The sequence below is a fragment of the Carcharodon carcharias genome, chromosome 10 (genome assembly GCF_017639515.1).
Source record: "Carcharodon carcharias isolate sCarCar2 chromosome 10, sCarCar2.pri, whole genome shotgun sequence".
Classification (NCBI taxonomy): Eukaryota; Metazoa; Chordata; class Chondrichthyes; order Lamniformes; family Lamnidae; genus Carcharodon; species Carcharodon carcharias.
In genome coordinates this window covers 62,181,322-62,300,742 of record NC_054476.1, presented here as the reverse complement: position 1 = coordinate 62,300,742, position 119,421 = coordinate 62,181,322, and the positions used below count along the sequence as shown (strand labels likewise).

The 119,421-nt window shown below is 41.4% G+C and overlaps 4 protein-coding genes and 1 non-coding gene across 6 annotated transcripts; 4 read left to right on the top strand and 1 right to left on the bottom strand.

The window, feature by feature from the left end:
- Positions 1–4,497: 4,497 nt before the first annotated feature.
- Positions 4,498–18,282, top strand: LOC121283371 (transmembrane protein 80-like). Its single transcript, XM_041197867.1, has 6 exons — positions 4,498–4,538; positions 6,557–6,573; positions 9,763–9,856; positions 9,951–10,043; positions 16,371–16,572; positions 17,722–18,282. The coding sequence occupies exons 1-6, from the start codon at positions 4,523–4,525 to the stop codon at positions 17,732–17,734; spliced, it is 435 nt and encodes a 144-aa protein (XP_041053801.1). The 5' UTR covers positions 4,498–4,522; the 3' UTR covers positions 17,735–18,282.
- A 480-nt stretch (positions 18,283–18,762) lies between these two features.
- trnat-ugu lies at positions 18,763–18,836 on the top strand. Its single transcript has one exon. It is a non-coding gene; the product is annotated as a tRNA-Thr (tRNA).
- Positions 18,837–24,199: 5,363 nt separating this feature from the next.
- On the bottom strand, positions 24,200–30,011 carry sdhaf2 (succinate dehydrogenase complex assembly factor 2). The gene is made up of 4 exons (XM_041196545.1): positions 29,805–30,011; positions 26,366–26,586; positions 25,636–25,745; positions 24,200–24,688 (listed from the first exon to the last, which is right to left on the bottom strand). The coding sequence occupies exons 1-4, from the start codon at positions 29,820–29,822 to the stop codon at positions 24,558–24,560; spliced, it is 480 nt and encodes a 159-aa protein (XP_041052479.1). The 5' UTR covers positions 29,823–30,011; the 3' UTR covers positions 24,200–24,557.
- An 80-nt stretch (positions 30,012–30,091) lies between these two features.
- LOC121283240 (cleavage and polyadenylation specificity factor subunit 6-like) lies at positions 30,092–88,656 on the top strand. 2 transcript variants are annotated; one of them, XM_041197583.1, is made up of 9 exons: positions 30,127–30,216; positions 41,649–41,995; positions 43,048–43,257; positions 52,085–52,188; positions 61,855–62,000; positions 79,500–80,034; positions 83,066–83,181; positions 86,739–86,892; positions 88,466–88,656. In XM_041197583.1, the coding sequence occupies exons 2-9, from the start codon at positions 41,909–41,911 to the stop codon at positions 88,653–88,655; spliced, it is 1,542 nt and encodes a 513-aa protein (XP_041053517.1). In that variant the 5' UTR covers positions 30,127–30,216; positions 41,649–41,908; the 3' UTR covers position 88,656. The 2 variants fall into 2 exon arrangements, with proteins under 2 accessions (XP_041053518.1, XP_041053517.1); XM_041197584.1 differs by lacking the exon at positions 41,649–41,995 and having other exon boundaries at positions 30,092–30,216.
- Positions 88,657–98,435: 9,779 nt separating this feature from the next.
- On the top strand, positions 98,436–116,371 carry LOC121282983 (fascin-like). The gene is made up of 6 exons (XM_041196849.1): positions 98,436–98,961; positions 101,144–101,425; positions 104,305–104,423; positions 109,844–110,000; positions 113,100–113,273; positions 116,166–116,371. Exons 1-6 carry the CDS (start codon positions 98,436–98,438, stop codon positions 116,369–116,371), a joined length of 1,464 nt encoding a protein of 487 aa, XP_041052783.1.
- Positions 116,372–119,421: the final 3,050 nt, after the last annotated feature.

Below are 119,421 nucleotides of genomic sequence, written 5' to 3'. Positions count from 1 at the left end.
ACAGCCATTTCAGAACCCATCGAACCAAGAATGGAAGCAAGCCATCCTTTATTTGAAGGAACCGCCTAAGAGACTACTGCCAGAAATTATATGCATGGTCTATTGGAATTCTCTTGTGCAAGAAGGGTATGGGTGAGCCACACTCATGGCTGTCTGAGTAACCTGTCAAATTCTATCATCCAGAAATCTTACACATGCTTCTAAGAAGAACACAAGCATAAGGAATAGGGAGCTACAACTTTGGTGGAACTGGCTAAAGATTCAAAGAGTTGGCCCTTAATTTCAACCTTTGCATTTCAACTGCCCCAGCTTCTTTTCAAGTAACTTTCCACATTTCACATTAAACTAGACATTGCATTTTCTTTCCTTAATGTTTGCAGCTGAATCCTGCCCACCATTTTTAATCCTCACACCATTTCATGTTTATTAACTTGTTCCCAGTGATGCCGACTGATCTTTGTTGCTTTCACTGACAATTTACTTTTCCAATTGGTTTGAAAAATGCTGGTGGAGCCAATAAAGGTCAGGTAATAGGGGCTGGAGACCACAGAGGAATGAAGCAAATGTCATGAAAATATAATAATTTTTATATTATTGTGATTTATTGTAAAGATAGGTTAATAGTGGGGTTTGGATTGGTTTCTGTGTGGGTGTGTGTGTGGGGGCATTTAATTGAATTGCAGACAGTTAGTCTGGCACTTTTGAGTTATCAAAAGGGAAGCTAGGTTTGAAATGCTAAATACGTAAACATGGCTGAGGTTTTAGAATGTGAGGTGTGAGGAACATTTGCATTTTTAGATAAATTAGGTTAGTTTGAATTTCAAAGAGATGGTAAGATGTTACACCTAGCCATAAGAAGCTAAGCCAAACAGTGTTTGTTTTTCCCAAAGGTTACTGATAATATAAATCTTTCATAGTACTCATATTATGAGAAAAGGAAAGTTGCAAATACATATTGGAACAATGGAATTGAAAAGGGGGAAACATGTATAAAGGAGATGAGGTTGTGTAAGGGGGAGGGCACTTTTTTAAAAAAAAACACGTGAAAAGCCTCCAGCCCTTCTGCAACAAGTTGTTGCCTACAGGAACTGAAGCTAATAAAACTCACTTTGAATATCACTGTCCAGTGTATTGTGTGCTTTGCCTTGGTCTATTTAACTCCATTTTGTTTTACTGTTCCCTTAACAGAGGTGTAATTGGGAGCCAGATTAATTAGGTGATTTAGGAGTTAGTATAGTAGTAATTTGTAGACTTATGTATGTGCTTAAGACATTTTCTTTATTAATGATTAATTTAGTTTTGTTAAAAAAACCTCTAAGTCTCGTTGGACTTATTGCTACTGAATTCAAGGCATGCATCTCAAAATAAAATACAAATTGCAAACAATTGTGGCAGCTGTTTTCTGATTCCCTCTGGGACTTGAGCAGCTCGGCATTTACCATCCGCTGTTCCATAACACAAATATGAGGGCAGAAAGCCACAAGCCTAAGGAGAGGTAGTGGCCTGGTAGAGTTAAAAGTAGGGGCATGGGCTGCTGGCCCAGGAAAAGGAACAGAGGTCAGATGGGGCTGGGAAGGAGTTGGTGTAGGCGAGAGGGATGCAGGCCCAAAGATAAAAATATTAACATTTTTAAAATTTAGCAGAGACAATAGAGAGGAGTTGAGAAGTGGTTAGTTTAGTGGGGAAGGCTGCAAAAGGCAATTGTGCTTTCAAAGTTTAAAAAATAAAATTTTGCTAATTGCAGTGTAACCTCAAATAGATATAAGGGAAACAATGCAAGAGCAATGGTGTCACCTATGATGGGAAGACTGAAAGGTAAGTATACATTGTTTAGCTTGTTAGGAATAGGTATGAAGAAAAGTGATGCAGCCAACACTAAAATCATTACACAGGAAGTAAGTATGAAACACACAAGTCAAAACCAATACTGAAAAGTTTCATAATTTTATCAAAGAATGTGTTGATGGTACACCCTAGAACAGTAGGCTGTGGAAGCTGTGGTTATAATAACATTGACAATTAATTGATGTGGTAAAATGCGGATTAATGGATTAAAAGACGTAGTAATGAAACACTTGGAAAGCATTAACAGGATTAGACAAAGTCAGCATGGGTTATTGAAAGGGAAAGCATGCTTAACTTGGAGTTTTTTGAGGATGTAACTAGTAGAATAGATAAGGGAGAACCAGTGGATGTGGCGTATTTAGATATCAAGAAGGCTTTTGATAAGGTCCCACATAAGAGGCTATTGGCAAAATTTAAAGCACATGGAATCAGGGGTAATATACTGGCATGAATTGTGAATTGGTTGACAGACCAGAAACAGAGGGTGGGAATAAATGGTTCTTTTTCTGGGTGGCAGGCAATGACTTGTGGTGTACCACAGGGATCAGTGCTTGGGCCCCAGCTAGTTATGATATATATAAAATGACTTGGTTGAGGAAACCAAACGCAATATTTCCAAGTTTACTGATAACACAAAGCTGTGCGGGGTTGTGAAGAGGATGCAAGGAGGCTTTGGGGCGATTTAGACAAATTGTGTGTGGGCAATCACATGGCAGATGCATTATAAAGTTGATAAATGTGAAGTTATACTCAGTGTGAAAAACACAAAGGCAGAGTATTAATTAAATGGTGATATATTGGGAAATGTGGATATATAAAGGGATCTCTGTGTCCTTGTACACCAGTCAATGGAAGTAAACAGGCAGGTGCAGCAAGCAATTAGAAAAGCAAATGATATGTTGGCCTTCATTGCAAGAGGGTTTGGGCTCAGAAGTAGGGATGTCTTACTGCAGTTATACAAGGCCTTGGTGAGATCACACCTGGAGTATTGTGTGCAGTTTTGGTCTCCCTACCTAAGAAAGGATATACTTGTAATAGGGGGAGTGTGGCGAAGGTTCGCTAGGCTGATACTGAGGATGGCAGGACTGTAGTATGAGGAGAGATTGGTTCGACTGGGCCTGCATTCACTAGAGTTTAGAAGAATGAGAGGGGATCTGATTGAAACGTATAAAATTCTAATGGGGCTAGACAGACTAGGTAAAGGGAGGATGTTTCCGCTGGTTGGGGAGTCTAGAACCAGGGGCCACAGTCTCATGATATGGGGCAGACCATTTAGGTCTGAGATGAGGTAAAAATTCTTCACTCAGGGTGGTCAGCCTGTGGAATTCTCTACCAGAGAAGGCTGTGGAGGCTGGGTCACTGAGTGTATTCAAGAAAGAAATTGATAATTTTTTGGATATTAGGGGCATCAAGGGGTATGGAGAGAAAGAGGGAATATGGTGTTGAGATAGAGGATCAGCCATGATCATATGGAATGGCAGAGCAGGCTTGAATGACCTACTCCTGCTCCTAGTTTTTATGTTTCCATAAATTGGAGACATTTAAATTATGGCAAAGTGTTTTTTTACATGAAAAGCAATTATAACAGGAAAATTAAATTTGCGTTATACAAAGCACATGCATCACTATTTACTGTCAACACTGAAAGGCTATTGATAAATATTGCAATAGAGCTAAGCAGGTACCAATGAATTAATAAATAAATTTGACAGCTACCCTGCATCAGCAAATTCCATCATTAGCATTTGAACACAAAAATCAACACTGATGCTCCACTGCGCTACTGAGGGAGTGCTGCACTGTCTAAGGTGCTGCCTTTTGGATGAGACATTAAATTGAGGCCCTATTTAGGATCTCCAGTGAACATAAATGATGCCTTGGCACTCTTGAAGATCAGAGGAGCTATTCCCAACGTCTTGACTAATCTTTATCCCTCAACCAAAATCACAATTACAGATCATGTGGTCAATATCACATTGTTGATTGAGGGAGTTGTGTGCAAACTGGCTGCCCTGTTTACGATTACAGTGAGTAACTACACTTTGTATAGTACTTCATTGGATGGAAAGTGTTTTGGAACGCCCTGTGGTCATGAAAGGTGCTATATAAATGCAAGCCTTTTTATTTTCTTCATTGCTGTTATTTGGCTTATGTTAATTTTGATGAGTCCTAAATCAAATGTTAAGATGTCTGGAAGCTCCTGAGAAACAGATACACTATTAGGCTTAAATGAAGGTGAGTGGGAGAAGACTTGTGTAGAGCATAAACACCGGCATAAACCAGTTGAGCTGTCCCGCTGTCATCAATCAAAACAAAATGATTTTATAAAAGGAATGGCCTGTTTTTGTGCTATAAATTATAGAGCAAAGTTTTCGGTGGCGGTACTTAATCACGTGAAGATTCTGAGCATCACGAGAAGATCCCGATGTATATCCGCACTATGTTGTGTACTTATTACAAATTTCCAGCCTTCCTTTTATTATTAATAGACATCCAATTGTTTCAATCAACAAATGGTGTTGAGTTTAAAGTTCTGAAGTATTTTCCTCGTCTTTACTGGGGAAAGGAATTTGTCTTCCCCATGGTTAGGGGGCGCTCTCCTGTCGGGGTACAGCAGTGCCTTGAAGTGATATTGCGCGGAATGACGGGATACTGGAGGACTCCTCATGTCGCAGAGATGGTGCTGCGGAAAGGTGAGCGAGCAGTGGACGTGTTGCTATCGCAACCAAAGTGTTCTTCATCTCCCAAATAACTTCACAATAATAAGATTGAGTTTAAAATGTTGGGTTTGTAAGAGATTTTAGTCGGAGCCGCATCCACTGAGAAAGTTGGTTTAATTTTACAGAGCCGAAGTTCACCTCTCCTGCACGTTGTAAAATGACTTGTTTAAACACTTTGAGGCTCTGTCCAAATGATTTGGAGATTTCGCTTTTTTTTAAATGGCGAATCAGACATGCACAAATATGCCCCAGTTAAAAGCCGATGGTCGGATATTTCCAGTCTCCCTCTTCGCGGTGGGGCCAGCCAGCCATTGACATCTCCGTTCACCTCAGTGAGACTAGAAAATTTCAGCTGATGTCGTTGAGATTGTAAAGGGAATGAAATAGAGGAGAAGTTAAAAATACTTCCAATCCAGAGTTATTTTTTATTTATGAAATAAAGTGGATTTCAGTTTTCTTGTGGAGTGTGTGCTGCCTCTCGAAGTTACTGTTTCAGAAGGCAAGGTATTGAAGGGCAGGATACAGATTCATGTATGAGAATCCCAAAACCTCTTCTGTACGTTCCTAATATAAACATTGCAATTGGAGGGAAGTTACAAGCAGAGATGAACTCCTCTCCCACTTTTAAAAAAGGTAAAGTCAGCGTAAATTGTCGAAGATGTTTGTAGTGTGTCACTGAAGGGAGTCTGGGAATAATTTGCCTGAGCACTGCCATGGATGGGGAAAATGTTTGAAAAATCTCAAGAAAAATGCAAAAGAGTTCAGCAAATTTTTATACTATATTGACTTGAATTGCTGAGAAAAACTAGGCTGTGCAATTAAAGGAATCTGCACAACGAAACTTTTTTAAAAATTCATTCATGGGATGTGGGTGTTGCTGGCTAGGCCAGCATCTATTGCCCATTCCTAATTGCCCTTGAGAAGGTGGTGTCTTCTTAAACCGCCACAGTCTATGTGGTGCAGGTACACCCACTGTGCTGTTAGGGAGGGAGTTCCAAGATTTTGACCCACTTAGGCTGTGTCTGGAGAGAACATTTTGAGCTGAACAATATTAGGGTTAAGTCTCCTTCGGTCTATCTGCAGGCATTACCCAGACCTCCCTGTCGCTTGCCATTTCAACACTCCACCCTGCTCTCATGCCCACATGTCCGTCCTTGGCTTGCTGCATTGTTCCAGTGAAGCTCAACGCAAACTTGAGGAACAGCACCTCATCTTCCGACTAGGCACTTTACAGCCTTCCGTAATGAATATTGAGTTCAACAATTTTAGATCATGAACTCTATCTTCCATTCCCACCCCCTTTCCGATTTTCCCCCTCTTTGTTTTTTCCAATAATTTATGTACATTTTTATTTTCCCACCTATTTCCATTATTTTTAAATGTATTTCCATCCATTGTTTTATCTCTACCTTTTAGCCTTTTTCGATTCCTTCACCCCATCCCACCCCCACTAGGGCTATCTGTACCTTGCTCGTCCTGCTTTCTACCCTTAATTAGCACATGCTTTTAGATAATATCAACACCTCTTTGTCCTTTTGTCTGTGACATCTTTTGGTTATCTCCACCTATCACTGGCCCTCTATCCAGCTCTTCTTGTCCCACCCCCCCTCCTTAAACCAGTTTATATTTCACCCCTTTTCTATGTTTCCTTAGTTCTGTTGAAGAGTCATGCGGACTTGAAACGTTAACTGTGCTCCTCTCCACAGATGCTGCCAGACCTGCTGAGTTTTTCCAGGTATTTTTGTTTTTGTTTTTGTTTTGGATTTCCAGCATCCGCAGTTTTTTGCTTTTATCTTAGGGTTAAGTCTAATGGTTACAGGTTCTGCTACTTGTACTGGTAGAGGGTGAACAATTTAAGATGTTAAATTTAAAATCATAAGTGCACTGGATAAAATTAAAGTGCTTTCGCTAAATTATTTCTTTTCCCTTTAGTGTATTGGAACAAATTGATATTAAGTGTAATCTTATACACTGTCTATTTCTCTTTACAGTGAACTCTGCTGCTGTTGTATCCTTTGGTGGCACAGTACATTTTATTCCAATTACAGGAGCTGACATCTTGTAGTCCAGCCCATTTCAGCTCTCTCAAAGCCAGGAATTTTAATACAAAATTTATTCCACAATGTACAAAGGGCCGTTAACATTTGGGGTTGGTGGGGCTGATTGAGGAGTCTACTTGTGAGTGAGTGAAGGAGGAGTTCTTTTTCAGAGGGAAGACATTCTGTCTTCCAGTCTTACACTTAGTGTTTTTTTTATTATTTCACCCATTTTTAAGTAGTACACAAACATTTTCTGTCAGTTATTGCTCTTTTCTTTCTAACTCTTGCATTTTTTTATTTGTTCCTGGGATGTGAGTATCTCTGGCATGGTTAACATCCCTAATTGCCCTTGAGTAGGAGATGATGAGCCACCATCTTTAATCACCACAGTTCATCTGGTGTAGATACATTCACAGTGCCAGGACAGAGGGAGTTCTAGGATTTTGACCCAGTGGTAGTGAAGAAACAGTGACATAGTTGGAGTCAGAGTGATGTGTAGCTTGGAGGGAACTTGCAGGTGTGGCTATTCCCATATGCCTGCTGCCCTTGTTCTTCTAGGTGGTAGAGGTTTTAGGTATGGAATGTATTGTTGAAGAAGCTTTGGCAAAATGCTGCAGTGCATCTTGTAGATGGTATGTACTGCTGCCACTGTGAGCAGGTAGTGGAGGGGGTAAATGTTTAAGGTGGTAGATGGGGTATTGATCAAGTGGGATGCTTTGTCCTGGATGATGTGAGCTCCTTAACCAGGCAAGTGGACAATGTTCTATCACACTCCTGACTTGTGCCTTGTAGATGGTGGACAGGCTTTGGGGAACCAGGAGATGAGTCACTCACTGCACAATTCCCAGCATCTGACCTGTTCTTGGAGCCACAGTATTTATATGCCTGGTCCAGTTAAATTTCTGGTTAATGGATGTTGATGGTGGGGTTTCAGCAATCCAGGGGTGTCGGCAGTCCTCCAATATTTTGCTCAAATGGTGTTATGACCGATACAGTTGGTAAAGTGGAGTTATTTAAAATTCCCAGAGGGAAACTTTAAACAACTGACATAACCTATAATTTTAAGTGTTATGTTTGAGATGCGACTCTAAATTCAGGAATCAGACCACCAGTTCTCGAGGCTTTATATTAAACTAATTGAAACATTTTATTAATTTACACAGGTTAAAATATATACACGTGGCTACAAATTACTATCATAATTTTTAACAAATTCCCAAACTAATCTCCATTAAGGCAACAGCAACCCATAGACTTAACCAAACACCAGGCAAAGCATTTTCACCTTATGAATTCGAAATGAGATTCTTTTAACTGTGGAGCCAGTTGGAGGCGTACAGCTGCCTTTTGATCTTACATTGCCTCTGCTCTGCACACCCGAAAACTGCTGAAGTTATACCTACCACCACTGATTGAATTCAAATTCTTATTGTCTCACCAGCCTCTTTGAACGTTACCTTTTAACAATGAAACCCCTTTCATTGTACCAATTTTATTAGTAATATAAACATATTGCTTGGTAGCTGCTAGAAAGGCGTCAGTTTACACCCCACTTCTTGAATGCTCTATATAAGAAATGCAAATGCACACTATTTCCCTTTCATGTCAAAACTAATACCCATCAAAGCACCCAGACTAGCTGGCTTTAATCCAATTAAGACACACCCACAGATTAAACCTCTATTTTAAAAGAGAAACATTTTCCAAAATATTATATACATTAATAGCTTCATGACAAATGGATTATTTTTATTTATGAACAACCTCGGTTTGAGTTTGATCCTCCTCAAAATCTACCTTTTTACACATTCCTTTTGTTATCTAACTATTCTGCTGCCTGTCATTTGTTTTAAGTTTGGGAATGGCCTTGGGACATTTACTTAAAAGAGTTATATCGTTGCAAGTTATTGATCCATTATGGTAAGTGGCAGCAGACAGTTTCACCATTGAGAGTCAAATTCAATCCTGTCCTTAACTGATACACTTTCCAGCAGGAGCCATTGGAACTGGGAATTATGGCTGATTTTTGCCTCCCAAAACAAGAAAGCTAAGATCAATTGTATCAGCACTGCTGCCAACTGAATTGATAACATTTAACTAAGCACAGACCTGAGATTGAAACTGGGCCTACCTTCTGCACATAATACCCACACTAGAAGATGTATTAAACCATCAAGTCACCTCTCAAAATTATTTTTAAAAATCTAGTAGGAAGTATTAAGCAGAAATTCTTTTTAATACTCCTGAGTAGGTTGATTGAATAATCTCCTCTCTGGGAATAGCATTTTCTATTTTAAATCCCATTTTCAGGAATGAGGAATAGAATTCTCAGTGATCTTTTGGACTAAACTTGAAAGGCTTTAGTATGGGATTTTATCTCTGTAACTGAATTACAAAGACAGAAAAAGTAAAATATTTTTAAGTCACTGGTGGTTTTCGTCTGTTTCTTGCACAGAACAAAGGCTGCTGTTGTGGTACTTGCAGCAGTTTACAATTTTTAGCAAGTTAGGTTGCCATATTTTACCAATCTTCTTAATTCATTTTTGCTTTATGCACAACATTAGCAAGGCCAGCATTTATTGCCCATCTCTAGTTGCCACTGAGATGGTGGTGGTGGTGGTCGGCCACCTTCTTGAACCACGGCCATCCATGTGGTGAAGGTACTTCTACGATGCTATTAGGCTGGAGAGCTCCAGAATTTTGACCCAGAAATCTTGAAAATCTGGCAAATTCAGAACATGGACTGACAGTGGAACAAAGGCAGATTTAGGTTGGAATCATGGCTTTATCTGACTTCTGATTTTTGCCTTTTGATGATGAAAAGTCAGCAGAAGTCCAAAGACATAAATAACAACTTTGCATTGGGTGATTTCTTTTGTTATGTGCTATGAAAACATAAATCATTTCCTGCACTCACATTTATGATTTCAATGCATTTAATGTGCAGCAGAATTTTTTTCCCCTTGTTGTAAGACACAGAAATTAGTTGGAAAAAATGGACTTCAGATTTTAAAAAGACTTTTGTTATCCAGTTTATCGCTTCATTGTTTCCAGATGCCAGGTCAGAAATCCTGGGTGAGAACTCAGGACACTTGATCCCCTAAAATTGATATTTATAGTTATCGTTGCAGCAATATTCCTTAACCAGATTGCAACAGCTTTCCTCCATCCCTCTACAGATAGTTTACTATTTCAACATGTTTTATTATTCTTTTTATTTTCTTGCTACTTTGCTAATGATTATCTACAAAAGTGAGTTTTAACTTGTAACTATTTTGCTATAACTATTTTTACACATGATATTTAGAACATTGAGTCCGGGAATTATTTTCTTTTCATGTTTTAGGTCAAGCATTCAGTTTCCCAGATGGTAATCTGGCCTTTGATCTGATTCTTCTGATTCTCATGGTAATTCTGGAAATGATGAGGCTATATCTGGGTAAGATGTTGCTTTTCATTATGTTGTATCACCCTATCTAATGCTCTGTGGTGTTACTACTGGTAGCTTGAAATTTGGGCACGGTTTTGATGTTTAGTTGGAACTGTGTTTAATCCCACCTGTTTTTTAAGGCTCGTGCTCAGAAATCTGGGGTCATTTTGGATCTAATTGTTATTGTTGAAGTTTCCCCAGATTGGTTCCTTCCCTTGGGGAGAGTATAGGTTATGTTTGAAGGACATTAGGATTAAATTTCTTTTTTTACACTTTTTCTTTTTAATAAATTGTTGCTAATTTATAAAGATTCCATTTGAGCCAATTGGGTGCAAGTTTGAAACATGTTTGTGTGTGTGTCACAGTGTGATGATTGCAAATCTGATGCTTTAAGGTGTGATAGATATGCACTAAATGCAATACTTAATAAAAAATATTAGCAGACTTACATTGTTTATTGCTCATATAAATAGTGATGTCATGCCATGTAACACAGTGGATTATCAGGGCTTCAGTACAGTATAAGTCAATTTGTGTTTTTGTTACATGTTTTTTCTGTGATTTTTTACTCATGTTTTAGGGATCAAATTCCATATCTAATTTTCTGTTGAAACTGTAAATCAGTGGTTTTGATCATCATTATACATTCCTTAACTAAGTACACAGTTTTCTTTTCCAAAAAGTAAACTTTATTTCAGGATTTCTGTTTTATAAATTATTCAAGTTTTTAGCATCTGACAGTCAAAAGAGGAATGTTTTTTTCAAAAAAACCTTAATTAAATTCTCAAAAGAATACTTTTAATGTTTTGTGAAGCTATTGTACATTTGATTGCTTCATTGCACAATATCAGCAGGTAGAGTGCATTGATATATCCAAGTTTCTTGACATGAGCATACCTACATTTTCTAATTTCTGCTAACATATTGATTCACCTACAGCAGTTTTTGAGGCACAATTCACTTCAGTACAGGTGAGCTAGGAAAGGGAAAAATTCCTGCTCCTGATCACTATCTAATGACTCCCGTTGCAATGGGTGGATTTGACAGATCAATAGCTCTTTTCCTATTCTTGGTTTTCATATATGAAATAGTGCCCTCTTATATGACCACTCATGAATATATGTATATAAGCAAAACTGGATTAAACTGGTTTCACTTTTGTACCAGACTCTGTGTTGTACACTTGAGTGCTTTTGTTCTGGGAAGATATCACAGGCAATGAGGTGGGATACAGATTCCCTAGTCAAACAAATTTGGGTTGGAAAAGCTTCCAGCTAACCAACTGAGGAACTTGAGTGTTCTTTCTGTGAGAACAGGCTTCAAAATCTGGTCTTAGAGAAAAAGTTGTTGTGCACATGGGTGGACTGACCTTCAAAGACGTCTGCCTCAACAGGAATTATTGGGCAACTGGGGGAGTTCACCGTGACTGAATGTCTTTATGTGGAGTATTTAGAGATTCTTTTCATTCTAACAATATCCCTGAAGACCCTGATAATCCCCCTGTCAACCAAGCAGTGGAAAGAGGAAATGAAAAGGGTGATATTTTAGACTGAAGCAGGCCCAGAGGTATATGAAATGCTCAAGAATTCGTTTGTGCCCACAAAACCAAAGGACAAGTGACTGGCAAAAATTTTGAGTACTTGAGCAGCACTACAATTCCAAGCCATTGGAGATTGCAGAAAGCTGTTGTTTCAGAGCAAGGAATGAGTTGCCCAATAAAGACATTGGAAAGTTTATCATGACCTTGATAAAGCTGCCATTCGTTGTAATTTTGGGGAATTTTAAGAGCGCACTGCAGGACAGATTTGAAGTGGTTTAAAAAGTGAATGCATTTGCAGTAAGTTGATGACATTGCCAAACTTAACTTTCAACATAGCTTGCCAAACAGCATTGACATGGCAGAATGTGACTTGAGAAAAGTTAAAAGTTAACAACTACCAGTCGTCTGCTGACGTAAATAAGCTGCAGATGAGTAAACAAGAGGTCCCAACAACAGCAGTTGGTAGTAGCAGTGGTACAACAAAGTCCTGTTACTGGTGCTTAGGCCAACATTGGGCACAGAATTGTCCATTTCTGAAGGCAGAGTGCTACAGCTGCAAAAAGAAGGGCCTTCTCACCAAGGCATGCTGTAAGAAGGTTAACGGAGAGAATTCTGGCTAGAAGAAATGTTAATTGCTACATGCAATTATCAAACAGTAGCAAGTCAATGAGGGGTTGGTTGAGATCCATTCGATCAGAAACACAAGGACGTCCAGTGGAAACTCGCGTGGCGTCATGGTCAAAGTAGAATTGGATGGAGCTTTACTAAACATGAAACTCAATACTTGCGCATCAGTTAGTGTGATTCCTGAATTGATGTATTGTGAAAAAATCACGAATACAATTATGTAGTATGGAGGAGAGAAAATTCCCGTAATTGGCAGCGTCAGTTCCGGTCATGTACAATGAGCAATATGGATGATCGAAAATGATTGTGTATCGTGGGTCTATTGATGTAACTGTGAATGGTGTATTGATCATATGGTATTAAGAATGGTGTAAGTCAGCTGCTTTTACCAAATATGATAGGAGAAATCCTGGATACCACATAATCAATAGCTACATCCTGAACAACAATTAATAAAGTCTATGGTATGCAGATGTTTGAGTCTAAATTGTTCTGAGGTAACAAAATTACAAGCAGAGTTTAGCAATACAATTAAAAATATGCAAACAGCCCAGTAATTTCAATCATCCTTTTCCTGTCTCTTATTGTTAAACTGTACAATTCACAGTGCCACAGGTAATTTTAAGGTGTTACCTTTTATTGCTGTGATCAAGTGTATTTGTATGTGGATCTGTGTATTTCCTTACCCTCGAGTGATTGAGTCAGTTTAAATAACTGCAGCAGGAAGCTTTTGTATTTGAAAATAAAGAAGGTTAGTTTATATCTCAAACAGTTGTCCCAGGGATAAATGAAAATGTGACGTCGCGCTCACGTGACTCTCCCACACTATCAGCCCCACACACACAAACTAGATCTTGAAGATAAAACAGTAATTATAAAAATGGAAATTAACATTTTCTCTTTCGTTTTGAGCCTGACATTTTGTAGTTAATTTGTTGCTTTAGCTGAAGTGAAAGTCTCAAAAATGTGTTTGTGATGTGTCAGTAGTTGTGATGGTTCCTAGGGTTGATCTGCTTGGAGGTTTTTTTTACAGGTAGTCTTGAAGATGGAATAGGTTAGAGGAGAAAGAGGCTTAGTTTCTCTTTCAAGATAGTTACATTGCTGCTTAACTGGCTGCAGCGGCCGATAGTTTTGCCTCTCGGGTCCTCTCCTCTCTAACGGAATTCTGTCTACGTCTTTGCAGATGTCTCTGAAAAGTAGTTTGAATTTTCTGCTATATCTTTAGCAGGGAGCCAAAATGGCCACTGTATCATGTGACATCAAGTCAATGTTGAGTCATGGTCCCAAATAAGGGATTGTGGTCATTTAATTAAGTGCCTGAAGTCTTCTCCCACTTGTTTTTTTTTTAGATGGCCAAAGCCTTTCGATTTGACAAGGCAAATTTGGATTTCTACAATGAAGGTCTCACTGGAGTTTTGTTCATATCCTAACTGAAACCACAGTGAGTCAGTATCAGAAAAGGTATCTTTGCCCTCTTGAGAGATATGATGGTTTAATCCACAAAACTATCTGGTAGCTCTGAGGAGCCATCTTAAGTTTCAGTTTTACTTGTTTTAAAATGTAGTCTTTAAAAAGATATCTTTAAAGATTTATAATACCATCATGTAGGTACTGTGTCATGACAACAGACAGACAGACTCAATCATTTTAAACTGTTCTAATTTCCATTTAATCATTCTGAATTGTCCTAACTTTTGACCCTTTGTCTATATAAATGTATAGTTTCATACATGTTATCTCTAATCATTGTGTGACATCCTTTATTTACGCCTAACCTAATCAATACAAACAGTAAACTCCCATTAGAACGCAACCCAGCAGTTACTCATTACTTACCTAAAGTCCATACAAATATTTACAAAGTAGTTTTTAAAAATCATAGTACAAGAAAAAATATAATAATCATATTTCTTACATATGCAATAGAGAAAAAGCTGCCATCAGTACCTTTGCAACCATGGAAATGACCAGCTAGAGTGTAGCAGAGGCTGCACGTATATTTCGCAAAATTTGAAGGGCAACAGATATTCATTGTGATAAATACTATTCCAAAATAGGTTGAAGGGTTTCCGATGAATCGAACAACCAGCAAAACTCTAGATATTTTGCATAGTTTGTTTGTTGTTTATGGGTTCTGGAGAGGAAATTGTGTCCGGTAAAGTACCTCAGTTTTGATCAGAAGAGTTTTACAATTCATTAGAAGGGGTTAAAACACACTAGAGTTCTGCCATATAATCCTGCTTTTAATGGAGCAGTACAGCGCACAGTACAGATTGTTAAACATGCTCTTGTTAAGCAAATGAAAGTTACAAATTGTAAGAAACATCAGTTGTCGTTGGATCATAGACTCAAATTTTCTGCTTACTTATCCTAGCACACCTCACATTTCTACCAACAGAAGGTCAGTTGAATTGTTTCTTGGAAGGCAGTCCAAAATGAGATTTTCATTGCTGAAGCCACGTTTAGCATAGTCAGTAGAAGAGAAACAAGACAGAAAGAGAGTCATGATAGGGGTAGAGTGAGAGAAAGAAGTCCGAAGTTGAACCAGAAGGTTAAAGTGAAGTTTTGACATCTAGGGATTGGTTAGTTCTCGGGTCTGGTTAGTTCATCGGGTCAGTGGAAAAAGTCCCCATATCCAAGTGGTTATGTTGGTTCAGGTCATTGTCCTTGATTGTCAGTGACCCCCATCAATACTTGATTTACAGCCATGTTTGTTTTGGGAGTTTTCCTTTCCCCAAGGGGAATCGCAATGATATACCTTCTTATACTGGTAGTGAGAATTGTGCTAGCCTGCTCATTGAGGGGAAGGGAGGGGGAGCCCAAGCTCTCTATTAAGTAGACCCAGCAAGCACTTTGCTCAGTCAAAGTTTAAGACCAGCTACTGTCCTTCTAGTCTATGCCAAATGGCTGAATGCATGAGCAGAATTTGTGTAGAAGCCCTTCTGGATGCAGGTTATCTAGTACAGAAATATTAAGCTCGGAGCTTGAATCTACGATGTATAGCCTTGCCTTTTTCCATTTTACTACAGCTGGTGGTATTCAGGGCCTCTCTCCATTCCTATTGCCACTCTTTTTTCTTTAATGAATAGCTTAAATCTTGTTTTCTGCTTTTCTCATGTTTTCTGTCTTGTCTTTGGACGTGGAGATCAGCTCAGTGCACAGGGTAGACATCAGTCTACAGCAGACTGTTGGTGAATGTAGGAGAAGTTCCAGAGGGGTTGATTCAAGTTGTAGTTTGTGAAGTATTTCAGGATCTCAGGAGGTAGTACCTCATCATGTTACAGAAGTATTAGTTATGCTGGGAGAGCTGAGACTTCTGGCTAATAGGACCTTTTATAGCCGTTGTTGAGGAGCTGAGCTTGGCTGCTGCATCAACTGGATGTCAGTCGTTCTGGGAGTTTTTCATTTCTTGTACGGTCATAGAAGTGGACAACCCTTCCCATCATGTCATGATACAGTACATAGCGAGGATTACAACTGTACCATAAAGTAGTCCTCACCTGAGGAATCATATCATTCCTCCACTCTTGCTAAGATATGAAAAGTAAAGATCAAGAAGATAGTAGGCTTAGAATTCCAACACTGGAGGCATCAAATAGACTTAAACGACATATATGCTGATCAGTGTGTAACTAAGAGGTATATTATTCATAGATGCTGAAATGCTTCATTAATATACTAGAACTATGTGTTACATTTGAAAAAAATAATAGAACTATTGCATCTGGTAAACAGGCTGATAACTGTGCCACTTTTGAAAATTCATTTAGAGAAAGAATCACGAAAGGATTTTGAATTTTTTTACTTATTCCAAAGCATGTGAAAACCAAGAACAGGTATTGATTGATCTGTCAAGCCAATATTTACAAAGCCACCTATTCTAGGAGGAGTCATTAGATAGTGATCAGGAGCAGGAATTTTTCCCTTTCTTAGCTCACCTCCCTTTCCTGTGCTGAGGTAAATTGTGCCCTAAATATGAAACCAGCTAAGTTAGCACAGACATAACTTGAACCTGAGACCCTCTGGTCTATATGGCTTAGTACTACATTAGACTATATGGTTGCTTCAGGTATTCCATACAACAAAGTTGTTTTTGTGTGACCTTGAACGTAATGGGTCTCCAGAGTTGAGGTGTTAAAGCTGGTTTGATTCTCTGTCCATTTTCCTAGGTTTTAAAGGCAACCTGACTGAAGAGACGGTTCCAATTGTTACTAGCATGGTCCTAACAATTGGAAGTCTGATGCTTTGCCTGTACTTCTTGATGTGGCAGACCTATGTGCTGAAAGTAGATGTAATAATCAATGTAATCCTCCTGGTAACCTATGGACTGGAGGGGATGTTGGATATAATTGCTGCTTCAGCTTTTGCCAGGTAATTTAATGAATTTGCCTTTGATCTAATTTTAAGTCTTGAACTCAATTACGTTGATGCAGCATTGAAAGCGATAAATTCTCACCTTTTTCCACAAGGACATACCATTTAGGAGTTTAATGTACCTGTTGGAATCCTCTAACTGGCTCAGTTAGTAAAGGCAGTGTGTAATTGAGCCAGGTTCAGTCCCGCTAATATGTTCATTTCAATAAGGGACCTATGAGTGTTAGAGTTGACATCAGCCAGGGTTCCCACTCCTGATCACAATCCTGTGATTCCTGGTGGAACTGTACATGTGGCTTAATGTCCTGCAAACATTTTAAAATGCAGTTTTTTATGTGCTTTAGGTAAGGGTGGTGAGTAGAAGGCTTCCATTTTGAGCATTCAGTTTCAGGTACAGCATTGTTAGATGAAGAATATTGTCAAAATTGTTTCACACACAATCCAAGGTTGCATATAGAATGCAATACTCCTAGGTTATGTATAGAGTGGTTAGATGCAGAGTAAATCCCTCAGTGATCCAATAATCACTTCTAACTCAGCCCAGAAATGTGCTTCAGCCTCTGAAGCAAGCATCTCCACCTGTAATATATTCCCATTTCTCACACCAACCATCTGTTGGCCTCTTCGAGCAAAAGTACCAATTTGTACTGAATTAGGTGTAGTTTTGTATTCTGGACATATGTTTACTAGGAATTGGATTGCGACCATCCAAACTCATTTTGCATGGAACCCTAATAGGCACCAGACACTGAAGAAACTTATTCCTCATGGACTGGATTAAACTCATCCCAGAGAGTAACTGCTCAATCTAACCCACTGATTCACATTGTACTCAATGAACCAACAATCTCTGTCTTGGATGAGTTGCTAAATAATTATCCAACAGGAGTCAGATGAAATTAGCAAAAAAAAACTATTGAATTGTTTTTGAAATTAAACTATTGAGGTGGTGCAGTGTTAGACAATATTCTTTCAGTGCTAGGATGTGGAGTTGAATCCAGCTCAGATTTATAGAATGGCTTTCACATAATAAACTCTAATTTGTCCATATTGACTTCACTTTAAGCTAACAGAAAGTATTTGACTAGACTCTTGTTGTGCAAAGGCAGATATATTATAGTATTTATTATCTTGTATTTTGGCCAGGTTCTACACATGATGTGAATGGAATGATGCATCATTTGTTCGGGTCACCAAGACATTCCTGCCATCTGGAGTTATTTGCAGTTTGTGTCAAAAGGATCAAAACTACAATTTTTTTATTATTTACTTTTTAATTTTGTGGGTAAATGTTTGGTAAGTTTCTCCTTTGTATTTCTGACCTCTGTTTTATCTGACCCCTGCAGCCAAGAGGATCCACTGGTTGCCTTCATGCTGCTGGTGTTGCTCCCTGTAGTCCATCATTAAGAGATGCCAGACACTATCCTGTATTCAGTATTGCACAAATTGGGAGCTGGGTTGCGCCGGTGGAGTGGGAGTTGAGTTGCATCTGCCCAAGTTTTGTGCTCTGCAATGAATGATGTCATTGTGCTGTCAATTCACTGAAAGGATTTGAACATGTGATTATTCTTTAATTCAGCCCTGTTTGGGTGGGGGGAGGGGTGAAATGGAATTTCCTGAACGGAATGTAAGTCCTAAGGATGCTTCAGATCATGAGTTGTAGCAGTTTGATATTATTTGTATCAAAATAAAAACATTTATATTGAACACATCTGGATTTAATTCTGGCTGTTGTAGAGTACGATGCACTTTTCCCAGGTATTAACCAATGAGAGGGATGCAGTAGTAGTTACATGGAAATTTTGTGCTAAGTGCCACTTGAACTGTGGACAAACACCCAGCAATCCAATTTTAGATTCCATATATTCAAACCTGGATTTTAAACAGGTGAAACACTGTTAACTATGCTAGTTGTGGGGGAGTAATTTGAGATGATAAGCTAAACAGATTTCCCTAATTGGTACTGCCACACTAAATAAGCTTACTAAAATATTGCTGCTTGGCCTAAATAGCCAAGTGGTTATGGTACTGGGTTTGTAACCCTAAGATCAACAGTTCAAATCTCACAATGGCAAACTATGAAACTATGTAACTTCATCTGAAACAGATGGAAACGGGTTTGTACTCGAAAGAGTTACAAATCAATGTATATCATAGACACACAGCAGTTTTAAAAAACTGATAGTTGGCTCAATAGCTCAGTGGTTAGAGCACTGGTCTTGTAAACTAGGGGCTCGTGAGTTCAATTCTCACTGGGGACTACAGTTTAAATTTACCTGGAGGCACGTCTCCGTCAGCCCGACGCGGACCCGGCCCTGCGGTCGGTGTACGATGAGAAGAAGGGCGCGCTGCGGGACCTGCAACTGGTCGGGTCTCGGGGCGCGTTCGTGAGGTCGCGGATCTGTTTCCTTAAGGAGATGGACCGTGGCTCTCCCTTCTTCTACTCACTGGAAAAAAGGCACGGGGTCCGTAAGCAGCTCTTTACGCTGCTGGCCGACGACGGATCACTTGTCTCGGATCCGGAGGGCATCAGGGCCATTGCCCGAGATTACTACACTGCCCTTTTCTCTCCGGATCCGTCCAGTGAGGAAGCTTGCAGAGTTTTGTGGGAGGACCTGCCGCAGGTCGGCCCGGAGTGCGCCGGAAAGCTCGACTCCCCTATAAGTCTGGGGGAGCTGACCGGCGCACTCGACGGTCTTTCTAGGGGCAAAACCCCGGGACTAGACGGGCTGACCGTGGAGTTCTTCAGGGCGTTCTGGGACGTCTTGGGGAGCGACTTCGCGGGGGTCCTGGGGGAGAGCATTGCTACCGGGGAGATGCCCCTTTCGTGGCGCAGGGCCGTGATTGCCCTGCTACCGAAGAAGGGGGATCTCCGCCTTCTTAAAAACTGGCGCCCGGTCTCCCTCCTCAGCACGGACTACAAAATCTTCGCCCGAGCCATGTCTTCTCGGCTCGGCACCGTGCTGGACCACATGATCCACCCTGACCAGTCCTACACCGTCCCGGACCGAACCATTTATGATAACATCCATCTGGTCCGGGACATCATCCACCATTCCCAGAGGGCTGGTCTGTCGAGCGCCTTCCTGTCTCTCGATCAGGAGAAGGCGTTCGACAGGGTGGATCACGAATACTTACTCGGAACTCTGCGAGCTTTCGGGTTCGGGACGCATTTTGTCGCCCGGATCCGACTTCTGTACACTGCCGCGGAGTGTCTAGTGAAGGTTAACGGGTCCCTGACGGCGCCCCTTCACTTTGGGAGAGGGGTACGTCAGGGCTGCCCCCTGTCTGGCCAGTTGTATTCTATTTGCGTGGAGCCTTTCCTGCGCCTCTTGCGGAGGAGGTTGTCGGGATTGGTTCTGCGCGGGCCGGGCATCGGGGTGGTCCTTTCGGCTTACGCCGATGACGTGCTCCTTATGTTTAGTGACCCGGCTGACCTGCGGAGGATGCGCGAGTGCCAGGAGGTCTACTCTGCCGCTTCTTCTGCCAGGATCAACTGGGGTAAGTGTTCTGGACTCCTGGTCGGTCAGTGGCAGATGGATCCCCTACCCGAGGAGCTCAGGCCTTTCACCTGGAGCAGGACCAGCCTCCTCTACCTGGGGGTCCATCTCTGCCCCGCTGAGGAATCCTGGCCGGCAAACTGGCAGGAACTGGAGACGAAAGTCACCGCTCGCCTGCGGCGCTGGACAGGAGTGCTCCGAGTGCTATCTTACCGGGGTCGAGTTCTGGTCATAAACCAGCTGATCGCCGCCATGTTGTGGTATCGGCTGGTCACTTTGACCCCTCCCCCGGACTTTGTCACAAGAATCCAGAGATTGTTAATCGACTTCTTCTGGGACAAAAGATTGCACTGGGTCGCTGCCGAGGTTCTGAGTCTCCCGCTTAGGGAGGGTGGTCAGGCGCTAGTGTGCCTACGCACACAGGTGGCGACTTTCCGCCTTCAGACCCTGCAGCGATACCTCTACGTTGAGCCTCCTCCTAGATGGTGTGCCCTGATGACGTATTTCTTCCGTCAGGTGCACGGCCTGAATTATGACGTGCAGCTCCTGTTTATAGAACAGCTGGGCCTTGGTGGCTCCTTGCAGGCGTTGCCCGTCTTTTACCAGGACCTGATCAAAGTCTGGAAAGTGGTCGCCTCGCGACGCAGCTCTCCCCCGTCAGGAGTAGCGGCTATCGTCAGAGAGCCGCTGCTCAGGAATCCGCCCCTCCGTCCTTTTCAGTGGTTGGCGGAGAGGAGGGCTGTGGCCGCAGGGGTGACCAGGATCGGGGACGTGCTGGGTGGCGGAGGACTGGGCTGGATGCTCCCGCAGGAGTTGGCACGACGCGCGTCTGTGAGTGTCCAGGTCGCAGCCGATGCCATCCAAGACCTGAGAACGGTCGTGCTCGGACCCGACGTTATTTTGGGTCTTGAGGTGGCCCAGGTGCGCGGTGGTCTTCCGTCTGAGCGTTCCCCTGTTCGGACGGAATTCCACATTGGCCCCAAGCCCCGAACCCTCCCTCGGGTGCTGGTGCCCCGCAATATGAGCCACCTCGGGGACATGCCCTCTGTGCCTTTTGGCACAGCAAAGAGGGGCTTTTTGTATGGACTGCTGCTGCACACCTTCCATTTTCTCGCCCTTGTCCGTCGACCGGACACGCCCTGGCGTGCCTTGTTGCCGTCCGGCGGCGGAGGCCCTCGATGGGAGGCCCTCTACGGAGGTGTCCTCCCCCTTTCTATCGGGGACCTGGGTTGGAGGGTGTTGCATGCAGCAGTCCCTTATAATAAGAGGATGCATAGGTTCACGGACTCTCAGGACACATGCCCTTTTTGCGGTCTTGTGGAGTCCGTGGACCATGTATACATAGGGTGTTGTAGGCTGCACTCCCTTTTTAGTTATTTGAAAAACCTTTTATTGATGTTTTGTTTGCACTTCAGCCCCACGCTCCTGATCTATGGGCACCCGGTGCGGAAGGGGGTCGGGAAGGAGGAGGACCTCCTCGTGAACCTGCTCCTGGGCCTGGCCAAGTTGGCCATTAACAGGTCCAGGCAGCGGGCGATCGACGGGGGCAGTCCCGCCCGATTGTTTGTCCCTCTTCCGCGGCTACGTTCGCTGCCGGATGTCCCTGGAGAAGGAGCACGCGGTGTCTGCTGGCACTCTCGAGGCCTTCCGTGCTCGGTGGGCACCACGGGGACTGGGGTGTTTTGTTGACCCCTTTAATCACATTTTGATTTAAAGTTTGTAAGTTTCCTTTAAACTTTGTTCTTGGTTTTACAGCTGACCTGAATTAGGGGCTGTGCCTGATTTATCCCAATTTTGTTGATTTGGTTTTCATTTAAAAGATTATCAAGAGTTCAAATCTCATGATGGCAAACAATGAAACTTCATCTGAAACAGATGGAAACGGGTTTGTACTTGAAAGAGTTACATCTTCTTTATAAGCTTGGCCTAAATAGCCAAGTGGTTATGGTACTGGGTTTATAACCCCAAGATCAAGAGTTCAAATCTCACAATGGCAAACTATGAAAAACTATCAAGAGTTCAAATCTCACAATGGCAAACTGTGAAACATATAACTTCATCTGAAACAGATGGAAACAGGTTTGTACTCGAAAGAGTATCAAGAGTTCAAATCTCACAATGGCAAACAATGTAACTTCATCTGAAACAGATGGAAACGTGTTTGTACTCAAAAGATTTTTAAGGCTTGGCCTAAATAGCCAAGTGGTTATGGTACTGGGTTTGTAACCCCAAGATCAAGAGTTCAAATCTCACAATGGCAAACTGTGAAACATATAACTTCATCTGAAACAGATGGAAATAGGTTTACTCAAAAGAGTATCAAGAGTTCAAATCTCACAATGGCAAACTATGAAACAATGTAACTTCATCTGAAACAGATGGAAACAGGTTTACTCAAAAGAGTATCAAGAGTTCAAATCTCACAATGGCAAACTATGAAACAATGTAACTTCATCTGAAACAGATGGAAACAGGTTTACTCAAAAGAGTATCAAGAGTTCAAATCTCACAATGGCAAACTATGAAACAATGTAACTTCATCTGAAACAGATGGAAATGGGTTTGTACTCGAAGGAGTTACATTAGCTTGGCCTAAATAGCCAAGTGGTTATGGTACTGGGTTTGTAACCCCAAGATCAAGAGTTCAAATCTCACAATGGCAAAACTATGAAAACAATGTAACTTCATCTGAAACAGGTTTACTCAAAAGGAGTATCAAGAGTTCAAATCTCACAATGGCAATGCTTGTCCTGGTGAAGTCTTTGGCTTGGCCTAAATAGCCAAGTGGTTATGGTACTGGGTTTGTAACCCCAAGATCAAGAGTTCAAATCTCACAATGGCAAAACTATCAAGAGTTCAAATCTCACAATGACAAACGATGAAACAATGTAACTTCATCTGAAACAGATGGAAACAGGTTTACTCAAAAGAGTATCAAGAGTTCAAATCTCACAATGGCAAACTATGAAACAATATAACTTCATCTGAAACAGATGGAAACAGGTTTGTACTCGAAAGAGTATCAAGAGTTCAAATCTCACAATGGCAAACAATGTAACTTCATCTGAAACAGATGAAAATGTGTTTGTACTCGAAAGAGTTACTACAAGTGGTCAAGCGTGCAGTGCCAACAGTCAAAATGTTTAGGCTTGGCCTAAATAGCCAAGTGGTTATGGTACTGGGTTTGTAACCCCAAGATCAAGAGTTCAAATCTCACAATGGGAAACTATGAAACAATGTAACTTCATCAAGAGTTCAAATCTCACAGGCAAAACTATCAAGAGTTCAAATCTCACAATGGTAGACTATGAAACCATGTAACTTCATCTGAAACAGATGGAAATGGGTTTGTACTCAAAAGAGTTACTAAAATATTGCTGTGACATTCCAGCAGATTTCAGGTAGGCACAATTAAAGAGTCAGTGATCACTGTCGACTTTTATATGCAAGCACTTTTTCCCCTCAATTTTTCAGTTATGCATTTCTGTTGGCAGCAAAGGTCTTTTAGTACCTTGAACAGGTCTTCGTAAGCACTTTTACACAAACACGTGACAGGCTATTCAAATACAGCTATAACTTTAAGTGAGGAGTTACTGTGTGATCGACATGATCCTCTTTGCGCTCTGATTTTCAGAAGTGATCAAATGCAAGGGATCAAACACTAGCTTTCCTTGTTCGCCCTCATTGCATTTAAAAAGTACTTAGATATACACCTGAAGTATCGCAACCTACAAGCTTGCACACAAGCTGGAAAGTAGGATTAGGCTGGATAGCTCTTTATTGGCCAGCACAGACAATGATGGGCTGAATGGCCTCCTTTCATGCCATAAACTTTTGATTCTATAAGTAATTTTTGACAAGATGACGGGAAGGGGGTGGCGTTGCTGAAACCCATCATAATCTTCTGCTGAGATCAGCTAACACTGCTCAGATGACAGGGTGATCCTGAGTAACTCAGTCCAATGCCATCCACATGCTGCACCGAATCACCAAATTATTTTTGATAGAGGGAGTGGGATTAGGTGGATTGTTCTTGCAGAGAGCTGGCATAGACATGACAGGCTGAATGATCTCCCTCTGTGCTGAAACCATTCAGTGATTCTATAAAACGGATCAGACCATCGTTCAGAAAACAAGCTTATTTATTTTCAAAGCATCAACTTAAATCCTTTACTTTTTCTATACAAGACCATATATAGTTCAATTTCAGTGACAGATATTGACAGAAGCAAATCAATTCTGACACAGAACTATTCATATTTCAGAGCTGGCACTTTGCTGGATAAGATCCCATCGGCTCAGCTTCTATACACAAACAGATAATGATTCATTCACTTCAAAAATAGCCAGTGCTACCTCAGCTACTTTTAATGGTAATAAACTAGTTAAGATTTGAATTTCCGAGTTTCTGTTTAGTTTTACTCAAGTGATCTAGAGTAAAAGTCTTGTCAGCAGACCTTTTATGAGCAAAATAATCCAATTTTAATTTTTGTTCTCAAAGAGATAATCGAGAGCAGGCTGCCCTATCCTCTGCTCCATGTTGCGATTTTTGGTGAATTCCTTCAGCAAGGTCATTACTTCATTATCAAATTCTGGAGGAGTTGGCTTGGTTTCTGTTTGGATGAAGATGATAAAAACAAAGGTCACAATCTACGGTGTGTCTAAGCTCCAGATTGACTACGAGACTATAGACTGATCCCAATACCCTCTTCAACCCTGAAACATTCCCACCTAAAGATTAAATTCTGAAAAGAAATTTAATTTGGGTTATGTGTGCAGTGTGGATTTCCTCCCTTTCCTGATGGCTTGTCTTTTGGGATACAACTTCATGATCGTCAACAGCCCTTCAGCATCTGAGGAAAACAGTTTTACTTCATACTTGAGTTTAGACAATGGGTATCTACCTGACTGTTAAGGATATTACAGGTGAGCTGATTGAGGACTCCCATCAACATCTTAAGGAATTACTGGATAATAAACATAAATTGCTAATACAAGGTCCTGGAAAAAAGTTATAAAACAAGCTGCAGGTTCAAGCACAAAACACTGCAACAGTAATGGATGTTTTCCTCCCTCAACTTCCTTTCTGACTGATTTTTATGTCGCACCCAGAAAGAACACAATTTGATCCGCAGCATGCGCTGAGTTAGCTGATCTCAACTGGTATAGTGGGAAAACTGTTACAATTTGCTTCAGTGCCAGTAAGGAGTTCCTGCTCTTTGGCACTATGTCTTGTTCTTAAGTGTGCATTATCAACAGTGGTATCCTTAGCCAGTTTTTCCCTCCTGAGGGCTGAGACAGTGAGACTAATTAAAATGCTCTGATTTATGCCCCAGTTATCAGCTAACAGTGCAGTACAGACATGTTGCTGTTCTGTAAATGTTGGTACAACAACATGCCACATTTATCCACTGAACCATTAGAGATTGGGAATTACTTTTTTGGGGTAAGTTAAAATGAAAAAGAAATTCAGAAACTAACATGTAACAATTGGTTACCTTCTAATCAGAAGTTGGGGAATAGGGCAGGGAAGAGGGAGCATTGTTGGATCTGTACATACCTGTAATCCAGTAGTAAATGTCCCAGTCATTGCTTGGTTGATTTATCAGTTTATCGTACAAGCTCAGCTGCTTCTCTGTCATTTTATTTAGATATTTTTTGGCAAAGAAACTGAAATAAGAAAGTTATCAGGCATAATACATTATAATCAAATATATTGCTTTTATTTCCAGTTGAATGCCAGTGTACCATGCAGCCAGAGTCATCAGAACAGGGGTCATCAACCTATAATGTTAACTCTGTTTCTCTCCACAGTTGTTGCCTGATCTGCTGATATTTCCAGCATTTCCTGTTTTTATTTCACACTTAGGCAATTTGTTCTCATTCAGTGTCATACATCTGTGGTTAATTTTGGCAAGCGTGGGGACTATTTTCTAACTAGCATAGTTTGCATTAGTACCAGTATAAAATATTTTGATGAAAGGTTGCAACCTGAAACATTAACTGTTTCTCCACAGATGCTGCCAGGCTTGCTGAGTATTTCCATCATTTTATGTTTTTATATTAAGTATTCTCAAATTAGGTGAAATGCAGAGCAAAGCTCCCTCTACACTGTCCCAAATAGCATTCTCAGTTCAGAACTAGATGGGGAATAATACCTAATTAGGCAAAGTGCCACCAGAAACATGAGGGGAAAAAAGCAGTACAACCATGTAACAATGTCTTTGCCAGAGAGTTAAATGCTAAAGCAGATGACAATGCCGATCTTCAAATTCAAAATCCACTTTTACCTCAGTATGATGCAGTTCTCTAGCATTCCCCGCTTACGGCTCTCGTACAGCAGGCGTGCTCGCTTTGTATCTGCTGGCTCATTGGTTCGCTCTACCCATGGAGGAAGCAGAATCTGAAAAATGTCTTTCATTTCATCATCAGGAGTATCTCCACGATATGCGCGGACAGAGCAAGCACCAAGAATGGTACGTATAAGGCTTTGTCTTGACTGGCTCAGAAGCTGCAGAGGGACAAGATGGATTTTCTGTCAAGCCTCAGCATTTTAATCCCTTCCTGACCAGTTACATATCTCTTGGTTATCAACTTCTGAGTGTCAAATAAACTGAAATCAGAGCCTAATATCAGTCACAAATTTTCATTATAATAATTTTTGTCCAAGTTACCATGAGGCAGAGTAGTTTGACTGATGGAGCACAAATAATACAATGAGTCACCTACAAATGGTGGTACAGTGGCTGAAGTTTCAGCCACCAATGGTAGAGTGGAGGGTGAACACATAGTAGGTCATAACTGTGAGTATGTAGCTTTAGATCATATAATTTTATGGAAATCAACCTGGAAAAGTGTGAGGGAATGCATTTGGGGAGGGCAAACAAAGCAAGGGAATACTCAATAAATGGGAACTTATTGAGAGGGGTTGAGGAAATGAGAGACCTTGGAGTGCATGTCCACAGGACAGGTGGACAAGGTGGTCAAGAAAGCATATGGAATGCTTTCCTTCATTGGGCAAGGTATTGAATACAAAAGCAGGGATGTAATGATGGAACTGTATAAAACGCTGGTTAGGCCACAACTGGAATTTTGTGTACAGTTCTGGTCACTACATTACAGGAAGGACATAATTGCTCTGGAAAGAGTGCTGAGAAGATTTACAAGAACGTTGCTAGGGCTTAAAAATTGCATCTATGAGGAGAGATTGGATATGATAAGGTTGTTTTCCTTAGAACAGAGGAGGCTAAGGGATGACCTAATTGAGGTGTACAGAATTATGAGGGGCATAGATAAGGGAGACTGGAAAGACTTGTTTCCCCTAGCTGAGGGGTCAATTACCAGGGGACATAAATTTAGGGTGATTGGTCGTAGGATTAGAGGGAACATGAGGAAAAATGTTTCACCCAGAGGGCGATGGGCACCTGTATTTCACTATCTCAGTTGGTGGTTGAGGCTGAAATACTCAATGTATTTAAAATGAACCTGGATCTGCATCTGAAGTGCTGTAACCTGCAAAGCTACAGACTAGATGCTGGAAAGTGGGATTAAAATGAGCGGCTAGTTTCTTTTTCATTATTGGCTGGTGCAGACACGATGGGCTGAATGGCTTCTTTCTGCACCATAACCATTCTATGGAAGGAGGCCATTCAGCCCATTGTGCCTGTGCAAGTGCTTTGAAAGTGTTACCCAATTAGTCCCACTCTCCTCTTTCCCCAAAGCCCTGTGATTTTCTTTCCTAGAACTATTTATCAAATTCTCCTTTAAAAGTTTCTAATATATCTGCTTTTACTGTCATTTCAGGCAATGGATTCCAGATCACTACTACTTTAATCATCCAGGGCTCTGACTAAAAATGAAATTCTTTCCATTACTGAACTGTTGTAAATTTTCTCTCATTTCAGATTTCTCATGTTTGCATTATTTTCTTTTATTGTGATGTTAAATTTTTCCATGTTCAAGGCAACCAGCTTGCAGCTTTCATAGAAAAACAAACCAAATTGTGGAATGTGATCCCGATGCTGGTGAAAAATCTCAAGAGTTGCACATATTGAAGGCGCAATTGAATTGGGATTGCACAGAATGATTTTTTTCCCCTTTCATATCAGAAAAAGGGACAGGAGTAGGCCATTCAACCCCTTGAGCCTGTTCTGCCATTCAGCTCAATCATGGCTAATCCTGTAAGTTATCTAGAATCATTTTGGTTCTTTAATTCGTTACTAACAGAAAACCATCAATCTCAGTTTTAATGTTTTCAATTGACCGAGCATCCACAACTTTTTGAAGGAGAGTGTTTCCGAATTCTATTACCCTTTTCTGAATATACTGGTTCTTATTTTGCAGATTGTGTCCTCCTTGCTTTGGATTCCCCCACAAGAAGAAAAACCTTCTCCATATCTCCCCTATTGAATTTCTTAATTATTCTAAAGATCTTGATTAAATTAAGGCTGAATCTTTTCGATGCAAGGGAAGCTAATTCAACTTTAGCAATCTGTCCTCCAGAACTTAAACCCTTTGAGCCCCAGTACATACAACCACACGAATTAGGAGCAGGAATAGGCCGCTCGGCCCTTGGAGCCTGCTCTGCCATTCAATAGGATCTGATTGTAACCTCCCGCCTATACCCGGCAACCTTTCACCCCCTTGCTTATGGGAAGGCAGTGTCATAGCAGTTTTGTCACTGGACTGGTAATTCAGAGAGCCAGGGGTAATGCTCTGGGGATCCAGGTTCGAATCCCAACGCGGCAGATGGTAGAATTTGAATTCAATAAAAGTCTGGAATTAAAAGTCTAATGAGGACCATGACACCATTACTGAATGTCATAAAAACCCATTTAGATTACTAATGTCCTTTAGAGAAGGAAATGAGCTGTTCTTACATGAAACTCCAGGCCCACAACAATGACTCTTACATGAACGAGGGCAATTAGGGATGGGCAATAAATGCTGGCCTCGCCAGCGATGCCCACATCCCGTAAATAAATAGAAAAAAAATCAGGAATCTACCTCTGCCTTAAAGACTCTGCTTCCATTGCCTTTTGAGGAAGAGTTCCAAAGACTCACTACCCTTGAAGAAAAAAAGTTCTCCTCATCTCTGTCTTAAATAGGTGATCCCTTATTTTTAAACAGTGACCCTGGGTTTTCCCACAAGAGGAAATATCCTCTCCACATCCAACCTGTCAAGACCCCTCAGGATCTTAAAGGTTTCAATCAAGTCGCCTTTTACTCTTCTAAACTCCAGTGGATACAAGCCTACCCTGTCCGACCTTTCCACTCAATCCTGATATTAGTCTAGTAAACCTCTGAACTGCTTCTAATTCATTTATACCCTTCTTTAAATATAGAGACCAATACTATTCACAGTAAACCCAGATATGTTCTCACCAGCGTCCTCCTACTTTTGTATTCAATTACCCTCACAATAAACAATAACATTGTTATTGTCATCTCCGCCGATGCTGCCAGACCTGCTGAGTTTTTCCAGGTAATTCTGTTTTTGTTTTGGATTTCCAGCATCCGCAGTTTTTTTGTTTAATAACATTGTTATCCTAATTACCTGCTATACCTGCATACAAGCCTTTTGTGATTCATGCACTAGGACACCCCGATCTCTCTGAATCTCAGCATCATTCTGGTGACTCTGCGCAGCACCCTTTCCAAGGCCCATATCTCCTTTCTGAAAGGTAATTTTAAACCCAGTTCCTCCGTTTTTCTGCCGCTTTTACTCACACTCCGCACCACCGACATCTTCCACCTTCTTCAAGGTAACAGCAGTTACTCTAGGTTTTTTGGAAAGTATCACTGGCGAAAGGGGCAGGAAAACAATGCAATTTGCTTCTGTAATGCGACAGCCCGTTGCTGGAGAACTGCTGTCTTGAAGGGCTTCTGTGATCCGCAGGCACGGTGAGCGGGGCGGAAGTGGGTTCCGTATGTCACTAGGAGGGCAAAAGTCGATTCCGTGTGACAATAGGGGGGCGGAAGTATGCCGGTGTCCGCGGACCAGAGGGTCCGTCCCTCCGATGCGGCCTGGTCCCTCTCTGAAAGTTGTCCGGGTGTTTGTCCGTATGCGCGCGGCGAGGCTGGGGGAATGGCCGAGGGAGCCGATCTGATCGACATTTACGCGGATGAAGAGTTTAATCAGGTGAGTGAGTGGAAGTTTGTGGGTATAAGAGTTGTGCTGAGTTGGGGGAAGTGGAGTGTTTGAGTTAAGGCCTGGGAAGCAGAGTGTGGCTGGGATTTGCTGGCAGGCCTCGGGTCTTGGCTCGAGTTGGAGGAACCAGGTGAACCTCTTTTCCCCGACCCATGAACTGAGAGAACCGCTGCCTAAGAATCGGCAGCTTAAAGTCAGCTCGGACTTGAGTCCTGTCTGGGACCTTTTAGGGGGTGGGGGGATCCTCAAGTGTTGAAGTAAATGGTCGGAATCCACTTTTACAGAACTTAAATCCGAAGAGTGTGGGTTGGCCCTGGATCTTCTTATGTTGAAGTTTTCAAATGTTTATAGAAGAAAGATTAGATCTGTCTAAACTAAAAACTATTGATGTGTTGAGGTTAGAAACGATATCTTGATGGGTGCACTTTACTGAAATCCTACTTAAAAATAAAGTGACAGTTTAGTAAAGTGAAATTAAACGTAAAATGCTGGCATATGCAGTTGGTTCGCCGACATCTTCGGAAGGGACAAGGCAGGTTCATGGTTTGGATTTTCACCTTTGCGATCTGAATGATTTGCTGATGTGTTTGTTGAACGTTTATATAGTTTCTTGGCTTCTCCATGTCTCTGGCAGCATGTTTGAATTTTAGTAAACAGTTGCCCCTGAGTGATTAATACAAACATTTATCGTTCTTTGAGAGGAAAAAAAATATAGGGATAAAAAGGGGAAAATGTGAAAATTGCAAATCTGAAATAAAATCAGAAAATCCTGCAAAATTTGCAATTTACATATTCAAGCAGTATCTGATAAGAGAAAAGCAAGTTATTGATTTGGAAGGAGACCTTTAGTTAGAAATGGAAAATAAAAGTCCCCTGACATTGTTCACTCAAAGTCAATGTAAACTCCTAAGAAGATAATTCCTTTCCTATGCACCTGCAACTCTAAATGACCTCATAGCAACTTTAGCTATGATCTGTTTTCATGCCAGATTCTCCTGTTCGCATTTTATTTTGCTTCTTTGCAGGTTTGAGGTGTTTTAGTTAACCTTTATACCTGCTAATGCATTTTGTTATCTCTAACTTTTCTGTTATTTACTCAAAGACTCATTGTACGCCTATCAAAAGTGGTTACCTTTTAGCAATGGAGAGGCTAAGGGTACTTTATTACTAATGTAGATCTCAATACTGGTTCCTTGAAAGTAAAATTGTTGGTGACACAAAGGGATGAATGAAAAATGTGATGTTAAGTAATGATGGATGAAAAACTGATCCCATTCATAAATAATCTGAATTTTGTTTTTAATGGATCATTTTTGTTTTTAGACATTGGAAACAAATAGTTTATCCCAATTCAGACAGTTATATGGTTCTGCAATGAAAAAACAATTGAAGGTTATGAAAGTGAATACATAGCCGTGTTTCATGAACTTTGGTATCAGCCAAATGGATCAGAATGTTTTTTCCAGTTCTCTGTATTGCTATGCTCTAAATATTTGCAATAATTGAAACTGCTGAGAAAAGAGACGTCGAAGTTCTTTGTCCTGCACTCATCAGGACACTTTGCAAGGTTACTGATATAAGGAGAAAACAACAATTTATACTATATGTGAAGAGAGTGCTGATTGGTTGGCAAGCATACTTTGATTGGTAGGCATTGCCATGGAGAATGCACCAGTGGTGGTGACTGACAGTTAACTGCCAAGCATTGTTTGAAATTTAAACCAGGTAGCTTGACTCTGATTGGTTAAAACATTATTCTGAGGAATGAGTCAGCGAATGGCTGTCACTTGCTTTGTTTAGCTGAAACAGGTGCAATGTGTGTACATGTTCTCTTTGTCTGCAAAGAACAGGGCCTTGCGTATATGTAGCTTCCAGTACATGGAAATGTGCCACACTGCAAGCCCAACCGACAGTCTTAAATTGGTTGTCAATGTAATTCTTAGCACACAGGACTTTTTAGCAAATTTTGTCCATTCGCGGAATCGCATCTATTGCTGGACACTATGTTTTGAGTTTTCCGAGCACGGGCTGGCTGAGTATGGTCTGTACCTTGCCCATTGCGAACAGCAGCTGGGACATGCTGTTTGATACAATCCACCAATATTTGGGATGTATGGCCTACATATGTAGCATCACACTGGCACTGAAATTCATATACCACATTACTCATTTGTGTGATAGGCAGAATGTCTTTTTGGCTTGACGGCAGCATCCTGTTATTGGCAAATACCACTCGTATTGCTACTGCATAGTAGCAGCGTGAAACAGCTAGCTTCACCTGTTGCTCATGTTTTTGAGATACCTTGCCCTTCCAGGGTAATCTGAAGTAGCCAAAAAGTGACAGCCTTAGGCCTATTCATGAGTGTGTGATATACAGAGTGAAATGATCTGATCAGGGTAGCCATTACCCTGCAGGATGCCTTTGAAGTGCCCAATTTCAGAATCAAGCTTGCATGGTGAGCAAATGGCTCGGGCACTATTTACAAGGTTGCCAATTAAGGCCAATCTTATAGAATGTGGGACTGTAAGAATCCAAAGGGTATATTGATCAGTGAGCATAGGCTTGTGGTAGACTGTGGAAGTGACCCCTCTGGCAGATTTCTCAACTAGTACGTCAAGGAAAGGGGAGTTTATTTGACTGCTCCATTTCAAAGGTGAATTTTCATGCAGGATTGAACCCATTAAGACATGTAAGGAACTATTACATGCAGCTGCAGATTTATCATCCACATATCAGAAATATGCATGGGGTAGGAGGTTAGGTGTCATTCCATCTAAGACACACTTTGGCAAACACTGGCAGATCTTGTCAAACAGTATGTCCCTGCCGCTGATCGCAACAGGCAGGGCATAGACTGTACCTAACCAGGCTGTGCTTACAAAACTCAAAAGACACCGTCCAACATAAGATGTGATTCTGTGATTGGACAACATTTGTTAAATAACCCTCAGTGTGCTAAGGATTATGCTGACAACCAATTTAAGATTGTCAGTTGGGCTCGCAGTGTAGACCATTTGTGTGTATTGGAAGCTACATATAGTAATACTGAGGGCCCCGTTCTTTGCAGACAGAAAGAACATGTACACACGTTGCACCTGTTTCAGCCAAACAAAATAAGTGACAGCCATTTGCTGACTCATTCCTCAGGGTCAAGCTGCCTGGTTTAAATTTCAAACAATGCTTGGCAGTTAACTGTCAGTCATCATCACTGGTGCATTATCTATGGTAACGCCTCTACCAATCAGAATCCACTTGCCAACCAATCAGTACTCTTCACATATGGTATAGATAGTTGTTTTCCCCTTACATTGGTATTATGAAGTGTCCTGATGAGTGCAAGTCAAAAAGCTTTGACATATCTTTTTTTTCAGCAGTGCTCAAGTTTATACTACCAAAAGGCTATTAATAATTGAATACAAGCGTTCCTAAATGCAGTCGATAGACTGGGACCTCCAGTTTCCCATTTCCTTTAAATATCTCTGTAGTCCTCTAGCTCTTTTCTCAGCAAGAAATCTAAATCTGGACATGCAATAGGTGCTTCAGTAGTGAACTAATTAGAAAATGCTAACAGAACTTAGGACTTATTTTAAGATCAAGCTCATGAATTACATACTCTTTCAGTTCCCACACCAGAACTATCCTAGATTACATTTTTCTGCAGCCATAAAGATACATCATGGTGTCTCAGGGTTCGCATACAAATTTAAATTCATGTTGACATTAATTTGTATATATTTAAAGTTGCTCATACAAACACATCTTGGTGTTCATATTTAGGATTTGTCCACCAATTAGCAACAGCCTGTTCTAATCTTCCAGCTTGTCAAAATTCAAACAGGACAAACCAAATAATAAATATAATGGCAAATAATACTCAGCTCACTGAGCTTCAAAGGCCAGATTGTCAGGCTTGGTGGAGGAGGGGGAGTGTTGGGTACTTAGTTCTAGGCTGCAGGTTGTACATTCTTAGTCTCCAGTTTGATAGGGTGGGATTTTCCACACCTGCCTGCTGCCGGGATTGTCTGGTGCCGCTGCAAGTCAAAGGACTTCTGGCTGGGGCACCGCCTCGCCTCGCCCGCGGTAGGTCCCACCCACAACAGGGCCGGAAAATCCCGGCCATTGACTTTGTGAAGTGTATTTACTGTCTGTGCTATAGACCTTGAAAAAGGCTGAAATAAAGACATTTTTAGATTTGATAACTCATCAATTAGTTTAACCTGCTAAAGTTTTGTGTGTGCCATATTTCAATGTTCTAGGTCTCAAATCTTCCAGAGATAAAAAGGGGAAAGTGTGAAAATTGCAAAAAGAGAGGTTTTTCAGTCCAGGGTCTATTATAGGTTGATTTCAGTTGGTGAAGTGAGTTTGCAGATTGAGCTGGAAATTTACAAACTTCTGGAGATCCACAAATGTTCCTCACTAACAGAAATTAAATTCTAATTTATGTCAGGTGTACCTATTTACAACAAAATTAGTGCTTGTCCTCAAAGGTGCAGGCTAGAATCAACACACTCAACTGTGTGTTCCATGGTAAATTACATGCAGTTTACAGCATAGAAACAGGCCATTTGGCCCAACTGGCCTGTACTGGCATGCATGCTCCTTTCACCCTATTTCATCTAGTTCGATCAATGTATCCTTCTATTCCTTTCTCCCCCACATACTTTTCTAGCATCCCCTTAAATGTATTTATGCTAGTTACTTTCTCGTATTACACATAAATTAGATATTCAAACCGACTACAGCTTCATCTAATTATTATAAACTGAGTTAGAAGGTAATTTTAAAATTAAAGAATTAGTAAATAAGTTAGCTCATTAGTTTTAAATGGAATTTTCAAAATTACTTCCGATGTATTTTGGACATTTAAATTCTTAGAGTTTAACAAAGCTACATTCTGTTTTGCTGTTATAATAAAACAGTATTATCTGGGCAATGCCACAGGAGATGTACTATATTTTATGAAAATCTTTCTAATTTCATCTATTTTGAATGATACAGCTGGAGGAAAGACGATATTTGCTGTTTGTTGCAGGTTTGAATTCCACATAATTTGGTCCAATCTTCCTGGAAGGCTTAAATTTTAATGCCATAATTTAATCCTGGAACTTTATGAACTATGTAACCAATATTTTTAGTTATTCTTGAATAGCTCAAATTATTTTTGAGTATTTAGTTTTATATAAATGCAAAATAATACAGATTGGGCAGTGGCTTTGCACAAATTGTGGCCTTGGATTAGATATCTGGTACTTAGACATGAATACTGATTTCCCCAGGTGAATTACTGGTTAAAAATGGCTTCTGTCATTGACTCAGCAATATCTTCTTGAGAACCCTGGGTTGTTTGGGCATGACCGTGGATCCATCATGATGTGGTCCCACTTTCTAGCAGGAGTAACTAGATAACAGCCCTGACTGGGAACTCTGGCTCATTCTCTGTCCTTCCCTAGCCCATGAACACTTTTAGGCCAATTATGACTGGCCCAGTTGTTTACCTGGCACAGATCAGCTAAATCAGCGTAGGACAGGGGTTGAATGCAAGATCATCTTGGTGTGTAAGGCTTCATACTACAAGCATACAGTCATGCTTTAGGGAGAGCCCTGAAATGGATGTGATAAAGTTACTGGATTCATTTTTACATTTTCAGTAGTGTTTTTGTACAATCTGTGGCTGAAATAAGTATTTGTTTGTGGTTTGTGCAGGAAGCAGTGTTAGCTAACATTGAAGATTCTTGATTGTATTTTTGTATCTGATGATGTTTGGGATTTCCCTGTAGTGTGGCAAGGTGTCTGCTATTATATAACTTTAGATGTGTAGTTTGGACATTTGACCATGCATTTATAGAGTCACCATTTTTTTTGTCATGTTGACCTTGCTAACGACTTAATACATCACTGAAATTTGGATGCAAGAAAACTTTCAACAAAGCATACTGTTTGAAGAAAGAAGAGATTTCCCCTCATTATGTGGAAAGCGTACAGATTATACTCAGACAGCATCAGATTCTGAGGAGCATTGTTCCTTACTTAAGACTTTGGAATTTCCATGCAGGTCTGCTTCTCCTTTTGCACCACCCCACACCCACACTTTATGCTCTATCTTTTGGTGCTGAGAATCTGGCCTCAGTAATCAAGCTTGCCTCATCTACAGCAAAACAGCCACTTGTTTGCTTGGACTTCAGAAAATGTAATGCGATCTGTGTCAGAAATTTTTGCGCTGTGTCAATTTGAAATGTTACAATACCCATCGGTACCATTGAACATTCTCTCCAGAGAGACTGTTATGAGCTGTGCAATATTGGTTGTTTGCTTATCACTGTTGGTGGGAGCAGTTTGAAGTATTGTCAAAAATATTACACATAGCACCATATAGAGTGCTGGCTTAAGAGTTCTTTTCCCCTTTTAGAATAGAAGTTTCACTGTATTAAACGAACCTGATGACAGCATTGAGCATTTTGAATGTGTCTTTACCAATTTGAGTTGAGTGAGATGGGGGAAATGCCAGCTTCTGTTTGGCACTATAAGCAGAATAATATGGGCTTTGATATTTTGAGACTGGGTTGTGTTGTTTTGAATTGATTTTCCTTTCCTTCAGTGAGTTCATAGTTGTGCTTACCTAAACTAATCCGAATCCTTCCTGCCCTGTTTTACTTGGAAGTTGGAAACATTTCACCCCTGGAAACTCATAAAACAACCTTGTTAATGAGGTTCAGGGAAGTTGCAGTTATCTGACAGGTGTATTTTGCACAGGTTTTGTTCTCATAAGTGATGTTAGTGTACCTACTATCATTGGAGCATTTCCAGGTTGCATGCAGAGTAGAGCTTTTTCTACTCTGCTGGAACCCTAAACTCTACTGCTCCAATGTGACATTTATGCATTTCTCTCACATACTGTCTGCGGCTTTTTTAAGTAAAATTCCAAATTAATACTGAATCGAGGCAATTTCATGCTGTTGTTCTGTATCTCCAAGAAGGCTGAATTTCCTGAACTCATATCACATGGTGGAACACTTAGTCTTGTGAGGAGACAGTCTGACCTTGGACTTAATTCCAGATCTCAAAGGTGAAAAACCAGAATGTCATCCATTGTACCATTTATTGCCCATCCCTAACTGCCCTTGTCCTGATTATAGTCCATTGTTAATGTATTTTGGTGGTCACAACCTGTGTGTCTCAGCAGTCTCAAATGCAACACGTTAAATGTGAACATCATGCCTCTTTCTGGCCACTGCCTCTTGCACTGATCCATCTCCCTCTCCTCTGGAAGTCTGCAAATATCTAACAAGTTTAATACATTACTGACAGTTAAACAGATTAAATAGTTTGTGAACATCACTGGAAATCTTACAGTAAAGTCTGAAAATGTTGCAAATGCACAGTACGTCAGTCAGACTCTACAAAGCCTCCTCAGGATCTTCAAGGCTCAAGTCAGGAGTGTGATGGAATACTTTCCGTTTGCCTGGTGAGGGCCACTTTAACAACAACTCAAGAAGCTGGACACCTTCCAGGACAAAACACCCCACTTGATTGGCACCCCATCCACCACCTTAAACATTCACTCCTTCCATCACCAAGAGGTAGCAATGTGTACCATCTTCAAGATGCACTGCACCAACATACCAAGGATCCTTTGACAGCATCTTCCAAATCTACAATGTCTACCACCTTGAAGGATAAGGGCAGGAGACGCGTGAGAAAACAAGCTGCAAGTTCCCTCCATGCCACACACCACCCTGACTTAGAACTAAATTGCTGTTCCTTTACTGCCATTAGGTTAAAATCCTGGAATTCCCTCCCTAGTAGCACTGTGGGTGAACCTACAACACATGCCCTGCAGCAGTTAGAAGACAACTCACCGCTATCTTCTCAAGGGCAGTTAGGGATGGGCAATAAATGCTGGCCTAGCCAGTGCTGCCCACATCCCATGAAAGATTAAAAAACAAGTTAGCACCTGTAAAGAGAAAATACAGGTCACTGCTTGAGGATGCACCCTTCATCAGAACTGAAGACTAAAAGATGATAAGGCATTTTAGTAAGGCTTGAAAACAGATGAGAAGAGAGATTCAATAGTTACACCAATCATACAGTCAGTTAAGGAATTTGCAAGTTGCCAAATAGTAAATTGTTAGATGGTGTAAAAAATACCCAGATGAGATAGTTGCTAAAACTTATACTGACTCTCATTGGAACATTGTTGGAGACTGAAGACTGAGAGGTCAGAGTGGAAATTGAAATGGCAAGCCAAAGGAGGCCAGGGTAACACCTGCAGATAGAATGAAAATTTGAGCCATATTGAAATTTAACTGAGTGACTTCAAAATATATTTTTCTGGCTGTCCAAAAGGCTCACGAGGATAAAAATGCCACCTGATATACTACCAAAGAACCAAAACGATCTGTGTCTGTGCTTACTTATAGTGTTTGCCTCTGAGTCTTGGTTGGGGACAGCAGGATGAAAATTTTAATAAGATAGGGGAGTCATGACTTTATTTGCAAGAAAATTCTGTGAAGCTGAAAGAGCAGCAGTAACCACTGGATTAACAAACTGACCTCCTGTAGAGGGACCTTGAGTTTTAAAGTTCTTAATTTTTTTTATTAGTTCTTGGGATGTGGGTGTTGCTGCTTTTATTGCCATCCCTAATTGTCCTGTTCAGAGGCAATGTGGGTCTGGAGTCACACGTACGCCAGCAGATCTCCTTCCCTAGAGGACATTAGTGAACCAGGTGGGTCTTTACGACAATCGTTTTGTGGTTTTCAGATTTCTAAATCCAGATTTATTGAATTCAAATTTCACCATCTGCCATGGTGGGATTTGAACCCGGATCCCCATAGAATTACCCTGGGTCTTCTAGAATATTAGTTCAGTGACAATACCACTTTGCCACTACTGGTAAGCTTCTTTGTAAAATGCCATAAGAAAGGGAAAACCTCAGGTTTCCTGGTATATGTGCAATAAACACAATCTACAATCTGAGCACTTTTTCTACTCCTTTAGTTGGTGGGGGGTGAGGGCGGAGTGTGTGTGTATGTGTGTGTTGGGGGTTGAGGGGGTGGAGTGAGGTTCGCCAGTTAGGCTCAAATGTGTGGCCAGGTTGAGCCACCTAGTGACAAGTCAGTCTGTAATATTCAGATTTTTTTTTTTTTGGTTCTGGTTCCATTAGTGTCATTAGCTATATTTTCTATGTTACTTCTAATTCATCACCATAAATTGCTTCTATAGCCACAAGCTGTCTGTTTTTTTCGACTTCTTCACCGCCCACCCAAAAAGCCAGCTGTTATTGGTGATGGTGAATTTTTACTCTGACACATTTAACTGAGAATCAGACCCATGTTTCTTTGTTCAGTAAACCTTCTGAAACAAACGCAACTGTCGACTGTAGCTTCCTGGTGGCACACTTACCTCTGAGTCAGAAGGTTGTGGATTCAAGCTTCATTCCAGACTTGAGCATTTAAATCTAGGTTGTCTGTGATGCCCAAACCAATATTTATCTCTCAACCAATATCACTAAAATGGATGAACATTGCAGTTAATTGGAACTTGTATGTGTAGTTTAGTATCCAACCTGTAGCCCTAAAAGCCTCATAATTAGCCCCTTGAAGCCCAGGAAACTCAACTGCTTTTACTCCAGTTTTTTATGTGCAGATTTGTCCTGTTTGAATTTTTTGAGTCTGAAGATTTGGAATGGGCTATTCTTTGTTGTGATCTTTCTGGTCAATAAATCCTAAATAAGGACACCAAGATCTATTAGTTTTAGTAACTTTAGCTGTATGTAAATTAATGAGAACATGAATTTAAACCTTATATGCGAACCCTGAGGATTGAGGGTTCATGGCTTGTACCCATGCTGCCTGTTTAGACAAATGCCTCAATTTGTAGAACTATCATCTCAGAGTATCTATCAAAACCATTGTCAGCCAGTGAGTTGCACTGTCAGCCAATGAATTGGAGGCAGGATGGGAGTTATGCTAGAACCACAGCAAACAGTGCATTTTACAACAAGCAAACTTTATTTCTTCAGTGAGGAAATTATTTGAACAGTGCATTAGAGCAGTATTAACTCAGCAGAGTCTATTCTATAAAAGTCTCTATGAAATACAACAAACAAAACTCCTCACTGGAATTATCACACCACCACCCAATAAAAGCAAGATTATTTCTCCAGCAAAGCACAGTGACTGGAGATTGTTACAAAATACAAAATTATGTAAAATCAATCCAATCACCACAACAAGCTCCAGCATGAATAACAAGGGAATTACCTAATCATCTTCACCCAGAATGGAAACAATGACATGAATAAAAGGCAGTTGTTCCACTCCCTTTCTCTCTTATATGTTCTCCCTCTCTCCTCCTGTGTCTCTTTGCCTTGCCCATGTTGCACTCTGTCATCAGTCCCCTGTCGTGCTCTGCCCTTGGCCTCCTCTGCCAATGGTTCCAAGTCCCTGCCCCTCTCCTGGACCAACCACCTAGAAATGATGTAGGCACCCGATATTATAATTACACAGCCAGCTCAGTCGACCCTGCAAACTCCTTATTAACATTTACGGACATGCTAAATTTGGGGAAGCTGCCCCATAGACTCACCGAGCAATAGCCTGGCATAGTCGCACTCATCAAATCGTACCTTATAGCCAATGTCCCAACTCCGCTATCACCATTCCTAGGTTTGTCCCACCTGAGGTGGCGGCACTGTGGCATACAGTTGGGAGTGAGTGGCCCTAGGAGCCCTCAGCATTAATCCAGATCTCATGAAGTCTCATGGCGTGAGGTCAAATATAGACAAGGAAACCTCCTGCTGATTTCCACCTACAGACCTCCCTCAGCTGAAGAGTCAATGCTTCTCCATGTTGAACATCACTTGGAAGAAGCACTGAGGGCAGCAAGGGCACAGAATATACCCTTGGTGGGATACTTCAGTATCCATCACCAAGAGAGACTCGGTAGCACCACTCCTGATTGAGTCCTGAAGGACATACCTGCCAGACTGGGCTTGTGGCAGGTGTTTAGAGAACAACACGGGGGAAAATCATACTTGACCTTACTCTCACCAGTCTACTTGTTAAAGATCCATCTGCCCATCACAGTGTTAGTAGGGTGACCATTGCACAGTCCTTTGAAGAACAAGTCTTGCCTTCACACCAAGGATACCCTCCATTGTGTTCTTTCTACCACTGTGCTAAATGGAATAAATTCAGAACAGATCTAGCAGCTCCAAACTGGGCATTCTTGAGGTATTGTGGACCATCAGCATCAGCAGCAACAGAACAGAGTAATTTTCTTTCTTTTTATGGTTATTCATTTAATATGCTATTATTTAAGTGAATGAGCTCTGTACCTAAAATGAATTTTATGGACAAAATGTGAAATTGAATTGTTGTACTCCACATTTGTAATCTCATGCTCTGGCATATCCCTCACTCAGTTAAACACCATTAAACCAGGGAATCAACCCCTAGTTCAAAGAGGAGTGTAGGACAGCATGCCAGGAGCAGCACCAAGCATACCTTAAAATGGGGCGCCAACCTAATGAAGCTACAGAAGAACTACATGCATGCTAAACAGCAGAAGCAGCATGCTCTCAGACAGAGCTCAGTGATCCCATAACCAATGGACCAGATCAAAGCTCTGCAGCCCTGTCACTTCCAGTCAAGAATGGTGGTGGTGAAAGAAGAGGCTTCATGAATGTCCCTATCCTCAAAGATGGTGGAGCCTAGCAGTGAGTGCAAAAGACAAGACTGGGGCATTTGCAACCATATTCAACCAGAAATGGTGAGTGGATGATCTATCTTGGCCTCCTCCTGAGGTCCAATGCTTTCCTGCCCAATCTCTCGATCCTTGTAAAGCGCATCCAAAATTTCCTTGCCTATATCTTTCACTATTCGCCCATCACCCCTGTATTTGCCAATTGACATTAGCTTCAGCTCCCCCAGCTCCAGAATTTAAAATTCTCACCCTTGTTTTTAAGTATCTTCCTGGCCCTACTCCCTCACTTTTCTGGTGGCAGTGCTTTCATTGACCCATCTAAGTCCATATAAAATATGTTTTAGGGGATCCACGAGCATGACCTGCAGAATGACAATTCCCTGTGCTTTAAATCCTATAATTCTAGGAACAATTTTACTTATATGTAATCACATTTACAAAGAAGTTGACAATATTTGTCAAGCAGGGCCTTTGCTCCTAAATCCATGATAAACACCATTGTTTTAGTGGATAAATATGCCATATGTTCAGAGAATTATTGAATAGTACTAGACAGAAAGCAGCTATTCATCCCATCGAGTCTGCACCAGCTCTTTCAAAGAGTATTCCAGTTAGCTCTGTTTCTCTGCTAATTCTTACAGTTGTAGGTTTAATCCCTGATAAATTAGCTGATTTCACATTGGGCAACATTAGAATAATACAAATAGACCTAGTAGTCTGAGAGAGCAGGGTAATCAGTTGTTTTTCACTATCCAGTGACTCCTTGACTCCTTTTGGAAAATGTATGTGTGGCTGTCAGATGAGGAGAGAGTTTTGGTTAGCTGTGATGCGCTCACAAGAATGATTACTTGGGTTTGGTTTCAGAGGGCCTCCTGTGCTATTAGAAACATACCTCAGTATGATTTGGCACCTTCAAGAGGGAAGACAAGGGCATGGTGGGGTTATGGCAAACTCCAACAAAAGTACACTGTAGGTGCTGAGGATTAGAAGCTACTGTAGCATATAGTTTTAAAATGCATCATGATTATAGTTAACCTCACCCCCACCCCCCACCCCAACATCAAATTTTTCATTGAGGAAGACACTGTCCTAAATGAAATGTGTGGGTTCTCTTTCAGGAGACTGATTATACTACAAACGATCAAGTTGACCTTTATGATGATGTAATAGCAGCTGCTGATGGTAATAACCAAGAAGATCAAAGTTTTGATGAGATATTACCACGGACCCCTGGTGAGCCACAGAAAACTGACAATAGCGCCAGGCCGACCATAGTCTACACATACGGAGGCAAGCGGCAAGCTGTGTATGTGGGAAACTTGACATGGGTGAGTGAATCTATACCTGGTTAGCTTGACTCCGATGTACAAAACCTTATGTCCAATGATGGCAACTGTATTTGGACACACCAAAATGTTTTCAAGAGGCCTGGTGGGGACAACTTGTCACGTTATTTTTCTGCCTTTTTCCCTCTATTCCTGAGCTTATTGGCTAAACAATTCAACTTCAATGTGTTTGGCCTGCTTTGGGAAACGGACTAAATGTAGCTTTTGTCAGTTCTCCTTATTGTTGGAGAGGAATGAATCTTGCCAGTATTGCCTCTAAGTTGTGTCTGTTTTACATTAATTACAAGTGAAGTTGTTTGCTCATCCTCACATTACAGAAAGGCTTCGCTTACTGAGAATTATGGGTAGATTTTGCTTTTCGTGGAATTAATTCTGCCAAGTGCTTATAAACAAACAAAAATAATGGATGGGAAAAGACCAAATGTTCCACTGAGGCTGCCATGTATCATCATTGTGCAACTTAACACCATGGCCCCTGTTGCTACCACCCATCAACAGCATTGTAATCTGCTCAGACAGGAAAACAGAGGAAAAAATCCTGGAGCTAAAAACTCATGAGAAATTCCTGTCCAACCCCGAAGGTAATCAAACAAGTTCCAAGGAATCACAGCATGAACTAGCAGGTCATTTCAAAGATCAATGACTCTGCAAAAAGAAAGCCTCCTGATATCCAACTTATATCAATATCCACATGTCCTCCTTAACCTATCTAATTCAAATAGCAGATCCACATGGACCAGATCTAATCCTTTCACCATTTTAAAAGATCTTAAACAATCTCCTCAAATATATTAAAAGAAAAACACTGCGGATGCTGGAAATATGAAATAGAAACAGAAAATGCTGGAAAAACTCAGCAGGTCTGACAGCATCTATGGAGAGAGAAACAGTTAACATTTCGAATCTGTATGACTTCCTCAGAGCTGTGAGGAAGGGTTGTACAAACTCGAAATGTTAACTCTGTTTCTCTCTCCACAGATGGCTGTCAGACCTCCTCAAAGTATGTGATTTAGAGTAATAATAGCCTGCTCTCTAACCCTGTCTTGGTAATTAAGAGAACTTAAATTGGACCAATCTAGTCGTCATCCTCTGTCCTTTTCTAGGACCTCTACTTCACTTAGCATGTATAGGGACCAAACTGGACATGGTATTCTAAATGAGGCCTTACGAAGGACATATAAAAAGACAGGTTTTTTTTTGTTTGGTGTTGGATTGGCTTCATACTGCAACCTGGTAATTCAATCATTTTTGCTATAACCTGCATCTTTTTAAAATTTATTCTTTCATGGAATGCGGGCATTGCTAGCTAGGCCAGCATTTATTGCCCATTCCTAGTTACACTTGAGAAGATGGTGGTGAGCCACCTTCTTGAACCGCTACTGTCCATGCGGTGTAGATACACCCACTGTGCTGTTAGGAAGGGAGTTCCAGGATTTTAACCCAGTGACAGTGAAGAAACAGTGATATATTTCTAATCCAGGATGGTGTGTGGCATGGAGGGGATATTGTGGGCGGTGGTGTTCCTAAACATCTGTTGCTCTTGTCCTTTGACGTTGTAGAAGTTGTGGGTTTGGAAGGAGCTGTCGAAGGAGCCTTGGTGAGTTTCTGCAGTGCACCTTGTAGATGGTACACACTGCTACCACTATGCGTCGGTGGTGGAGGGAGTGAATGTTTAAGGTGGTGGATGGCGTGCTACTCAATCGGGCTGTTTTTCCTGGATGGTGTTGAGCTTCTTGAGTGTTGTTGGAGCTGCAGTCGTCCAGGCTAGTACTCTCATCCAGGCCTGTTGTCAATCTTATGAGATACTGTAACACCTGGATCTTTATCCCACTGAATGGTCTTAAGTTCACAACCTTGCATTGTATGTACATGTTTGGCATTACCCTACCTATGTGTATGAGACTACATTTATCGATTTATATATGTTCCAGGTTTCTATATTAAATGACATCTGGCAACTGAAGGTCTGTTTCCCCATCACACCTAGATATGCTTGTAATCCTTTTTTTCATCTAAGGTCCTCAGGCAAAACTATCAATTGAACCACTAGTGGATCTTCTGTTACCTGGTGCTTTCTTCCAGACTATTGGTAAATATGAAAATTAGTGGGCCTAACACAATTCCTGAGGGACTTCTTTAGTCACCAGTCCACATGCAGAACCATTACCATTAATAATAACTTCCTGCCTACAAATATAAAACAAATTCTTCAGCTATTCCATGATCTGCCCACTACTCCCAGAGGATTAACCTTTTTAGTGGGTTATTGTGTGGCATCTTAACAAAAGCTTTTTTAAAATCCACGTATGAAGTGTCAACCAGGCTATCTACCTCCACCAACCGAGTAACCTGTTCCCAAAATTCAACTAAATTGAAATGACATTTCCTTCTTTTTCAGGTGCCACATTGAAAGTCTCTTATAGTTCCTTCTCTGTCTAGGTGGGCATACGGAATTTCTGTAATGTCTTGTCGCAAAGAAACTCTTTGACCAAGAATTGAAAGGCCTGATTTCAGATTGTGTTGTGATTTTGTTTGGCGATGTGATAGGAAAGTCCTATTTTTGATTGCTATCCTACAGGAGAGGGACTTGCCAATAATGTACCTTTTGAAATGTTGTCCCAGTGGTCCTTGAATGTTGTTGGTCAAGGGACCCTTTTTCAAATGGATTAGCCATAATGGACCCCATCTAAATTATTGTACTGTATAATACTTATAATATGAACGTGATGCATGTAAAGACTGTTTTAATAATGCTTTTAAGGAAACAGTGAGATGAGTGGACCTGCTACCCATTGAGTTTGCAATCATCTTCAACCAGAAGTGTTGAGTGGATGATCCACCTCGGCCTCCTGCTGAGGTTTCCAACATTAGAGCTACCAGTCTTCAGCCAATTTGATTCACTTCCCGTGATAACAAGAAATGGTTGTGCGCACTGGATACAGCAATGGCTATGGGCTCTGACAGCACTCCAGATGTAGTGTTGAAGACTTGTGCTTCAGAACTAGCTGTGCCCGTAACCAAGCTTTGCCAATACAGCTACAACACTGGCAGTACCTGACAAAGTGGAAAATTGCCCAGGTCTGTTTTGTCCATAAAATGTAGACAAAATGAGACCAATTAACACTGTCAGTATACTCTCAATCATCAGTAAAGTGATGGAAGGTGTCGTCGATAGTGCTATCAAGCGGAACTTAATTATCAATAACCTATGCTTAATTTGGGTTCCACCAGGATCACTTGGTTTCAGACCTTGGATCCAAACATGGACAAAAGATCCTAATTCCAGAGCTGAGGTGAAATTTACTGTCCTTGACATCTAGGCAGAGTTTGACTGCATGTAGCATCAGGGAGCCCTAGCAAAATTAAAATCATTGGGAATCAGGGGAAAACACCACTGGTTGAAAGTAATAAGAAATAAGTTTGCTGATGATACAAAATTGGATGGGAAAGTAAGTGGCGAAAAGGGCACAAAAAGGCTACAAAGAGTTGGGTGAGTGGGCAAGAACAAGGCAGATGGAATTCAATGTGGTGAAGTATGAAGTTATCCACATTGGGTGGACAAATAAAAAAGCAGAGTTTTTTTGAACGGTGAGAGACTGGGAAATGTTTGCATTCAGAGGGACCCGCGTGTCATTGTACATGAGCCTCTCAGTTAACATGCAGGTACAGCAAGCAATTATGAAAGCAAATGATATGTTAGCTTTTGCTACAAAGGCTTTGGAGTATAAGAATAAAAACCTGGAGTACTCTCTTTGCAGTTTTGATCTCCTTACCTAAGGAAGGACATACTTGCTCAAGAAGGGGTGAAACAAAGGTTCACTAGACTGCTTCCTGAGATGAGGAGAAGTTGAGTAAATAGGCCTATGTTTCTGGGAGTTTAGAAGATTGAGAGGCGATCTAATTGAAACAAATAAAACTCTTAAGGAGCTTGACAAGGTAGATGCTGAGAAAATATTTCCTCGGGCTGAGGAATCTCGAACAAAGGTGTCACAGTCTCAGAATAAGAGGTCAGCCATTTAGGACTGGGATGAGGAGAAATTTCTTCACTCAATGGGTTGTGAATCTTTGGAATTATCTAGCTCCAGAGAGCTGTGAGTGCTCAGTCATTGAGTATATTCAAGACAGGTGGATAGATTTTTGGGTATTAAGTGAGTTTGGTGATATGGGGATAGCACAGGAAGATGTAGTTGAAGTAGAAGATCAGCCTGCTCCTATTTCTTATATTCTTATATCTAGTACAAAAGAAGATGGCTGTAGTTGATGTAGGCCAATCATTCAGTCCCAGTACATCATTACAAGAGTTCCTCAGGGCAGTGTCCTAGACCCAGTAATTTTCAGCTGCTTCATCAATGATGTTCCCTCTATTATAAGTTCAGAAGTAGAGATGTTCGGTGATGATTGCACAAAGTTCAGTTCCATTTGCAGCTCCTCAGCTAATGAAGCAGTCATTACCTGCATGCAACAAGACCTGGAAAACTCTCAGGCTTGGGCTGACAAGTGGCAAGTAACATTTGTGCCACACTAGTGCCAGGCAATGATCATCTCCAACAAAAGAGAATGTAATAACCTCCTCTTGATATTCAACAACGTCCACCACCTTGAACATTCACTCTTTTCAGCACCAGCAAACCTTGGCAGCCATATGTACCATCTACAAAGTGCACTGCAGTACCTTGCCAAGGTACCTTTGACAGTATTTTCCAAACCTTTGACCTCTACCATTTAGAAGAACATGGGCAGCAGGTGCACGGGAACACTGCCACCTGCAAGTTCCCCTCCAGGTCACACCCCATCCTGACATGGAACTTTATCACTGTTCCTTCACTATTACTAGTCAAAATCCTGGAACTCCCTCCCAAACAGCACTGTGGATGTATCTGCACCACATGGACTGCAATGGTTCAAGGAGGCAGCTGACCATCACCTTCTCAAGGACAATTAGGGATGAGTAATAATTATGCTCATTGCTAGTGACATTCGTGAATGTATATGAGAAAAAGTCTTTCTATCATTGGGCGCTCCCCCCGCAAGATGAGATAGCCAGCCGACTCTGTGCTGCACTTTTGGCAGCCATGTTTTATTCCCACCTCCCGGATTACATTTTTTGTTATTTTGTGGACTTCCTGGAAAGTCTTTTTAGACTCCAGTTTGTGAACGGTAATGTCAGGAAATAATGTAGCCATTTCACACACAGCAAGGTTTTAGAACAGCCGTGAAGTGCGTGACTGGAGAATCTCTTTTTGTTTAAGGAATAAATATTAGCCAAGCCAGGATACTAAAAGAAGTTAAAAGCAAAATACTCTGGATGCTGGAAATCTGAAACAAAAACAAAAGTAGCTGGAAAAACTTAGCAGGTCTGACAGCATTGTGGAGAGGAAGACAGAGTTAACATTTTGAGTCCTTATCACTCTTCATCAGAAAAGAAGTTCCCTGGTCATCTCTAAACAGTGGCACAGAAACATCTGGGTCCATCTGAGGGGACAGGCGAGACCTCAGTTTAATTCTCATCCGAAGCCAAAACCTGCATTTGTGCAAGGGGACATGCCCAAACTGTGATTTCAACTGGGATAAAGGTGGAATCCCTAACTGGTAATGTTATTGTGTGGGTGGCACCTGGACTCAGGCTTGGTGTGCAAGGAAAATTTACATGAATATCAGGAAAATGGTGTTGGAAACTGAGGGAGAAAATAGGAAAAAGAAGAGAAAATGTGTTACATAAACATTAAAAAAAGAGGGGGGGGGGGCAAACTGTAAGAATTTGTGTTCAAGGCAAAATTAAAACCAAAAGGCAAGAAAATATGGCTGGGATTTTCCCCTTGTGCACTTGGCCTCATTTGTTTCAATGGACAGAAAAATCATAGGCTGGTGAGCATGTAAATGGAAAACCAGCTTGTGTGTCTGTTGTGTACCAAGGTTTTAAAAAAAGCAGGCGAGAGCTGGTATAGGCCATGGAGCCCCTGAGTCTGCTTTGACATTCAGTGAGGTCATGGCTAAAATTTTACATCTACTCTACTTTCCCACCCTATCCCCATATTCCTTGATTCCTTTTGTGCCCACAAATTTGTTGATCTCTATCCTGAATTTACCCATTGACTTAGCATCCACAGTCCTCTGAGGTAGAGAATTCCAAAGATTCACAACGTTTGAGTGAAGAAATGTTCTCTTCATCTTAGATCTAAATGGCCAACCCCTCATCCTGAGACCATGACCCCTAATCTATACTCTCCAGGGAAATAGCCTCTCAGCATCTACCCTGTCAAGGCCTGTATATACTTCAATGAGATCAACTCTATTCTCTGGAGTTTAGAAGATTATAGGCCCTATATCAATGTCTCTTCATAGGACAGCCTCTTATATCAGGAATCAATCTAGTGAACTTTGTTGTATACCCTTTAAGACAAACATATCCTTCCTTGGGTAGGGAGACCAAAACTGTAGAAACACAGTACTGCAGGTGTGACCTCAATCAAGATTTCCTTGCTCTTATACCCAAACCACTAAAGGTTACATTACATTTCCCTTCCTAATTCTTGCTGTACCTGCATGTTAATTTCCTGTGATTCATGTACAAGTACCCTCAAATGCCCTGAATACCAACATTTGCTAGCCTCTCAGCTTTAAAAAATATCCTGCTTTTTCATCTCTCTACCAAGTGCCTAATTTCACACATTCCCATATTGTACTCCATCTGCAACTAAATTGATCAGTGGGATTATGACGATCTTGGAAACATTTACACCGGAGGAAAGAAGGATTAGAGCTGACTTTATAAATGTAACCAAGATCTTAATGTGTATGGACAAGGTAAATATCAATATACAGGTATCCCCTGTTTAGTGCACATTCGAATAACATGTTTTCATCTTACATTGGTTTTAAAAATAGGGAACTTTCCCAAAAACGCTGCTCGCCATGACCTCCATTTTCACTTGAGCTCAGTTGCGGTGCGTGTGTCAAGAAGCACGTTGGTCAGTTATTGCTGCACGTGTGTTAGAAACAGTCATTCATTACTGTGCATGTGTCAAGAAGAGCGCCAATACTGTATTCAGTAAAATCACTAGTTGGAAACATTGTTCTCTGGAAGATTATGCATTACCGGTGCATTACTTCACTTATTTAATATTTATTTAAACATTCTTTGAAAATTGTGCATCTAGCTGTACTAGAGTGTAAGTGTTCTGTATACAATACATGAAATTAATACATAAAAATAGGCTGTTAATCTAAAAATTACCAGTCAGAAATGTAACCTACCATTATTACATGCTTTCTTATGGGAACGTGATTTTTGTTTAGCGTGTTTTCATGTAGCACACCGTTTTTCGGAGAGCTAAACAAGGGAAAAACAAAAAAACAAAAAACTGCAGATGTTGGAAATCCAAAACAAAAACAGAATTACCTGGAAAAACTCAGCAGGTCTGGCAGCATTGGCGGAGAAGATAAAAGTTGAAGTTTCGAGTCCTCATGACCCTTCAACAGAACTGAGTAAAATTAGGAGACGGGTGAAATATAAGTTGGTTTTTTGGTGGGGGGGGTGGTTGTAGGGACAAGCAAGCAGTGATAGGAGCAGATAATCAAAAGATGTCACAGACAAAAGAACAAAGAGGTGTTGAAGGTGGTGATATTATCTAAACGAATGTGCTAATTAAGAATGGATGGCAGGACACACAAGGTACAGCTCTAGTGGGGGTGGGGTGGGGTGGAATAAGACTAACAGGGCATAAAAGGTGTAGATTTTAAAAATAATGGAAATAGGTGGGAAAAGAAAAATCTATATAAATTATTGGAAAAAACAAAAGGAAGGGGGAAGAAATGGAAAGGGGGTGGGATGGAGGAAGAGTTCAAGATCTAAAGTTGTTGGAATTCAATATTCAGTCCAGAAGGCTGTAAAGTGCCTAGTCGGAAGATGAGGTGCTGTTCCTTCAGTTTGCGTTGAGCTTCACTGGAACAATGCAGCAAGCCAAGGACAGACATGTGGGCAAGAGAGCAGGGTGGAGTGTTAAAATGGCGAGTGACAGGGAGGTTTGGGTCATTCTTGCGGACAGACCACAGGTGTTCTGCAAAGCGGTCGCCCAGTTTGCGTTTGGTCTCTCCAATGTAGAGGAGACCGCATTGGGAACAACGAATGAAGTAGACTAAGTTGGGGGAAATGCAAGTGAAATGCTGCCTCACTTGAAAGGAGTGTTTGGGCCCTTGGACGGTGAGGAGGGAGGAAGTGAAGGGGCAGGTGTTGCATTTTTTGCGTATGCATGTGGAGGTGCCGTAGGTGGGGGTTGAGGAGTAGGGGGTGATGGAGGAGTGGACCAGGGTGTCCCGGAGGGAACAATCCCTACGGAATGCCGATAAGGGGGGGTGAAGGGAAGATGTGTTTGGTGGTGGCATCATGCTGGAGTTGGCGGAAATAGCGGAGGATGATCCTTTGAATGCGGAGATAGCTCTATTTCATCTTGCTACTGATTATACAACAGGAGAATGAAAGGAAAGTTTATTACTAACAATGCAAGAACTTGATGAATGTATGCAGTATACTGCTAAGGCAGGTACTGGGAGCATTAATACTGGGAGCACAACAACTATAATAATGCACTAGTAAGTTAACAAATACTGAAATATGCTGCTGATCCTGGTGACCCCAAGGATTGCCTTCAAGAACCGAGTTTGCACTTCAAATGCTGTGATGTATACAGTCAGTAAAAATGGCACCACTTATGGATTTGAAAGCAAGTTGTTGGGGAATTAAAAGTCTGATGCTTTTGCTTGTCTAAATTTGCTAGTGACTTTCTTACCCCTTCGGTTTTGTTTCATTCAGTGGACGACAGACCAGGACGTGGCTGATGCTGTCCATTCAGTTGGTGTGCAGGACCTGTTGGAAATCAAGTTCTATGAAAACAGGGCCAATGGACAATCTAAAGGGTGAGTGCATATGAAAATTCAACTGAGCTAATGGGATACAATTAGCTCATATCAATTTCCCCTTCATGTGCTAAAAATAAAAGAAAACCGTTCATTTATGTAGTATCTGATTATTTCTGCCAGAATGTCTCAGTGCCTATAATGCAATGAACCAAATTTGAAACACATGACTTTAAAATGCAAACAAATGTACCAACCATTTTCCACACAAGATCGACTGATAATATCAGCAAGCGGTTAATCTGGTTTTGGTGAGAGGGAGATGTTGCTCAGGACACAAAAATTGCAGCTGTTAACTTAAATAGGGCATTGCAATCACAAGCAGACAGCACCTTGGATAATGCAGCAGTATTGAGGTGGAATGTCAGCTGCAGTGAACATCAGTGTTATTTACAAACTGAAATCCTGAACTTCTGACTGCTAAGTCAAGATGACACTAGAATAAATGTTTATAAATGACGGCCGGAAATCAAACCCAGGTCAACTACTTGGAAGGCTGGCACACAGACAATATCAGCATCTGAGTCCTCCAGGTATGGCACTAGATGTGCCACTTTTGAGTTATTCCAAGAAATACTTGGATTTACTTTTGATGTAAGAATGGTTTTGAACAAGGAGTTATGATTTAACTTCAACATTCTTTTGTTAATAGTAATCTTCCTGTTCAGTTTAAATCAGGTGCTAGTGATATGGGAAGCTGGCTGAAAGAACCCCAGACTTGGGCAGAAGGCAGCTAGGTTGTAGCCCATAAACTAAACTCCACTAATGCACTGTATCTCAGGGGTTCTGGACTTCTGACTAAATTATTTTATCCCCTGCCACCAGTAGATTGAAAATCCATCCCTTTCAACTGTATGATGATTGTTTCCTCCTATTGTTGAGCTTGCTATCTTCTCCCGCCTAAATTTTCTTATTGACACCATGTTTCAGATAAATATATGCAAACCAAGGATAACACTCTGGTGCTGCTACTAAAGTTCAGACGACTGTAATGATATGTGTGGGAAATTTTCATCCTATCTTCTGTAGAACTACAAAAATATCCAGTGGTACAATTATAGATTCGACCTTCGAAACATAGGTTGAGCACCAGAGGTATATATAACATTTATAAATCACTTTAAACACAATATTGTCTAATGTTTTAAGTTGCATATTACACCAAACTGGGTTTAGTGGTCAGTGATACTAACAAATGTGTTAACCAATCCAAAAGGAAATGGATAAGCCAAGATAGAGGGCAGAGAAATGGCAGATTGAATCCAACACATATCAAAGACATTGGTTTAAAATTTGCATTTATAGAGCACTCCTCACAGCCTCAGGATATCCCAAAGCAGATCATGGCCCTTACATTTCTTTTTTTGATATATAGTCACTCTCATGCAGGCAAAGTTGGACAGAAGGAACAAGAATGTGAATTACACATTAAATGTCATTGTGCTTGAGATAACTGCAGAAAAAGAGACTGGGCTTTGGTGGATAGATCATTAAAATTATTGTTTTGTGTTCATATATCATTGAGAAAACCGTTAAAATATTTGATATATTTCTGAATGTGATTTATAAGTCAAGGAGGGGGAGGTGGTGGCATTGTAGTTTTGTCACTGGACTAGTAATCCAGAGACCAAGGATAATGTTCTGGGGGCCTGGGTTCGAATCCTACCACGGCAGATGGTGGAATTTGAATTCAGTTAAAATCTGGAATTAAAAGTCTGATGATGACCATGAAACCATTGTTGATTGTCGTAAAAACCTGGCCTACATGTGACCCCAGATCCAAAGCAGTGTGGTTGACTCTTAAATGCCTTCTGAAGTAGCCTAGCAAGCCACTCATTTGTAATAAACTGCTAAAAAGTCATCGACCTAGGTGCCGGAAACAACAACAGCAAACTCAGCCCTATCGACCTTGCAAAGTCCTCATTAATAACATCTGGCTTTTTTGGGAGAGCTGTCTCACAGACTAGTAAAACAACAACCTGACATAGGCATATTAATGGAGTCATACCTTACAGATTATGCCCCATCACCTTCCCTGGGTAAGTCCTGTCCCACTTGGAGGACAGACCCAGCAGGTGGTATACAGTTGGGAGGGAGTTTCCCTCAACATTGTCTGCAGATCCTATGAAGTCTCATAGCATCAGGTCAAAAATTGACAAGGAAACCTTCTGCTGATTACCACATACTGCTCCCCTCAGCTGATGAATCAGTACTCCTCTATGTTGAACACCACTTGGAGGCATCACTGAGGTTGGCGCGGAACCTACTCTAGGTGGGGGAGTTCAATGTCCATCACTTGGAGTGGCTCAGTAGCACCACTACATACCAAGCTGGCTGAGTCCTAAAGGACATTACTGCTTGACTGGGTCTACAGCAGGTGGTGAGGGAACCAATAGGGAAAAACTTACTTGACCTCACCCTCACCAACTTGCCTGCTGCAGATGCATCTATCCATGACAGTAGTGGTAGGAGTGACCACAGTACAGTGCTTGTGGAGACGAAGTCCCATCTTCAGATTGAGAATACCCTCCATCGTGATGTGTGGCACTACCACCGTGCTAAATGAGATAGATTTCAAACAGATCTAGCAACTCAAGACTGGGCAACCATGAGGTGCTGTGGGCCATCAGCAGCAACAGAATTGTACTCAGCCACAATCGTAACCTCATGGCCCAGCATATCCCACATTCTACCATTACCACCAAGCCAGGAGATCAACCCTGGTTCAATGAAGAGTGCAAGAGGGCATGCCGAGAGCAGCATCAGGCATAGCTAAAAATGAGGTGTCAACCCGGTGCAACTACAACACAGGACTACTTGCATTCCAAAGAGCATAAGCAGCAAGCTATAGACTGAGCTAAGTGATCCCACAATCAACAGATCAGATCTAAGCTTTGCAGTCCTGCCACATCCAGTTGTAAATGGTGGTGGATTATTAAACAACTCACTGAAGGAGAAGGCTTCACAAATATTCCCTTCCTCAATGATGGGGGAGCCCAGCACATCAGTGCAAAAGTTAAGGTTGAAGTATTTGCAACAATCTTCAGCCAGAAGTGGCGAGTGGATGATCCATCTCTGCCTCCTCCTGATGTTGTCAGCATCGCAGATGCCAGTCTTCAGCCAATTTGAATCACTCCACGTGATATCAAGAAACAGCTGAAGGCACTAGATAACTGCAAAGGCTATGGGCTCTGACAATATTCCTGCAATAGAACTGAAGACTTGTGCTCCAGAACTTGCCATGCTCCTAGCCCAAGCTTTTCCAATGCAGCTACAACACTGGCATCTACCCAGCTATATGGAAAATTGCCCAGGTATGTCCTGTACACAAAAAACAGGAAAAATCCAACCTGGCCAATTACCACCCCATCAGTCTACTCTCAGTCATCAGTAAAGTGATGGAAGGGTTCATCAGCAGTGCTATCAAGTGGCACTCGCTTAGCAATAACCTGCTCACTGACACTCAGTTTGTGTTCCACTAGAGCCACTCAGCTCCTGATCTCATCACAGCCTTGGTTAAACATGGACAAAAGAGCTGATTTCCAAAGGTGAGGTAAGAGTGACTGCCCTTGACATCAAGGCAGCATTTGACCATGAATGGCATCCAGTAGCCTAGCAAAACTGGAGTCAATGGGAATCAGGGGAAAACTCTCCACTGGTTGGAGTCATACCTAGCAGAAAAGAAGATGGTTGTGGTTTTTGGAAGTCAATCATCTCAGTTCCAGGGCAATCCTGCAGGAGTTCCTTAGGGTAGTGTCCTATCATAAAGTCAGAAATGGGGATGTTCACTGATGATTGCACAATGTTCAGCACCATTCATGACTCTTCAGATACTGAAGCAGTCCATGTCCAAGTGCAGCAAGACCTGGACAATATGCAGGCTTGGGCTGACAAGTGGCAAGTAAAATTTGTACCACACAAGTGCCAGGCAATGACTATCTCCAACAAGAGAGAATCTTACCATTGCCCCTTGACATTCAATGGCATTGGCATTACCATCACTGAATCCCCCACTATCAACTTCCTGGGGTTTACCATTGACCAGAACCTGAACTGGACCAGCCATATAAATACTGTGGCTACAAAAGCAGGTCAGAGGCCAGGAATCCTGCGGCGAATAACTCACCTCTTGACTCCCCATAGCCTGTCCACCATCTACAAGGCACAAGTCAGGAGTGTGATGGAATACTCTCTACTTCCCTGGATGAGTGCAGCTTCCACAACAATCAAGAAGCTTGACACCATCCAGGTCAAAGCAGCCCGCTTGATTAGCACCTCATCCACAAACATTCACTCCCTCCACCACTAATGCACAGTAGTGTCTACCATCTACATGTATTTTAAGAACTCAACAAGTTTCCTTAGAAACTACCTTCGAAATCCACGAACGCTACCATGTAGAAGGCCGAGGGTGGCAGAAACATGGGAACACCACCACCTGGAAGTTCCCCTCCAAGCCACTTACTACCCTGACTTGGAAATATATTGCCGTTCCTTCACTGTGGCTAGGTCAAAATCCTGGAACTCCCTCCCTAACAGCACTGTGGGTGTACCTATACCACATGGACTGCAATGGCTCAAGAAGGCAGTACACCACCACCTTCTCAAGGACAATTAAGGATGGGCAATAAATGCTGGTCTAGCCAGTGATGGCCACATCCCATGAATGAATAAAAAAGAAACAGGAAAGAAAGACTTGAATTTATATTGTGTTCTTCATGACCACCAGATGTCTTGAAGTGATTTGCAGCAAACTCAACATACTTGAAGTGTTGCTACTGTTGTAATATAGGAAACACAGCAGCCATTTGCACAGAGCAAACTCCCACAAACAGCAGTGATGGTTGAGGGATAAATATTGGCCAGGACCAGCAGGGATAACCCCCTGCTCCTCTTGGAAATAGTGCCATGTGAGCTTTTACATCCACCCAAAGAGGCAGATGAGGATCTCAGTTTAACATCTCATCTCAAAGACGGCACCTCCTGCAGTGCAGTATTTCCTCAGTACTTCACTGGAGTGTCAACCTTGACTATGAGCGTGACTTGAACCCAGAACCTGTGATTCAGTGGCGAGGGTACTACCAACTGAGCCATGGTTGACACACATTGGATACTATGTTCCGTTGTGGTTTCCATGTTACAGGAAAAATCTAAAATTATTGGAGAGAGTCCAGAGGAGGACTGCAAGACTGATTGCAAAACAAAGAGGGCTGAGTTATGAGGAAATAATGTCCACTACAGATATGTCTTGTAGGAAACGGAGGATGAAGGAGGACTGAATGGAGGTCTTTAAGATTTTTACTGACGTGGAGAAATTAGATCGAGCAATGTTTTTGTCAGAACAAAATTTAAGGACAAGGGGACACATACTGGAGTTAAAGGAAAATAGGATATTTAGGCAAAAGATTGTGGTTGGGGATAATAGGAAAAATATGTTTTCTATCATGAAAATTTTATTGCAAGAAGTTCTAGAATATATATTTAGGAACAGATGTGAAATTAAGGGAAGTATAGAGAAGTAATGGAGAAAAATTAATGATTCTTCTGTCCAAAACATTACCATGTTGCTGTGTAATATTTCTGGTCTTTAGATGGAAGAATTAACAGAATTAAGAATTAATCATGGAGTGTATCATATTGTATTTCTGTGTACTTTTTTCTAGTAGCAGCATTGCTCTCCCATCTCAACTGATAACAAGTTTAATCCTTGTTCACAATAAAAAAATTTCCTGTGGAGTTAGTTATGAAAATTGCCCAATGTGTTCTCATCAACGAAAACAGTAACCATTAATTCAAGTACAATTAGGCAATAATATAGAAGCACTGACCTGATTTTGTTTTTAAAACTCTTTCTGATGTGATTTTGATGCTATTTTCATGGGTGGAATGGCTTTTATAAGTAGGTCATTGTAGCTCAGTTGGATTATTAAATAATACAATGTCTCTAGTTTAAGTTTCTAATTACCCTGGATATCTATTTGATTCTATAGATATACTGATTTGCTTTGAAAATTCAGGTGATTCCTGTTTGGTTTGTGTAGGGGCTGATGGCCATTTTGGGATGATCGTTGTATGGAGCAGTTATATCTGCTGGCCATTTCAGGATAATCTGTGTGGGGCAGGTAAATCTGGTGTCTTTTTTGAGATAATCTCTGGGGCAGAAAAATCTGCTGGCTGTTTTGAGATAATCTCTCTATGGGCTAGGTAAATCTGCAGGCCATTTTGGGATGATTTTTGTGTGGGGCAGGTAGGGATAGTGGCCATTTTATGTGTGGCTTGAGGTTTGTGAAAATAAACATTGTGGCTTGGAATCATAAGCCCAGTTTTGTGAAGCTAGCAAACAGAGTGATTATGTGGGAGAAGAAAAATTATTTCATTGTTACTTCTCATTTCTCAAATTTCCCAAAACACTTTTAAGCTGGTAAAAGGGAAAATCTGGCAGAGTTCCCACTTCTGATCGCTACAGCGTGTCCTCCTGAAAATAGATGTGTGGTCATCGAGTCAGGATAGGATCAGACTTACTTGTGATGACCATTGTGATCGAATAGTCTGCCACACCACAACAAGAGATCTGCCCATTCTGAGGTGCCCACTCTGAGGTCACATATGAAAGATGGTCACTTTGATGTGGTACAACAGACTGCAGAAACTTGTGGAATTATACCACAGCAAGAAAATTGGGAAGGTTTTACCATTAATATTCCATTCAATGTCAGTTATGCTCAGGAAGAGGCTGCAGGTTTCAACCTGGTCTTATAATGAATGTGTCATAACAGTTACACTGTTTGGTTGAGAAGGTTTGTACAATCATTTCAATGAGCACACTGCCCTGGCCAGTACAAAGCCATTCAGTTGAATCATCCTTGCATTGCATCGGATTACTATAACGAAGCAATAATTAATCTAATGTGATATTTTTTCTATGTGATGACTGGGGATCTGAACACTGAATTTCCATTGTACTTTTCAGCTTAAACTGGCTGGTGTTGTAGTTATAATGAAAACACTCCAGATGACATACAGGAATAGAGGATGGAGAGTTAGAATGTGTATTTGTTGTTTGCATTTGTAATTGCATTGGTGAATTTGTTCTTGCAATATAAGTGTTTAGCATGATATTAATTTCTCGTCAGGAGGATTATCATGGTTTAATCTCTTATTTGCATAGAATACAAATAAGGCCAAAAGTATTAATGTGTAATAGTGGGGGAAGCACCACTAGTGCTTCTAAGGGAAGATGTAGTTCAGCTTTGCATTAACTCAACATGTGTTAATGTGGTCAGAAACATGTCATGTGTCAGAAACTAACAGCTCGTGCATTCAGTTCTTCACACGTCAGGTTGTAGATTAGCATGCAAAAAAAGAGAAGATAACAGCTCACTATCTTTGTAAAGAGAAAAGGTTAATGTTTTGGATAGAGTCTCTTTATCAGAACACAAACCTATCTTCTCTTTTCAGATGCTTAAGGATCTGTTCTGCAGCTGTGCCTTTTTGGTTTTATGTTTTATTCCCGATGTTGGCAGGGATTTTACTTCTTATTTATCTGTAATTTAATAAACGCAGCAGTGTGGCTTGGATGTTAATCTCTCAAAGTCAGGATTTCTGCCAAGCACTTGCCAAGTCTTGGCTCAGTTAATGAAGTAACTAATAGCAGTTAATTCAAGAAGATTTTTGAAAAGAATCCAGACTCTCTTGTTAGCAAAAACAATTTGGTCTTAATCAATTTCTAGATGAGGCAATCAGGCCTGTAAGCTGACATCAGTGAGTGTGATTATGTCGCTGAGCAAGACACCAAATACACTTTGAACTGAGAATTACAATGCAGTAAATATATTAATGTTTAACCTGTGAGAGTGGTGCCATAAGATTAAAGAAGTGTTCTATGAAAATAAAAACAGAAAATGCCACATGACTCAGAAGGCCAGAGAGATTCTGTGAAGAAACCAGAAGAGTTGACATTTCCACTGTGGAAAGTTGAGAAAATGAGGCCCGAGTGACTGAATAGATAACTGTACCGCTAGTTTGAGTACTAAATCATGCATATCAGAAGGCCCCAGGTCAAGGCCTGGACAGCGCTCAGTTAGCTAGTCTCTGCCAGGGCAATAGAAGAGTTCTGCAATCTAGAAAAGAGAATTGGACTCAGTTGTGTTGCCCTCAGAATTGAATAACTTGGTGAGGATGTAATGATTGCCTGGCACCTGGAGCACTGTGTCTGAAGTGGAACTCTCTTCCTCGAAAGGCAATGGAAGCCGAGTCTTTTAATATTTTTACGAAAGAGGAAGATGGGTTCTTGATAAGCAAGGGATTAAAAGGTTATTGGGGTATGCATGAGGTTGCAATCAGATCAGCCATGATCATATTGGATGGCAGAGCAGGTTTGAGGGGACATGTGACCTACAGCTGCATCCAATGCGCATGTTCGTATCATGACAATGAGTGCTAGAATGAAAAGTGAGAATAGAGAGAACAACCAAATTTTGTTTTTGTTGTATCTGAGTTTCAGATGCAAACTGTTGTAAACACTTCTGTACAAACTGTTTTGTGTTGTTCCCTTGACTGAAAGCTTGTACTAACTGAAACATATTGGGAAAAGAACTGAATTTCATAATATGTGGGATATAGAGAGTGGGCAGAAAAGTGGAATAGAAGCCCAAGAATAGCCATGATCATATTGAATGGCAGAGCAGGCTCGAAGGGCCATATGGCCTACCATTATCCTGCTGCTTTTTCTTATGTTTGTTCATAATCAGATTCACTAGGCCTCACATCCTTTAAAAAGTACCTGGATGAGCACCTGGCACATCATAACATTCAAGGCTATGGGCCAAGTGCTGGTAAATGGGATTAGGTAGGGAGGTCAGGTGTTTCTCACGTGTTGGTACAGACTCGATGGACTGAAGGGCCTCTTCTGCACTGTGTGATTCTGTGACTAGTGGCAGTGAACTATGCCCTAATTGCCCTTGAGAAGATGGTGGTGTTGCAGGCCAGCAATGTAAGTACACCCACGGTACTGTTGGGAAAGGAAAAATATTTGCACACCACAGTAAGCTTGATCCTGTGTATGTGCACTTTCCACCAACACATTAGGATGCAGTCAGAAGCAGGAACATTATCTAATTATTTATTTTCTCTCCCTATCCATCCCATGAGCACTTAAGTTAGTAATGGTTTTTTTTAGAGTTTGGTGAGGAAAGATGGCACATGGTATAATTGAAAGACAATCAGACTTGAAGGGTCCTGGATTCAATTCCTGGTTTGTTCTTGATTTATTGTCTTTGCTGAATTGACTGCATTTGCTGATGTCACCTGGGGTTGCATTTCAGAGGCACACTCAGTATTTAGTTTAGGGAAGAGAAAATCAGGGTGGGTTACTACTCTTGATCACTATCCAGAAACTTCAGCTAGAAAGTGCATGTCTGTGGATGGTGTGTCAAAACACGATCAAATTTGACTCTCCAAGGTTGCACCCATGGTCTGGGCTCATGCATGAAGAAGAGGCATTGGGCCAAGATAATTCAAGGATGTTGGAACCCATGGGACAGTGGCTAGCAAGCGATTGGCCTTCAGGAGAAATGGGGAGAAAGCTGGAAATGGCTTGCTGTAGTGCTGTACTGTGATGAGTAATAGAAATCTTTTTCTTTTTGTTTTCCTCTACTCACTGACCAGGTTTGCTGAAGTATATCTGGGCTCTGAAAGTTCCGTTCGACGCCTCATGGAGCAACTTCCACAAAGAGAACTTCATGGACAGAGACCGGAGGTCATGCCTTGCAACAAACAGAATCTCAACCAGTTTGAAGCGCAATCCAAGAAAAGTAAATCTTTGGAAATTCTACACTACATTAGATCTTCATTAACCTCTTTGCAGACCTGTATGTTTACGAGCCAGAGTAATACCTGTAGAGTGGAATGGTGGAAAACTATTTCATATGCAGTTATGTCAGGAATTACTCTGGCCACATGATAGTAAGCCAGTTACTAACACTGGCTTTATGTGGCACAATATGTTTCCATTTGGTTGTTCCAGCAAATGCAAAATTAAATGGAAGTATTGTCATTAGGTGAACTGAACTAGTTCAGTGGATACTAAATTCAGCTCCATGCCTTTGTCATATTAAATTTTACAGGGGCAGGAAAACCTATTATATTCTGAAACAGCTGTTGACCAATGGGAAAGCAAAAGGCCAATTTTTTTCTCGAAAATTTGTTTCCACTAAATAGCAGCAGTGGATATGGAAAGTGCGAATGGGTTAAGACCTAGTGGGTTAAGAGAAGCACTCCAGTTGTGGGGTATGTTACGCAATTGGGCTGACAGTATGCTTAGAGGGAATATGATTGGGGGCATTAACCCTTGTACTCGCTATTGTTTACACTGCCTCCTCCCCAGCAGTTTAATATGACAAATGTTTCTATTTTCATATTTGTGAACTGTAAATATGTTTTTAAATGGATCTTATTGGAAAAGTGCGTAATATCGTATATTTTTTCAAGCGATTTCTTGTTGTGATGTGACCGTGTTGCCCATTGCCATCAGTGTTCCCAGAGTCCACAATCTCCTGCATGTTGTGTTGCAATAAAACCTTGTATTTGTGCAATTCATTGCACAATGAGATCTATTTGTGCTGTGCATTTGAGGGGCAAGAGAAACAAAGCACTTCATTATGACAATTGTTGGGACTTCAAATTGATTGGGTGACCTCTTGCATGATGTGCATCATTTCTCTTTACCCCTTCAAGGGTCAGAGATATGTTCTTCCCCAAAGGCCAGAAACATCTTTTGTACCACTACAAAACATGCTGACTTTACATTTCTGTGAATCAACCCACAGACTTCAGAGCTGCTTACCAGTCCAATGGCTTTATTTGTCCACTTCACTTCAATGTCTGCCACATTCCTAATGCTTTCAGCAGGATTAGCTCTGTCTTTCTTCACACACTTTAAAAGATAATGCTACTTTGTAAATATAATACCTTAAAGGGGCAGAATCCAAATTGGATCCCCCTTATTTATAAATCATGCTAATTTTTATTAAAAGTTTCTGTAAATTTTTGTAATACTTTTGAATGGCGACCGCTGTTGACATTGGGAACTGGCTAGGAAGAGTTACTGGGTCTAACAGTGTGAGGAGACGAAATTAGCATGCAGTTAATTAATTTTAATTTATTTTATCAATGCTACTTTGATCAGTGCTCCTCTGAATTTACCTTTTGCTCCACTAAACTGCCACCTTCTATCCTGTAAAGTCCCCCTCATTGCATCTTTATTGTGTTTAATTCAAGATTGTTGTACGGTCTTCAGTTCCAACTCATTCTTGGTATTTCCGAAATGTGGAATTCCTCATCTCCTTCAACCTTTCTTTCCTCAGAAATTTACAGGTTTTTAAAACCCAAACTTGGCAGTATTTAACCGCAATTTCTTGATTCCCACTTTCTTCAACCTTCGTGGAGTCCTGTCACATGAGCCTTTGCCCAGTTTCTGAATGAAACAATTTTTTAACAAGTTCAGTCTGCAGCAGCCCCTTGCCTCCCCCAGTCATCTTTACAAAGTTACTGAAGGTGAAGGTACTGATGATATTTATCATTGTGCTAATTCAGCTCCCTCACACTGTCAGGCTCAGTCTCTGTCAGTTTTGGAGTACTGAACAAATATCAGTATTTTCCCCCCCCAAGGACCAATAACGTACTTATCTTTTAGATTGTGTTTGTACCCGTGTGTGATAACTATTGTATCTTTAAAATAAAACACGTTGATCACACCAATCTATAATGAGGCCTGATGATACACTAATGTCATAAAGACACCCTCTTTGATTTTACTTTGCAACTTTTCATCTGAGATTCAGGAATTTCTGGTAAGTTGAGTTAACCATCTACATACAGCTGTTTCAAAAATTATCAGTGAATATTTTTTAAAATCTGCATCATCTCATTTTAACATCAATAGGGTTTAGGACAAGATTGTCAAAACTAGCATAAGTTTCTAATTTTTGTTGTTGGGAATGAGATCCTAACATACCCTGTCATTGTGAGGACATTTTACTTTCTTTCATTGTGCCAACCAGCAGAAAGCAGCCTGAATGGGGATCCGTTTGGATCCGTTTTACTTGTGTTGAATATTCTTTTGGTCTTTGTCCTGAAAATAATCTGGACTGGGATGTTGCTCACCTGCCAGCTTGTGCTACTGATCTTTTCTTCTCTGTCACTGCTTGTGTAATTGAAAGTGAATAATGGGGCTTGCCCATCAGTCATTTATTTAATGGCTTTACCTTCTTCTAATTCCTCTCTGCCCCTTCACTGCTTCCCTGCCTTCTTTTACCACCTACGATCCCCGTCTCCTCTATTTTTGTCCTGCCTTCGCTTCCTCCCTCTTTCCATCCTCCCTATTTGCCCACACCCATCCGCCGAGGTCTGCTGTTTTCCCCACCCCAAGACCTCCTACCTGCACCCCTCCCCCTCAGCTCCTGGCACTTCCCACTCCCCTGCCCAAGCTCCACTGCCCATGCCGTCCACCCCAGCACCCTCCAACTCCCTGCACCGCCCAAGCCCTCCAGCTCCACCCACCAGCTGAGCACTCCCGCCCGCCAACCAGGCCACCCGAGCCCTCCGGCCGGCCTCCTCCCCACCCCCCCGCCACCCGAGCCCTCCCTGCTCCCCCTGCAGATCCCTGACCCTCACAATGCTTCCGACATTCCCCTCTCAAAGCCTCCCTTTAATGTGCCCCCAATAAAACCGCCCATCCCTCCATTCCAAACCAACCCTCCTCCACACCAAGCAACCCTGCTCTTCCTGGTTCTTTCACCGAAACCCCTTTTCCAATTCTCCTGCCCTGCTCCCACATCCTATTTCCTCCCATCAGTTCGTCCATTCTATTTGTCCCCTGCCCCAATCTGCTTGACTGCTTCTCCTGACCCTGCAGCCCCCGACCCCATGTTCCCCTCCCCCGAACCTGTGTTCCCCTCTCCCCGACCCAGCATCCCCTGCCTATCTGTTGCCACCTCTCCCCCACTCACTGCTTTTCCCCTCCTGCACTTCCCCCTGTACCCCACCCCCCCGCACTTCCCCCTGTCCCCCTCCCGCACTTCCCCCTGTCCCCCTCCCGCACTTCCCCCTGTCCCCCTCCCGCACTTCCCCCTGTCCCCCTCCCGCACTTCCCCCTGTCCCCCTCCCGCACTTCCCCCTGTCCCCCTCCCGCACTTCCCCCGTCCCCCTCCCGCACTTCCCCCTGCCCCACTTATCCTACCTTCTGCTTCCCTCCTCCCCTCCCGCTGCCGCACCTCTTCCTCCTCCCCTACTCCCTCCTCTCGCCTACTCTCACCTCCCACTTCCCCTTTCTCCCTCTCCCCTTTCTCCCTCTCCCCTTCTCCCTCCTCCCCTTCTCCCCACCCTCCCCTTCTCCCCTCCCTCCCCTTCTCCGTTCTCTTCCACCCGCTTCTCCATCCTCCTGCTTCTCTCTCCTGCCTTCTTCCCCTTCTTCCGCCCCTCCTCACCCTTCTTCCGCCCCTCCTCACCCTTCTTCCGCCCCCTCCTCGCCCTTCTTCCGCCCCTCCTCGCCCTTCTTCCGCCCCTCCTCCCCCTTCCCCCCTCCCCTTCTTCCCCCCCTCCTCCCCCTTCTTCGCCCCTCCTCCCCCTTCTTCCCCCCTCCTCCCCTTCTTCCACCCCTCCTCTCCCTTCTTCCCCCCTCCTCCCCCTTCTTCCCCCCTCCTCCCCTTCTTCCCCCCCTCCTCCCCTTCTTCCCCCCTCCTCCCCTTCTTCCCCCCTCCTCCCCTTCTTCCCCCCTCCTCCCCTTCTTCCCCCCTCCTCCCCTTCTTCCCCCCTCCTCCCCTTCTTCCCCCCCTCCTCCCCTTCTTCCCTCCCTCCTCCCCCTTCTTCCCCCCTCCTCCCCCTTCTTCCCCCACATATCCCCCTTCCTCCCCCTCCTGCCCTTCTTCCCCCCATCTCCCTCTTCTTCCCCCATCTACCTCTTCTTCCCCCTCCCACTCTCCCTTTCCCCCTCTCCTCCCTCCTTCTTTCCCCCTCTCCCCCTCCTCCTTCCCCTCTCCCCCTCTGCCTTCCCCCTCTCTCCCCCTCCTTCTTCCCCCCTCTCTCCCCCTCCTTCCCCCCTCTCCGCCTCCTCCTTCCCCACCACCCACCCATTCCCTCCCACCTTCTCCTCCCCCCTCCTCCCCACTCTCCCCCTCTCACCGCCTCCTTCCTGCCTCCATCCCCCTTCCCTCTCCTCCTTCGCCCTCTCCCCTCCTCCTTCGCCATCTCCACCTCCTCCCTCCCCCTTCTCCTTCCTCCTCTCTCCCCTCTTCCTTCCCCTCTCCCCCTCCTCCTTCCCCCCTCTCCCCCTCCTCCTTCCCCCCTCTCCCCCTCCTCCTACCCCCTCTCCCCCTCCTCCTACCCCCTCTTCCTTCCCCTCTCTCCCTCCTCCTTCCCCCCTCTCCCCCTCCTCCTACCCCCTCCCCCTCCTCCTACCCCCTCCTCCTTCCCGTCTCCCCTCGGCCTTCCCCCACTCCTTCCCTCCCCTCCTCCTTCCCCGCTCCCCCTCCTCCTTCCCCGCTCCCCCTCCTCCTTCCCCCTCTCCCCCTCCTCCTTCCTCCTCTCTCCCCCTCCTCCTTCCCCGTCTCCCCCTCCTCCTTCGTCCCTCCCCCTCCTCCTTTCTCCCCCTCCTCCTTCGTCCCTCCCCCTACCCCCCCATTCCCTCCCTCCTTCTCCTCCTTCCCCCTTCTCTCCCTCTCTCCCCCTCCTTCCTGCCTCCATTCCCCCTCCCCCTCCTCCTTCTCCCCCTCCTCCTTCCCCCCCTCTCCCCCTCCTCCTTCCCCCCCTCTCCCCCTGCTCCTTCCCTCCCTCCCCTCCTCCTTCCCCCCGCTCCTTCCCCCCCCTCCTCCTTCCCTCCACTCCCCCCCTCCCCCTCCCCTCCTCCTTCCCCGCTCCCCCTCCTCCTTCCCCCCTCCCCCTCCTCCTTGCCCCCTCCTCCTTCCCCCTCATTCCCTCCCTCCTCCTCCTCCTCCCCTCCTTCTTCCCCTCTCCCTCTCCTCCTTTTCCCCCCTCCTTCCCCCTCTCCGATTCCTCCTTCCCCAATCTCCCCTTCCTCCCTTACCCACCTAACCCATTCCCTTTCCCACCTACCACCCCCTCCCCTCACCACACACCCCCTCCCTTTGCCACACTCCCCCTCCCTTTGCCACACTCCCCCTCCCTTTGCCACACTCCCCCTCCCTTTGCCACACTCCCCCAATCCTACTTTCCCTCTTCCCCCAATCCTACTTTCCCTCTTCCCGCAATCCTACTTTCGCCCCCACTTCCCCCCCCCCCCACTTCCCTCCTCCCCCCCACTTTCCCCCTTCCCCCACTTGCTTCCCCCTCCCCCAATTGCCTCCCCCTCCCCCACTTGCCCCCCTCCCCCACTTGCCTCCCCCTCCCCCACTTGCCTCCCCCTCCCCCACTTGCCTCCCCCTCCCCCACTTGCCTCCCCCTCCCCCACTTGACCCCCTCCCCCACTTGACCCCCTCCCCCACTTGCCCCCCTTCCCCACTTTCCACCCCCCTCCCCCACTTTTCTCCCCCACTACCCCCCCCCACTTCTCACCCCTCCCCCACTTTCCCACCTCCCCCGCCCCCCCCACTTTCCCTCTTAACTTCAGAGAGGGGACTAGAGAACATCAGTTCTTGTTGGGCTACGTTCTTCTGGGCACCCGCAGCCCTACGACTGGTTCTCTCTTCATGTGAGGTGAATGCCCCAGGGCACTGTGACCGTTTGTATCCTAATTACAGTCCATGAGATCAGATGACTCAGAGTTTGATGGACCTGGGACTCTTCTGGTCTATATGACTTGGGTTAATTGCACAGACATTATTATAATACTACCTGGCTTGAAATCCTCAATCTATCAAGCCTAATTTCATTCTAGTAGCTTGTTTTTGGACAATATGTGACAGCTGTTAAATGAAGGAGTTGGGGAGGAGGAAGGAAATATTTGCAAACTCATAGTAAATGGAAGAACAGTGTGTCTGTGACCCAAGAGTTCTGAACTACCATAAGCGCAGAATCCATACAGTTAAAAAGGGCTCTTCTTTAAAAACCTACCAACCTGATGGTTGGTTTTTGCTTGAAAAATTGACTTTTGTCGGTTTTACTGTTTTGTTATCTCTCACCACCGTAAACTTGGAAGGAACTCACTCATAATGATGTAGAGTTCCGTGGACATAATAGCGTTCTGGCATCTCACCCAAGTGACTGTTGAAAAACATTACAGCCTAGGCCTGAGGTTTTCACTGTTTTCTGTTTTTTTTTATTCTCGTGGGATATGGGTGTCACTGGCAAAGCCAGCATTTGTTGCCCATCTCTAATTGCCCTTGAGGCAATCAAGAGTCGACCACATTGCTGTGGGTCTAGAGTCGCATGTAGGCCAGACTGGATAAGGATCACATATTTCCTTCCCTAAAGGACATAGTGAACCAGATGAATTTTTACAATTATCCAATGATAGCATGGTTACCATTACTGAGACTAGCTTTATAATCCAGATTTATTAATTGAATTTAATTTCCACCAGCTGCTGTGGTGGGGTTCGAACCCATGTCCCCAGAGCATTAGCCTGGACCTCTGGATTACTAATCGGGGAATTGCCTAGAAATTCAGATAAATCTTCGGGGACCCCTGCTCTCACTTTCCAATGATACTGACAGCTTCCCAGTGAAAAGTAGTTCTATTCTTTCAAGACACTTGTTTTATTAGTGCACAGCAACAGAAATAACATGCAATGTTTTAATAAATACAGGTGTCGCCCGCAAGGCCAGCAACTTTGCCCATCCCTAATTGCCCTCAAGAAGGTGGTAGTGAGCTGCATTCTTGATCTACAGCAGTTTGTGATCTTAGGCTGACAGTAGCTTTTCATTGCAGTTTGGCATAACTGAATGGCTTGCTAGACCATTTCATTTAAGTGTCAATCACATTGCTATGGGTCTGGAATCTCATTCAGGCCAGTTCAGATAAGGACAGCAGATTTCCTTCCCTAAAGGAAAGATGAGAGAACCAGATGATTTTTATGGCAGTCTAGTAGCTTCATGGTCACCATTTCTGATACTAGCTTTTTATTTCAGATCTATTTAATTAACTGAATTTAAATTCTCCCAGCTGTATTGCTGGAATTTAAACTCATGTCTCTAGGTCATTTGTCCAAGCCTCTATTAGTCCAGTAACACAACCATTATGCTACTGTACCTGCTTAAATACAGAAACTGATTACATATGAACAGGTTGTTGAATTTGGGAACCAGATTGGATCCTCTTGTTGGACCCAAGACAATAGGTGTCTGGAAAGCATCGCAACTGAGCCTAATTATGCCCTCAGCTGATGTCCACATATGCATTTGTGGCAGGCCTCACTGGATTGTGATTAGCAGAGATACCGTAATTCCCCCACTGCTTCAATGGGCTGCAATAAATCAGCCAAGCTCAAATCTGGAATTGAACCTGGAACTTTTCTCTGCAATACCACATGGTGTGTTTACCCTAGTAGCCATTGAGTGACCTACTTCAAACGTTTTTATTCACAATCTCTTGATTCTCAGCAACGTGATATATCAGACCATAAAGAGTTTCAAAAATGAATAAACCATATAGAGTAAGAAGGTTATTATGGTTGTCTGCCAGACAGGCCTATTCTTTATCCTCACCAGTAATCCAACATCATGATACAAGAAGAAATAAAAGTTCAGTGGATGTTAGCTCTTTTGAATGAAAGTGACCAGTAACATCTGAATCTGACCTTGGTGGAGAACAGAAATTTGTCAGTTTGATAAATGGGTATCATTGTTGTCCCCTGGGTACCATAGCCAGATCTGGTGGAACTCATGGGGATTGTAAATCTGTATACTTTAACTTTTATATTGAAATTTTCACAATCCGTCCTTTCGGACACAACAATCAGCATTTAAATCAAAGCTTTGCCCAATTTTGTTTCCTATTAACAAACTTCAATGTTGTGATTACTAAAATTTTAAATAGTAGATTTTGGCCTCATGAAATATATTTTTGTGCTGTGCTGACATGGATACAAAATGGCTGCTATTTTCCTGCCCTCCCAAATGCACTGACTTATTCACTGAGAATTCCAAGATGCTGGCAGTTTTTGATGTATGAATCAAGTTCTCTTGGGTGGTATACAAGCCCCCATACCTGCCAATCGTGCATCACACTTGAACTTAAATCTGTCCTGACAGCAATGCATGCACTTTCCAACAAGAGTTGCTAGACAGCGATATAGTTTAGAATCTTGACTCAATTATCCTCTCACTAACCCAGAAGTATTACAACCCTGTAGCTGCCTTGGATGAGATGAACTGTCTCAGTAATGATATCCAACGGTTATAATGTAGGTATCTAAAGTTCAATTAGAGATGAGATAAATCAGATAGAAGGTGACAGGAGTCTAGACCACCCTGCTCTTACCTTAAACATCAAATCAATTTCCCTGTATACACCAACAATACCTAGTCTTATCTCTTCACCATCACCAATGCCTGCATGATTGTTGTGGTGCTATCTGACAACATTACATCATGGATAAGCCACTGTTACTTTGAGTATAAGTGTCCTGTTTGGCTCCCAGCAGAAACATTGGACCTAAGCCTTCAATTCCTTCTCCTATCCCAATGTTTTCTCCGGTTGAATCTAATAATGGGCTTTTTCAGTGTCCTATTTGACTCTGAGTTGAACTTCAAACTCCTACATCTGGTTCAATACCAAGAGTGACCAGTTCCACACACATAGCACCACCTTCTGACCCGCCTCACTTTGTCACCATTGTTGAATTGCTCATTCAATGCCTTCATCACTTCCAGGGCTGGTTTCTCTGATGCTGGCTTCCTGAGTTTCACTATAGACTAACTTCAACTGATCCATGTTTTGCTGCCTATATTCTATTATATACTGTATTGGAAAACAAATTGCCTTATTTATCTCTCAGCTTTCTCCATGTGATTTCCATTGGCACCCCATCTCTAGCACATTCAGAAAATCCTTGTCCTCATTTACAAATCCTTTTATAGCATTGCTGCACCCCACTTCTACTATCTTCAGCCCTCTTTGCCACCCAGTACCCTCTGCTTCATAATGTGTGGCAGAGCTTTCAGTTACCATGCCTTTGAACTCTGGAATTGTCAATAAATCTCTTTATCTAGCTACATCTCTATCCATTTTCACTAGCTTCCTCAAAACTTACCTTTTCAACAATGCCCTCGTCCACTTCCCATAATTAATTTTCCAGTTCTTATTGGTGTTCAATCTTGGGTTGCCAAGCTTGAGTTTGAAAAGTCTGTTTGAGGTAAGTTTTGAAGTCTTAGGAAATAATGAAGTAAAATTGTATACAGCACAATTAAATATTAATTTCAGCACAAACGAAGCGGGGGGAGAAATGCCATTAAGGTTGGTGTATTTGTAGTTTGCAAGGAAGAAGGCAAAAAAAGACAGTTGTTATGGCTATAGTACTATCAACAAGATAAAGATAAATTTTGAGACAAATTAGAGGCTTGAGATGAGTGAGGGATTGCCTGTCATATTTGAAGCTTTCTCTTGTAACTTGCCCAGGAGCACGAAAAGGTGTAGGACGAGTCACCAGATAGGGAAGCAGTATTAAAGTCTTGGTCAGATCTTGGAATAGTTAATAGGTATGAAAATACGCTTGCAAAATTGCAGTCAAGATTGGACAAGGGGACAGCACTTCCAAGTACTTCATTTATCTTACAGGAGTGTGACAGGATGAGTTAATATATTGGTTTGTTTTAAATTGGTGTGCAGGTGTGTGAAAACTGACCTACGATTTCATTTAAATAAAATGCAACAAATTGTGCTGAGTTTGGTGTAAGTTTATAGTGGCTGGGGTTACATATTGTTCCTACGCACATAACCTGAGGAAGACTGGAAAAGATTTGTGAAAGGAAAGGAGAGCTACAGAAGGAAATGAAACCTGGTGTGGTAGAAAGTTCGGCCACTTGGGATACGCAGCCAGGCTCAGAGGACCTTCATACCATTATCAGTATGGTTTTGTAAAGTTCGCCCTTCCAGTAGAACCAAAATTCTGGCAAGCCATCTTCTGGTTTAAGCACTTGGGCCTTGATTTTAACTACGCAAGTTGTTGGGTCTTGAGTCAGTTAAAATCTCACCCTCCGGTTTCAAACTTAAAAAAATCAAATTTGCATTATGAATCGCAAACCGCCACAAAGGCAGACAAATGAGAACTAAAAGAGATGTGGGAATAGAAGAGACAAGGGAATCAAATGGGCGAAGAAGACTAATTATGCTCTCTTTTGATATTATATTGAGGGAAAATTGAATCATATGTTTTGAAAAATAAATTGAAATTAGGTAAAAATACCCATTGAAACCAGATTCTGAATTTCTGGATATTGCAATTGAAGTCACATCTCTCCTCAGTTTTAATAAGTATCTATATTTCCTTGTGACTTAAAATGGTATACCCTTTCAGTACTCACCCTTTCAGTATTCACGTCAGAAATAGCTTCAGTATAAAACCCATGTTATTAAATAGAACATTTTAATTGAAGACATGGATTATTGAAAAAAATATTTCGAAGCTAACAACCTACCTTCACAACAGAGTCCTTTATTTTGTCAGCTTTCCCTGCCCTTCATGAAAGTGCTGACTCTCTTTGGGGCTGCCCTCAAGTACCTTTTCTTGTGAGTATCTTTATGGTGAGTATCAGCAGCTTTTCCGCTATGTAGGTCTTCACAGTGGGGCATGATCCTGTTTTCACTGGATATTCATGCAGATGTGAACACACACCTATTCACTTTCCAGATAGAGTCACTGGATAGTCGTCAGTAGCAGGAATCCTGGCTGATTTTCCTGAGCCCATCTCCTGCCACACTGCACCCTTTTTAATCCCATGGCACTAGTACTAATTGCATTAACCTTACACATGCCTTGACTAAGCTTTACTAAATCAATGCAGATCAAGAATTAAGCAAGGGACTTTTCGGTCTATACAGCTTTGTATCATTTTGAATAGTTTCTTCTCCCACTATGCATTAAGGGAGCCCTATAAAACAAATGAGATTTATTCTGTTGTGGTGGGATGAAAAAGAAACAGTTGATTACTCTTCTGTTTCTTCTAACTTCATTTTGTTGGTTGGGGGGTGGGGGGGTGCGGGGTATAATATTAAGTACACATGGCATTTTTTTTAAAATAGCTTATATGTCCAGTTGGTTTTCCTTGGTTGAGTTCATAGCAGAATTTGAGTTTACAGTGAAGTTCTATTGCCCCAGTTCAGTTAATTGGGGTGACAGTCGCGTTGCAATGAAAGTGCTACTTGTTTTAAGTATAAATCCAAATCCGTAATATGCATGTCTGCAATTGTGGTAACTAATTCCTCCTGTTTTCAATTCCGCATTGAAAGAACTGAGTTGCAGGAAATGGTTGAATTTGGGAACAAGTTGTTTGGAAAATTTGCTGTTGTTTTCAAGCTAGGTTCAACACAAGAATATATTAGTTGAGCAGGTGGTTTACCAAGTTGAAAGGTTTGCCGGTTCATCAAGCCTAGTAATAACATTGAATCTCCTAAGAGAGGTCCAATAATTTTACGCAAAAATCCTTGACTCACCTCCATAATTATGCTTCTGTTTTTTGTGTATGAGGGACGGGTTTTAAAAATTGAAGCGAAGGATAAGATAATAAAATAGTAAGATAAGTGAATAATAATATTGGCAAAATAGTAATATGTTAGCACATTGTGAATAATTTTACAATGCATTTCTTTCTTCTTGTAAGTTTTTAACTTAATTTACTGAACTATAGATTGAGTGAGAAATTTGACCCAGATTATTACTAGATGGTTGGTGGGGTTAGTGGTGGGCTGTTCATCTGTGTTTAAATCAGATGATATAAATGAGGATTTTTTTCCTTTGCCACCACTCCCCCACCTTTCATTTTATAATCTTATATCATGGTTCACGCATTTTTAATCCAATTTGGTTCTAAATTAGTCACAAGGATGCTCCAAGACCAGGCTGCCAAACCCGCCACCAATGTTTATTTTTCTGATTGTGGGACAGTGGCTGACTCAAATGTTCCCTCCCTCCACAGCAGTAGGATTAAAACTGAATTAGGGGATATCAAACCCATGCCTCATCTCTCCATCCCCTGTATGCTTCATCAGTGATGGCAAAGCTGTTTCACTTTGGAATTTTCCTAAACCCCTTTCCAGTTTTTCTCTCCTGCTACTTCTATACCCACCATTGAAAACTTTTTTTTAAACAAAAAAAATCGTATCCCTTTAACTGAACTTTTGGTCTTCTCTCAGATCTGTCTTGGTGTCAGTGAATTTGCAATCATTGTAATTTCAGTGTCACATGGTCTCGATCTACAATCACCCCAGCATTATTAACTGTATATAGTTGAAAATTAAACATTATGTAGTATAAGTAAAAGTGCTAGCTTGGATGTAATCTGAAATGGGGGAGGTAAACACTGCAACATGAGATAACTCATTCTCCCTCTTTTCTGCCTCTTGTGCTGCTTGATATGGTCTGAATTTTTGTAGGAAATTTTAGCAACAGGAAAAGATCATCAATGGATAATCCCACTTCGCCTTCCAGCATCCTCTATATTTTATAACCCTACCCCTTTCCATTTACATTTTCTGTACAAATTGCAATGCGTACATGATGGTGCCTTGAAGCAAATAGTGAGAGGAGCAGTCTTCAGGTGGAGCACCCATGTACAGTGCAGAAATCTAATGGAAACGATTCTTAATGTAGTGACATGATGCTACTTAGCAAGCAAGTTCAGTCCCACACACATGTCTTGGCCCAAATTTAACAATGTAATGATTGAGGCTGTCCATTCCCACAGGACAGTATCGTTTAGTAATGGTCACTCCTGGTGTCAGTAGTACTAGACTGCCGACACATCCTTCAGTAGGATATGGAGGTTTATGACTTGGAGGGATCTGTAGGATGGAGTTAAATTCAGAAACACTTTTTGTAAGTCTCAACACTGCAGCTTACAGCCTGAAATTTTGCTCAGTGTTCATGCTGTTGCTTGTATTAGTTGCATACATGAATCTTTTGTGTGGCAATCATCATTAATAAGGGCTAAGCAGTAGGAAGCAAATAGTAATTCAGCTTTGTTTAATATTGCTTTATCATGAAATGTCATATTTTCATATAAAACTTTATACTTTAAAACTATACTGGTTTTGTTGTATTGAACTTTTTTGTGGTTTATATTAATCTGGAATGAGAAAAGAACATTTAACCCATCAAGCATGGCCTCTTCAGTTTTCCTTATATGATTATTCTACCGCCACCCTCCATTGATTCCCTACATTAAGGAGCACTAAGTTTTTTCTACTACTAAAATCTTCAACGCTGCTTCTCAACGGAAATGAATTTAGACATGAATTGACTTCTCAGGCAGTCTATTCCACATCCCCTGTTGTAGGAATTTTCTAACCATTAACCTTTGTTTAGTGTTGTTATAAATTGAGTTATGACAAGTAACTGGAAGAAATTTTCTGTTTGTTGTTGCTCTGTGGTTAGTAACGTTCCCTCTAAGCTGTGTAGGTGCACAGCTATGCAGCTATCTTCAATGTCTCATGCAGTGTAATAAACAGGTTGCCTAAAGAAACATTCGAGGGAACATTGGTAGCTGATAGACATTTTAATTCTAGCAGCTCACAATATTGATGGCAAAGATTAACATTTTTACAGACCAATCAAATCCCTTCTAATTGATTCAATTTCTCCAGCATTTGTGCATCACATACTAGCTCTCCTTAAAACCTACTACTTTGACCAAGCTTTTGATCACCTGTCCTAATAACTGATGTGAGTTGATGTCAAATTTTGTCTGATAATGCTCATGTGAGGCACAGTGGGACTTCTTAACTACTTTAAAGGTGCAAAATAAGTGCAAGTTGCTGTTGCATTGTGTGGAATTCAGGCCTTCTGTGATGCTCTGTCTCTATGATAGGGTAAGGCCAAAGGATTTTATCCTCATGTACCTATTCAAAAATTATGCCTTTGTATGGATGTTTTAAATGAAAATATACTTAAAAACATAAAATATTTTTCAGCTCTTGCAATGGTAATTTTCCTCCCATTGGAGCCGTCATTTCAGCCTTTCATTGGCCAGGGCTTCTGCTCCACTAAATTTACACATGCTGATAATGCTTTATAAACAACAATGGTAGTTTGGCAAAGAAGCTGAGAATTGACTGTTACAACATCTGAACTCTCATTGAGAGGTCAACAGTAATGAAGTAGAAAAAAATTTAAAATTTTCTTTCTTCCCTTGCAGCATAACTCTAGTTGAGTGCTGCTGCATGCTTGGCCAATATTAATTTTCATAAACGTTGGTGCATTCTCTCTTGGTTGGTCCTGAATGCCAATCTGCAGGATTTTCTTTCTTGGATGTCAGTGAAGTTGCTCTCTAGCATCTCATCTGAGCTAAAATGTTGGTTGTGCTTGGTCAGGCCGTCGAATGTACATTATGAGAGTTGACCTTTCTACCTCCTTGGAGGTTGGGGAGGAAGGAGAAAGGACATTAACTGCTCATTCTTCCCCCATTAAGTCTTCTGGTTGATAGGTGAGTTTGAAAGTTTCTGAAACAGTCCTACTTGTCTAAGAGTGACAAGCAGTTACAGCTATGATAAGGGTGGAGAGAAATTGGGGTTTAACTCTGAGTCATTGCACAGTAGCCTATCCTAACTTAGTTGACCAGGACCTCAAAACGGGAACTGCTTAACTCCCTCATTCTTCACTTCATCATAGTCTCTGAAGTTGTAAAACCCAAGCTTTGCATCACCACTTTTTCATCATTGGTAGTGTACTGCACCATGAGCAAAACTATCAAAGTAAGGATTGTTCTGCCAGACAGGAAATATTTAGGTTACTTTTCAAGAATAATTTTATTTTGAAAGGTCTCTTAGGAACATAGGAAAAGGAGTAGGCCTCAAGTCTGTTACATCATTCAGTGAGATCATGGCTGATCTGTATTCCAACTGCATCCACATGCTTTGGCTGCATGATCCTTTAATACCCTTGATTGGCAAAAATCAATTAATCTCAGCTTTAAAATTATTAATTGAGCTAGTATCTACTTTTTTTGTGGGAAAAAGTTCTACACTTCTATGATCCTTTATGTGAAGAACTAACTTTGTATGATGAACTCCTGAATGTCCTGAATATGATTTTAAGGTTATGTCCTCTCATCCCAGACTCACCTGTCAGTGGAAAAAGTTTCTATTGACACCATCAATTCCTTTCAAAAATCCTTAAACCTCAATCAAATATCCCTCAACCTTCTATATTTCAAGCAATACAAGCCTAATTTATGTAATCTCATAATTTAACACTTTGAGCATTAATAATATTCTGGTGAACCTGTATTACAGGGCAATATAACCTTTCGCAGGTGCAATGCCCAGAACTGTACAAAGTACTCCAGATGTGGCCTAACCAGACCTTCCTGCAGCTGCAGTAAAACTTCCCCTCCTATATATTCTAGTCCTCTAGATATAAAGGCTAATTTTCCATTAGACCTTTGCCTTTTTTGTTTCTAATGCACCTTAGTGACCTGTGTACGTTGATCCCTAAATCTATTTGGACCTCCGCTGTTCCTAGCTTTTCACTATTTCAAGAATACTCAGATCTATCCATTTTTGGTCCAAAGTGGGTCACCTCACACTTGCCTGCATTGAAATCTATCGGCCATGTTTTTCCCCACTCAAGTCAGTCAAATCAATATCTCTGTAATTTTATGCTCTCATCTATAGTACTTATTATGTCACCTATCTTTCTGTCACCAGCAAACCTGGATGTACACTCTTATGTTCCTAAATCATTAATAAATCTAGTCAATAGTTGTGACCTCAACACAGATTCTGTGGAACATCACGTCATTTGCTTCCAATTTCAATACATATACAATATCCCCTTTTTCTTCTATCACCTAACCAATCCCATAACCAGGTTAATAATTTGCCTTCAACTCCATGAGCTTTACTTTTAGCTAAAAGCCTCTTAAGTGAAACCTTTTCAAATGCCTCTGGATTCAGTCTAAGCTAGAGCAGTAGATTTTCCCCAGTATATTACTTTAGTTACTTCCTCAAAAAATTAAATAAGTTCATTAGACATGACCAACCATTACAAATCCATGTTGGTCTTCTATTTCCTATCTTATATTTCTTTGTGTAAAGTCACTTTGTCCTTAATTATAGATTCTCTCCATTCTTGCTACACATTGTACTTCATATATAATCACACAAAGCACCTGCCATTTTGGACAGGTCTCATTACAGTTCAACATTGAAGTAACAGTGCAGTCAAAAGTTCTTACTAATGTTCTACTGTACTATGAATTATTGATTCTTAGCTACACTGGTTTATGGTAAGATCAGGTCAGATTTTGTTCTGTTGCATAGATTTTTGCCAGTGTCTTTTGAAATACATTCTCAAATTTTGTTAATTTTCCAAGAAAACTGAGAGCCAGTAGCCTTGCTGACATGTGATAAAAAAAACAAGTAGAAAGCAGGTTCTCTCAGGTCTACCTGATAGAACAATGGATAACTTCAGGCAGTGGAAATAAAGATTACCAAGGATGACTGCACATTCCAGCATTTTCTATTTTTAATCACTGGAATTTTTTAAAATCCTGGTCCAAGTGGATTCTGGAGTCAGGACTTCTAGAAACCAACACAACTCTTCAACCACACTTGTAGGGTGAAATTCATCTTTGTGGAATAAAGAAAAATAATGCCTTCTAAATTAAAATGACAGTTAAGAAATTGCAGGAAAACGTAGCTCTGAATTGAAGTGATTTTGTTTGTGGGTCATTAAATACACAAAAAAGCAGGCATTGTCCCATTTTTCCTTATGGGAAATTTCACTCCTCAAGATGTTTTGTTGGGAAAATAGGAACAGAGGCTTAATTTCTATTCTTCCATCTGTGCTTGGATCTTGCACCCACCCAGCCAAGACTAAGGCGATAGATGTTTCCTCAGTCTGATGCAAATTGAAATTTGAGTGTTTGGGGAATCTGTACCCTGATCCCAGAGCTAACAATATGAGATATACCCTACAGTCTATACAGCTCGCTTCAATTTGGCACCAAGTCTCAAACCATGAGGGAAAGCAGTGTTGGGCTAGCAGGCAGTGCTGTTTTGAAAATGAAAGATCGGCATTGCTCTTCAAGTTGAATATTCTTATTTTCCAGTATGCGATTGGCCTCATTTTTGGGAGCATATTTACCAAATTAGTACTTGCTCATAATTTAACAGCTAATATTGCTCTGTAAATGTTTCCACAGGACAGAATCCTCAGAGAAGCCAATCACATGACTCGGTGAATTCTCCAGACCATCGAGATTCCCCATTGCCACGGAGAGGGCCATCACCAGCTGAAAATGCAGTAGCACCTCCCAGGAGGGATAAGTTACCACCTTCCTTTCAGATGCCTGGTCGGCCTCCATATGGTGAAATTCCACATGGAATTCCACCTCCAGGTCTTCTGCCTCCTCCAATGTCACTTGCTCTCAACTCTGGATATGGACCACCACTTCAGGTGCAGCCAGGGCCATTGCCCCCACCAGGTGCATTCTTAGCCCGACCTGGCCCTCCAGGATCAATTGTACCTCCGTTGCCACCAGGACTCCCTCCCCACTTGGTTGTGCCACCTCCTGGTGCTGTTCCACCTGCACCCCACATTAACCCAGCCTTCTTTATACCCCCAAATGCCGGCTTGCCTCCACCAGTTGATAATAGAGGACTTCCACCACCGCCAACGGATGCCTATGGAAGACCGTCACCATCTCAGTACAACAGAGAGGAATTCAAACGGGGAAGGTAGGAATAGAGCATTATTGAGATCTGTCCAGTTGAGCTGCATTATTTTATGTTTTTAGCTATTTTTCTAGCTCAGTGAGTAACTGGAGATAGCACTGAACTGTATAGACAGAGGAGAACCCAGGTTTGCACTCTTATATTCTGATTTACTTGATCAACACAATTGCAGTTGAAGGGAATGATCAGCAAGTGTTCTGATTCCCGTCCATTGACATTTATTGGGTCGTTTGAATGTTGGGTGAGGACAAGATTGGGCTTGGCTGTGGCACAATGTGAGCTTGAGGAGTAAGCTGTAAAACTAATTTTGGGGATTGATGAGATATGCATATAACAAGCTCGTCTTGTTGTTTGACAAATGTAGTAATTTTGGTTTTATTTCGTGCATAATGTACCTTTAAGAATAATGTTTGTTAAGGAAGATCACATGATCTTTAGTAACCAATAGAAGAGTAGCGCAGGTTACCTCAGTAGTTGGTAGTGTAGAGGTAGAGTTGGAGCTGAAAGCACACGTGTAGTTGCTGTTGAGTACCTTGTGAATAAACTTAATGTTCCTGCCTAAGAAGTGTCTGCAGATCAACTCTATCAATAGTACCAATTGGCCACCAAACTGGCGACGAGGATAAAACAGGATTGAACAGAAGAAGTCAATTTGAAAAGAAATTGACACTGTACCTAGCCCAGTGATTGTAAGTAGAAAGCTCCGTTAGAATTGAAGGAGATAACCCCTCTCAAAATGCCGTAATTTGGGAAAATTGAACCTTTCGATCCAGCCACAGATGATTGGTCTCATTACATAGAACGCCTCATGTTCTTTTTTCAAATGAACGAGATCACGGGGGAAGAGAAGAAGCGTGTGATCCTCTAAAGTACATGTTTGAATAAAACCTACAGTTTGATTTGAAGTTTAATGGCACTCAGTGCCCCAGATTCGAAAAATATCCATGAATTGGTGGACCTTGTGAAGGATCATTATCAACCAAAGCCTTCAGTAACGATGCAGCGGCTCAAGTTTAATTTGAGGAATAGAGCCCCGGGTGAGACAATTGGATGCGACGTGGCAAATTTGAGGCAGCCAATGGAACATTGTGAGTTTGGTATGTCTTTAAATGACATGCTCAGAGATCGTTTAGTGTGTGGTGTGAATGAGGACACTATTCAGAAAAGGTTATCGTTCAAAGTGAATCTGGATTTCAAGAAGATGCTAGAGATAGCACTGGCCTTGGAAAGCACAGTAAGAGATTCAAAGGCAGTACAGGTTGCACAAAATGGCGACATCCTCTACATCGGGCGGGAAACCCCAGCCAAAAGGGGTGCAAAATTGCAAGACTCTGCCGAGAAGCGGGAAACAGCTAGCCAAAGAATAAGGAAAAATAACTTAGCAGTGAAATCAAAGAATAATTTCACTAGAGGTGGAAACCAGCAGTCTTTTAACAATTAACAGTTTTAAAAAATCAAATGCTACTAACGTCACAGAAATCGACATATAATAAGGCAGTGCAAGGAAAGATTCAAGCAAGCTTGTAAACAAAAGAAGAAACTCAATGAAATTTACATTGTAGACGAGCCTGAAACAACAAATTCAGACAATTACTCATTGTTTAATCCGAAAGTTGGAAAGACGGAACCAATATTTGTCACAGTAAAGTAAATGGCAGAATGTTAGAATGGAAGTGAACACGGGAGCTTCCACTATAGTAATTGGGGAACATGTCTTCAGATATCTGAATAACGGTGAACATCAATTAAGTTTAGAAGAAACTGCTCTCAAACTAAAAACATACACGCGTGAAGACATTCAAGTCAAGGGCATAAGCAGAGTAACTATCCATTATGGAAGCCAATCAACAAGTGTTGGTATTGAGATGCAGAGGACCCAAGCCTTCTAGGGCAAAATTGACTTAAGGGAAATCAACGTTGAGTCGCCACTGAGATTCCGAAAGGAAACTGGAAGTGTTCTTATTTTGAAAAATGAGTGTGTAAGGACTCAATAACCTGAAGAAACACAAGTTGTCTTAAGTCAAAACTTGGAAGAACAGCAGAAGGAACTTGAAGAGACCATGCTTGATGACAGAGCTCAAGACGCGGTGAGCAACCTTCAAAGGGAAGAAGAAAACCTGCTTCACACACTACAATATTCCCTCAGGTCAAAGTTTGTACCACTGGAAAAGTATGAAGAGAAACAGAAATAATTCAGCATTTCTCTGAATAAACTGAAGAATGAGTTAGCAGAGGAAACACAAAATGCTCAATTTTCCAGGAGGCAGCAAACAAGTACAAAAAAGACCTGAAGAATAAGCTAAATGAAGCCAAAGAGGCTTTGGAAGCAAAAGTCGCAGAATTGTCCAAGAAGCAGACATAGATAATGAAATTTTGGGAGACCCAACCGCTGAGCTCAGTCAAAGTGAGCTTGACCAATTGTGAAATCAAAAAGAAGGCTGAGATTAAACTCTGCACTAGAAAGAAGAAGACACTTAGAAAGAAGATACAGAAAAACCAATAGGACTTTAATACTGGCAGCATACGAATACACTTTCGTACATAGGTCTGGCAATCAAATCGCAAACACCAATGCACCTAGTCGTTTGCCTTTACAAGAAAATGGTGAGCACATCCCAGTTCCACAGGAACTTGTTTTGCAGTTAAATTTCTTGGATTTCTCGCCAGTATGCACTCAACAGATCAGAGACTGGACAAGTCGGGACCCAGTCCTATCTCAAATACGAGAACAAGTGCTTCATGGGTTGGTCACAAAATCTGATGAAATGAAACCGTACTTCAACAACCCACAGCCAGCTATGAATGGAAACCCATTGGCACATGGAGCACCAAGCTTCCCGAGTGATTTTTAAAAATAAACTGAAGAACCAGGCCACTAGGTGATTGATGACATCGTATTCATTTTCTTTCCACATATCAAACTTGGAGTTATCGCTTTATGGATATGATGTTTGTGCAGCCTAATGTCTGAGGTGATTGCAGTTTTATTTTGATTTATAGGTCAACAATTAGATGCCTTGTTCTTTCCTTGCAGAGATTCTGATCCCAGTAGTCCTCCTCTGAGTGAAGCAGAGTTTGAAGAGATGATGAATAAGAACCGAGCGATATCTAGCAGTGCCATCTCCAAAGCTGTGGCTGGAGCCAGCACAGGTTAGTGATTCAGTAGGTGCAGACCTTTCCACCCAAATCCAATGCACTGAATAACTTGATAACTACAAAACTGTGCTCGTCTATGACAAGTTCAGTGTCGAGATATAAGGAAAACTCCCACTGTCCCTGTGCTGTCACCCTGCCCACCTCAGGTGGTGATCCATGCAGGGCTTGGACATTTTCAGAACTCAGTCAGGCACATTGTGATAAGCCTTGATTTCAACACAGTGAATATGATGCGGGAGCTTAAGAGGAATAAGAAAGGAAAGTTTTGTTGAATATTACCTGTTAAGGCTGCCCATTGTGTACCAATGCCATATCCATGCTTCCTGAGATCCTATATGTACCCAATCTGCAGGCAAGTTCCGTGTGCAATGTAAATGAGGACATGGTTATGTTTTGTCAGTTTGTGAATAAGCCTAGTTAGAGCAACAAAGTATCAAGAACATTTCAGCTTCTGAACGATGATGGGTTGGTTAACATAGAGATGTCTAAACCTTTATCTTTATGGACCACATAGGAGTGTACCATAGAGCATTGAGAACACACCAATGCACATATATATAACAATTTCATGATAGGACAGTGTCTCAAGGCATTTCACAGTGGCATAATTTAAAAATAGACACAGAGCCAGAGAAGGGGAACTTAGGAGAGATAACAAAACTCTTTATCAAAGAGATGGGTTTTTTTTAAGAAGGTCTTAAGGATAAGAGACAGAAAGATTTAGAGATAGTCCAGGCCGATGATGCAGCAAAGAGTGGTGTACAACAGTTTGAGCAAGAGGAATGGAAACCAGGTGCGGGTACTCATTGTAGTGCTGGAGGGCTAAATGGGGCTAAAGGCCGATAAGTCCCCTCGACCTGATGGGTCGCATCCTAGGTTTTTAAAGGAAGTAGTTACAGAGATAGTGGATGCACTGGTAGTAATCTTTGAAGAATCCTTATATTCTGGAAAAGAGGATAGGAGAACAGCCAATGTAACACCCTTATTCAAAAAGTGAGGGAGATAAAAAACAGGTAATGATAGGCCAGTTGACTTAACATCTGACATTGGGAAAATGTTGGAGTCTATTATAAAGGATGTAACAGCAGAGCATTTAGAAATACATAATCTAATCAAGCAGAGTCAGCACAGCTTCATGAAGGGGAAATCATGCCTAACAAATTTATTAGAATTCTTTGAGGAGGTAACAGGCAGGATAGATAAAGGGGAACCATTAGATGTAATATATTTGGATTTCCAAAATGTGTTTGATAAGATACCGCACATAAGGCTACTTAATAAGATAAGAGCCCATGGTGTTGTGGGTAGTATATTAGCATGGATAAAGGATTGGCTAACTAATAGAAGATTAGATTATAGATTATAGATTATATTTGATAAACTAATAGATTATAGTGGGATAAGGGGGGGCATTTCGGGATGGCAATCTGTAACTAGTGGAGTACCACAGTGATCAGTGCTGGGACCTCGATTATTTACAATATATATTAATGACTTAGATAAGGGAAGTGAATGTACTATTGCCAAGTTTGCGGATGACACAAGAATAGGTGGGAAGGCAAGTGGTGAGGATGACACAAGGCGTCTATAGAGGGATATTGGCAGGTTAATTGAGTAGGCAAAAATTTGACAGATGGAATATTAAGTGGGAAAACGTGAGGAAGAATAGAGGAGCTGAATATTATTTAAATGGAGAAGGACTGCAAAAAGCTGCACCACAGAGGGATTTCGTTCTTGTGCATGAATACCAAAGAGCTAACGTATAAGTTCAACAGGTAACAGGGAAGGCAAATGGAATGTTGGCCTTTATTTCAAAGGGAATGGGATATAAAAATAGGGAAGCCTTGCTTAAATTATACAAGGCACTTGTTAGACCACACATAGAATACTGTGAACAATTTTGGTCCCCTTATCTAAGGAAAGATATATTGGCATTGGAGGCAGTCCAGAGAAGGTTGACTAGTTTGATCCCAGATATGGAGGGATTTTCTTATAAGGAGAGATTGAGTAGGTTGGGCCTATACTCATTGGAGTTTAGAAGAATGAGAGATGACCTTATTGAAACATATAAGATTCTCAGGGGGCTTGACAAGGTAGATGCTGAGAGGTTGTTTCCCCCTGTGGGAGAGCCTAGGACCAGAGGGCATAATCTCAGAGTAACGGGGCGCCCATTTAAAACAGAGATGAGACAAATTTCTTCTCTCAGAGGGTAATCAATCTGTGGAATTCTTCACTGCAAAGGGATGTAGAAGCTGGGTTGTTGAGTATATTCAAGGCTGAGGTAGACAATTTTTTTTTTATCAATAAGGGAATCGAGGGTTATGAGGAAAAGGCAGAAAAGTGGAATTGAGGATTATCAGATCAGCCATGATCTCTTTGAATGGTGGAACAGACTCGATGGGCTGAATAGCCTACTTCTGCTCCTACATTTTATGGAGGAAATTACAGCGATAGGAAGGGTGAGGTGTGGAGGGATTTAATAATGAGGATGGGAATTTTGAATTAGAGGTGCTGGGAGATCAGGATTCAATGTAAGTCAGTTGGGAAAGGGCAATGGTGGTAGGACATTTCCAGTTGAGGTTTGGATCAGCTGATCATATAAGGTGAAATAAGGGAGGCCAGCCAGGAAAGCATTGGAGCAATTAAATCTGGCGGTGACAAAAGCATGACTGAGGGTTGCAGCAGATGGGTTGAATTAGGATCTGGAAGTAGGCAGTCTTTGCGATGGAGAGGATATGGGATAAAATGTTCAGCTCAGCTTTGAACAGAATGCCGAGTTTGTGAGCACTCTGGCTCTGCCTGAGATGGTGGCTAGGGAGGGGAATGCAATTGGTGGTGAGGTTACTGAGTTTGTAAAAGGGGGCTGAAAACAATAGCTTCAGTCTTCCCAATGTTTAGTTGAACAAAATTATGATTTGTCCAGGGCTAACAGCACAGAGGAGGCTTTGAAAAGGTGGTAGAGGGGTAGAACTGGGTACCAACTGCACATATGCGGCAGCTGACCGCTGTCTATGGATAATTTCACCAAGAAGCAGAATGTAGAAAAGGAAGAGGAGGTGGCATGGGTCATTGGGGAACTCTCTGGGTGACCATGCCCAGGTAGGAAGAGAAACCATTGTTAGAGCTGTTGTGACTGTGAATAGATAGGTAAGAGTGGAACCAGGTGAAGATAATCCCACCAAACTGTACAGTAGAGGAGAGGCATCGAATGAGGATGGTCTGTGTTTTAATTAATTCACATATATCTCAAGTTACTGACAGACAATGTTCTGGTTTACAATTTAATCACCAATAAGGCAACAATACTAAGAATAGCCCTTTCAAACTTCCAGAATCGCAACATTTAAATAGAAAGGTATCAGGTAATAAAACACGCACAAATAAGACTGAACTATCTGGGCTTTGTGGTTGTACTGCCAGGTCTCAGTGGTTACGTCTGGCCCAAATACTGCAATTTAGATTCCTCCAGGATAATGCTTTTGGGGCACTAATTTGTGCATTGGTGTAGAGTTCTGAAGTGAGATCAGTTTTTCAATATTTGTGTTATACAGGTGATTATGGGAATGCAATCGAAACATTGCTTACGGCCATTGCCCTGATTAGACAGTCAAAAGTTGCAGCAGATGACCGCTGCAAGGTTCTGGTCAGCTCCCTACAGGACTGCCTCCATGGGATTGAATCCAAGTCATATGGGTCAGGATCCAGGTAAGCAGATAATAAGCGTCAGCTCAATTGCCTTAGTTAAAACTGCTATCACTTGTCCATGTGGACAAAATTTTGCAAATTATTCTTGTGTGATGCCCCACCAATAAGGGCAGGAAAATTGCTGCTATTCTTGTTCAACAAAACACTCAACAATTTAGAAGGTTATAGGGTAATTTGATTAAAAATTTTAAAATATTAAGGGGTACAGAAACTATTTCTGCTAGTTGGGAAAGTCTAGAAAGGGGAAATAATCTAAAAATTAAAACTAGACATTTTTTGAGAGAAATTAAGAAACACTTCTTCACACAAGGGGTGATAGAAGTTCAGGATATACTTACACAAATGGCAGTTGATGTTGGGTCAATTGTTAATTTTGAAACTGAGATTGATAGATTTTTGTTAGCAAAAGGTATTAAAGGATATGGGGAAAAGGTGGGTATATGGAGTTTAGTCACAGATCAGCCATGATCACACTAAATGAACAGGCTCTGGGACTAAATGGCCTACTCCTGTTCCTATGTTCCCTATATAATTAGTTATGTCACAAGCTAGTTTTGGCAGTACTTAAGGCAAAAACAGGGGTCTCACCCACCAGCTTGAGAGCCATTGGAGCCCCATGTCGCCTCCTTTTGGGAAGGCCTGCCTCGAGCACTTAAGTGGCCAGCTGCAAGCCACCCGGGATAGAAATCCTGCACCTCAGTGCCAGCCAATTAGCGTCCAACAGCTGTGCATTACAGGTACCCCAGTGGGAGCGGTGGCATGCACCAGAAGCCCAGGATCAAGGAGGGACCCAGGCCATAGATGAGTGAGGGCAGGGTAGGAGTTGTGGGGCAGGGGATTAGGGGAGTCGGCAGCAAGGGCAGAAAGGAGTTAGCTCTCAGCAGGGGGATTCCTGCATGGCAGGTCCCCCACCCGCTGCTAGTTGAATACATGAAGAGGGGGGATGAGGCCCTTAAGTGGGCATTGGAGGTGGGGCCAGAAGGCTAACCATGAGCCTTCCCACCCCAGACTTAATCGGGGCAGAGGCGGGAAGTGGCGCGGTCCCCAACTGCAACCCTCCTGCCCAATTAAATGTCCTCTTCTCCAATCTTGCCTTGGGGGAGGGCATTAAATTCTGCTTAATGACCCTGACTGAGGTCAGCTAACTGAGCACAGGCCAGAGAAGAAACTTGGAATATCTTGTTCCACAGAACTCAGTTGCTCATATGTGGGGGAGCTGACAGAATGAGCTGAGGATGCTCAACTGTTGAGTATAATCAATACATTTTTGGACTCAAAGGGATTCAGGGGATATGAGAGTCAGGCAGGAGAGTGGAGTTGAGGTCAAGCATCAATCATGATCATTATAAGGCTCGAAGGACTATATGGCCTACTCCTGCTCCTATTTCTTATGTTTTTCTGTCCTTCTAATGTCTTGCTCACCGTGTTGGTCTCTGTGGTAAATATTGAGGCAAAGTAATTATTTAATATTTCTCCTTTAAGTGATGAACACTCTATTGCTGAAGGGACATTCAAACATGCATCCTGAATAGAAGTTGCAGAAATGACTGGATTGTTTGCTTTCCATATACAGAAAGAGAGATCGATCACGAGACCGGGAGTACAGCCGTTCTCATGACAGGAGCCGTAGGCACAGGGAGCGCTCTCACAGTGAGGATCGGCATGAAGATAATTATCGTGAGAGAAGCAGAGAACGGGATCGGCATAGAGACCGGGACCGTGACAGGGAAAGAGATCGGGAGAGAGAGTATAGGCACCGCTAAGGTATACTTGGAAAGCAAAGCTCGTTTAAAAACAATAACAATTGCCTTATTACATTTTAATATTTTAAAGCACTTTGCATAATGAATTACTGCAAGCAGTGTAGGGAATCTTGGGGCCAAATCTTTAGGCTCTGTTGGGGTGGGCAGGGAGGTGGATTGGCTCTAAAAAAAAGTACCGCCAACTGGGTGCCAGTTCCCCAGCTCCATCCCATTCCTGTGCTATTTACCCAGATGGGGGTGGCGGATAGTCAATTCACCTTGTTAGTGGTCACTTAACAATTGTCGGAGGTGAGCTGGGATTTTCCAATGTGCCTCCAAGTCCCACAGGGGACAGTGCAGCTGCCTGGAAGTGGCCACCCCATGGTGGGGAGCAGTGCTCCAGGCTAGCTCAGGGGCCCTCGTTGTATGTCTAGATTCAGCTGCAACCACAGCAGGCCGTCCTATTCTGGGGCTTCTCCATTCCCCACCATCACAAAATGGTGGCCTGCTGCTTAATCTATTTTTTATTTTGAATTTTAAAAAAATGAAGAGAGGGCACCTCCGTTTTGAGGCACCCTCTCCCTCACCTACCTGCCATGGCACCTTGCTGCTGCTTCCAAGGTAGAGGGCCTTCTGTTGGCTCTCCAATTTTGAGAGCTTGTCAGCTGCACTTCAATGGACAGCTAGCCCATTCTCTGGCTATTAATTGGCCAATTCAGGGAAAATCACACGAGTCACTGTTCTCCACACAGTACAGGCTTCTGATTCACATATGATCCTGATGGCGAGGTCCTGAAGCCCATAGGGAAAAAGTTGTCCTTGTTATGTGGGCAAAAAGTAACTGTTCTATCTAGCAATATCCCATAAAGAGTGGTGATTTGGTGGTGTTGATTGAGGGTGAAATTTTGGCCACTTCCTGACTTATAGATATATGGAATCTTGAATATCTATTCTAAGGGATAGAACCTCGATCTAATGCCAATTCTGAAGGGCATACCTCTGAAATTGTAATCCTCCCTGCATCCTCCATGGAAAGTGATTCTGGGTTATAAACTCAAATCGTTTGAATAAAGATTCAATAGCCTTCCAGCTGTGTACTACATTAAATCCATCACAGAATATAAGAAATTATTTAAAATTTTTGCCAGTTAGACTATGTACCAGGGAAGTACTGTTGTGAAATGATGATTGTGTGTTTGCACATGGTAAGCACAGGTCTTTGAACCTGCGAGCTTAAAATAGCAATAGTTGGGAGAAGATCGTGGAATGGATCTTTATAAAATTGAGTCTTGAAACATCTGAAAATTAAGTAACAGTTTGTGTTTGCTATTCAGAACAGCAACATGGACACCACAGTTGACTTCTGTAACCTCCACAATGGGAAGTTGAAAAATCACCCAGTTTTCCTGTTTCTGATCACAATTCAATGACCCACTGTGGGAAAGTGCAAATGCTTAGACATCAGGGAAGTCAGGATTGGAGTCAGTCATGACTTCCTTCTCCAAGGAAAAAGCACCTGACAGTAACTGTTTGGGTTTATACTTGTGGAATGATCAGTTGGCAACATATCAGAGGTATTGATGCCTGTGAAACTGTAGTCCAACAAGAGTCAGTGCCTTCAGAAGAGAAGATTGGAGGGGAGGGGAATAGAAGATCATTCTGACTGTAAGTGGAGTGTGAATATAAATATGGTTGATATCACTGTTGTAGCCCTGATACCTAAAGCTCTTATCTAGATAAATTAATGTGTATTATTCTCTCTCTTCCTTTTCCTCTCCAATCCCTCAATTTGCAGAAAACAATTTTCACCTTTGTACAGATCCTGGATCAGGAGAAAAATTTAAAAAAAAATCAGGAAGACATTTTGAAATGAGTGAAGAAAGGAGCTGAATTCTTGGGATAGGTGTGTGCACACCATGGGCTGTAAAAAGTGAAGTGTTAGTACACAGAGAGCTGCAACTTGAAGAATTTCTCCATTTAGGAGTGGCGTTCTGGAACATAAACCTGCTATTATGTCGAACAACTTGTTTTGTTCAACAATTATATATTAAACATTTTTTACATCCTCCGTTTCTTTAAAAGTTGCTGGCTGGGAAGATCTTTTTATTATGAGGTGCAGATGACTGGGAGAGAGTCTTCAATAGGAGGCCGCATATTTGACTGGTTGCAGTAATTGTCAGCATCAATCTTTTCATTGCCCACTGAGGGCATCAGCCTGAGCCCTAACGAAGCTGGTAAAATATTTAGGGGGTAAATGTCATCTGTTGGTTGCATCGTCTCGAATAAAATCCTGTAACTAATGATATTCGTTTTGTTTTCTGTGGATAACATTGGAATATTTCCTCTGGTCCCTCACTGTTCCTAGCTAAGTTCTAAGTAAACTGATTTTGATTTCACTGTAAATAACAGTCAAGGAAAATCTTCCCACTACATGTTTTCACACTTTCCATGCTGTAAATGTACAAGTGGATAGTGACCATCATCGCTCTGTCATGGAGTAAACAGTTTTTAAATTATTTTGTATTTGGGTGAAGGCAGGGTGCAGGAAAAATAAATTTTGCACCCGTGTGGCACAACCTGCGAATGGTTAGGAGCAGCCTGATGAAGACTCTTTTTTTCCTATTGGTGTAGAACAGTGGCAGTGTTCTCCAGATCTTTCTTTGTGCATCGTAGTGTCGGCTTGGATCACATCCAGTCAGCAGAATGCTTCTTGCTTTGTGATGCTAGAGTTGCAAAAGTATTTTGGTTGTAAATTTAAAATAGAAAAATGAAGTTTTTTAGTATCTTTTATGAGATAATGTGTTTTGTAGCCAAACAATGCAAGAGAGACCCCTACAACTTGTGCCATCTGCAAAATTTCTCATTTGTTGAGCTTTTTTTAAAAAAAAATTTAAGTGTGTTAGCTATCTTAGATTTATTAGAGTAACAGAAATGTACTTTACATTATGTCTCGCTGGGCAGTTTTCCCCAATGTGTGGCTTCCTTGGTTCTCAGAGTACACTGAAAATTCACTTAGCTGCTCCACTTCCCTACTACATTAATGAAAGAAAATCTCACTGGATGTACCATATTTTCAATAAATAATGGCAAGGAGCCATGTTTACAATGATCAGTTTAACTGGCTTGAAATGTGGGAATAAATTAAGAATTACTGGAAACCTGTTGGCAATAATTTTGTGGAATAGATAATGCGGTACATAAGCCAAATACCATGCTTCCCCCTCCCCCCTCTCCCAGCTCTGAAGTAAAAACTATCAAAAGAAATTGAGACTAAGGCTGGGATTTTCCAGCCCCGTCGTGGGCAGGATCTGCCGTGGGTGAGGTGGCAGGACCGGACGATCCCGGTGGCGGGCGGGTGCGGAAAGCCCCATCCTATGTCTCTAGAACCTCCAGATTAATCAGGCATATCGCAACAACACCAGCTGCAGTTTTAACATTGCCACTGGGTGATGAGCAAAGAGTTAACACAAAGCTACCAAAGTCCATTTGTTTGTGCAGCAAATGTGGTACTTGCCACTAGATGTCCTTTGTACATTTTGAATACAACATACCATACAAATTGTGAATGTTGGTAACAGCTGGTGGTGGGAAATGAATACTGCAGCATTCAGATTTACTTGCTCCTGGCTCTTCTAGTCCCCAGACTAGTGATTGTTTTGAGTTGTTTCCAAGTGTTGCCTGCACATGCCTAGCTTTAAGAGTGGCATGCTTTCAGCATCTCTAAGTACAATAAGACTGAACAGCATATTGTGCATTAAAGGCTTTAGTGGTGACATAATGGAGGTGGTTAGTGATGGGCATTTTGACTGGAATCTGAGTTTTTAGGTACTTGAATGGAAGTTGCTGCATGGGAATTAATGCAGTGCAGACCATAAAGGATTTGTAAAGAGCAATTGAGATTAACTGATCTCCATATAAATGTTACCGATCAATCAAATGATTCACTTCAAACCTTACCTTGATGACGTTGTGTTGTATCCAAAGTCAACGGTGAGAATCTCTTAAGTTTGGCGGTGAGCTTTGCGGCTCCACTTTCTGTCAGTTCCTGAAGCAGGCCAGACCCTTCTTTCAAGTTTTTGATTTAAATCTTTTATTTTGGATAGTTGGAAATGAGAATAGCATAACTACTGTGCGATTTGCAGCTGGGTTGGCACCTGCTGGCTTGGTGCTACTACAGTTGGTGCCAACACCCTGGGGGAAGTGGGAGATGGGGGAAACACAGGAAAAATTATGGATGAGCTTCAGCATTCCGTGCAGAATTTGAATCTTTCTTCACTTGGGGCAGTTTTCTGTTTTTTTAAAATGAAAAAATGTAATTTTTTTTTTAGTCGTACAAATTTAAGGAAAAAAGGATGATTTGTTGGTGACTTTGTATTGTGCTTGTGCGTTCACTGTGAAATTTTAAAAAAATTGTGTTTTTTTTTGTAGCTTGTTACCATGTATATTTTAGTGACACAAAATATGCTCCAATGCATTAAAATGTAGATTCCTGATGCCTTGCTGTCTTTTTTTTTTAAAGCGCTCCATGTCTAGAGTAATGCCCTACAGTTGAGACACATTTGCAGAACATAAACCTAATGCATTGGATTGAGGTCTCAGGCGGCAAGATGAGATATGAGACTGCCACATTGTCTTACATTTCTGTGCCACGCACCCTGTTTTACTGTACATTGTGCCAATAAATCTGATCTTTACTAAAGCTAGGCACCTTGATAGGCCAGTGGATTGTGAACACTTTTAAAATTTCTCAGCCTGGATTCAAACCTAGCCCAGAGAAGAACGGATGGATGTAAGTGGTTGTAAAGTAGCATGTAATGGAGATCTGGAATGGACTAACCAGATTCACGTTTTGTTGAACCTAGACATTACAAGTTAATAAGGGATGGTAGGTAGAGAAAATTAATGTGAGAGCTGAGGGGACGTGGGGGAGTTATTGGGTTTTGGAAATCTATATAAAAGTAGGATTGGGCTTTGGATACAATTACAGGAAATGGATTACTAGTACCTACATAAAATTTGGATTGTCCAAGCAAAAATGCAAATCAACCTTTATTGATTTGTCAAACTTTAGTTTGCAGGAGGCAAAGTTCCTTGCTACTGCCTTGGAGATGCAACAATTGGCACTAATTTCTTAATTGTATTGAGCATGAATCTTTTCAGGTGATTTGGATTGATATGGAATGTTTGTGTAATTGCAGCCTTATGTTGCATTGTTCTTGACTTGTGACAAGGCACAACGTGGTTTACGTTCATAAGACGCCTATTCAGCCCATTGAGTCTGCTCTGCCATTCAATGAGATCATGGCTGATCTGATAATCCTTAATTCCACTTTCCTGCCTTTTCCCCATAACCATTGATTCCTTTACTGATTAAAAATCTGTCTATCTCAGCTTTGAATATACTCAACAACCCAGCCTCCACAGCCGTCTGTGGTAAAGAATTCCTTAGATCCACTAACCTCAGAGAGGAAGTTCCTCCTCATCTGTGTCTTAAATGGGTGACCCCTTACTCTGAGACCATGCCCTCTGGTCCCAGACTCTCCCACAAGGGGAAACAACCTCTCAGCGTCTTCCCTGTCAAGCCCCCTAAGAATCCTGTATGTTTCAACAAGGTCGCCTCTCAATCCTCCAAACTCCAAAGAGTACAGACCTAACCCACTTAACCTCTCCTCATAAAGAAAATCCCTCCATACCTGGGATCAACCCAATTAACCTTCTCTGGACTGCCTCCAATGCCAGTATATCTTTCCCTAGATAAGGGAACCAAAACTGTTCACAGTATTCCAGGTGTGGTCTGACCAGTGGTGTGCACAATTTTAGCAAGACTTCCCCATTTTTACACTCCATCCCTCCTGAAATAAAGGCCAACATTCCATTTGCCTCCCTGTTACTCACTGAACCTGTATACTTGTGGGATTCATGCACAAGGACTCCCAAATATCTCTGTGCTGTGGCTTTCTGCAGCCTTTCTCCATTTAAATAATGTTCAGTTTCTCTATAGTTTCCGCCAAAGTGCACAACCTCATACTTTCCCACACCATACTCTGTGGGAATCTGCAGAAAATCCAATGACCCTCTCATTCTGACTAGCCTTATCAGTAGCAAAGTGGGACCCTGACAAGCAAGGCATTGGGCGCTTGCCCTTCACACAACAAGTGCAAGTCCCATTTTGAAATCCTGCAGATGTCACAAGCACATCCCTGGACAGAGCTGGAGGCAAAGAAATTCAGGAATAACCTTGACAGCCACTGGTAATGCATATCCGCCTGATCCACTGGGAAGGAAGTCTTGTTCCAGGAGGCTACAGATGCCAGCAACAACCTGCTGAGAAAATCTGAGCCTCCTGAAGCACTGTTGCTCAGTCACGTCCAGAAAGCTGATCCTTTGCTGGTAAATCCTGTGTCAGGGGTACCACCTCCTTCGAGCTAGAGCTGTGTTCACTCCAGCTGTCCTGTGTAAATCCAGGTGGCTGAAGAAAAGACAGCTGCTGCCCTTGCTCCCTGTCTTGTTCCTTACCAAAAATCCAAGATAAAGCTGCATTAGCTGCTCCCAAGCTGCAGTGAAGTTTGGCAGCTGGGAAGTGCAGATCAAAATCAAAAAAATCCAAGGTAGCAGAAATGAGTTACAAAGTGTTGAAAATCACCTCTAATGCAGTGAAAGCATGCTTTTGGAACATGTCCTGTAACCTGCTTCATTTCATGAGTAATATTCAGTACTTAATGGCTTTCCAGCCTGTCAATGTTACAGTTCCATTAATCTCGCCTTGTTGACCCTGGCAACTTTCAGATTGCTTGGGAAATTCGTGTGCTGGAAGTTAAAACCAGAATGCAGGGTTAAACCTTTATTCAAAATGCATTTTATATTTTATAAACACCAACTCACCTACCCCATGAGGTTTCCAACGTGCCTTCAAACACGCACTGGTTCATGTAGGATTTCCAACAAGCCAGCATTTCTTTATGTTTTAACACCATCCCACCTTTCAGGATTAAATCCCCCAGTACAAACAAGCTTTTATGAAATTAAAAACCAATGGAATTTATCAAAATGAAAAAAAATCAACATTACACAAATATAAATTTAGTTTTCCAGGGCCAGAGAGGTTGTTCAGAGATAGTTATTGCTTAGTACACTGTTAAAAACCTAGTTACACCTTATTAACAAGGCATTACTTTCTCAAGAGGGTATTAAGTGCAATATTACAGCATAGAAGTGGTCCCACACAGAACCGTAAGGAACCACTACCCACTACAAACCACTTAGAGAAAGAGTCCTTAACTCCTGCTATCCTCTCTCTAATTCCATGTCAGTTAATCTGCTCCAATAATCTCCTGAATGGTACCTTATTTGAAAGTCCTGGTACACCACCCTATCTCCCCATCTACCATGTCTGTCGTCTCCTCAAAGAAATCCATCACTTTTTTCAATCAAAACCTTCAAAACCTCACACAGATGTTAAAATAACTAATAGAGCAATCCATCTTTATATTTGATCTCTAAACATACAGACAATTTGAACCTCCTTTGTGTATATTGTTAGGTTTTTAAAATCCTCACTATCCTTCCTTTTTCAAACTTCAAAGACCAGGAAATATTGAAACTTCAGATTAACACTTGCATGAATAAACATACCACTAGAACCCTTGTGTACAGAGTCCGTGAGATCAATGCCAACAATGCTTGGAAATAGAGAATTCAATAGGGTCAGATGGCTGCAACTATCTCCCCACCCTCAAATCGTATTCAGTGTCCACATAAGGCAGGAGGTCAGTTAAAATAATGCAAGTCAATTCACCCCTCCAATCCTGCCACTTTCCCACCATGTTCCAATATTAAACAGACGACAGGACACCTACAGAAAGAAAGCAGGATCCTATGTTAAATTGAAGATCATGTCCAATTATGGTTATCAGGACTGAATCTGCAATTACAAACAGGTCTGGGCGGTGGGGGCAGTGCCGTCTCCCTGTCAAGCAAACTTGTCAGGAGCTGAACCCTGGGCCAGAAGGGAAGTTTTAACATTTTATTTTAGGCTTCCTTGTAGGGCAGCAGTATTCTGCCAGGCCTCACATGGAAGCCAAGGGTCTCCTTTGTTACCTCCATCCTGATTTCTCACAGATCTATTCTACTGCTGGTGGCCAAAAGATTCACCCCTTGCCCCTTCTCCCTTTGTGGACCCCCAATTGTGACCAAAAGGCTTCTTACTCCTCTTGATCACTGCCAACAGTTTTCTGTTTCCTCAGACCTCCAGACACAATTCTCACCATCAGGTAATCAATCTGACCAGTTGTTAGGGGAGACTCTTAGTTTTATTTAAATGAGACACTTCTTTGAGAATGGTGGGGCCTCCAAGTTGCCACCTCCCATTGGGCTTCCCCGCACCCTTCTCACCTGCCCACCGCTTGAGAATTGAAGCCAGTGTGTCGGAAAAAAAAGCTAAAAGTCAAACTTTCAATAATTGGCTCAGTAAAGGTGTGCTTACAATAGTTTACAATCTGTTCTTCTTCTGACCTTGCTCACATCTCTGGATTAATTAATTCTCAAATTAGTTTGGTTTCAACATTTTGATGGAATTAAAAATTGAATTGTTCTGTAATGACCATCAAACTAGTAGAACTCTTTAACTGCACATGGTGTTCCTGTGACAATGTTGCTTCATATTCATCAAAACACAACACATTTTTACTGTAAATATTTTAACAACTAACTTATTAAACATAGTACAGGTAACATTCCGCTTTTATCACATTTGACCATTATCATGTTGAAGGTTTTTTGGAAATCCACGTACTTTGTAAATCCACAGCTACTCTTCCTTTCTTGAGAAAGATCCCAAGGTAAGCACTGTAATTGATTTCAGCATCGTTGGTTCAGGGAAGAGAAACCTATGCTCATGTGTGAATATCAAATGAGAATAAAATTGAGTCTATGATGCCCAAAGTGTTGGAGTAGCCTGTTACCATTCACTATTGAAGCTCTTATATGAAAGGGCTACTTTTGATGAAGCACAAGAAAGTGACTAAATATCTCAGGGAGAGAAGAAATAGAGTCAAATAGAATTGGTATTTAATTTCTCAACAAATTAATTAAGTTTAAATAATTGAAAGACTAAAAATTGAACTTCTGATAGAAGAGTAAGAAATATATATATTTCTCTTATGTATGACAGCAGCTGGCAATTTTCTTTTTTGGGGGTAGCAGAACAAGCAAGGAAACTGGGGAAAAAAATTACTTGGGAATTAATTTTTGATTAGAATCAAATTATCTCCTGCTTCTTGGGTCCAGCAATTTGTTCTTTAGTCAGCTATTTTGTTGTTTCATGTGCCCATTTTTGGTATCTGGCAGCCATATGTGGTTTTTTTTCATGTAATGCTTGATTCTGTTGGACATTGGAGCCAAATATGATTTTCTCTGAGAGATTTGAGCATTTTTCTCTCTCCTTTGCTCAATGTGGTAGCATCAGAATAATTTCAACTTTCTTGGAGAAACTGTTCCAAGTGTGTGGCAAACAGCGTGAATTGGTTAGTATACACAAAATCAATTTCCTTGTTTGCAGAATCTTTATTTATGGAATTGGGAAATGGAAATTGGAAATACTTGCTTAGTGATAGTGAGTTTGTCACGTAAAGCTGCCCAAGCCACATCCTTTGTCTTTATTTCATTCACTATGTTCACAGTGATTTTTCCTGATGTCACAAAGATACATTATGTCACAGTTACCCTGCTCCAGTATACTGATGAGGTCACAGAGGTACAAACTGTGCTGGAAACACTTGCAGCTTAAAGTATCAACAAGGGAAGATGGTTTACAGGGTGCTTCCAGTTGGTCTGATCAACTCAGCCCAGAAATACTTGACAGCAGAGAATTTCAATTTCAGAGTGAATGCTACCAGTACCATCTTGAAGATTAAACAGATCTGGACCATAGAGTTTTTGAAGGAAAACTCCCCCATGGTCCACATCAGGAGCTCTCTGAGGAGATACTTAGCTGGAGATAATAATGGGAAAATCACCTGTGATCGGGAGGTTCCCAATCCTTATAATAAGTTTGTAATGATCACACATCCAAATGGCAAGGTCTCCTTCCAGTCTGAGGAAACCAAACGGTACTTGGGAGGAGCAGAAGACAATATCACTTGCTTTGCTCAGGCAATCTCAGAAAGTGAGAAATGGGTGCTGCATCTAGCCATCCATCCCAACGTCAGCATGTTCAACAAAGGCAAGAAGAAATATCTGCGGTACGATACCAGTGAGAATGCAGTACAATGTGACAGTGAATTGCCCTGGGGCCAAGACTGTGTTATGACGCTCATGTTTAACTTCAAAGGTACAAGGGACAATCAATCTTTAAAGCTGATTTTATACACTTAAGACCCTGCCTGCATTGTATATTTGCCCCAATTTCCTCCAGCTTTCTGCCATTGCAACTCTGATTGATGGGAGATGTATAAGTGAAGCAGAGCTTAAATGACCTGCTAAAACAGTTCTCTCTGTCGTAGCATCTGTGATATGTCCAACAATGTAGCCTGCTTGAAGTCAAGAAGGTAGAATTTCAGGCAATAGTGTTTAAGCATAAATATTTTCCTTCTAATTTTCTCCCTTAATCTTCTGTGGTTGCTAACTTCTTTGCAAGGCCACAATTCCACATAAGAACATAAGTAGGAGCAAGAGTAGGCCATTTAGCCTTTTGAGCCTGCTCCACCATTCAATAAGATCATGGCTGATTTGATTGTGGCTTGAATTCCACTTTCCTGCCAGCACTTCATCACCTTTAACATCCCTGAAGATCAAAAATCTGTCTAACTCAACCTTAAATATACTCAATGATCCAGCCTCCTCTGCTCTCTGGGGTGAATTACAAAATTTTACAACCCTCTGAGAGAAGAAATTTCTCTTCGTCTCTGTCTTCAATGGGAGATCCCTTATTTTGAAACAATGATCTAGATTACCCCACATTTCTCTCAGCATCTACTCTGTCAAGTCCCCTCAGAATCTTAAATGTTTCAATAAGATCACTTCTCATCCTTCTAAACTCCTATGAGTATAGGCCATGCCTACTCAACCTTTCCTCATAAGATAACCCTTTCATCCCAGAAATCAACCTATAGAACCCTTTCTGAACAGCCTCCAATGTAAGTATATCTTTTCTTAAATAAGGAGACCAAAGCTTTACACAGTACTCCAGGTGTGGTCTCACCAATGCTCTGTACAATTGTAACAAGATTTCCCTACTTTTATACTCCATCCCCTTGCAATAAAGTGCCATTCTTCACCTGCAAGTTTATAGCATGAGTGTTAGAAAGGCATTCAATGATGGGGTGCATTGGCCTGACATTGACACCTCAGGGCTTTCCACCAGGAGAAATGAAGCTGGAATCCTGGACCAGAGGAAATGAAACCATTTGTAACACTCCATCTGCTGCCATGTTTGAGGTCAACAACAACAACAACTTGCATTTACATAGCACTTTTAACATAATAAAACATTCCAAGGCTTTTCTCAGGAGCAATGTCATGCAAAATTAGACACCGTGCCACATATATATAGGAAAGCTGACCAAGAACTTGGTTGAAGAAATAGGTTTTAAGGAGCTTCTTAAAGAAGGGAGAAGCCAGAACTGAAGGAACAGGGAGTTCGGTGAGTTGTAGGCTAAAGGAGGTTACAGAGAAAGGGAAGAGCAAGGCCATGGTGAAATTTGAGGAAAAGTTAAATTTGAGATGTTGCTCACTGGAGCCAAAGAAGGTGTGTGAGCACAGGAGTGATGGATGAACAGGACTTAGTGTGAATTAGGATACAGGCAGCAGAGCTTTAGGTGAAGTTTATGAAGACTGGAAGATGAGAGACCAGCCAAGAGAGCACTGGGATAGTTGAGTCAGGAGGTAACCAATGAGCAGCAGATGGACAAAATGCAAATAGAAAAAGGAATGAGACGAAGATAGATCTTTATGGATTCCAGAAGAAATGGCAATGAAGCAGGAAGAGAAGCAATTGCAGAAGATTTTCTGGCTATGACTGGGAAGCAGACGAGAGCAATCCCACTCAACCAGACAATGGAAGAGAGGCGATGAAATAACGCTGTGGTCACAAAAGGCTGCAGACAGTTGAGAAAGGGTGAGGAAGGATAGTGCATTATAGCCACAGTCACTTTAGTTCTAATTTGTGACTTTGATGAGCCTTGTTTGTGTTACGGTAGGGCTGGAAGCCCGATTGGAGGGATTCAAACATGGGGCTGTGGGAAAGATGGACATGGATTTGGGAGATGTCACATTCAAGGACTTTGGAGAGGAAAAGGAGATTGGGGATGGGGCAGTAGTTTGCAAGGGCAGAACGGTCAAGTGTAGGTTTTGAGAGGAGGGTTATAACGACAACAATAACATAATTTTGTGAAAATGGCTACAGCAGGTCCATGAAACCTTTTACTGTTTCTCCATAAAAAGAGTTGTAAATCTTTTATAACATTTACATTATGATGTGATATAAAAAGTTTCATTTCATTTTGTTCCTAAAGAGAAGAAATATAGCATAAGGACAAGTAGCGGAGATCTTATTGCCTGGAATGGGAAACTTGAGCCCTGTCAGTCATCGCAGACCTTGTACATCCCAGAGATAAGATGTGGAATGATTTGCTTAAAGGACAATGAAGGAAGATTTTTGACTGGACGAGACAGCTACATTAGAACCATCAAAACTGACAGACCCAGCCTGGATGAATTTTTCTCTCCTGACCCAAGCCCTGGGCAAGTCACCATCAGATCAATACTCAACAGCAAATATGTCAGTCTTAAACCAGGTAAGAAGCAAAATGTATCAAGTGACACCAGAACAGCTTTAGTAAACTTAGATGTTATCAGAATATTGACAATTTTGGTTTCACCCCCAAATGTAAGCTTAACATCCTACCTCCTGTTATACCAACAGAATAGAAAATTGCAAATTCTGGAAATCTGAAATAAAAGCCAGAAATGATGGAAACGTTCAGCAGATTAGTTAACATTTGTGCAAGTTAATTTTTCAGGTGTAGAAATTGTTGCACCAAATCTGACCATTCTGCCTTTTCTAGGGGTCAAAGATAGTACTAAGAACAGGTATGCTTCCTTGTAGCCAAGCAATGTCCTAAATCAGCAATTGTTAACGGCAGAGCAGATGGATCCTCACTTACTATCACTGCCATTATATCTGTAGAGAGTGCTTCCTGTCGGAGGTACTTAGGAAGTCCTCACCTACCTAATCTGAAGTTTTCAATAACCTCACTCGCTATAACAACTTTGAGTCTGGCCTAGGTACTTGGTTAGATTCAGTGGTGCCTTTCACTCCCATAAGCAGTCTGAGTGGGAATTGACTCTCACTGTCCTGTATCCACTTACACTACAAAGTCATCCAAGGATGTAACAATGATATACACTTGTGACCTGAACACGTACTCAAGTCCTATACTACCAAATGACTAACTTTGTTTTCCAAATTAATTCATGGAAAATTGAAAAAAAAACCCAAAATATGACACAGACTGGCTTTTTTCCTCATTTTTTGCTGTTTCTCTATTATTTCTTATTTCTCTTCTCCCTATCCTCATTTCTATGCCCTCAGCAACCCACTTTCTCGCTCCCAGTTTTCCCTCTTCCCTCAGGTCTCTCTTCCTTCTATCCCTTCACGTTTTCATTTCTCTCTGAAGCAAAGCCTGCCATTGTAACAATGCAACACATTTAACACTGATTGAACTGACCAACCTGCTATGTAGTCAAAAAGTTGCTTTGCTCCAAATACAAATGTTGTACAATCATTTAAGGGGGTGGGAAAAGGTGCAAGAATAGAATGAGAACAAAAGTAAAGCACTTGACAAAAATCTGTGCCAAGATATTTTTTGTAATATATGTCTTCACAGGATGTTGTTGATACTGGTAAGGCTACCCTTATTGTCCATTGTGAGTCACATGCTTCCAAATAGCCAAAGTTGTGTCCTGAACCAGGAATGGCTAATGACAGAGCAGCTGGGTCCTCACTTACTATTGCTACAAATATATCTGTAGAGAGTGCTTCTTGTTGGAGGGGGCCTAACTCTAGGGTCCTCCTCTGACTAAATAACTCATTAGAAAGATAGGGAAATTTGAATGCCAAAAAATGGATGGGTTTGGCTCAGGTGGAAGGTTCAAGTATTAAAAAATCTGAATCCCAACTTCAACCTGCCCTCTCCCAGGTGGGAGGGGATCAGGCAACCAACTTGCCCAGGAGATGGGTTGGAAATTTAAATATTATAATGACCCTGGCATCCTCATAATGGTCCACAATTTCAAACTGAACTCTGGCCAGCTGGATTTTTGTCTCCCAGCAAACCAGTAACTAAAGAAAGGTGAGAACTGCTTGATCCAGAAGGTAAATGCCTTTCCACTGATCTGCCTCGCCACCCACCCTCCAACCTCAGACCCTTTCAATCTCCCCCAACATCCCCTATTAGACCTGTAATGTCCCATGCCTCCCTCCACCCTGGCCTGTGATCCTGCCTGATTCTGACTTTACCCACACCCCCTACTCAGCCACTGATCTCTCACCACACCAAACCCCACTTCCCCACTCCCACTCCCCTACACAATATCCAACATCTGACCTCTCAGGCCTCCAACCTCCTGCAATTCCCATACCCAACACTTCCATTGACCTCTGATCTCTTAAATTCGGCATGGCCTGAGAGACACCCGTTCTTTTGGGTTCCCCGATCTCAATCCAGCACTTGTACTCCCTCGCCACCTCCCAAGTAAAATTCCAGCCCATAATAACAGTTTCAGGGATGAGAAGATCTTTGGCCCAGATAGCCCGCCTATCTAAAGTATTCCCTTTGTTCATTTCTAATATACCTTAATTCCATTTGTTCAGGAGAACTGGTCTCCTTACTCCTTGAAATCCACTAAGGTTTATTGTTCGACTTGTGCTAACAATCTGTTCCACAAACTTTTACCACTGATTTTGAAAAAAACAGTTCTCCTTTATTTCTTATTTCCTTTCATTGTCTTTAATTTGTAAATATGCCCCCGTTTGCTTAATTTCTATACATGGTTGAGAAGGTTACTTACAGTCAATTTTCCCAAATCTTTTATAACTCTAAATACCTGAGAAAGTGGACTTCATTCTTAAACTACTTTTGCTGATGGCGCTTCCACAATGTTGTTCAATAGAAAATTCCCAGGTTTTGATCCAGTGTCGATAAAGCCATTGTGATCTGTGTCCAAGTACTGGTTGGATTTATACAGTGAATAGTTGAGCCCTAACATCAAGAAAATCCCTGGTTTAATCCCAGGTCTACACAAAACAAACTGACCTCAACCAGAACAGCAGTGGGAGTGCTGCAATTGAACTTGTGCTTGGGGAGGAAAAAATAACCAGGGTTCACATTGCTGATCATGATCCAGGGATCCCTAGAAGTGTATGTGTGCCTGCATGCAAACTTCAGTTGGGGTTTGGCTGCGAAGGTCCCCATCAAATAACCGATTGATTATTGTCAAAGCTTGCACATGAACAACAAGCTGCATTGAACTTGTGTTCCAGGAATGAGTCAATGCCCTGAGGAAGGCAGCAGAAAAAACTGGTGAGAAAATGAAGAAATTTCATAATTTCAAAATTGGATACACATCACAACATGTTAATTTTCAGTGGAGTACTGTTGTATCTCTTTGTTAGGTGCGGATGTCTGCGTACACCAGTCACATGTGACAGACTCTGAGATCTTTCAGATTATCATCAATAACACAACTAGGAAAGCTTGCTTCCGTGGTATTTCAAAGGACTACCTTGCAGTGGTGAGTAATTAACACAGATGTTTTCAACTGACTAACTCAGGAATCTTGATGTTATGGAGTAGAGTAGTTATGGAATACACTGAAACTTAGTATAAGTGGGTGACGTTGATGTGACTGTTATTACTGTGATTTTAAATCACAAAATTATGGAGCTTTCCAGGTCTGGTAAATATATCAATGTGTTAGCCCAACAGTGTAAGATAGCTGAACTGATATGCAGAGACAATAATTACCCTACGGTGCTAGCTAGGAGGAGTTACTGAGATGGACAATGCAAAGGAACTGCTTCTCATGTCCTAACTTGCACTAAATCCCATTCATCCATTATCCCTGTGCTTGTTGACCTATATTGGGTCACAGTTCAGCAATGCCACTATTTTAAAATTCTTATCATTATTTCAAAACTCTCAATGGCCTCACTCTCTCTATCGCTGGAATCTCCACTAGCCTTACAGCCCTTGAGATCTCTGCATTCCTCTAACTCTGGCATCTTGAGCACCCACAATTTTCTTTGTTCCATTATTGGTCGCTGTGCCTTCAGTTGTTGAGGCCCTAAGCTCTGCAATGCACTTCCTAAACCTCTCAACCTCTACGTCCCTTAGAAGGAAGGATTTTCCACTGTCAGTATGCCAACCATAGAAACAGTATACAATCGACAATGTACTTGTCTGTGTATCATATACATATACCATTTCGAGTAAAGCTTTCAATCAACTCTCATTAGTTAGAAAAATAGATTTACCCTTATTTAGAACTCAGGGCACCACAAAGCACTTTGTAGCCAATTAAGTACTTTTGAACTGTTTGTCACTGTTATAATGTATGAGTCCAATAGGAGTTCAATATCTACTGCCGGAAGCTTGCAAAGTAGGGCATATCTTCTTGAACTGCCACAGCTATTTAAAGGAATTGCAGCAGCAATTTAAAGGTAAGTGTCCTTTTGGAAACAAAATAGTGGACAGTACAAAAATCATTTCTGATGAATTTATGGAGCAGCACCTGCAAAGAACGCCCTGCATCACAGATGCAGAAGTAAAGATGCAGCTGCAGAAAATGGTTGAAATGAGAAGGTGCCCTGTTTGGCACTCCGATGCAACCTCTCCACAGGAAAACATTGCAATGTAATGGGAAGAAATGGTGGAAAGAGTGAATGTCCTCTCCAACACTCAAAGGATTTCTGATCTGTAACTGTCAACCTGAGAAAATCTGCCAAGCTAAGGTTAAAGGACACAGTACAGTTTCAAGTACATATCCAATTCCCTTTTCAAAGTTCCGATGGAATTTGTGTCTACCATCCTTTCAGGTTGTCGGTTTGAGATGTTAGCAATCCTATGTGAAAAACTTTCTTCCCATTTCCTCTCCCAGTCTTTTAAACAAATTGTTTTAAATGTTTGAGTTCTGGTTACTGACTCACTTGCCAGCAGAAATAATTGCTCCTACTTGCTCTATCAAAACCATTAATGATTATGAATACCTTTATTAAATCTCCCTTTAACATTCTCTGCTTCAAGAAAAACAACCCCAGCTTTTCCAAACCCTCCACATATCTGACGTCCCTCATTCCTGATATCATCCTGGTAAACCTTCTCCAAGGTCATGACATCGTTCCTAAAGTGTGTTATCCAGAATTATACTCCAATACTCCAGCTGAGGTCTTACCAGTGAGTTGTAAAGGAAGTTGTAACTTCCTTGTTTTTGTATTCAATTTCCCTATTTACAAGCCAACAGTCCCAAAGTACTTTATTCATCACCTTATCAATTTGCCCTACCATCTTCAAAGATTTGTAAGTATGCATTTCCAGGTTCCTAAGCTCTTGCACCCTCCACAAAATAGTATCAATTAAATTATACTGCCTCTCCATGTTGTGTCTCCCAAAGTGCATCACTTTATATTTAACTGCATTAAACAGCATCTGCCATCTGTCTGCCCATTTCACAAGTCTTTCCATGTCCTCCTGAAGTCTGCTGCTGTCCTGCTCATTTTCTACTACTTTGCTAAGTGTTGTATCATTCACAAACTTCAAAATTGTACTCCCTATACCCACATCTAGGTTGTCTGTATGTAACAAGAAAAGCAATGGTCCTAATATTGATCCCTAGAGGATCCCATTGCAAACTTCACTCTAGTCAAAGAACATTCATTCACCATTACTCTCTGCCTCCTATCCCTTAGTCAATTACATACCCAAGCTATCACCATTCCTTTAATATCTTGAGTTCTCTTTTCCAAACAGGTATGTTATGTGGTATTTTATCAAATACTTTTTGAAAGTCTACACATACAATATCTACTGCGCTATTATCAACCTTCTATTATTTCATCAAGTAACTTGGTCAAATTAGTCAGACCTGGTTTGCCTTTAAATAATCACAACCTGGTACACATTGATTGTTGTCCCATACAAAGCACTCAGATAACCTTACAGCTGTTTAGTTGCTTAACATGTAAAAGCATATAACCATGCAAAGACAGATGGCAGGTCAGAACATTGGAAAGAATATAAAGGACAGCAAAGAATGAGAAAAAGATTAATAAGGAGGAAAAAGTTAGAGTATGAGAGAAAGCTAGCTAGTAATATAAAGACAGATAGTAAGAGTTTCTATAGATTGTTAAGTAAGAAAAAAATTAACAAAGTGAGCATTGGTCCTATAGAGACTGGGAAATTGATAATGGGAAGTGGGAAGATGGTGAATGAATTGAACAGGTATTTTGCTTCGGTCTTAGAGGACAAGTAACATCCTGGAAATAGTTGTAAATCAGGAAATGGAAAGGAGGGAGGAATTTGGGAATCACCAGGGAAGTGGTTTTGAGCAAATTATTGGGGCTACGGGCTGACAAATCCCCAGGTCCAGATGGACTTCACCCCAAGGTCTTGAAAGAAGTGGCTAGTGAGATAGTTGGTGCACTTGGTTTATTTTTCCAAAATTCCCTAGATTCGGGGAAGGTTCCATTAGATTGGAAAATAGCAAATATAATTCCTTTATTCAAAAAGGTAGGGAGACAGAAAGCAGGAATATAGGCCAGTTAGCCTAATATCTGTCATAGGGAAAATGTAAGAAGCTATTATTAAAGATGCTATAGCAAGGCACGTAGAAAAATCCAAGGTAGATTCAACGTGGTTTTGTAAAAGGGAAATCATGTTTAACCAATTTATTGGAGTTCTTTGAAGGAGATGCATGTGCTATGGATAAAGGGGAACTGGTGGATGTACTGAACTTAGATTTTTGGAAGGCATTTGATAAAGTGCCACATCAAAAGTTATTGCAGAAAATAAATGCTCATGGTGTAGGGGGTAACATATTGGCATGGATAAAAGATTGGCTAGCTAACAAGGAGCAGAGAGTTGGCATAAATGGGTCTTTTTCTGGTTGGCAGGATGTGACAAGTGGTGTGCCACAGAGATCAGTGCTGGGGCCTCAACATTTTACAATTTATATAAATGACTTGGATGAAAGGACTAAAGGAATGATTGCTAAATTTGCTGATGACACAAAGATAGATAGGAAAGTAAATTGTGAAGAGGACTTAAGGAGGCTACAAAATGACATAGGCCAGAATTTTCCATTCGTTAGGTGGGCACAGCGGGCAGGCCCAGGAGCAGCTGGGAAACAGTTCGTGCCGTCTGCGATCGGGCCCTGACCGCGATTTCATGTTGGTTGGCAGGGTGGGGGGGGGGGCGGGAGGAGTGCAAGCGTGGGGTACATGCACTGAAAGCTCCTAGAAGGCACAGAGCTGCCTCAGGGAGCTTAAGAATTTTACAATCAAAAATAAAGATTTTAAAAATAAAGGAAATATGTCCCCACGTGACATATTAAAAACTATGTTTAAAATTCTTTATTTTTAAAAAAATCACTGTTGGAAACCTCATCCCGCCTGTGGATGAGGTTTCCTAAAAAATCCAAAGGCCGCTTGGCCGATATGCATGTCCACCAACTGTAAGTTGGATCGGTAGCGGAAAATACTGCTTAATTAATTGATTAATGGGCTTAACAGCCCTCTTAATTGTTGGCGGGCTCAAATCTAGAACTAGGGGTCACTGCTTAAAAAATAAGGGGTCATTCATTTAAGACAGAGAGGAGGAGAAATTTTTTCTCTCAGAGGGTTGAGAGTCCTTGGAAATCTCTTTCTCAAAAGGCCGTGGAAGTAGAGTCTGAATATTTTTAAGGCAGAGCTAGATAGATTCTTGAATAACAAGGGGGTGTAAGGTTGTTGGGGGTAGGCAGAAATGTGGGGTTGAGATTACATTCTGATCAGCCATGATCTTATTGAATGGCGGAGCAGGGTCAAGGGGCTGAGTGGCCTACTCCTGCTCCTGATTCGTATGTTCATATATACATATGTCCATATGTATGTATGTATGTATGTATGGCCATTCTACAGCAGGACATACTTTGTAGCTGCACACTTGTACATTTACACTTTTAAGATTGACATGCAGGAAATTCTACTGTTAAAACCCAATGTATGCTCCATGTTTACTCATTCACATAAATTAAGGAACATCTGGATGGGGACTTGGACACCATTGAATGTGATACCAACACTTCTAACATCTCAATATTCCTTTTTTGTTTGCGGTACAAGGTAGCACACAACAGGAGGGAGGATACCTGCATGGGAGGAGGACTTCTCAAATTGAAGTCGAAAGAGGCCACATTCTACGACTTTAGGATTGAGTCGGAGGATAAAGCCATTTGCTTTCCCCAAGCTCAGGATTGGTAGCATCCTTCTCCTGTTACTTTTGCGATAATCACTCAGTCGCACACAGCATACAGCGTACTGTTAAATAAGTTTTAAAGAATTGATAGCCATCTTTGATTGCACCTCATGCATGTTTTTCCTAAGAGCACCTCCACAGTAGTAACTTCACTAATTTTTGTGTGTTTTCCTTTAAAAGTCCATTGTGTCTTTTTACATAGTTGTGGAAGCAGCAGATATCTGTGAGCACTCAGCAATGAACTGATTCCACACCAAAAACTCAAAAAGAATAACTAATTATGGGAAACCCCTGATGGTTCATTGGGAGCCTTCCAGGAGTAATTATTAAACCAGTGATACAATCAGTAGAGATGCCAGCAGTAATGTAAAGTACCTGGGCAGTTAGAGTTCAGAGATTACCTTAGTTACCCTAGCCAACCAGTGATTCCTGCTGGAACTTTCCATGTGTGAACATCAGGTAAGGATGAAATTAAGCTTGGCTAATAATGTCAAATAATCCTGCCAATCTCTGTCCAGGCTCAGGCAAAGAATGGGCACTTAAGAGTGGTATTGAAAGAGTTGTCAGTGTCCAGGAAATCACACTCCAGGAGTGAATCAGTACCTTCGGATGATTGGATGTGAAAATGTTTCTAAAAATGGAGTGAAAGTGTTCAATTGGACTTTTACACGTAATGCCTATTTCTATTCTTTTACCTTCAAGGGCCCTCAAAATATAATTGTGGCGAGCCCAATTCTGACTGACGATTGTTGGTTTAATATTGTGTACAATGGGCCTAAGGTGGTTATAAAAACAGGAGATGGAAAACTCCTCACCACAAAGTCCACTGGTCAGCTCATGGTGGGATACTATACAGCTGGTGAGTTACAATTTACTCTTCATTCAGGCACTCATACACCCTTTCCTTTGTCCATCCATGCATTTATGAGTTAATAAATATTGTAAGGTTGCTCTTCTCCTGGCCTAATGGGCAAAGATACTGCTCCAAGCATTATAAAGATAATAAAAATATTATACACATCAGCAGTTTGATTTGATTTGATTCCCAGTTTGTGATGCATTGTGCTGGCTGATTGATCTAAGTAGGTTGGTAGAAGCTGGGCAAACATGATAGCAACTAAATAAATTAAGAAACAACTACTGTCTGTTATTTGGAGCTTTAATCATGGGAAACTGGCAGCACTACTTTCAAGAATCTCTAAGCGCTTGTTTAAAAAAAAGCTGCAGCATTAACTTTGTGAAGCCCAGTACAATCTGAGGATTTCTGTGTCCTCTGGGGAAGGCTGTTGATTGTTCACATTACAGTCAGTAATGGAGAACTTGGAACGGACTCAAATTCCAAGTTGAAAACACTAATCTGATTTAGTGTCTTTCATCAGATATTTTACAGGAAACTGGGAGACACTTGGCTGTAGTTGGGACAGAAGCTATGAATGGTGTGGTTGCACAGGTAGATTTAAGGTTGGGAGAGGGAGCAAGGTGGGGGGGGGGGTGGATTTAGGAAGAGAGTTTGAGAATGCGGAGCTTTTTACTGACAGTACAGTGGGGAGAGAGGAAGTGGCACAGATAAATGTTATAAATACAGGATGTGTGCTAAGGAAAAGGGCTGTCAAAGGTTGCACAGTGAGACCATGGAGCAATCTGAAATCAAGAACAAGGATTTCACATAAAAACAAAATACTGTGGATGCTGGAAATCTGAAATAAAAACAGAAAATGCTGGAAATACACAGCAGGTCAGGCAGCATCTGCAGAGAGAGAAACAGCGTTAATGTTTCAGGTTGATGACTGTTCTGATGACAAGTCTATGACCATGAATTGTTAACTCTGTTTCTTTCTCCACAGATGCTGACCTGCTGAGTATTTACAGCATTTTCTGCTTTTATTACAAGAATTTCATAGTCAGTGCAGTGCAGGTGGGAGAGCCAGAAATGAACAAAGACAAGCACATGGGATGGGATGCGACAACAGAATTCTGAATAGGTTTGAGTTTATGTAAGTTGGACTTCAAGAAGCCAGTGAGAAAGGCATTGGGAGAAATCAAGTCTTGAGTTGACAAACATAGGTGAAGGTTTTGAATGGCATGAGAGTGAATAAGGGATGTAGATAAGTGGACAATGATATGGAGATTGACATTAATCATCATAGTGAAAGACTGGACGTAGAGTTTGAAGCACAAGCTGAACATCAAATTTGGATTCAGACTGACCAAATCACTGAGAATGGAGTTGGAATCAACACTCCGGTACAGCTTACAGCATAGCATAATGATACAACAAAGGAGGCCAATTGGCCCATCATACCCTGTTCTGGCTCTTTGAAAAGTCTATCCAATTAGTCCCACTCCCCTGCTCTTTCCCCAAAGCCCTGCAAACGTTTCCTTTCCAAGTATTTATTCAATTCTCTTTTGAAAGTCATTATTGAATCTGCTTCCACCATTCAGGCAGGACATTCCAGATCCTAATAATTGACTGTGTAAAAACAAAAAAGGCTTCCTTATGTTCCCTCTGTTTTGTTTTGGCCAATGATCTTAAATCTGTGTCCTCTGGTTAATGACCTTCTTGACACTGGAACCAGATTTTCATTACACACTCTGGCAAAACCCTTCATGATTTTGAGCACCTCTATCAAATCTCCCCTCAACCATTTCTCTAGTCCCTTCACGTAACTGAGTCTTTTACACGGTATAATTCTAGTAATTTGCACCCTCTAAGACCTTGAGATCCTTCCTAAAATGTGATGTCCAGAATTGCACACAACACTCCAACTAGGCCTAACCAATGTTTCATAAAGGCTTATTGTCACTTCTTGCTTTTGTAATCTATACCTCTTTTTATAAAGCCAACGAGGCTGTTTAAACAGCCTTTTTAAATTGTCCGAGCACTTTCAAAGCCTTATGTACTTACCTCCCCAGTCTCTGTTTCTGTACTTTAAAATTGTACCATATAGTTTTTTGCCTCTTCTCATGCTACTTGTCAAAAGTAATCACTTCACATCTCACTGTGTTAAATTTTACCTGTTATGTGTCTGCCTATTTCACCTTTTGTCTATGTTTTCCTTAAGTGTCTAATTATCCTCTTCATTTGTTTACTATGTTTCCAAGTTTCACATCATCTGCAAACTTTGAAATTATGCCTTGTCATTAATAGATATCAAAAAATAGCAGTGGCACCATCACCAACTCCTGGGGAACACCACTCCAGTCTGAAAAACAGGCGTTCACCTTGAATCTCTGCTCTTCATGTCTTAGCCAATTTTGCGGCCATGCAGTTCATGCAATTTTGCTTCAATTTTACAAATAAATCTATTATGTTGTACTCTATCAAATGCCTTTTAAAAGGTCACATACGCAACATCAACAGGACTACTTTCATCAACCTCATTACTAACAAGATGGCTTTCATTTTGCCTGTATTAATCTTGAGAAAGTTTTTACATGACTTAATTAATGTCATCAGGTGTGGAGTGAAGGGTAATGGTGAAGAAGCGATGATGTCGATTGAATTCCACTCCAGTCAAAGCCTGATCTTTACTGCAGCAATCAGGCTGGGGCCAAGGAGTGGCTGCAGTAACTTCCAGTTTTGGGTGTGTGAGGTGGGATGGGCAAGGGGTGCAGGGGATGAAATCAAAGAAGCGGAAGGAAAAGGAAGGGAAATTAACATCAGACAGAAGAGAAGCAGGAGTCTGGCAGGCCTTAGCACATTTGGGAAAGCTGCTGTGGTGGCTTGTGATCAGGGAACAGGATTGTTTGGCTGTTGAGCTAAAGAAAAAGGGATAGAAATAGAAGCAATAAAAGAGGAAATATCCAAATACTTCATAAAATATATGGTAGTCTACCATGTTCTGAGTTAGGTGCCTCCCTACTAAGAATTGTTCAGCTGATAATAACAGAATAAAGAGACTTGTGAGGATTTAAGATGTGAGTTTCAGTAGTTATATCATGGTCTGTTGTTTCACAGATAATTCTCAAGAATTCATTCTAAAACTTACCAACCGACCTCTCCTAATACTACAAAGTGATTTTGGCTTTGTTGCATTTTGTTCTGGGACACAAAGATTAGATGGCAATAGACCCATGTATGAAGTAAATAGGATGACTTCAGATGAAGATGGCTACTACCAATTCAAACTCGGTAAGTTTACCATCAATATAGTGCAATAACACTTTTGAAAGAACGCTAATTATCTCTAAGAAAAATAAATAATTTTACCTTGGATTTAATTGGAGCTGTTTTGTAACCCAGAGACAATTAAGGTTCTTCTAGCTTTCCTCCTGTTCATTCCTGAAGTGACTCTTGCAGAAATATGGTTTTGAGAGCCAAATTCTAGTACTTCACCCAACTAACCATTCTTCACATGTCGGCCTAGTTAATGTCAGCAATCAATTCAACCATGTGGGACTAGGTGAGTCCCTCCTACACAGAGTCAGCATGTACACAATGGGCCAAAGGCCCTTCTGTGGTGTAACCATTCTATCCAAACCCAATCCTGTGCTCACCCAGTGCATCAGGGTTACCCATCTCCCCTCTCAGCCACATGAGTACATGAGATGAGGAATCCATTTAATCAAGATTGATGAGAAAATAAAAAAATGTTTTAAAGGGGATTCAGCATCAAAGAAATGTTGATTATTAGTTTACATGCAATTTTAAGACAAGTCTTGATTGCTAGATTCTCTCTTTAAAAGTGGTCCTGTTATCAAGTCTCTAAGTCACTGCCTATTAGTGAAACCTTTTGAAAGGGGTTAAGATAGTTAATGGACTCCTTTTTAAATGACACATAGCTGAATTTTCCCACAATCCCACATTTCATAAAGGCAGGTGTCAGTGGTCACCAAAAGCTTTCCCTGTTTGAGGCTTTTGAACTTATGGTTAAGCCAACATTTTGTGTTTAACTCCTCCCACCTAGTCAATCATCAAGTTCTGCTCCAGTGATCACATGACTGTGAACAGTGTAAGATGACATCTCCAGTCATAAGGACACATGAGCAAGAACTATAGATAAAAATTTTGTCCCTTCTTAGCTCAGAGCCGCTATTGTTTAACCAAATCCCATGCTTGAAATTTTCACTCATGAACTGTGTACCTTTCAGCTAAAAACAACCAAACCGTCTTTCAAACTGGCTGCAGAGGTTAGCAAAATGGCACTGAAATATTTGGTAAATTTTTAGGCTTCTACGAGATATTCTTCTCATGCTCAAGGCAAAGACCACTCTCGTGAGTGAGCTCTTACTTATTACTAACCAGAGTATGATCTTATGTACACAACTGAAATTATTTTCAAATTCACCAACTGGGCAATGACTAGCTGGGGAGGATCGACTACTCCTTGATTAAAATCGGGTGGGTCCTGCAACAGTGTGCATCTGTTCCCCTCAGCTTTACCACCTGGGCAGTATAATTGAAAATTACCTCAAATATTCACTATTATCACAATCTCTGGTATTCAGCTAAAACCCTTATAATAACTTTCTGGATTTGGCATGAGCCTTTTTTGGTCGTTGCAGGAATAAACTATCAGATGGTGTGATTTAGACTATAAACTACAAATCAGATTTATTAAGAAGATGGGGTAAAGAGTAACAAAATCAATGTGCCAAACAAAAATCAGATTTCATTTAATTGTAGAACTTAAACATATAAAATAATAACAAAATATGCAATAAATAATTTGCAAAATCTCTTAATACTAAATCTGCACCAGCATCTTTAACATTAAACTGTACATGGGGTTCAATTTAACCACCATGGAGTATTTATGTGGTACATCCACATTGGCTGCAACACAGGAACACAGGAATAACTCCAGTAAACCTGTTCAAAATATATTTCCATCCTCTCCAAAGGTCAATCAAGATCAAGGAGAATCAAATATATTTATTTGACATCTGTTTTTCTCTCCACAGATGCTGCCAGACCTGCTGCGTATTTCCAGCATTTTCTGTTTTTATCTCAGATTTCCAGCACCCACAGTATTTTACCTTTATATATCTTTCACATTTGCTGTCAAACATCCACACAATTTAAAACAACGGATGGCTGGGGTCCATAACCCATCCTTCCTGCGTGCTAGTAGATTTAAATTTATGACTCAGTTCTTTCCAGTGAAACTGATGAAATACTTAAATTGGCTAATTTATTGAGCAATTATCTTATTTGACTGTTTTTAAGGATACTACAAGCAGGTCAAGAGGCTTGGCCTAAATAGCCAAGTGGTTATGGTACTGGGTTTGTAACCCTAAGATCAAGAGTTCAAATCTCACAATGGCAAACTATGAAACAATGTAACTTCATCTGAAACAGATGGAAACAGGTTTGTACTCAAAAGAGTTACAAGCAGGCAAATAAGGTACCAATGACACCATTAACATGCTCATGGCACTGTTTCATCAGAGTTGATTTGGTTCCAGCAATGAACATGCTGGTTTAATGAAATGTTCTATTCCCAAGTTATTTCAAAGAGAAATTATCTTCATTCTAGAAACACTGAAAATAAGAATATATACCACAGCCAAATCATTTCATTTTCATTACAGTATTCCTCTCTCCTCTTTCTTATTCCTGTTTTCCTCTCTTCTGTTTCTCTATTTCACTGTGTCCCTTATTCTATATTTATCTTCCTCTCTGGGATTTCCGAGTGTCTCTATCTTGTTTGTTGTTGCTGGAAAATGAATTAAGGTATGAGATGGCAGTGAAGGTTGGGCTATCCCAGAATTCATAGCTGTGCTGAAACCATCCCCCTCTAATAAAACTAGGAATTGTATAGAGCGAAATGTTGGATACTGCAATCCTCAGGCAGGTGCAACATGAAACATTCAATCAAGAGGTGACCAATGAATACACTCCCGTTATTGAGGGTTATTGAGAATTCCAACAGTTTACCTCGGCCCTTTTAAGTGTGCGTTCCTGTCTTGCACCAGTCCCATGGACTTTTCCTTCCAAACGCTCAAAATAAAACTCCTCTCTTATCCGAATTCTGGTAAATCCCTGGTTAATCTCTGTTTGCCTCCTTATGTTCTGGTTCAGTGTCCACAGACAAGTACTGGGAAATGGACAAAGATGGCTTCATCAGCGGTACTGGAGAGCAGCCAATCAACTTCATTATCCAGCTGGTTGGTTCTAATGTTCTTATCCTCAAGGCACCAAATGGCAAATACATGATAACACAACAGAGCGGAGACTTCAAAGCAACAGGGGAAGATGCCAAGACTGCCACAATGTTTCTTTATTGATCAACTTTAGAAGATCTGATCTTGAATCAAAACCAACACATTAAATCCCCGAATAAGTCTATATGAATAGCTAGAATAAATTATATATATTATACTTTAAACCCCTTCCTCTATTTATTGATAATATTTAGTTTTTGATAGCCATTTTGATGGGTAGCAATTGATTTACAGTTGATTAGAATGACAATTTTCAAATTGAGAAACCAAATGAAAGATCAAGATTTATTGATTAAATGCGCAAACACTCAAGACAGTAAGCAAGAAGGTGAATAAATCATTAGATGACACTGTGCTTCGGTTTGTAGAATGTAAGAGGAATAGATGGTGGGAAGTAAGGAATTCCAGTTTTGAGATCCAATGAATGATCAGAATAGGAGATGGTTTGATTTTAACATAGTCAAAATGAATGGAAAAAGAATGTGTAGAATGCTGGCTTAAAAGGAACAAAGTTTAGAGGAACAACAAAAAAACTAAAATATTGAAGTTAGAAGTGACAATGCAAGAAATGTAGGAGTTCCATTTCAGACTAAGTGAGATAGTGAGATCAATGAAGGAGTATAGTTGAATCCATTAATGGCAAGAAATAGGAGGTATGGAGTGGAATTGCAAACATTATGAAGAAGCTTCTTCTAAGAACTGAAAGAAACAAGATTTTCATTCTCTAATTAAAGGACATGGAAGAGATCAAGATTTAGGGATTCCTCCATTGTATTGTTTGAATAATGTAGATTGTGTACATTCAAGATATAAATCCAAAGCAAATTTAATGAGTAAAATCATTGTCAAAACAGTAGATAAGGTTGTGAGAGTGGAGAAAGTTATTGCTATGAAACAAGAAGAGTCAACAGAAAGAGAGGACAAACCTTGAGCTGATATACTGATAACCTAATTAGAGATGGAGCCAGATAACCACGAACACAGCTTTGCAAAGTCCAAGTTCTTGTTTAGAGGTACACAGAGTGGACTCCCCAAGAAAACTTATACAGTCAGCAGTTGAGCCATAAAGACCACCAAGGTCCCAGGTTTGACACTTTTTCTATTCTAACATGGGCGATCCCAATCAAGGTACCTACAATTGCCTTCAGAAAATAGAAATTTAAAAAAAAAATGAGTGTCCATTGATTCCTGTAAAAGGTTTTGGCAAATTTAAATTAATTGTCCAAAACAATTGAAAATGGATTACAAAATGCTCTCTTTAAATATTTTTTGTGATTATTGTTTAGAAAAATGAAAATAAGGGGGAAATGTGTTGTGAAGATGTCTGTGTGACAAGAAGGGATGAAAGAAATTAGTTTTTATCAAAGAAATACAAATTGTATAGATGTTTTATTAAATACATTTTTTAAAATACAACTGGACAAGCCAGTTCAGGGCAATAACATTGTGCTACACGTAGTACATGTCCAGTTAAGTAAAAGCATGCATCATCAATTCAATAAGCATCAACTATATTCTGTGCTTAAAACACGTAAGAGTTTACTCCAAACTCTGCATGTTACTAGTTATTGCTTAACTTGGGTAAACTAGCCAGTAATATAAAAGAAGATCGCATGAGTTTTTCTAGGTATATAACAGGTAAGAGAGAGGCAAAAGTGGACATTGGGCCGCTGGAAAATGACGCTGGAGAAGTAGTAATGGGGAACAAAGAAATGGCGGAGGAACTGAATAGGTACTTTGCGTCAATCTTCACAGTGGAAGACACGAGTGACATTCCCAAAGTTCAAGAGAGTTGGGGGTCAGAGGTATGGTGGCCATTACCAAGGAGAAGGTGCTAGGAAAACTGAAAGGTCTGAAGGTGGATAAATCACCTGGACCAGATGGATTACACCCAAGAGTTCTGAATGAGATGGCTGAAGAGATAGTGGAGGCGTTAGTGGTGATCTTTCAGGAATCACTGGAGTCAGGGAAGGTCCCAGAGGACTGGAAAATCACTAATGTAACCCCCCTGTTTAAGGAGGGAGTGAGGCAAAAGATGGGAAATTACAGGCCAATTAGCCTGACCTCGGTTGTTGGTAAGATTTAAGAGTCCATTGTTAAGGATGAGATTTCAGAATACTTGGAAGTGCGTGGTAAAATCGGGCAAAGTAAGCATGGTTTCATCAAGGGGAGGTCATGCCTGACAAATCTGTTAGAATTCTTTGAGGAGGTACGAGTAGGTTAGACAAAGGAGAGCCAATGGATGTTATCTACTTGGACTTCTAGAAGGCCTTTGACAAGGTGTCGCACAGGAGGCTGCTCAGTAAGATAAGAGCCCATGGTGTTAGAGGCAAGGTACTAGCATGGATAGAAGATTGGCTGTCTGGCAGGAGGCAGAGAGTGGGGACAAGGGGGTCCTTCTCAGGATGGCGGCCGGTGACTAGTGGAGTTCCGCAGGGGTCAGAGTTGGGACCACAACTTTTCACTTTATACATTAATGATCTAGATGAAGAAACTGAGGGCATCCTAGCTAAGTTTGCAGATGATACAAAGATAGGTGGAGGGACAGGTAGTATTGAGGAGGTGGGGAGGCTGCAGAAGGATTTGAACAGATTAGGAGAATGGGCAAAGAAGTGGCAGATGGAATACAACGTGGGGAAGTGTGAGGTCATGCACTTTGGTAGGAAGAATAGAGGCATAGACTATTTTCTAAATGGGGAGAGAATTCAGAAGTCTGGAGTGCAAAGGGACTTGTGAGTCCTAGTCCAGGATTCTCTTAAGGTTAACTTGGAGGTTGAGTCGGTAGTTAGGAAGGCAAATGGCAATGTTGGCATTTATTTCGAGAGGACTAGAATATAAAAGCAGGGATGTGCTGCTGAGGCTTTATAAGGCTCTGGTCAGACCACATTTAGAATATTGTGAGCAATTTTGGGCCCTGTATCTCAGGAAGGATGTGCTGGCCCTGGAGAGGGTCCAGAGGAGGTTCAAGAGAATGATCCCAGGAATGAAAGGCTTAACATATGAGGAACGTTTGAGGACTCTGGGTCTATACTTGATGGAGTTTAGAAGGATGAGGGTGGATCTGATTGAAACTTACAGAATACTGAGAGGCCTGGATAGAGTGGACGTGGGGA

Bases quoted from the DNA above. Each gene is read 5' to 3' on its own strand.
- sdhaf2 (XM_041196545.1), bottom strand. The intron at 25,746-26,365 runs GTAAAAGTGGAT...TTCTTATTTCAG, and splicing joins GAGAACTGCATCATACTGAG to TTTCTTTGCCAAAAAATATC. The intron at 24,689-25,635 runs GTATGTACAGAT...TCATCCAAACAG, and splicing joins CATTTACTACTGGATTACAG to AAACCAAGCCAACTCCTCCA.
- LOC121283371 (XM_041197867.1), top strand. The intron at 9,857-9,950 runs GTGAGTTTTAAC...TTCATGTTTTAG, and splicing joins GCTAATGATTATCTACAAAA to GTCAAGCATTCAGTTTCCCA. The intron at 10,044-16,370 runs GTAAGATGTTGC...CCATTTTCCTAG, and splicing joins AATGATGAGGCTATATCTGG to GTTTTAAAGGCAACCTGACT.
- LOC121283240 (XM_041197583.1), top strand. From the start codon at position 41,909: ATGTCCCTATCCTCAAAGATGGTGGAGCCTAGCAGTGAGTGCAAAAGA. The intron at 41,996-43,047 runs GTGAGTGGATGA...GTTCTCTTTCAG, and splicing joins ACCATATTCAACCAGAAATG to GAGACTGATTATACTACAAA. The intron at 86,893-88,465 runs GTAAGCAGATAA...TTCCATATACAG, and splicing joins TCATATGGGTCAGGATCCAG to AAAGAGAGATCGATCACGAG.
- LOC121282983 (XM_041196849.1), top strand. From the start codon at position 98,436: ATGGTTTACAGGGTGCTTCCAGTTGGTCTGATCAACTCAGCCCAGAAA. The intron at 104,424-109,843 runs GTGAGTAATTAA...TTTACCTTCAAG, and splicing joins CAAAGGACTACCTTGCAGTG to GGCCCTCAAAATATAATTGT. The intron at 113,274-116,165 runs GTAAGTTTACCA...GTTCTGGTTCAG, and splicing joins CTACTACCAATTCAAACTCG to TGTCCACAGACAAGTACTGG.